This window comes from Leucopleurus acutus (genome assembly GCF_964270905.1).
Source record: "Leucopleurus acutus genome assembly, chromosome: 16".
Classification (NCBI taxonomy): Eukaryota; Metazoa; Chordata; class Mammalia; order Artiodactyla; family Delphinidae; genus Leucopleurus; species Leucopleurus acutus.
The window spans coordinates 59,864,371-60,008,549 of NC_139158.1; the positions used below are offsets into that span (position 1 = coordinate 59,864,371).

The following is a 144,179-nucleotide window of genomic DNA, read 5'->3' on the forward strand; positions in this document are numbered from 1 at the left end:
AAAGTTGGGGGGAGTGGGGAGAATAACATTAACAGCTCAGGAATTTTGCACATGCTTTGAAAATTATGATGGAACTCAGCATAGTGGCTATCAGCACTTAGTTGGGGTCTGGATTTGAATCCCAGAAATGTCGTAAACCAGCTATGTGACCTTGGGCAAGTTATTAACCACTCTTGCCTCCACTTCCTCATCTTAAAATGGAGATAATCATAGCACCTGCATGACAGGTGGTTACGATAATTAAGTGAGTTAATGTTTGTACAGCACTTAGAATATTGCCTGGCATTTGGAGAGGGCTACATAAGTGTTTGTCAATTAAAATAAACACACAAGTAATTCATTACTATTACTTCATCCTTGAGCCTGTTAAGAGTTATTCCCTCCTCCAGTAATACTTTTCCTTTCTCCCCCTTTCTTCCCCTAGTGAAACTTTAAGTTTGCCTGGGTTATTCTTTCATATGACCCTTTCGGACACACTGAAGGCTGTATTCAGAGTTTTCTCACCTGGAACACAGGAGGTCAGATTGGATCTGTATTTTTCAAACTTCAGCTACTCACATACCTCCTTCTCGGTTTTGCCTACCACCTCTGCTTTGACTTACTTGTATTTGTCTTTAAACCGATCATATTAGATAGGAAAACTCTTCTGAGTGACAGAAAATTCCAGGTAATAGTAGCTTATACAAGAGTTTATTTCTCTAACAAATAAAAGTGTGGGAAGGGCTTCCCTGGTGGCGCGGTGGTTGGGGGTCCACCTGCCGATGCAGGGGACATGGGTTCGTGCCCCGGTCCGGGAGGATCCCACATGCCGCGGAGGGGCTGGGGCCGTGAGCCATGGCCGCTGAGCCTGCGCGTCCAGAGCCTGTGCTCCGCAACGGGAGAGGCCGCAGCAGTGAGAGGCCCGCGTACCGCCAAAAAAAAAAAAAAGTGTGGGAAACTATCCCAGGCTGGTGTTTCCATGGTCATCTGGGATCTAGATTCCTTCAATTTTTTTGCTCCCCCATCCTAACATGCTTCCAGCTCGTGGTCCAAGACTACTGCTCCAGCTCCAGCCATCAGGTCTGCATCCTGGCAGCAGGAATGACAAAAGGGGAGAAGGAGGGCATATCCCCTTCCTTTAAGAACACTTAATACATTTTGCCCACACCTTCTCCTCTGATGATGAATAATGGCTCATTGCCTACTTGTTCATACATAACTGCAAGGGAGGCTGGGAAATGGAATCCTTATTCTGATTGCACTGTGCTAGCTATCGGTCAACAAGTCTATCCCAGTGGAAGAAAAGGAGAGTGTATAGTGGGGGAAACCAGCAGAATATGTTGCTCCAACTTCATATAGACTCATATATTTTTCTGTCCTCATTCTAAGCAATATTATCCATGATATCTCTAGTTTCCTGAGCTAGTTATCTATTTTTCTAAAACACATTAGAATAAAATAAATACCTAGCCATTAAAATGAATACATATACATATGGGGGTGTGTGTATACAGATACAGGATAGATGGTGGGAGACTGTTACTGCCTCCAGTGATCCATGCCTCTCAGTATTCATACACTTATGTAGACCCCTCCCCTTGACTCTGGGCTGGCCTGTGACATTCACTAAAGCAATAGAATGCAGCAGAAGTGACATTGTGACTGTTCCCTCAGCTTTAGGAACTTCCAACAGCTTCTGCTTTTGTACTCTGGGAAAGTTGAGTGCCATAAAAACTCTGACTACCTTGAGACCACCATTGTATAAGGAAGCCCATGCTAGCCACCTGGAGAGTGTGGTAGATAATAGGAGAACCCACAGCCAGTTCCCAGCTGTTTGTATCACCCTAGCTGACACCATGTAGAGAAGAATTGAGCTGTCCCCACCAAATCCAGCCCAAACTGCAAAACTGAGCAAATAAATAATTTTCTTTTAAGCTGATAAATTTTGGGGTGCAGCCATAGATAACCAAACACATTTATCTATATAACACCAAGAAATCATGTCATGTACAATACCCTTTGGAAAATTCTGGATTAAGTGATATTCTAATATTCTACAAGAACATTCTCTCACAGACCCACACGTCTCATAGACACATAACTGCAGTGAATTGATTGAGGACTTATCACATGCCAACATGACCACAATAACCTCCTGATGGTCTCTGCTTTCTCTCTTGTCCCCTCGCACCTGGGAGCAGCCAGAGGGAGAAGGTTTGCAAAATGCAAATCTGATCACGTCATTCTCCTGCTTATCACCCACTGCAATGTCCACAAGGAGTCTTCTTAGGTTCAACTACACACTCAGACTCAACATGTGACCACAAGCCATACTTGGCATTGACATACTCTGATGGATGTAAGACAGGAACCTCAGCTTGCTAGAATGGCACTCAATGTCAGCACCAGCACTCAACTCTCCCTCTCAGCGGGGGAGTCCTTGCTGCATGTGTACCAGAGCAGTACAGCACAGGTTCAAGGAGATGAATCCCCATCTGGTGGGTGCAGGAGTCATCGTGGCTTAAAAGCTTCATGTCCCCTGGGAGCCAATACCTTTGCACCTGCCCAATTACAGGAGTCACCATGCTCATGAAGCCCAAAATATGATTTCCCACCAGGTATTTATAGTTCCTCTCATCCCAGATGCAATTTACCAATCAGGGGTCTTTAAGAAAAAAAAAAAACCCTTTAGTTTTTAGAACAGTTTTTAGATTTACAGAAAAATTGGGAAGATAGCACAAAGAGTTCCCATACCCAATTTCTTCTATTATTAACACCTTATATTAGTATGATAAATTTGTTATAATTAATGAACCAATATTGATCCATTATTATTAGCTAAAGTCCACACTTTGTTCAGATTTCCTTAGTATTTACCTAATGTCCTTTTTTCCTATTCCAGGATCTCATCCGGGACACCACAGTACATTTAGCCGTCATGCATCTTTAAGGCTCCTCTTGGCTGTGACACTTTCTCAGACTTTCCTTGTTTCGACAGTTCTGAGGTCAGGTATTTTGTAAAATGTCCCTCAGCTGGGATTTGTGTGATGTTTATCTCCTGGTTAGACTGGGGTTATGGGTTTTGTGAGAGAGATCACAGAGGTAAAGTGCCAGTCCCATCACACCATATCAAGGATACATACTATTAACATAATTGGACTGCTGATGTTGACTTTGATCCCCTGGCTGAGGTAATCAGGTTTGTCAGTTTCTCCACTATAAAATTATCTCCACCCCCACTTCCATACTGTACTCTCTGAAAGGCACTATGCTCCGCCCATACTTAAGAATTGGGGAGTTATGCACAAATAATAGAGAATAAACTAGTGGTTACCAGTGGGGAGAGGGGAGGGACGATACAGAGGTGGAGGGGTGGGAGGTACAAACTATTGTGTGTAAGATAGGCTACAAGAATGTATTGTACAACCCGGGGGAATATAGCCAATATTTTGTAATAACTGTAAATGGAATGTAACATTTAAAAATTGTATAAAAAATCTCTACACAGGAGTCTAAAAAAAAAAAGAATTGGGGCGTTATGTTGCTTCCTTGAGGATGGAATATTTGGAATTCAGCATCAGAGATTTCTCTTTTTCCCCCATTTTTTCATTTATCATATTTTAGGTTACAATCCAATATTTATTTTTTTGATCAAATTTTTCTAACTTTGGCTCTTAGGAGCTCTTTTAGTCAGCCCCTATGTCCTTTGACATACCCCCATCATTGTGTGTGTGTGCGTGCGTGTGTGTGTGTGTGCGTGTGGTTTGTTCCTTCCTTACTTTCTGGCACTATCAGATGCTCCAGGCTTGTCTTGTACATTTCCTGCTCCAGTCCTAGCATCAGCCATTTCTCCCTGGTTCCTTTTATTGGAGAGTGGTATTAGAAACCAAGATATGGGAACCAGGTGCGCTTGTTGCTATGCAGTGTCATGCAGCTAGGTTCTCTCAGCTGACGGAGAAAGGAAATATAGTGTATACTGACTTGTGTATATATACATTTATAGTTATCTATCACATGTATCATAAATACGTACTCATCTGCATCAATATTATGTTAAACATGAGTTCATACTGATATCTCCAATTCTAATCCATTACCACATGGATCATTCCAGGCTCCTCCTTGGGGTCATTTTTATCATAGCAATGTTGCCTAGTAACAGAGTGATATATGTTTATCTGTTTCCAAGGAAACAGAGCTAGACAGTTAACCAAAGGTCAAATTCTCATGCAGAAGAGGAAAAGTTTGTTAACTCTTTACTCACACTGGTCAATGACTCCCCACTGCTCTGGGGATAAAGAACCAACTGCTCGGCTTACAAGGATTCTCAGTGACCTGGCTCACTGACAGTCCAGCCTCATCTCCAACGTTCCTTATTGAGCCCTTCAGGGCAACCACCCTGGTCTCCGTCAAGCCTCACACTCACCATACTCTCTTCTACCCCAGGGCCCTTGCCCATGCCAGTCCCTCTGCTGGGCCTCTCTTCCTGCTGTCTTTACCTAGTTGCCTCCTATTCATCCTTTCAATCTCGGCTCAGTCCTCACTTCTGCAGTGGAGCCAGGAGCCATCCCCATCCCCCAGACTAGGTCAGCACCTTGCTGAAAGCTTGAACAGCACTATGTACCTTTGCTCTGTGGCAGTGTTACATTTACTTATCCTTTTCTCCCACTGGAATACAAACTTCTAGAGGGTAGGGATGAAGTCTACCTAATTAATCAGTATATAATAGGAGCTCAATAAATATTTGCTCATTTTCTCCATTCTTTATTCAATAAATATTTATCAAGGGCCTCCTATGTGTTGGCTCCTTTTCTAGTGTCTGGGGATACAGGAGGGAGGGAAACAGGCAAAGCTTCTGCCTCTTGACACATATTTTAGTGGTCGTGATAATAAAGAAAGAAATAAGCAACTGTCAGGAGTTGATAAATGCTATGGAGAAAAATTCAGAGTTAAGGAGTAAAGGGTGCTGGTGCACTGCTAGTTTTAAAAGGATGATGTAGGAAGGTGTCTCTGAGAAGGTGACATTTGAGCAAAGACGTGAAGGAAGTGAGGGCGAGCTCTGGGGGTCTCAGGAAGAAGAGTGTCCCAGGCAGAAGGAACAGCAAAGGCAAAGGCTCTGAGGCAGGGCTGAGGGAGGGAACTGTGCACGCTTTACAGGGAGTATCTCATCTAATCCCGATAACCCTTACTAAATCCATTAAACAGATGAGGAAACTGAGCTCTGAGAGGGGACAAGGCCACACAGCCATGAATGGTGGAGCTGGGATTCTCTCGGGAGTCTGGTGCCACAGCCAGCTCCTTTTGAGGTCCCTAACAATAGGCTTCTGGAAGGCAGGAAGAGACTGAAGCCCTCCCATCCCCGGAGGTCCTGCCCAGGTCTCTGTCACACTGGTCTCAAAGGCCTGGGCACCTGGCCTCCAGGGTGGCCTCCACTGTCCTGCTTGTCAAGGATAGCACAGGCCTTTGGAGCAGGACATGTCAGGTTTTCACATGAGGTGGCTGAGGAGCCAGGACAGGGCATCCCCATCTGCCTGTCCTTCCAGATGGCTGACCTCTGCTGACCCTTCCAAAGCTCCTGGAGTCTGCATTTTCATGATTCCATTGGCAGAGGCGAACACTGAGGCTCAGAGAGGCGGGAGGACTTACCAGAGGCCACGAGAGTGAGCTGGCCACGGAGACTTCCGGAAACCCCATGATCTTCACACGGACCTCCTCTCTGGGCTTCACCTGGGCCCCCAAAGAGGGAGAGTCTCCTTAACTTTTGTGCTCTAGGCATCTCACTGATTCACCTTAATCTGAGCCCTTTAACGGAGAGAAATAGTGGAATCTGCCCTACTCACCACCTGCTCACCCAAACCCACCGCTGGGCTCTGGGGGGATCAGACAGGGGCCCTGTTCTCCAGGAGGTGCCAGTCTGATGAGGGATGCTGGCACTCACTGAAAATCACAACTCTCAGAAATAAGGACAATAACGCAGGCAAAGAGCACAGCTGTAGGGGCCCCTGGGGCGAGGGAGGGTGTGGGGCAGCGAGCTTTGCTTCCCAGGGGAGGGGGCACTACAGCTGGGCCTTGGAGGAAGAAGGTGTGTGTGGCCATTGGTAATCCTCCAAGATAACACCCGTCTTGGGCTGTGTACCTCAGTGTCCCACAAAAAAAGAAGAGCAGGGGAAAAGGAGGAGTGCGCGCGCGCGCGTGTGTGTGTGTGTGTGTGTGTGTGTGTGTGTGTGTGTGTGTGTGTTTGGGGGTGAGGGGTGGTCTTCAGAGGCTTCTTTTCAGCCTTCAGGTGGCGCCCTTGAGCCACGGAGCCACAAACGCCAGAGAAGACTATCCCGACCTAAGGACCTCGGAGAGGACCCTGGGTCTTACCTGAGGGCTGTGTGTGTGTGAGGGGGTGAGGAGAGGAGGAAGAGTGGGGGCTTGGCGCAGTAGGGGCTCCCCAGCCGAGGGGCGAGGCCGGCGGCCGAGGGAGGGGTCTCTTTCAGCACTCACCCCCGCGCCTCGCCGCTGCGCCCAGGCACCACGAGATGAAGGCTCCAGTTCCCTAAGCCCAGGTGCTGGCGAAACAGATCTGCCCCAAGGGGTGGGGAGGGCAGGAGGATGGATCCGTGTCCCCCCACTCTCACCCTAGTCCGTTACCCTCCTCCCAGTGCCTCCCCGCGCTAACTCTCCCGGCGCCCTCGCCGGCCGCGGGCGGAGCCCGATCCGCTGCGCTCGGCGATCCCCGGCTCCCGCCCCTTCCCCGTCCTCCCTACCCGGAGCCCTCAGAGGCCGTGGCCGCCTCGGTACAGCCCCGCGCGGAGCGAGCAGGTAAGTGCGCCGCGGCAGCGTCTCCGGGCCGGGCCCGGCCGGGAAGGGGGCGGGAGCCGGGGAGGGCGAGGAGGAGGCGGCGGCCGGGCCCGCTTTCTCCCGGGCTGCGCCGCAGCACAGACACCGGCGGGCGGGCACCGGCTTCGGGGAGGCGCACTGGGAGGACGCGCCCTCGCCGTTGCCCGGCGCCCTCGCCTCCCGCGTGGGGAGGCAGTGAGGGAGGCCCGGCACAGGTACGCACGCGAAAAGGGGACTGCGAGGGGCGGCGGGAGACCGAGGGCCCGAGGCGGGGAGGGGCGGCCAAGGAGAGCTAGCCTGACCTCGCGGCCCGGCCGAAGGACAAGAGGCGAGGGGACCCGGGCGCACGCCTGTCCTCGCAGATCCTGGCCTTCGTGGGTCGCCTGGCCGCCTGGCAACCGGCGCCGCTCTTCCCAGTCCGGCCTGGCCCGGCCCAGTGGCGTTTGTGGTCAAGGGCAGGAGCAGGGGGTGTGAGCTGCGGGCTGGCGGGCGCGCGGGTGCGGCGGGCAGTCGGGGTGCTGGGGCTTTCTGCGCAGAACTTTGGGTACAACAGCGTGGACATATCTGAGCGCCCGAGGCTTTGTGTACAACTCGTGCGTGTGTCTATCGATTGGGTTTTGTGAAGCTTACCCACTCCCGCTGTGCGTCTGTCTCCCCGCGTGTTAGTGCACACCAGTGGGTGGGGTGCTGGGCCTGGGGGGATCTTGGTGGGTCTTAGCAGTCCTGAGGGTAGTAAACTCTGTGTGTGTGTGTGTGTGTGTGTGTGTGTGTGTGTGTGTAACCAGCTCTGTCCCTTGCTGGGGTGTGGGTACCAATGTGGTCTATGGATCTGTGGCTCACACTGCGTGGCTTCCCATGTCTGTGAATGTTGCATGTGGAAAAGGCCCCTGGGGGTATGAGTGTGGAACTGGGGTGTGCTTTTCAGGTCCTGTTGGACTGCATATGAAACTGGAGTGTTACTGGTACAGTTGTGGGGTGTGAGCAGTGGACACCAGCATCATTGTCAGCTTGTCTGTTTCTGCTTATGTTTTGGATAATTTACTGGGCATGTCCTTGTAAGTGGTGGGCATCTCTGAACCTGTGTGTCAGATACATAGCAACTCTAGGTAAGAGGGAACCTCCTTTTCCTCCACCCTCTTCCTAACTCTGCTGGCATCCTAAGGAAAAAGTTTTGGGTTCCTGCCAAGTGAAAGAGCCCTGCTCCAAGAATTTGGGTGTCCTGGGTTTTTTCTGGGATATGGAAGCATCAATGTGTTGGTCTGGGAAGGGGGTTCCTGGGCCACTCCAGGGGCTGAGTTCTGTGGAGGATGCTTAAGACATGGGTGGGGGACCACATCTGGACACCAACTGGGCAGGAGTGGTCACTGCCAGTCCCTGTCACTGGCTGGGCACTCAGGAAAATGCTTTTGGTGCCAAAAGTAAAAAAAGCCAATGAACACACCTCTCCTCTTGGTTTACTGGAAAGTGGGAGCAGTCTGGGCAGAGCCTGGCCCTGAGTAGGCACTCGCCACCCTGTGTGTGGGAAGGATTGTCTGCCTGGGCAGGTTGCCAAACCATTCCTGAGGGCTGGCTGTGTTCCAAGCCCTGTGCAGGGGGCTGCGGACCCAGACATATCCCTGCCCTCAAACTGCTCGTGGTTGATGTTAAACAGTCGGATAAAGTAGAGAATCTACAAATGAGGCCTGGAAGACCAGGGAAGGAGGGCGGAATGATGCCACTGGTACAAGAGTGTGTGGGTCTGCAGGCTTTAAAGTGATAACAATTCTTGGGGAACCTGCTTTCAACTCCTGGCCCCCACATGCATGCCATGGGATCTTGGCCACATTTTGTAAAATGCAGATAGTAATAACTGCTCGTGGGGCTCGTGGGGGTTCTACACAATACTCCTGAGCGAAGTGCCCGCAGTAGGGCCCAGCAGGGAGTGTAGGTGCTCAGTAAACATTTATTAAATTGGAACTCAGGAAAAAGGGACATGGTCATAGAGATGGGTTGTAAGTGGAAACAGGCTTTGTACTCACATGAAAGGCCCTGTGTGTGCTAAGAGGAGGCGTCTGATGCAGGCCCATGTTGGAAGGAAGATCAGAAAGATCGAGCCTTCCTGCCCTGAGGCTCTTTAAATTTCATTCATTCCATTCATTTTCACTTCATTCATTTGCTTATATCCTCTCTCTCTCTCTCTCTCTCTCTCTCTCTCTCTTTCTCTCTCTCTCACACACACACACACACACACACACACACACACTGAAGCACAGAGAACTGGAGAATAAATTCAGGCACACGAATACAGAGAAAGGTCTAGAATCCTGTGTACGTGTGTGTAGACACACTAGGGCATACGAGCCGCTCTGCACCTGGGTGTCTCTGTGCAGTGTGGGGACTTGGGTCTGTGGTGTATGTACCCACAGTACATCAGTGTGCAGGGGAAATGGGGTAGTTCTGCTGTGGGATCAGGAGTTCTACATGCCAGTTGGGGCCTGTCAGGGGAGCACCAGATCTGCCTGAGGGAGGACTCCATCATCAGCTCCAGCTGAGTGTGGCTGTGAGGGAATGGGGGCTAGGGTGGTGAGATTCTTTCCTTTTGCAAGAGAAGCCAGGCATCCAAGGTTTGAAGTGTAAAATGTTCACTGCAGCACTATTTACAATAGCCAGGACATGGGACCAACCTAAATGTCCATTGACAGATGAATAGATAAAGATGTGGCACATATATACAATGGAATATTACTCAGCCATAAAAAGAAATGAAATTGAGTTATTTGTAGTGAGGTGCATGGACCTAAAGTCTGTCATACAGAGGGAAGTAAATCAGAAAGAGAAAAACAAATACTGTATGCTAACGCATATGTATGGAATCTAAAAAAAGAAAAAGGGTGGTGGGCTGTCCTGGTGGCGCAGTGGTTAAGAATCCGCCTGCCAATGCAGGGGACACGGGTTCGAGCCCTGGTCCAGGAAGATCCCACATGCCGCGGAGCAACTAAGCCCGTGCGCCACAACTACTGAGCCTGTACTCTAGAGCCCGTGCTCTGCAACAAGAGACGCCACCGCAATGAGCAGCCCGCGCGCCACAACAAAGAGTAGCCCCTGCTCACTGCAACTAGAGAAAGCCCACACACAGCAGTGAAGTCTCAATGCAGCCAAAAATAAATAAATTTATAAAAAAAAAAAAGGGGGGGTACTGATGAACCTGGTTGCAGGGCAGGAATAAAGAGGTAGACATAGAGAATGGACTTGAGGACATGGGGTGGGAGGGCGAAGCTGGGGCGAAGTGAGAGTAGCATCGACATACATACACTAAATGTAAAATAGTTGGCTGGTGGGAAGCAGCAGCATAGCACAGGGAGATGAGTTCGGTGCTTTGCGATGACCTAGAGGGGTAGCATAGGGAGGATGGGAGGGAGGCTCAAGACGGAGGGGATGTGGGGCATGGGTAGGCATATGGCTGATTCGCTTTGTTGTGCAACAGAAACTAACACAGTATAGTAAAGCAATTATACTCCAATAAAGATCTATTTAAAAAAATAAATTAAAAAATAAAGTGTAAAATCTTTTGCTTTTTATATATTGGCAACTGCTTCACCAAAAACCAGATGAACAGACCAGAAACAAAAAAAAGCAAAACTTCTATGAGCCAAATATGGCCCATGGGCTGTAAGCTGGTATCCTTTGGCACATGTGCTGTCTGTCTGTGTGGGTGTGTATTCAGGTACTTGGGTAGGGTGTCTCCTCTTTGAGCAAAGTGTACCCCCTTACCCGCTCCTCTCCCAGCTCCCCTTCTGTGGTCTGCATCCAGGTCCTCCCATCTTCTATTTACATAAAGGCATTTGGCCTTGACCTCAGTCATGGCTCTCACATATGCTCCTTTCTCTTTGCCCTCTCAGCTTCCATGTCTCCCCTGACCACAGTGGGTTCCTCCCTGGACCCCTGGCCTCCACTCTCCTCCTTCCCCATCCTGTCTGTCCTCCATGCAGCAGCCAGAGAGAGCTTTCCAAAACCTAGGCGATGTTAGCCCTCCCATCCCCAACGCCTCGCCTCCCTGGCTCCTTGGCCTGGTTTTCAGAGTCCCTAGCGAGCTGGTCCCAGCTGACCTCAAGGCACCCCTTCTCCCTCTCCAGAATGCCCTTGTCCCCTCTCAGTGCTGGGGGATTTCCCACTCATCCTCCGAGGCTTGGCTCAAATGCCACCAACTCCTAGAAGCTTCCCTAACTTTCTCCTTTTGTTCTTACGACCACCTTCATCTCTACCCCTTCCCCTGCCCCCAGTCATTCTCACTTCATCACAACAGCGTCCATTAATTGAACTGGCAGGGGCCTTAAATGCCTTATTTTATGAAATCCTCACATCATCCCTATGAGGGAGACATTTGGCTTATTCACATTTAACAGATGAGAAAATTGAGTCTGGAAAGGTCACCTCACTTGCCAAAGCTCAAGTGGTGACGCTGGGATTAGAACCTATCTACTGTATTTAAATTCCCTCCACCATAATAGCTCATTGCTGATACTTACTGAGTCCTTACTATTCTGAGCACTTTATATGGATTAATTCAATCCCTATATCAGCCCTGTTAAATACGGAGTGGTAGTATTACTGTCGTTTAATATAGAGGGAAACAGGCCCAGAGACAATACGGGGATTGCCCAAAGCCACATGCCCGCCAGTCGTGAAGCAGGATCCTAGCGCGGATTGGGTCTCACTGCTCTGTCATTATCTTATCCCCTGCCTCCCCCTCTGGCTGGCGGGCTCCCCCTCCTCCCCGGTGGAAACTCGGCCTGACTCACCTTCACATCTCTCGGGGCCTTCTGTGATGTCTGGCACCAGCAGGCTCTCAGTAGAGGTTCGCTAAATTCCACTGACTTTCTGTTTTCTCTTCTAGCTGCCCAGCGGCCAAGGGATGAGCTGGGGCCCGCCTTCCCAATGGCATCTCCCCCTGGTCTGGAACTGAAGACACTGAGCAATGGTCCCCAGGCCCCAAGGAGACCAGCTCCTCTGGGTCCAGCGGCCCCACGCAGGGAGGGTGTGGAGAATGCCTGCTTCTTTGCGGAGGAGCACGAGACTCATTTCCAGAACCCTAGGGATGCCAGACTGGGCAGCTCCCCCAGCCCCCCTGAGGGCGTCCTCTCATGGCCCCGATCCCAGAGGGACGACCTGTCCCTGCGTTCAGAAGAGGGGCCAGGCCTGGAGCCTGTGAGCCGCCCGGTGGATTACGGCTTCGTTTCCGCTCTGGTTTTCCTGGTGAGCGGGATCCTCCTGGTGGTGACTGCGTACACCATCCCCCGAGAGGCCCGTGTCAACCCGGACACAGTGTCAGCACGGGAGATGGAACGACTAGAAATGTACTATGCGCGCCTGGGCTCACACCTGGACAAGTGCATCATTGCAGGCCTGGGGCTGCTCACAGTGGGCGGCATGCTCTTGTCCGTGCTGCTGATGGTCTCCCTGTGCAAGGGAGAGCTGTACCGCCGGCCGAACTTCGTCCCTGGCAGGGGCTCCAGGAAGACCTACGGCTCCATTAACCTGCGCATGAGACAGCTCAGTGGGGATGGGAGCCAGGCCCTGGTGGAGAACGAAGTCGTCCAGGTCTCGGAGACCAGCCGCACCCTCCAGGGGTCTTAAGTAAGAGCCCACCCTATCTGGCTGCTTCAGCTTCAGGGCTACAAGGCCTCCGAGTCTGGGGTTTTGGACTGAGCTCCACATAGGGCCCCGTGGAAGGAGTCCCGGGTGCTGGAGGGGGAGCTTGGGGCCTGGCCCAGGCTTCGCTTGGGAGAGCTGCCCCCGATCTGTTTTGTAGCTTGAGGTTTTGCATAAGGTTTTGTTTGAAGGATGGCTTCTGCTGCTAAAAATACAGAAGTTTGGAAACTGCTGCCCTTGGAGGATGAGTTTCTTGGCCTGCCCGCGGGTCGAGAGCTGTCTGAAAGGCTGCCCATCCTGTTCCCCATGTCTTGGGGAATTCCGGGTTCTCTGCTGTCCTCATCAGCCATGGATGGGTGTTGGGCAAACTTGGCTTTGAGCCCTGACTGTCTAAGGTGGGAGGTGGCTTCATGATGAGGGGAGAAGTCAGCCCTGGGACGACCTCCCCACTCCAGGCCTCAGTCCCCCTGACTGTGAGGTGAGAGGGATGGCCCCTCCAGTTCTGCCCTAGGAATTCCTATATGGAATGGGAGCCCAGTTTCTGCATCTGGCTGTTCCTTCAGGGGACGAGAGTGTCTGGCAGGTGCTGACCATTCCTGTGCCATTTTCTGACCCAGTGTTGGTGGCCACCACTGTCACACAGCCAGCATCTCACTCGGTCCTGTTAAAGGACCCCCTAAATCCTCAGGTTAGACTGGGCTAAATCCAGAGTTTGCTACAGCCTGGTCTTGGCCTTGGGATTGAATTACCTGCTGTGACTAGATCTTAGCACACATTTTACAAAGTCACGTGCACAGTTTTCACTAACTCCCTGGACAAGGGCGGGGGGATCTTTTAAACAGGAAAGGGTAGGGGCTTTGTCGTATTTCTGTGGACACAGTGTGGGCCTTCATTACCTCCCCTTCCTCAATAATATGTCTCTTAGGCCTGACCTTATTCTGGTAACAGAAAAAAAATTTTTTTTTAATGCTGAATTTGTAACTTCCTTCCCCAACTCCCGTAGCTGTAAAGTGCAGCCCCAATTTATTGGGGGAGAAATCAGGCACATTCTGGTGGCCTGAAAATCCTAGCCACATTGATCACATTTGTTCTGTTTCTCTTGTCGAGTGTTTCCAGGCTCTGTCCAGATTCTCTTTAAACTACTGACAAAGAGGGCTTCCCTGGTGGCGCAGTGGTTGAGAGTCCGCCTGCCGATGCAGGGGACACGGGTTCGTGCCCCGGTCCGGGAAGATCCCACATGCCGCGGAGCGGCTGGGCCCGTGAGCCATGGTCGCTGAGCCTGCGCGTCCGGAGCCTGTGCTCCGCAATGGGAGAGGCCACAGCAGTGAGAGGCCCGCGTACCGTAAAAAACAAACAAACAAACAAAAAACTACTGACAAAGAAAGGAAGTGGGCCCTAGCAGGCAAGGAGATAAAGGTGTTTGAGGACTGGGGGAGGGCATCGTCCATTCTGAAAGGCCCTAGAGGACTTTGAGAGTACGTGCCTTCTAGGCCACTGGTGTGAAGACTCTAAAGGGGTCAATTCTGTGAGCCTCCGACCCATGCAGGTCCTACATACTCCATCTCAGTTGGCCATGTGGGACATTGATCCTAACTGACTCTTCAGGGTGGGAGGATAGGGTGGGCATGGGGTCTGTAGGCTAGAGCAGCCCTGATTATCCGTAACCTGAGCCTTCAGTCCGGTGAGTTGAACATCTGGGCAGTGTAACATCATAGCTTCTATGACGGATCAAATATCTGCTCCTGCTGGCAGGTTTTGCCAGGAGTAGGGGGCTGGGGGAGGGCTGGAGGGGACAAAGCCTATTCAGCTTGGCCTGTCAGGTTCTGTTCCTGGTGTTTAAGAGGTGTGGTTTGAAAAGGACAAAGCCTCAAGATGGTGAAAGACTCACAAGTCAAGGCTCCAAGCGAGGAGTGGAGGCAGAAAGTGGCATGAGCCATTCTAGGTAGTAGAATTGAACATCCCAAATGATGGGCCTTTCATATCCATAATGATAATAATAAAAATATCAATCCAAGCCATTGGATTATTGTGAGATATTGTCAGTTTAAATGCCATGGATTGTTTTTAGGGGCTAGATCTGTTAGAAGATTAAATCTAGATTAAACCAGGAATCCCAGGTTTTCTCTAAGTCAGAGAAGCCAGCTTTGCATCCTAATACAGAAACTCCTTTAGGAAATGTGTAAAATGGAGGGAGGCAGTCATTACTTGGTCAATGTGTTAAGAAAACTTGAGCGATGCCGAAAACATTTCCCCAAGATTGCAGCTGAGACCTCCCAGCCGGTGGATCAGAAACAGGGTCAGGAGGGAGCATGGCGTAGGGTGCCGAGAGCTTTCTTTGCAGGTTTTTTGGGGGTAGGTGTGAAGTGGTCCGAGGGACCCTGTGGTAGCTGAATTGTGCCTCATCTGCAGGAACTCCCTCTCCCACCTGACAGTCTACTAGGGTCGCCGAACCTTGCTTTTCCTGGTGTATGAGAACACATAACTGATTTTGGAGCTGTTAAACCTGGGTTTGAGTCCAGGGTCTGCCATTTATTGGCTGTGTGGCCTTGGGCAAGGTGCTGTATCTCTCTGAGTATCCTGAGTATTGTTTTCTTTGTGAAGTGGGAGGAATGAAACTTCGGCCTCAGCCTCCTTGCGGGGAGAGGGGGGGTTGGTGAAAATCATAGAGAAGTTAGAGGCCTGAGTGTATGAGGTCCAGTTACCATGATGACGCTTCTTCCCCGCCCCAGTTGGAGATAACTGGATTAGGCCTAAAACCTCAGGGTCAACCCTTCTGACTTCTCTCGAGCCTCCCATTCTACCCATCAGAAGATCTTGTTGGTTCCACCTTTGGAATCTGACCCCTGCCCACCCCTCAGCCATAACCACCTGGTTCAGGTTGCTCATTAGTGTCCTAATTCCTCTACTCTGCCCCAGTTCATGTTCCACTTGGCAGCCAGGCAGATCCTATTCAAAGGTTAATTCGGTCAGGCAGCTCCTCTGCTCGAAACTGTTGTATGGCTCCCTCTCATTCCAGGCAAAAGCCACCTTTCTCACCAGTCAAGGGTAGATTTACCATCCAGGCCCCTCACTTGCCCAGGCTCCTTCCAAGGCCCTGAGTCAAACTTTTATTTGTAATTTTGATATTTTAAAAAAGGACAGCACCTTAAATTGCATAAGCTTCAGGTCCGTCCCTCACAGTGGCCTATAAAAGGCCTACACAATCTGGGCCCTGTGCCTCTCTGAACTTATCCCCCACCCTAGCCTCTGCTCACTCCATGGCAGCCATGCTTGCCTCCTTGCAGGCACACTCAACGTGCCAGGCACACTCCCACCTCAGGGCCTTTGCACTTGCTGCTCCTGGAAGGCACCCCTTCCCTGTGGGCCTTTGGGCAAACTATTCTACCTCTCTGGTCTTCCAGAGTGAGACTAGAAACCTTCCCACTCTGCCTTCTCTAGGGACTGAGGGGATCAGGAAACACAAGAAGAGGGCTTTCCGAAGTTAAGACCATGGTACCATGTCTGGAGAGCTTTGGAAGGGCAAGAGGAGGGGGAGGAAATGAGGCATTATGAAGAAGCCACAGGAGGCAGAGTTCTAAGGGTTCTGTCTGGGAGGAGAGGGGAGGGTCAGTGGCACTGACAAGAGTCAGGGAGATGCCCTCCAGTTGGGTCCGTTGGTTTCTCCCGAGAGAGTGGGCTCCTCTTGATGTCCCCAGGGAGGTGAGTTTCAGCTAAGGGAAGGAGAAGCTTGCTGAGGTCTTGCCTGGGTTGGAGTGATAGGGAGGTCCTTGTCAGTGGAGGTACGTTAGCATTTACTGGTCAGATGGTGGGTGTCTTCAGGGAGAAGGCATAGTGGAGTTGGGTAGGATTTAGTCACGAGGTTCCCCAGGGTCCCAACCTCCCCCCTTAGAGGAGAGCCTGTGCCCCAATGGCCAGAGTCTGGCTAAAGACAGTAGCAACCCTGGCCCTCGGTATCTTCTTTTCTTTGGCCCCAACACCCTCTTCCCAAGATCAAGCCTCTTCCTGGGTCGGGTTGTCCTTGAGCAAATGGGCAGGCCCAGGGGATCTGAATAGTGCAGAGGGCGGCAGGATTACTGCCTTCCTCCTCCAAGGGGACCAAGCGCTTCTGAGCTTTCTCCCTCCTCCAATCTCAGAGGGGTTGGGGGCAGAGCCCCTTACGGAGAGAGTCCAGTGAGGAGCGCCCACACGTAATAGTATAAGGGTACTGGCTCTGGGGTCGGATTGCCTGGATGCTTGGTGGATGTCCAATTCCTCTGAGCTGCTGTTTCTTCATCTGGTGAATGATAGCACCTTCCCCATAAGGCATAGTGAGCAGTAAATGAAATACCTGTAAAGCACTTAGCATAGTGCCTGGCACTTCATAATTCACTCAATAATGTTAACTATTCATTTGTTCGTTCATTCACACCTATCTGTATTCTTCCCTGGGTGGGGCACTACAGGGACACATGGGCCCTGCCCCTGGGGAAACAGGACAATGCCCAGAGGACTGTGTATGTGTGGCCAGGTGGGGGGGGGTGTTGGCACAGAGGGGTATCTGATTAAGTTGGGGTCCGAAAAGGCTTTCCTGGAAGGGGTGATGTCTAATAGGATTCTTAAACAATGAGGCAGTATCCAGTGTGGGGTGAGAATGGGGAGCAGGAAAGGTATTCCGGGCAGAGAGGAAGAGCATGAGCAGAGGCTCAGAGGCATAAAACAGCCTGGTGTGTACTGGGGAGGGGCAGGGGTGGGCGGGAGGTCTGCAGGTTCTGGGCTGGAGTGTTGGGATGAGGCCTGCTAAAGAGCAGGGGCGTCATAGTGGGGGCTTGCATTTCATCATCTACAGACTGGGGGCAACCACAGCCCCTAACTCACAGGGTTGTTATGAGGACTCGGAGTTCACACTGGTATAGCGCATACCTAGGGGCCTGGTACATGGGGAGAACTCACTGTCAGCCATATGATTGCTTACAGATGTGTGTGGCAGGAAGACTCTTCTTTTTTTTTAATTTATTTATTTTATTTATTTTTGGCTGCGTTGGGTCTTCGTTGCTGCGTGCGGGCTTCCTCTAGTTGCGGTGAGCAGGGGCTACTCTTTGTTGCGGTGAGAGGGCTTCTCATTGCGGTGGCTTCTCTTGTTGCGGAGCACGGGCTCTAGGCGCCTGGGTTTCAGTAGTTGTGGCACATGGGCTCAGTAGTTGTGGCTCGCGGGCTCTAGAGTGCAGGCTCAGTAGTTGCAGCGCATGGGCTTAGTTACTCCATGGCATGTGGGATCTTCCGGGACCAGGGCTCGAATCTGTGTCCCCTGCATTGGCAGGCGGATTCTTAACTACTGCACCACCAGGGAAGCCCCAGGAAGACTCTTCTGAGGGCAGGTGCATTGTAGGGGTGATGCTGGCATTGGGGAGGCCAGTCCATGGGACTGTCCAACTGCAGCCAGAGGACATAACCTTGAACTCCAGGCCTCCATCTCTGCAGCCTGTCCCTTCTCAGCCTCTGAGCTGCCAAGGTCGAGGTGGAGGCTGCTGTTCTCCTGGGCCTGGGGGAAGGTTAGTGAGTGGAAGGATCTTCTGGCAGGAAAGCTGGCCCCAGGGGAGCAGGGAGGACAGCAGAACAAGGCGGCTGCCATGCCAACCTTTTCCCGGGTGGCAGGGCATCAGAGCCAACAATGACTTAGGGTAGGCATTCAGAAAAGGCCATCTCTCTCCCTCTCCTAATTCTTCCCTTCAACCAGTCTCTCCCTAACCTCCTCTTTTTTATTTCTCTGTGTCTGCATCTCCTTTCACTAAAGCCACTCCTGGGGGTTAGGCACCCACAGGTGAGTTGCTACTATTGCTAACTCACCTGCCAGCCATCTGGTTCTCCTCCTGGGAGTCTCCACCCTCCCCCGCCAAAGGTGAAAGAAGGGGCCCAAATGCAAATGCCTGTACAGCTTGGCAGGTGACATTCCCGAGTGAAGCAGGTGGCGGTGAACAGCAGTGGCAGGATTAAAGGGGTGCTGCTTCAGCTGGCTGGCGGTTGCCCTGGTGGACGGGCTCAGGGTTGCCAGAGCTCCTGATTTTTCAAGAGCAGCTGGACATCTGGACCTTTGTGTGGGTAAAAGGATGCTGAAAGGGATTGTCCCACTGCCTGAGAGTTGCGACAGGCCAGAACTGAGGACAAGGGAGTGTCCAATGAGATGCCACCTGCTGGGGCCAGACATCCACCCCCTCCCTGGCCCAGGGCTTACTGAGTCACTCATAGAGATGGGGGCATCCTCAAGAAGTGGACTAGACTGCCTCCCAGCTGGAGGCTCACTGAGCTACAAGTGTCACTTGAGTGTTTCCCATCCAAGATCCTTCATTCTTTCAACGAAGACTTCAGCACCATTCTGTGCTAGGTTTTGAGGTATAGCACCAAACAGATGAAAAAGGTTAGGGAAGTATTCTTTTTTGTTTGTTTGGTTTGTTTCTTCTTTTTTTTTTTGATCGGAAGCTAAGTTTGCCATCAGCTTTATTTTCTTTTCCCCATCTTTGGCTTGATTGTGTCTTTTGGCTGGATACCCACCAAGAGGCAAACCCAGTTTACAGGTGACAAAATTAATTTCATATATATTTTTTTACTGTTATAATGTGGCTACTAGAAAAAATTTAATTATATATGTGGTTGTCATTGTATGCCTATTGGACAGCACTGCTGTATATGCTTCAGTCAAGTATTATATGTATATACATGTATGTGCACATAATATATCTATAATATGGCTTATAATATATCATCGTTCCATAGCATCTATCACCCTCTTATTACCAAACACTTAGAGAGAACTGTTCAATGTCAAAATGAGTGCCAGCCTTTCAGCGTCAGCTGAAAGGGCTGCCTCCATCATCTGAAGTATCCACTTCCAAAGCAGAGAGTACCTGTTGACTCAGTCTGACTCATCTGCCTGACTGACCTTAGTCTGATGTTGCAGAGCCTTGGCAGAGATGACAAACCTCTTGGGAATGTTTTTATTTTTTTCTCTTAACCTTATTAGTTCAGAAAGGATTACAACCATCCTGCCAACGGGTATGCACTCCCAATGGATTAGGCAGGAAATGACTAGGAGAGTATTCTTGAGAGGGCTTGACAGGTATCTTCTGGAGCTCGTGAATTAGCGTGAACATGGAGATGAGGTCTATTTCTGACCTGGAGAATTTCTGATGTGGGAGGCCCGTGCAAACAGCCCACGCTGGCTTGAAGGGATGACGGTGCTGGGAATCAGGGAGGAATAAGGGCAGTCCTGCATCCCCTCCCAGTGTTCTGAGGCCCTTGAAGGTAGGTGGAGGACCCCGGTGTTCCAGGGCTCCGAGTGTTGATGTAGGCAGGTGAGGGGAGGCTGGAGCTGTGGGGTGGCACAGGTGGCTATGCAGCCCAGCATACTACTTCAAGAAGCAGAGGGGCTAAGAACCTCTTATGGACTGACAGAGACCCTCACTACTCTCTGAGAGTCCAGGATAAAGCTCTCAACACCCCCCCCCCCAAATGTGGCATGTTGTCTACTGAAGACTCCAGCATCAAAAGCAAACAAAACCCCAGCATGAGTTAGAGTAAGAGCACCTCCCCCAGCCCATCATCACGGCTAGTGAAGAGACACTTCATTTTTCTCCCTTCTTCCTCCCCATCCCACCACAGTGGAGGAGCAAGGGTTCAAAAGGGGTCAGAGGAGACCTCTTGGAACTGGATATAAGTTGGAAAGTTTTAAACTGGACTGGACTGAATTTGAAAATCAAAGTGACCAGTTAGTTATTGGTTGGGCCCTAGATGCTGAGATGAGAAAGGGGGATTTGATAGAGGTTAGTTGGATAAAAGAAAACACTTCATGTTTCTACATTTCAGTGAACCCGTTATGCATTATACACATTAGACCAAATACAGTGCTCTTTCTGTGCCAGGCACTCTTCTAAGTCTTTACATCTACTAGCTCACTTAAACCTCACAACCATCTCGGAGAGTGGGTGCTCTCATTACTTCCATTTTACAGATGAGGAAGCTGAGGCACAGTCAGGCTACGTGACTTTCCCAAGGTCACACAGCTGGTAAATAGCAGAGTCAAGACTCAAATTTCATAGCATGCAGGCCAGTCAGAGCATGTTTGTGGATCTGGGCTGTGGGCTGCCACTTTGAGGCGCGTGGTTTAGACATGAATTGGGAAGCTCTGTAGGGGGGAGGAGAGGACAGTTGGGGGAGCACTAAACTCGAGCAGGCCCATGGCCTACTTAAATCATGGAAGCAGGAGCAGGATCTTGGAGGCAGTCAAGCCCACCTTTATCCCCATTTTACTACTGGGGAAAACCAAAAAGGGGGGTGGAACTTGCCCAGGGGCCCCATGGCTCAGGCCGCCTCTCTTCTTCCTAGGCTTCTCATGTGAATGTATATCCTAGGAATCAAGAAGCCTACAGGATGAAACTGTGCTCCCGTGGCTCTAATTTGAAGGAGAGAGGGAAGGCGGGGCTCTGTCTTGCAGGCAGGATACCTAGGTTCAGGTCTCCTTCTCTTAGGGATGCCTGCCTGTCCCCAGGGGAGGGCCATCCTGGATTGGGGAGCAGCAGACACAAGCTTATCCTGGCCCAAAGGCCACCTCTTGCAGCTGTGCATAGTTGGGTGCTGACCAGGGTGCTGAACCTGTATGGCCCCTTCCTCTTACAGCCTCGCTGAGGGGAGAAAAGGGAGAGAGAGGGAAGGGGATTCTCACATTTTTGTCCCTCAGAGACCAACATGACTGTTTTGGGTAGTGTTTAGTAGGAAAGCCTTGGGCTAGGATTTCTGTGGGCTTTGTGGCATAGGGAAGGTCACTCAACTGCTCTGGACCTGCTTTTTAATATGTTCAATGGGGAGAGTAGCTCCCATCCTACCAAACTCAGAAGGCTGGGGCGAGCATCACTTGTGGTCAGAGCACAGAGTCCGAGGCCATTTCTGGGGCCCAGTGAAGCCTCTCAGGAGGTCACCCTTCCAGAGAGGCTTTGTAGGCCTGTTTCTTCCTCTGTGGGATAGGGGTTGGGCTGGGTGTTTTCAGATGCTCCTAACCTGGGTGCTTGGGTGCTGTGGCTATAGGTGGAAGTGCTCAGAAACATGAGATACACTTTGCAAACAGGACTGACTTAGGACTCTTAGACCATCTTGGGAATTATGCAGCATCGTTCCTTTTTCATGTAAGACCTGACTTGTTTTCCAGCTTCACGAGTGGGTTTTGCCCATACTCCTCGTCTGGACAAGATGTGAGGTCTAGGTACAGCAGTTTTACTAAAAAGAGCACTGGTTTTAGAACCAGCTGACTCAGGTCCCCATCATGGTTCTGCCACCCCTAAAAGAGCAAACCCAGCACCACTTCAACTAATGCTGCTAACAGTGTTTACTTTGGGAGTAGCCAGGTGTACTACATGAGACAAGGAAAAGCCTAGCACACTGGGGGCACCAGATACAAGCTTGTTTTCTTTGTTGGATAGCAGCCTAAGACAGTCTTATCTACCCATGTGGCTTCAGTAATGATAGCTGCTGGCCACTGAGCTCCTGCTATCTATTTATAAGACACATTATTTGGTTGGACCCTGCAACAATCCTGAAGGTAGACGTGACGCTCATTTTGCAGATAAAGCCACATATCAGCAAAGGGAGGGCTGGAAGTCGCACCCACTCCTGCTTGATTCTGAGAGCCCTGCTTGGCTTTGAGCAAATTACTAGACCTTTCCAAACCCTCTTTTTCTGGCCTAGAAAATGGGGATAGTATTTCATTACAGTTGTTATGATTTGAAGATATAATGTATGCTATTTTACAAGGGTACATGCATATTTTAAAACATATATGAAACACATTTGAGTGATATGGGAGAAAAGAATAGAGAGGTTACGGGGGTAAAACGGAAAAGACTTAAAATGAGGAGGTTCTTGCAAGCGTCAGTCATAGTATGCCATGAATCGAGAAGACTGACTTGATTCTTTTCACCTGATATCCAGGTAAAGGAAAAAGATATAAGGTTTGTACACTAGAAAGTTTCAAACTTTAAAGTGCACACGAATCATCTGGGCAACTTGTTAAAATGCAGATTCTCATTTAATAAGCCTGGGTGGGGCCTGAGATTCCACATTTCTAACAAGTTTGTAGGTGATACTGTTGGTGCTGCTGGTTTGAGTAGCAAGGATGTAGCCTTCCCTTCTCAGGAATTCTCAAACTGGTCTCGTCACATGAATCACCTGAGGAACTTGTAAAAAATGGACTTAAAGGCCCTTGCCTAGTGATTTGGATCCAGGTCTGGGTTGGGGTCCAGGATGTACTGTGTCCTTCAAGCAAGCATCTTAGGAGACTGGTAGGCCTGGGCAAGCTGGAAAAGCATGGCTGTGGTGCTCATCTCTATCAAGGCCCATGTTGTAGACAGAAATGAGAGACTGGCTCATCAGACCTCTGTTCCAAATGTGCCTTCCTGAAGGGACAGGGAGGAAAAGGAAACAAGAACATTTTCCCAGGCTCTCTTGCAGCTATGGTTTGAGAGGTGATGTCGGTTCCAACTATCAGATGCATGCAGTTGAGCCTTGCACTTGGAACTGAGCTGAGAGTGAGGGCGGTCAAGGTGGCAGTATGAGGGGATTTACTTTCGGGCACAGATCTAGGCAGTTGCTGTGAGGCTCTGGAGTTTCCTGATCCCCAGATCAAGGCAATGATGATGTGATCTTGCTGATGTCTGCATCCGAATCTTCTTGTTTAAAAAAGCTAAAGTAGTTTGTCTCCTGCAGCCCTCCCACTGTCTCCTCTCTCAGAACCCGTCATACTCACAACACTCACCTTATGTGGCTAATAGGGAACACAGCCTATCCAATCTCCTCTATTAGACTGCACTATCAGCCTAAGCAGAGACAGGCCCTGCTACGAGTGAGGTGTTCCAACCTCGTGTCATTGCTGCTGTCTGCACTCTAGGCTCTATCTTTAGTCACCTGGGTCTTGCCACTCCTCTCTGGCCACCACACTCACCGCCTGCCACTTCTACTTGTGACACACCCTCTGGGTCAGGTTCAGGGTCCAGCATAGCTGGAGTGACTTAGTGTGTGCCTTGTGGTATCCCAAGGACAAACAAGAGCTGGGGGCTTGGATGCCTGCCTTTGCATCTCTCTTTTGGTGCAAAACGTCAATAGTGGTCCATAAGCATGTTAAGTTTTATAAAAGACAAAGCTGAGGATATGCGTGTGAGGGATCTTTCCTCTCCTTGGTGGTGGGACCTGTCTCATTGGAACTGCCCAAAGTAGACAAGATTAGAAGGTGACAGATATTCACTGCTCCACAGATTCTAATTTTTCTTCTGTGAAGAGGCATGGATCCGTAACAGAATGTCATTAATGAGAGTAGAGGGAGGCCATGAAGGAAGCTGGATTCCAAAGAATGAGGTTGTTACGGGGCTTGCTACCCACTTTCTAACTACATGTCAACAGGTACTGACCATCCAGCACAGGAATATAAAATCTGTTTTGAACATAACGCATTCTTAGTCAGGGTCTTGAGACCAATGATTTCACCATGGAGGCTGACAGAAGCTCAGGACTAAGTAGATAAATGCAATGCAATGAAAAACACAGCCAGCTCTAACAATCAGGAAAGAGACAAGGCAAGGAAGAGAAGGTGGGAGGGTAGGGGCTGCCAGAGATGGTACACGTGGTCTATGGCACTTCACTGAAAGACAAAGATTTAGAACCAGACCTTTATTTTACTTGTAAGCCACTGGATCAACAAAGAAATTTCAAACCAAGCAAAAGTGATGCCATGAATCACGCTAGACCCAGAAAGGTCATGGCAACTTCCCTACAGACAGGACCTTTTCTATATCACATCCAGCCCTGAAACTTCCCCAAAAGTCAAACCCAAACTCCTCTGTGGCTCACCAGCCGTGGTCATCCCAAGGTGGCTATTACCAAAGCCACAGTCTGCTACCCAGGGGTAACTGTCTCTGGTCTCTGTTTTGCGTGATCTAGGTCAAAATTCTTTGTTTAAAAAAGCTGAAGTAGTTTCTGTGGAGAAACCAGAACCCTCACACTCTGCTGGTGGGAATGTAAAATGGTGCAGTCACTTTGGGAAACAGTCTGGCAGTTCCTCAAAACAATTAGTTATCATATGATCCGGCAACTCCACTCCTAGGTGATATACCCAAGAGAACCAAAAACATATGACCACACAAAAACTTGTACATAAATGTTCATAGAAGCCTTATTCATAATAGCCAAAAAGCGGGAACCACCTTAACTGTCCATCAGCTGATAAATGGATAAAGAAAATGTGGAATATTATTTAGCCATTAAAAGGAATGAATTACTGATACATGCTACAACATGGATGAACCCTGAAAACATTAAGTGAAAGAAGCCAGACATGAAAGACCACATATTGTGTCATTTCCACGTGTAAGAACTGTCCAAAATAGGCACATGTTTAGAGACAGAATATAGACAAGTGTTTACCGGGGGCTGGGAGGAGGGAATGGGGAGTGACTGTTAATGGGTGGGTTTTCTCTTTGGGGCGATGAAAATGTTCAGGAATCAGATATGGTGATGGACGCACAACACTGTGAATATACTAAAAACACTGAATCGCACACTTTAAAAAACGTGAACTTTATGGGTATGTGAATTATATCTCAATAAAGCTGTATTTTTAAAAAAGAGGAACAGGTTATTAAGTGCTGATATTTATTGCTAAGGCTCCAACCTTTTGGGTTCCACAAAACATATACCTGAACCATTCCCTTTGGCTGCTTGGCTGGAAGGAGGGAAGTGGCCCAGACATACAACACATACCGACAGCCTGACTTGGAAGTTCCTGAAGGCCCCATTCACCTTCCCCCACATAACTACGACATAGTCTGTGTTCCTCACTGTCCCTGATGCAAGGAGACCCACTCAAAAAACCTGCTGATTCTGCAGGTGGATCACTAAAGTTTCTATATTCAGAAAACAGAATTATATTTATGGCTATCCTTTCCACTTTTGCTATTAGAAAATCTAAGTGGCAAATTTATTGTTTCAATCTTGTCCTTTCCTTGAATCAGGGTCCTAAAAGTTATCTACCTCTCCCACTTGTCTGATGTTCCTTTAAATGCTTCGTTTTATAATAAAAGATGCTTTTATGAGCAAATTGCCCCAAGTCCTTCTGGTTGAAGGTATGATCCAGTTTCAAAACAAAAACGTTCCACCCATTAGCTGGCTCTTGAGGAAGACGACTATTAATGACTGCATTTGTAGCTCTGCCTGACCTCTGGGTCTTTCTCCAGAGCAGAGCTGTTCTAAAAGCTTCAAGGTGGTCTTTTACTAAATCAGTGCTTGAAATGGGGGCCAGAAATGCCCAGGAAGCCAGCTCATGCGAGCCTCCCCTAGTCCCAGCCTCCATCTTGGATTGCCCCTGGGCACATATGCCTGTTTAGTTTACTCCTAACCCACTCTCAGACACAACAGACAGGCAATTCAGGCTACAGCATATTAGCAGATGCCTCAGGAAGGCTCTGGTGGCCCTCTGCCCACAGATAAATAATACATCCTAATTTAAGGGAAGGAATCCAAGGAGCTGAAAAGTTTAAGGACCCACCCGTGGCTGAAATGCTAGTTAGGGAGTGAAAGTGACTAGTGCCTTGATCTCTTGCCTCTGAGTCTGGTGCTCTAGAGTGCTCTTTCCACTCCAGCACAGGGGTTCATCCCTGACCACATCTGTCAGGCCTCAGGCTGAAAAGACTTCCTGAGTTGTTTCTTGCATCACTAGCTCCTTCATTCACCCCTATCACACACTCCTCCCAACCCACCCCCTGCCACTGGCTTTCAGAGACCAGGCTCCCTGCTTGTCCTGAAGTTCAGCACCACGCTGCTATGCTTGTGTCTGAGCCACAAGAGGGGTGAGAGGCACACAGTTGTGGACTCTGTAGGTAAGTACCACACAAAGCCTTGAACCTTTATTCTTTCCCTTTTGCCCCAGTTCCCAGGGATCATCAGACATAGAAGCAGACACCAGAATGTTTTAGAGCAAGAAAGGCACACCTCAGATTTCGTAGGTAGACACGATGGCCCTGGGAGGAAGGGATCTGCTTAGGGTCACTCAGTAAGTTAGTGGCAAAAAGAGATTAGCCTTCAGGACTGTTCTGTTTATTCCTCTGTTCATAGGCTGCCATTGCCCAGGCACAGAGGGACCCAGAGGACTGGCTCAGACAAGCAGAACTGGAAGATTTTGCCCATTTCAGAATGATGCAATCTTTCCACAATCTGCCTGTCCTTGAGAAAGTCATCCTTGTGGCCTATGAGGTTTCCAGTCACTCATTTTCATCCATGAAGCCAGACTGGGACCCATTCTTAGTGGTGTCAGGAGCAAGAGCAATTTATGAAAGGAAGGTGCCTGAGAGGCAAGAACAGGCCCTGGGTAGGAAAAAAGAGTCATTTAGCCCCTCAAACATTCAAACTCTCAAGTCTCATAAATGGAAGGAACTGAGCAGCAAAGAAGAGTGGGATACTGGCAACATGATTTTTGTATTGACATTTGGTTCTTAATAATAACATCCAAAATGTGTTCTGTTCTTACAGTGCTGCAACTGGGACTGCATCGGGTCGAGGGTATATGTTGCCGGAGTCTTCCCTGGGAAGTGGGGAGGAGCTGGTGGTGAGAGACACTGATTTCTCTTTGGGACCTATATGCAGCCAGGTGGACAGCTACAGCAGGTACCTTGGCCCTGGCAGGGGGTGGGGAGGCAATCCCAGCTGGCCTGCAAACACATGGGCAGAGTCCCTTGCCCCCAGCCCACAAGAAAACGGTTGCTGATGGGGCTAGCAGTGGCAGCTCCAGGAGAGTAGAGGGAAGGATGGTATGTTACATTCTTGAGGCCTTCACAGGTACATGTCATCGTAGCCCGGCGGGCGGAGATGGTCTGGGTTAGGTCTGGAATGGAAAGAGGGGCTGGTGAGTTGGGGCGATGGAGAGCCAGCGGCGCACGGGCACACAGGGTCCTGAATGGAGAGAGCCTGCCTCAGAATGATGTGGTGGTTTGTGCAGTTCAAGAGCATGCACTCTAGAGTTGGGTCTGAATTCTTATTCTCCCACCTTGGATAAGTTACTCCACCTTTCAGGGCCTTGATTTCTGCATCTGTGAAATATGGACAGTAATATCTACCCACAAGTGTTGACATAAGGATCCAGTGAGTTCCTGACACATACAAAAAGTCCATTAAGTGTGAGTAGCAACCCCTCCTCTGAGTCCTCCGTGACGGGAGCTGGGGAAGGGAGGCACTGAGGAATGGGAAGCTCCTGGAAGGCTCCAGGGAGGCATCAGGCAGGTGCCTGGAGAGGCTCCACTCTCTTGGCAGCAGGGGACAGAGGTAGTGGTGACTCTGCGCCTGGCGTCAGACGCTTTCATCCCTGCAATGCTGAGCTGAGCTGCCATCACGTCCTACTTCTCAGCATATCTGAGGGAATACCTACCCAGGTGGGCTGGTCCCAATGGGTCCAAAGGGGTCAAAGCGTGCTCCTGGGGGCACAGCGCCTGGAGGAAGCCGGTTTGGGAGGCCCGATGATGGGTCAATAAGTGCTCTTGGGAAGCCGGATCTCAGGGGATCCACGATCATGCCACCTCTCCGACACCTGAGGCAAGAAGGAACGATGGGTAAGCAAATGTGGCAAGCAGCGGTTGGAGAAGGAGTGAAGGTGGTGAGAATGGACTAAAAATGACTGGGACATCAATGCTGGATGGTTCAAGCAGACACACACGGATGGCTGCCTGAGTGCCAGCAGGAAGTGGGCAAGCGCAACAACACAAAGAGCACACCTTCTCTGGCCATCATGGCCTGTACTTTCAGCTCTACAGGCTCCCTGAATTGAGGTCCCTGCCATCTCCTGCACCCAAGAGGGACAATTCGATAAAGAACGTGTGCCAGAACTTGTCAAGGTCAATGCAGAACCATCACAAGGCTCTGCAGGCTACTACTTTAGGTCTAAGGACTAATGAATTGAGATAATTCATGATGCTAGCTTTTTTGCTGTTTCCTTAAAGGTCTCAGGGCAATCCATAATTTGGTTGTCCAAGTCTGGCTCTTGACAGCATCTGTCCCTCATTGAATTCCATGGATCCGACCTCATGGCTCAAACTAGGATGAATAAGCTGATGTTCCCCAAACTTTGAAGTCACTGTTCAAGCTTAACTGCAGACTTATATGATTTCCCCATGGTCTAAAGGTGAGACACTCAAGCTGGGGACACTCTGCAGCAGAGGTTAAAATCTAAAAGCATTCAGAGAAGACAGTGCCTAGCTGAGGCTGAAATAACTTTGTTGGGGACTTGACAAGAACCACACCAGAGTCTAATGGGGATCAGAGACTCCCCTTACCAAGTGAGGTGACCTCTGAATAGCCCTGAACTGCCCTCAGGTCTGTAGCCCACTGTGTGCTCTTCAGTCTGCACCTGATAGATCCCCATGGTATCCTTCCATCCAAGGGACAGCTGCCGTCTTCCACCAAAACAAGCAGGGCCAGAAAACAACAGAGGAGCTGCCCACTGGGCTTGCTCAGCCACTCCCCAACACTCAGAGCCCTCCTGCACTGCTCCAGGTACGGCAGAGCAGAGCAGCGGCAATGCTTTCTCAGCCACTCAGCAACAACTGCTTCCTTCACCCCAAAGGAAGACTGATGAAAAGCTCTAAAATTAGAAGATGAGCTTCGGCTGAAAGGCCATAAGAGCAAGTCGTGTTGCTGTCACCTCCCCAGCAGTACTCACCCAAAGGGGTCTAGGTCCTCTCCCCCGACAGCAAATGGGCCCAGGGGATCACACCTGAAACAAACAAGGGACAATTACTGAAAGTCCCGGAGCAGCCTGGGCTCCCAGAGGTCCAAACCTGATGCCTTTGGGGACACAAATGTACTCCCAGGCATGGGGGACAGGGGAAGCCCCTGAGTGAGACCAGAACACAAGGGATATTTCAAAGTGATCCTCGGCACAGACTAACACTGAAATTATTACAATGGCAATTACGCGAAAAGAGCTGGACATAAAACTAGAAACATGGAGGATCCCAATAATGTAGAAAGATAAAAATATGAACAGTGGCAACCAGATAAATTTTATTTTATTCATACCTTTCCCAGGCTCCTAAAGTTTGTACAAAGAACCAAGAACATTTAGATCAGAAAAATACTATTCTAAAACCCCAAACCAAAAGCTCAGATTTAAAAGCTTCGAAGGGTGGAGTGAGATGGGTGCTCATATACAACTAGAACTGTGCTTCTCAACCTTTTTCTCATTATGGCCCCTGCATGAAATGCCAATATCACAGATACTGCACTGGATAGCCACAAACCACTGTAATTTCTAAGATTTTTTTCACCCCCCCAACCAAGAACCAATTTTTGCCCACACTGAGACTGCAGGAGCCAGGAGAATAAATCAGTGTGTGCTTTGTGGAGACCAAGTCTATACTAATATATATATACATGCAAAATATATCTGTCTCTCAAAAGCCTTCTGTATCTTTACATTCTGTGATCTGATACTTTTATGCCTAGGTATCCATCTTAAAAAAATAATACATAATTCAAATGAAAATATCATCATAAAGACTTTAACCAAGGGAACAGGATTGGCTGTAAATGGGGACCAGTTAGGCAGATCATGGTAATGCAGCCATGGAAACAATGTTCTTAGAATGTTTTAAAATGATGTGGAAAAATGTTTATGCTCCAGTGTTAACTGTGGGAGAAAAGGGGATTATCAATAGCCTAGGAAATCAACTATGAAAAATGTGTGTGTGTGTGTGTATAAATAAAACTAGAAAGAAGCATAACTGAAAATATAAACAGTGACAGTTAAACCTGGGAGAAGTTTCTTCTTTATACTTTCCTATTTTTTCTATATAGGATATGGCTATGGATATAATAAAACAAAGAAGATTTGGTATTTGAAAAAGTGTGCTTTGGAATCTGCTTAGAGCCCCAGTGAGCAATACAAACCTGACAGTTCTGGGGCATGGGAGACCTCAGAAAAGCCTGGTAAATAGCAGCTAATCAAAGCTTACAGGTAAGAAGCCATTAATTAAGCAACTAGGAAAATAATCCAAAAGTAGGTGCTTCTCCAGGTAGTTCTACCTTATGAGCTGGAAAGGACACCATGATTTAGATGGACATGGCTTCCAAGGGAAGCAATTTTTCCCGACCTAGGTTATTGTTTCCAAGCCATGGTTCACGGAGCTGGCAGTTCAAACTTTCTGGTGGCCTCCCAACAACTGCCTCACTGGACAGACCAAGTGGTGCAGAGGGCAGCAAGCATTTTACACTTGTCTCCACAAACTGCCCCCTACAGAGCAGCAAGCAGGAGGAGCTTCTAGTGGCTATAAAAATGACTTGGAAAACAGAGCCCTGATGGCTCCTGAAACATGGAGCCATCTCTGTTTTTCTCTCCTAGGCCACAGAGCGTGGGGAGGAAAGAAGAGATAAAGAACAATGGAGGCTAGAAAGGCAGCTGCCAGGCCCACCCCAACAATCTGCTTTCTTGCAATTGTCACGGCATATCCTTTACGCTCACACTCAACAGTCTAACTGCAACACATGCACGCTTCTGTGAGCTCATTATATACACGCCCAGATCCTATTATAAAACAGTCTCAGTACTGGATATGCTGAATGAGGCTCTCGGGATTAAAAAAAAAAAAGAAGCTAATTTTTGTAAATGGTCTCTAGAATCAAGCCCCTAAAACTTCATCTAGTAATCAGCTGAAAGAGAGTGCTGTACACTAAATGCTCTAGGCGCAACTGCCTAGCTGGGCCCACTGGACAGTAAGGCCTAGCTTCAAAACGGGCCCTTTGGGATTGGGGCCCTTTGAAGGCCCTTTGGGATTTGGGGGTGATCCTGACTGCACACAATTCCTCCTTATGTGCTCTCCTCTCCTCTTAGATAAAAACAACACGCCTCTCTTGGGCACACAAATCCTGTTGACGCCATTCTTATGGCTGAGGTGGTCTGGTGAACAGGAAAAACCTCAGGACTCTGGGTGGGGGACTGTCTGGCTGGTTGGCAGGGGTCTGGCTGGTTTGCACCTCAGTCTTCTACGATGGAAAATCTAAGTAGTAACACTCAGAGTCTGCTGTCATGGTGAAACATAGTATTGGACATGAACAGATTTGTTGACAGGAAAGGCCTGGAAGAATGGAATAATAGCTGCTGCCGATACTTACTGACAGCTTGCTTTGTGTCAGGCACCATGCTAAATTTAGTTTTTAAAATTTAATTTTCTGAATAGGTAATGCCTTCACCAGTTTCAAAATTCAAAACAATACACAGATTGAATTCAAAATTCAAAGGATACACAGATCCATAATCTTAGGCTGGATGTGTTTTGGAATTCACAATTTTTCATGTTTCAGAAAGGTCAGATGAATATACCTAACATATTATTGTGTAGTACCCTATAACCAATACCTTAATATTTCTGCAAAATGAATGAGAATTGACACAAAATGAACATATAAGGAGCTTCATGCCACTTCAGTTCAGGTTCTGCTACCAAACAAGGTGTGGCATCAATCTTATGAACAAAACAAAACAAAACAAAAAAATCAACAACACCGGGTTTTCAGAGCTCTTGATTTCAGAGTTGTAAGATAAGAGATTGTGGACCCCTACAAGTAAAAAAAATCTCCCTCTTAGCCCTGTCCTCCAGGCTACCCACAGACAACTAATGACATCAGTTTCATGTATGTTCTTCCAAAGATACTCTGCATATATGAGCAAATATGCATTTCCCCTACTTTTTAAACAGATGGATATGCTGAGCTCCTTATAAATATTACCTTATTTTATATTTGCAATAGCCCTCTAAGGAAGTACAATTTTTTTCCTATTTTACAAGTGAGGAAACTGAGGCTCAGAGAAGCAAGTGTTCTTACACAAGGCCAGATGAGTAGTAAGTGGCCAAGAATGAATTCACACTAGGTTTACCCAACTTCAAAAGCCATGACCTTTTAATTGGTGTGTTGAGACCATTTACATTTAATGTGATATGTTTAGATTTAGATCTGCCATTTTACTATTGCTTTTCCAATTGTTCTTTTTCTTTCCTCTATTTTCTCTCTTTTTAATTCAACTTCAGAGTTTTTGACTAGATCTCTTTGTAGTTTTTTCAGTGGTTGCTTGAGGGATTACAATAAACAGATGTAACTTTTCACAGTCTACTGAGAAATAGTATATTACCCTTTCAAGTAGAAGGTAAAAACCTTATCAGCATAAGTAAGTCCTTTCATTCACCTTCCTTGTCTTATATAACATACAATATTGTCATATTATATGACATATATATTATAACTACAATGAATTTGTTCTAATTTTTGCTTTCAATTATAAAACATGTTTTAGAGAATTCAAGAGAACAGTCTATTATGTTTATCTAGATATTTACCATTCTTATTGCTCTTCCTTTATTCCTGATGTTCCAAGTGTCTAGCTGGTATCCCTTCCCTTCTGTCTGAAGAACTTTCATTAGCAATTCCTTCTGAGAAGATCTGTTGACTATGAATTCTCTTCGTATCCTTTTACTAAGAATATCTTAAAATCCTTCAGAAATAAAGATGATGTATTTGCTGGACATAGAATTCTGGGTCTGACAATCCTTTTTTCTCCATACTTTAAGAATGGTGGTCTACTTATTTCTGGTTTCTATGTATTCTGATGAGAAATCCATAATCATTCAAATTCTTATTCCTCTATAAGCAATGTGTTTTTTTCTCTAGTTGCTTTCATGACTTTCATTTTTAGCAATTTGATTATGTTTGAGCATGGACTTCTTTGGGTTTATCCTACTTAGGATTTGCTGAGCTTTTTAAATCTGTAGGTTTATGTCTTTTGCCAAATCTGAGAAGTTTTCAGCCATTATCTTCTTCAAATAATTTTTCTGTACTTCACTCTTTCTCCTCTCCTCCTAAGACTTTCATGACCGCAGTGTCAGCTCTTTTATAATTGTCCCACAGGTTCCTGAAACTTTATTTTAAAATATTTTTTCTCTCTATCGTTCAGATGATTTCTACTGATTTATTTCAAGTATTTAATCTCTCCTCTGTTATCTCTATTCTGCTACTGATTCATCCAGTGAAATTATTTTGATTACTGCATTATTACTTTTCAGTTCTAAAATTTCCATTGGTTTCTTTTTTGTACCTTGTTTCTTTGCTGAGATTTTCTATCATTCCATTTGTTTCTAGACTGCCCTCACTTCTCTAAGCATTTTTATAATAGCTGCTTTATATCTCTGTCACATAATTATTCCAGCATTTGCATCACATTGGAATATTGGCATCTGTTGATTGTCTTTTTGTGAGCTGAAATTTTCTTGATTCTTTGTATGCCCAATAATTTTGAACATTTTGTCATGAGGTTTGGGGAGAATCCTGGTATTTTTGTCTTAGCAGGCAAACGACCCAGCTGGGTTTGGGATCCAAGTTCAGGTTTCAATGTCAGTTCTGTTTGGAAAGCCTTTGCAGTGCTATCCAGTTGTGTACCACGTTATGTGCTAACCAGTGGTCAGTCTGAGACCTGGCAGTGGGCTATCCTGTAGTTCTATTCTCAAAGTCTTTGGTGTGCTATTTACAATCAGATCCACTTATGTACAGTTTGCAGGTAAGGCCTGGAGTCCATAAGTTTATGGAGTTGCTTTCTGAACTCTTCCGTTTCTGTGATCTATCTCCTTGATACCTTCGAGTTCCCTGGGGCTCCTCTTTTGGTCCTCTGGCCAGAAAGCTGGGACATTGCTTACCTTGCTCTGCCATGTACTTCCCCTGACAGTGCCTGTGTCCACATGCCTGTATCAAATGGAGGGAGAACAAAGAAAGAAAAAAAAAGCAACAGTGGTTCACTCCATACTCTTGACACAAGTCTTATTGGAAAGGAAGGGTCTTCTCCCTCAGTTTTAAGTTTGTGGACTGTCACATGCTGGGGTATAAAACAATGGAGAAAAGGAAGAAGAAACACGGGAGATTTTCCTCATTCTCTCTTGAGCACTAGACCCCATTCCCACTCCTTTAGCCAGAATGGAGGGCTGTCCTGGAGTGCTCTCTTTCCATGCCAATATCTAATTCCTTGTTTTGGGCTTCCTTGAGTTCATACTGGAGGCCAGTATGGTGGTATTTCAACCTCTGGTCTTCTTTCCCAATCTATCTGCTACTACTTTTCAGCATCCTCAAATAATTGCTCCGTGCATTCTATATAGCTGCAGTCAATGGGAAAGTCAGGAAGGAGTGTGCTTATTCCAGAACCAGTCTTCCAAACCTAGGCTCTTAACCGGTACAGAACATCAATATGGCTGCTTTCAACACAGCTGCTGGTCTGCACCCACTGGTGATCACCAGGCATGAACGCAAAGCTCTCCATATGCACATCAGAATTCTTTAGGAGTGCCGACTGTGCTTTCACAGTGCATCCAGCAGCAATTACCTGAAGATTTCTAGACCCTGATCCCTGAGTCAGTTTTCATGGCATTGTTTGAACCACCTAGGCCAGTTCTGTTCAAATTGTAATGTGCACATGAATCAGTGGGAGAATCTTGCTAAAATGTAGGTTTTAATTCAGAAGATCAGGGATGGGACCTGAGATCTTTCATTTTCTGAAAGCTCCCACATGATCTGGCATTGCTGGTATGGAGACCACCAATGGCTAGGCTGCATCCCAGCGAGGGTACAAGCTGGGGAATTTTTGTGGTCTGGGTTTATTTGCTTTGTCCTGCCAAGTGTGGAAACTTAGGACTGGGAAAATGGAAATGCTGATAGCTATAGACAACAGTGTGTGCACATAAACAAGGAGAGCACCAGTTATGTGCTCTGAGCAAGCAGGGCACTACACCTTTCCTTTTCCCCACCCCTCGATGAACTCATAGGATAGGATATCCTATGAGTTCAAAGGTGAACTGGGGACTGAGAATGGTTGGAAAATACTACATTTAGGCTAACTGAACAAAGATTTTCAAAAGAGAAAGAAAATATATGTATATACTAAAAAATTATAAGAAAAATGTCACCCATCATCTGACTCTAACACCATGACTATTTTTGCTATTCTTTCCTAGTCTTTTTAGAAGCATATTTTTAGACAATTATAATAAATATAATTTTAGATCTCACTGTTTTCCTCCACTTGTGTCCTATATTTCTCATGTTGTTTGTCTTTGCTATTAACATTTTTAATGGCCAAATAACAGTCACTCAAGTGAAGCAAATTTTTTAAATTTACTTAATTTTCTACTGTAGGTATTGGGGTATTGCTTCTGGTGTGTGTTAACTATAAATAATGCTGTAATGAATAACTTTCAGCTCATATTTTTTTCCAGGTTAGAAATCGATAACTGTTATTCTTTGCCCATCCGACCACTGTATGATGGGAACAGACAACCTATTTCTCTGGTCAAGAAGACAGAAAGCAGTTGTACTCAGGAGCTTCAACTGTACCTGATTTAGATGATTTACAAGGTTAGATTTAGGTCCTTTAAGCTGATGAGATTTAGATGAGATTTTAGGCTGAGCTGATACAGTAACAGCAAAAGCCTCCTCAGAACGCTGGGGGAGGGGAAATGTATTTTGCCTTTGGTAGAAATGTCCCCCTCTCAAGATTCCACACCCTTTAATCCCCAGAATCTGTGAGTGTGATGAGAAATCACTCCTGCATTTATGTTTTATGGCACAGTTGACCTCAAAAAGGGGGGATTGGGCTTCCCTGGTGGCGCAGTGGTTGAGAGTCCGCCTGCCGATGCAGGGGACATGGGTTCGTGCCCCGGTCCGGGAAGATCCCACATGCCGCGGAGCGGCTAGGCCCGTGAGCCATGGCCGCTGAGCCTGCGCGTCTGGAGCCTGTGCTCCACAACGGGAGAGGCCACAACAGTGACAGGCCCGCGTACCGGGGGTGGGGGTGGGGGAAAGGGGGGGGTTATCTGGGTGAGCTAATCTAATCATATGGACCTTTAAAAGCAGAGAACTTTCTCTAGCTGGTGGCAGAAGTAAAGGTGGAAGGGAAGATTTGAAGCATGAGAAGAACCTGACACACTGCTGTTGGCTTTAAATATGGAGGCAGCCACGTGAGAAGAAATGCAAGAGGTTTAAGGAGGTGAGAGAGAGGCCTCCAGCCAATAGCCAGTGAGGAATGGGGTAACAAGAAACTGAATTTGGGTTCAGTTAGCTTACAAATGTTATGTGGATGATGCCTTTCTAAATAATTTGAAAGAAAAAGACTAACTCCAGCAGTGAAAAGGATGTGGAAATGACACCAAAATATAGGGGGAATGCGAATTAATACTACTGTTTAGGGAGGCAACTGGGCAATACGTATCAAAATCTTTAAAAAGAGGCTTAGTCCTTAATATATTAATTCTACTGTCAGGAATGCATGCTAAGGAAATATTCAGATGTGTTCTAAGTTGCACGAAAAGTATGTTCCCTGAAGCATTACCTATGGTAGCCCCAAATTAGAAATGACTTGGGCTAAAAAAAAAAAAAAAACTCCTTGCATCATCCTTGCTTTTTCTTCCCATCATCAGGCCAACCCATAAGCAAGTCCTGTATAGTATACTTCCAAATATATCCCAGATCATCTACATATCTGCCACCACCTACCACCTACCATCATTATTTCTTGCCTGGATGCCTGTGTCAGCCCCTTATCTGGTCTTTCTGTTTCTACTCTTGTCCCTCTCTAATCCATTCTCTACAAAGGAGCCAGAAGAATTTAAAAAAAAAAAAAAAAGGTAAATAATATCAAGTCCCTCTCTTGCTAAATACACCTAGTGGCTTCCCTGCTCCTGACAATGACCCAGGCTCTACACAAACTGTCCTTTGCTTACCCCCACAGTGTCATCTCCCATCACTCTTCTGCACCATGCTCCAACCATACTAGCTTTCTCTTTGTTCTTGGAATAATCCAAGCCAAGACAGTTTCTTTTGAAGCAACTGCTGATATAGGTGCCAAAAGGAGAAAATATCCCTTTGAATCCCACACCAATGTTTGAGCTGTGTTTCTCTGGGCAAGTTGATTAACCTCTCTGTATCTCAGTTTTCTTTTCTATAAAATGGGGATAACACTAGCACCTATCTCTCATTCTCTTGTTAATGAAGGTTAAAAGAGATTATACTTTATACTTAACGTAATAGCTCAGCACACAGTAAAGGCTCAATAAATATTACCTATGTTAGTTGCCAGAATCTAAGTGGGATCCCTTAAAAAAAAAAAAAGTCAATGGTTAAAGGGGTCCCAAATGGATCACTTGCTAACCAAAACATTTTGATGGCTTCCATTACCCCAGGATCAAACCCAGCTCCTTAGCACATAAGGCCCCTTGTGATGTGGCCCCCATGTTTACCTATTCTCCCTTCACATGCCAGCACAAGTAATATATAACCCCCTGATCCCTCCCCTGCCTACAAACACACACACACACACACATACACACACACACACACACACACACACACACACGATGATAAGATGATTTCATAGCCCCATTTGTACCCACTGTTCCCTTGGCCACAAATGCCAATTACTCCCAATACTACAGATTTTTTATTAGTCCTTTAAAATTTAGTTCATCATGCATTATCTCAGTGAAGCCCTTCCTTCTATATCCTATCTCAACTCAGTCCTTCATAATAATCAACCTCTTCTGAGCAGAAGACCTCACACATACTTCTTTCACGATTTTAAAAAGAGTTAACGGTCTGGAATAAAAGGGGCAATCAGCCCTAATCGACTGTGAACTCCTTGAAAGTTAGGTCCATACCTCATCATGTATTCCCAGTGCCTAGCACAGTATCTGACACATAACTGACACTTAGACCCACTTGGGGCTAAGAAATTGTGTAAAGGATAAAAGCAAAGGTTTCAGAGTTTGACCCAAGTTCAAATTCTGGCTTCACCATTTAACAGCTGTCTGACCTAGGGCAAATCATGAAATCTCTTAGTTTTCTCCCCTGTAAAATACAGACAATAGTATCTATTTCTCAGGGTTGTTATAAGGATTAAATGAGAATGTTTATAAAAGCTTAGCACCTGGTATACAATAAAGAGTTTAATAAGCAGTATCCAATATTCTATTATTATAACACAACTTCTGCTCCTTAATGGTTGTGGTCAAGTTACTTACACATGAACCTCAGTTTCATGTAAACTGTAAAAGGGGGATAGCCCTTACTGATCTCATGGGGTTGAGAGGATTAAATAAAAGCATGAGGATGAAATGACTAGTATGTTGTCTGCAATAGTTGGCATTCAATAAAAAGTAGCCATATTAAATATTACTGAACTAGCTTTGCCATCCATGGGAAAAAGATCAAAGGGATAAAGATTTCGTCCATTCTAAGGAAAAGAATGAGGGCAACTATTATTGTTTCACAAGTAATGAAAAATGAAAATTATTAAGGTGGCATAGGTAGAGGATAATTCTTTTCAAAATTTGGTGCTAGATCAAAGCTAAAATATGAATCTATCTCACAACACATAAAAATTAATTTCAAACGGATTATCTTAATATAAAAGGTGAAACAACAAAGCTTCTAGAAAATATGAGAAATTCTACATGACCTTGGGGTAGGGCAAAAATTTCTCAAACAGATCAAAAAAGCATCACATATAAAGGGAAAGTATTGATAAGCCAAACTACATAAAATATTAAGAATGTTTTAATTTAAAAAACACCATTAACTGAGTGAAAAGACAAACTACAAGAGGGAAAAAAAAAAGATTCAAAATGTGGTCCATGGACCCCTGGGGGGTTCCTGAGACTCTCATTTCAGGGGGGGTCCATGAGGTCAAAACTATTTCATCTTAGAAGCTATCTGCTTTTTCACCGTGTTGATATTTGCACTGATGGTGCAAAAGCAATGGTGGGTAAAACTGTTGATGACTTAGCATGAATCAAAGCAGAAGCATTCAACTAGCAGTCACTGTAACCTCCCTCACCAGCCACTCCCACCCCCATCCAGTTTTCCTTCAGAATGTCCTTAAAGAATCGTTAAAAATTACCAAGTACTCTAAACTCTCAATCTTTGAGTACACCTCTTTTTAATAGTCTGTGTGATGAAATGGGAAATATGCATAAAGTACTTCTGTGCATGTAGAAATACAACGGTTGTCTCAAAGAGAAGTACTCGTGCAGTTGTTTAAGTTGCTAGCTGAAGTAGCCGTTTTTTCCATGGAAAACCATTTTTATACAAAACAATGACAGACAAACAAAACATGGTTATTCAGACTGGGCTACACAGTTGATACTCTCTTGAAAACCATGTGAACCTGTTACTGCAAGGAAAATAACTGACAGTATATGTTGCCAATGATAAAATTCAAGCTTTCAAGTGAAAATTAGCAATTTGGAAATTTGTATTCACCACTAGCTTGACGGCTCTCCCATACTGATGCTGATGAGATCAGTAATATTGATGAATCTGATTTTTAAAATATTGTGTAATAAATGTGTCAACGTTTAGCGAATCTGCACATCTCAGTGGACCAACAGTTTCCAAATAACCAATTCATGATCTCCCAATAGCATGCACTGGTGAAAGATCCATTAAAAGGGCATGATAGAGCAATGGATTTTAATGTAATAATGTACAAAAAGTTCACTGATATAGATTCAGATTCTACATTGCAACTAACCCTTTGTGAAAATTAATAAAGGGAAACTAACTAAAATGGAATCAAGAGGCCAGAAGGGAGAGCAGAGCCTTCATGCACGAATCACTTGACATCAACACAGACCCCAGAACGAAGAGAGTACCTTATATCTCCCACAGGAAGTGCTACTACTTTACTACTGCCAGGAAGAGGAAGAAAGATTTTCTCCTTGTCCAGCAACAGCTCAGCCAATGAAAGAATCTCACAACTCAGCCAATGAAAAGCCATTATACTGCAAACTCCCAGTTTTCTCCAATGGACTTTAGGTTTATAACAGCCCCTCCCAACTTCCCCTTATTCTCTATAAAAGAACTTCTCCTTTGCTTTACCAGACTTGCATGTGGTGAACCACAGCTGCATGCCCCGAACTGCAATTCTTTGCTGCTCCTGGATAAACCCGTTTTGTTGGTAATAACTGGCTATTTTATTGCTTTACCTTAACACCTTAAAGAAGCTATCACTTATAAAGTTTTGGTGTAATGCAAAGAATATCCACAATTACTACTACTCTCTTTTCCAACAACCTATGTTAAGGCTTAAACAAAAATATTATCACCTACAGACTAAATGCAGAAGCAGAAATGAGAATCTAGCTGTCTTCTATGCCAGTATTAAAGATATCTGCAACAATGTCACTCTTCTCATTAAGTTTTTGATTTGGAAAATAGTTATTTTCATAAAATTTGTTATTTAGGTTAACATACAACAGGTTTATTATGTTTGAATGAATAAATGTAAATTTAAATTTTTTAATTAAAAATTTCAGCTATAATTTATAATATGGTAAATATTGATAGATGCAACTCAAACAAACAAGAGCTCTTTTGGGGTCCTAAATAATTTGGGGGAATGCAAAAGAGTTCCTGAAACAAAAAAGCTTGAGATCTGCCAGCACAGAAAATATAACTCCAGGAAACAAAAGAAAAAATTTAAATACAGATGTTCACAGTGTACTGTTTAAAATGAAAAATTGGACATTCTTGAAATTCCCTGTGGAGGTTAGGCAAACTACAGCATATATTAGTAGAATAAAATATCAGATACTAAAAAATATATGTTAAAGAACATATGTATATGTACAACTGATTCACTTTGTTATAAAGCAGAAACTAACACACCATTGTAAAGCAATTATACTCCAATAAAGATGTAAAAAAAATTATCAGGGACAAAGAAGCAGACAATATGACATGATTATAATAATAATAAATATATATATATATGTTTACCACCTTAGTAAAGAAAATACAAAATTTTAAAAAGAAAATGTGGAGGACTTCTGGGAAGATGGCGGAAGAGTAAGACGCGGAGATCACCTTCCTCCCCACACATACACCAGAAATACATCTACACGTGGAACAACTCCTACAGAACACCTACTTAACTCTGGCAGAAGACCTCAGACCTCCCAAAAGGCAAGAAACCCCCCACGTACCTGGTTAGGGCAAAAGAAAAAAAAAACAGAGACAAAAGGATAGGGACGGGTCCTGCACCAGCGGGAGGGAGCTGTGAAGGAGGAAAAGTGTCCACACACTAGGAAGCCCCTTCGCGGGCGGAGACTGCGGGTGGCGTAGTGGGGGAGCTTCGGAGCCGCGGAGGAGAGCACAGCAACAGGGGTGCGGGGGGCAAAGCAGAGAGATTCCTGCACAGAGGATCAGGACCGAACGGCACTCCGCCGGGGCGGGCGGGGCTGGGAGCCGAGGCTCCGGCCTCAGTCGGAGCGCTGGGAGAGGACTGGGGTTGGCGGTGTGAACACAGCCTGCAGGGCGTTAGTGCACCGCGGCTAGCCGGGAGGGAGTCCGGGGAAAAGTCTGGACCTGCCGAAGAGGCAAGAGACTTTTTCTTCCCTCTTTATTTCCTGGTGCGCGAGGAGAGGGGATTAAGAACGCTGCTTAAAGGAGCTCCAGAGACGGGCGCGAGCCACGGCTAAAAGTGCGGACCCCAGAGACAGACATGAGACACTAAGGAGGCTGCTGCCGTCACCAAGAAGCCTGTGTGCGAGCACAGGTCACTATCCACACTCCCCTTCCGGGGAGCCTGTGCAGCCCGCCACTGCCAGGGTCCCGGGATCCAGGGACAACTCCCCCGGGAGAACGAACGGCGCACTTCAGGCTGGCAACGTCACGCCGGCCTCTGCCGCCGCAGGCCCGCCCCGCACTCCGTGACCCTCCCTACCGCCCCCCCCCCCCCCCCCCCCCCGGCCTGAGTGAGCCAGAGCCTCCGAATCAGCGGCTCCTTTAACCCTGAGCAAAGAACAGACGCCCTCCGGGGACCTACACGCACAGGCGGGGCCAAATCCAAAGCTGAGCCTCTGGGAGCTGTGAGAACAAAGAAGAGAAAGGGAAATCTCTCCCAGCAGCCTCGGAAGCAACGGATTAAAACTCCACAATCAACTTGATGTACCCTGCATCTGTGGAATACCTGAACAGACAACGAATCATCCCAAATTAAGGAGCCGTGTGGATGAAAGGCTCTTGGTGCTGCAGCCAGGAGTTAGTGCTGTGCCTCTGAGGTGGGAGAGCCAACTTCAGGACACTGGTCCACAAGAGGCCTCCCAGCTGCACATAATATCAAACGGCGAAAATCTCCCAGAGATCTCCATCTCAACGCCAGCACCTAGCTTCACTCAACAACCAGCAAGCTACAGTGCTGGACACCCTACGCCAAACAACTAGCAAGACAGGAAGACAACCCCACCCATTAGCAGAGAGGCTGCCCCAAATCATAATAAGTCTACAGACACCCCAAAACACACCACCAGACATGGACCTGCCCACCAGAAAGACAAGATCCAGCCTCATCCACCAGAACACAGGCACTAGTACCCTCCACCAGGAGGCCTACACAACCCACTGAACCAACCTTAGCCACTGGGGACAGACACTAAAAACAACAGGAACTACGAACCTTCAGCCTGCAAAAAGGAGACCCCAAACACGGTAAGATAAGCAAAATGAAAAGACAGAAAAACACACAGCAGATGAAGGAGCAAGATAAAAACCCACCAGACCTAACAAATGAAGAGGAAATAGGCAGTCTACCTGAAAAAGAATTCAGAATAATGATAGTAAAGATGATTCAAAATCTTGGAAATAGAATAGACAAAATGCAAGAAACATTTAACAAGGACCTAGAAGAACTAAAGATGAAACAAACAATGATGAACAACACAATAAATGAAATGAAAAATACTCTAGATGGGATCAATAGCAGAATAACTGAGGCAGAAGAACGGATAAGTGACCTGGAAGATAAAATAGTGGAAATAACTACTGCAGAGCAGAATAAAGAAAAAAGAATGAAAAGAACTGAGGACAGTCTCAGAGACCTCTGGGACAACATTAAACGCACCAACATTCGAATTACAGGGGTTCCAGAAGAAGAAGAGAAAAAGAAAGGGACTGAGAAAATATTTGACGAGATTATAGTTGAAAACTTCCCTAATATGGGAAAGGAAATAGTTAATCAAGTCCAGGAAGCACAGAGAGTCCCATACAGGATAAATACGCCAAGACACATATTAATCAAACTGTCAAAAATTAAACACAAATAAAGCATATTAAAAGCAGCAAGGGAAAAACAACAAATAACACACAAGGGAATCCCCATAAGGTTAACAGCCGATCGATCTTTCAGCAGAAACTCTGCAAGCCAGAAGGGAGTGGCAGGACATATTGAAAGTGATGAAGGAGAAAAACCTGCAACCAAGATTACTCTACCCAGCAAGGATCTCATTCAGATTTGATGGAGAAATTAAAACCTTCACAGACAAGCAAAAGCTGAGAAAGTTCAGCACCACCAAACCAGCTCTACAACAACTGCTAAAGGAACTTCTCTAGGGAAGAAACACAAAAGAAGGAAAAGACCTACAATAACGAACCCAAAACAATTAAGAAAATGGGAATGGGAACATACATATCGATAATTACCTTAAATGTAAATGGACTAAATACTCCCACCAAAAGACACAGATTGGCTGAATGGATACAAAAACAAGACGCATATAATTTGCTGTCTACAAGAGACCCACTTCAGACCTAGAGACACATACAGACTGAAAGTAAGGGGATGGAAAAAGGTATTTCATGCAAATGGAAACCAAAAGAAAGCTGGAGTAGCAATTCTCATATCAGACAAAATAGACTTTAAAATAAAGACTATTAGAAGAGACAAAGAAGGCCACTACATAATGATCAAGGGATCGATCCAAGAAGAAGATATAACAATTGTAAATATTTATGCACCCAACATAGGAGCACCTCAATACATAAGGCAAATACTAACAGCCATAAAAGGGGAAATCGACAGTAACACATTCATAGTAGGAGACTTTAACATCCCACTTTCACCAATGGACAGATCATCCAAAATGAAAATAAATAAGGAAACACAAGCTTTAAATGATACATTAAACAAGATGGACTTAATTGATATTTATAGGACATTCCATCCAAAAACAACAGAATACACATTTTTCTCAAGTGCTCATGGAACATTCTCCAGGATAGATCATATCTTGGGTCACATATCAAGCCTTGGTAAATTTAAGAAAATTGAAATTGTATCAAGTATCTTTTCCAACCACAACGCTATGAGACTAGATATCAATTACAGGAAAAGATCTGTAAAAAATACAAACACATGGAGGCTAAACAATACACTACTTAATAACGAAGTGATCACTGAAGAAATCAAAGAGGAAATCAAAAACTACCTAGAAACAAATGACAGTGAAGACACGACGACTCAAAATCTATGGGATGCAGCAAAAGCAGTTCTAAGAGGGAAGTTTATAGCAATACAATCCTACCTTAAGAAACAGGAAACATCTCGAATAAACAACCTAACCTTGCACCTAAAGCAATTAGAGAAAGAAGAACAAAAAAACCCCAAAGTTAGCAGAAGGAAAGAAATCATAAAAATCAGATCAGAAATAAATGAAAAAGAAATGAAGGAAACAATAGCAAAGATCAATAAAACTAAAAGCTGGTTCTTTGAAAGGATAAACAAAATTTATAAACCATTAGCCAGACTCATCAAGAAAAAAAGGGAGAAGACTGAAATCAATAGAATTAGAAATGAAAAAGGAGAAGTAACAACTGACACTGCAGAAATACAAAAGATCATGAGAGATTACTACAAGCAACTCTATGCCAATAAAATGGAAAATCTGGAAGAAATGGACAAATTCTTAGAAAGGTATAACCTCCCAAGACTGAGCCAGGAAGAAATAGAAAATATGAACAGACCAATCACAAGCACTGAAATTGAAAGTGTGATTAAAAATCTTCCAACAAGCAAAAGCCCAGGACCAGATGGCTTCACAGGCGAATTCTATCAAACATTTAGAGAAGAGGTAACACCTATCCTTCTCACTCTTCCAAAATATAGCAGAGGGAGGAACACTCCCCAACTCATTCTACGAAGCCACCATCACCCTGATACCAAAACCAGACAAGGATGTCACAAAGAAAGAAAACTACAGGCCAATATCACTGATGAACATAGATGCAAAAATCCTCAACAAAATACTAGCAAACAGAATCCAACAGCACATTAAAAGGATCATACACCATGATCAAGTGGGGTTTATTCCAGGAATGCAAGGATTCTTCAATATACGCAAATCAATCAACGTGATACACCATATTAACAAATTGAAGGAGAAAAACCATATGATCATCTCAATAGATGCAGAGAAAGCTTTTGACAAAATTCAACACCCATTTATGATAAAAAAACCCTGCAGAAAGTAGGCATAGAGGGAACTTTCCTCAACATAATAAAGGCCATATATGACAAACCCACAGCCAACATCGTCCTCAATGGTGAAAAACTGAAAGCATTTCCACTAAGATCAGGAACAAGACAAGGTTGCCCACTCTCACCACTCTTATTCAACATAGTTTTGGAAGTTTTAGCCACAGCAATCAGAGAAGAAAAGGAAATAAAAGGAATCCAAATCGGAAAAGAAGAAGTAAAGCTGTCACTCTTTGCAGATGACATGATACTATACATAGAGAATCCTAAAGATGCTACCAGAAAACTACTAGAGCTAATCAATGAATTTGGTAAAGTAGCAGGATACAAAATTAATGCACAGAAATCTCTGGCATTCCTATACACTAAGGATGAAAAATCTGAAAGTGAAATCAAGAAAACACTCCCATTTACCACTGCAACAAAAAGAATAAAATATCTAGGAAGAAACCTACCTAAGGAGACAAAAGACCTGTATGCAGAAAATTATAAGACACTGATGAAAGAAATTAAAGATGATACAAATAGATGGAGAGATATACCATGTTCTTGGATTGGAAGAATGAACATTGTGAAAATGACTCTACTACCCAAAGCAATCTACACATTCAATGCAATCCCTATCAAACTACCACTGGCATTTTTCACAGAACTAGAACAAAAAATTTCACAATTTGTATGGAAACACAAAAGACCCCGAATAGCCAAAGCAATCTTGAGAATAAAAAACGGAGCTGGAGGAATCAGGCTTCCTGACTTCAGACTATACTACAAAGCTACAGTAATCAAGACAGTATGGTACTGGCACAAAAACAGAAAGATAGATCAATGGAACAGGATAGAAAGCCCAGAGATAAACCCACGCACGTATGGTCACCTTATCTTTGATAAAGGAGGCAAGAATGTACAGTGGAGAAAGAACAGCCTCTTCAATAAGTGGTGCTGGGAAAACTGGACAGCTATATGTAAAAGTATGAGATTAGATCACTCCCTAATACCATATACAAAAATAAGCTCAAAATGGATTAAAGACCTAAATGTAAGGCCAGACACTATAATACTCTTAGAGGAAATATAGGCAGAACACTCTATGACATAAATCACAGCAAGGTCCTTTTTGACCCACCTCCTAGAGAAATGGAAATAAAAACAAAAATAAACAAATGGGACCTAATGAAACTTAAAGGCTTTTGCGCAGCAAGGGAAACCATAAACAAGACCAAAAGACAACCCTCAGAATGGGAGAAAATATTTGCAAATGAAGCAACTGACAAAGGATTAATCTCCAAAATTTATAAGCAGCTCATGCAGCTTAATAACAAAAAAACAAACAATCCAATCCAAAAATGGGCAGAAGACCTAAACAGACATTTCTCCAAAGAAGATATACAGACTGCCAACAAACACATGAAAGAATGCTCAACATCACTAATCATTAGAGAAATGCAAATCAAAACTACAATGAGATATCATCTCACACCAGTCAGAATGGCCATCATCAAAAAATCTAGAAACAATAAATGCTGGAGAGGGTGTGGAGAAAAGGGAACCCTCTTACACTGTTGGTGGCAATGTAAATTGATACAGCCACTGTGGAGAATAGTATGGAGGTTCCTTAAAAAACTACAAATAGAACTACCATATGACCCAGCAATCCCACTACTGGGCATATACCCTGAGAAAACCATAATTCAAAAAGAGTCATGTACCAAAATGTTCATTGCAGCTCTATTTACAATAGCCCAGAGATGGAAACAACCTAAGTGTCCATCATCGGATGAATGGATAAAGAAGATGTGGCACATATATACAATGGAATATTACTCAGCCATAAAAAGAAACGAAATTGAGCTATTTGTAATGAGGTGGATAGACCTAGAGTCTGTCATACAGAGTGAAGTAAGTCAGAAAGAGAGAGACAAATACCGTATGCTAACACATATATATGGAATTTAAGAAAAAAAAATGTCATGAAAAACCTAGGGGTGAAACAGGAATAAAGACACAGACTTACTACAGAATGGACTTGAGGCTATGGGGAGGGGGAAGGGTAAACTGTGACAAAGCGAGAGAGAGGCATGGACATATATACACTACCAAACGTAAGGTAGATAGCTGGTGGGAAGCAGCCGCATAGCACGGGGAGATCAGCTCGGTGCTTTGTGACCGCCTGGAGGGGTGGGATAGGGAGGGTGGGAGGGAGGGAGACGCAAGCGGGAAGAGATATGGGAACATATGTATATACATAACTGATTCATTTTGTTGTGAAGCTGAAACTAACATACCATTGTAAAGCAATTATACTCCAATAAAGATGTTAAAATGAAAAAAAACAAAACAAAAAAAAGAAAATGTGGAACACAAATATTGGGAACATTTAGAAAATATGTAAAGATAAAGAGTGAATGGGATTAAAAATGAATTCTGAATGACATAAATAAGAGCTTTATATTTAAGGATTAGTTTTAGCAAAGCTGGTTAAGCATAGGAAATTTTGATTTTTCAAAACAAAGAACAAGATTTGGGGCATACAGTCTCCTGACTGAGGACAGATGGAGCAAAGGGAAATGGGTTAGAATTGTAATGACAACAACAACAAAAAGTTAGGCTTAGATGAAAAAAACTTCCCTTAGAGATGGCTTGTTTTCAGTATTTCTTCCCTAGAGATCTCAGGAGTAGAACAGACCTAATTTTCACCCTCAATTCTCTATCACAATGGAATATCCTCTCCATCTATACCAGCATCACACCAGTAGCCTCTGACAAGGTCTGGACACACATCACCACACACTTAGTGAAGCAAGACATCCCAACTTCAGTTAGCATCTGGAGGTTTCCAGGTGTGGGATAGGCAATATGGTGTGGAAAGTGAGGGGTGAGACACAGAACTGTATCCTATGGGAAGGGGCAGAGGCTGTTGTTTCCTACTCAGAATATAAACTAAGGCTGTTCAGTGATAGGGTAATTAACAACCTGCAGCAGCCAGATGGGCCCTCTGCTCTCCTTTCCCTTCTTCCTGCCCTAAGGCCCCACCCTTAAATCTGGCATTTGTGGGAAAAACAAAAAGGTGAAAGTATGAGTGGCTGGTTGCCCAGCAACATGGTAGTGATGGGGCTCTCACAAAGAAGTCGTCATTATAGGCATCTGTGCTGACAGAGGAAGGAGGCTGGCAATGGGTGGGGGTGGAGAGTGAAGGGGACTACAGAGGCAAGACCTGTCAATTCGCTAGTGGCTGACAAAAAGCCTCCTAAACATTCCGCCTCATCTTCTAGTTCAGTGTTCCAGTCCCGGGAGATAAGCTTGCCTAAGAAAGATCAAACTGAGGGGGGTTAGGGGATGGATTTTTCTCCATCATCAGTGTGCACTCACTACACTGAACTTGTACACAAATTGATTACATGAACTAACACTGAAGGGTGCAATGGGGAAAGCGTAAGCTTCTGAGTCCCATGCAGGGGCAAACCCCAGTCTTCACCCCCTCAGTTAGATAATTCTGGGAAGTTATGCTACCTCCCTTATCCACTGTATACCCCTCTGTAAAAGTAGGGATGCTGCTGATTTCCGTGTAGGACCGCCTGGAAGATGAGCAACCATAAATGGAAACACTTGGTATGGTGGTCAACACATAGTGGACAGCCAAGAAATGGCAGTTTCTCCTATCCTCGATAAGTGGTGGCCAACGTGATGACAGAGGAAACAATGTCCATAAAGGTCCTGGGCCTAAATGTAGTTGCCCAGCACACCCTCTGGGTCGATACTCTCACATCTAAGTGGTTCCACAGCATCAAATCCTTTTCTAGGAGGAAGAGACTATGTATTTTAAAAAAATAAAAGAGGTTCTCTCTTTCGGGAAACCCTCTACTCATTATACCTTCAGTCTTGTTCTCATCTCTGCTTGCTACCTGAATAGGATCCATGGAGTATTTCTTAAGCATCTACTATATTTTGAGCCATGAGCTCAATACGTGACATCATCATATTCCATGCGAAGAAACCTGAGACAGGTATAATAATTCCCAAGGTGCAGATGAGAAAACCAAGGCTAACTGTGCTCACTGAGAGATAGGCAAAGCTACAAGGCCAGGGTTTGAACCCAGCTGATCAACCTCCAAAGCCTGTGCTGCTAACTGCCATATAATACTCTCTTCTTGACATGGGAGGTGGGTGAGGTAGCAGAAAGAAGGGAACAAGTCCCATCTGCTAAGAGTGGTATACAGGAGTGATGAGGCTTGGCCCTCTGCCTCACTCCCTCCAATCCACCAGGATCCTGAGCCAAAGACACTAACACCCTCTCTCATCAGCATCCTTCAATGGTTTCCAACTGCCCATGGGGGAAGATTCATGTACCTTCACAGCTGTTATATCCTAGGATTCTGACATGAATTCTTTCTCTAGACAAAATTCAGGGACAGTCCCACGCTTTCAGACCTTGATGCCTCTGGCCTGCTGGTCTCAACCTGGAACAACCTCCCCACGAAAGGAATCTTAGGAAATAATTCAGACACATGAAAAGGAAAAAAGAAAAGGAGCTTAAGGAATAGTTCTCCTCTTCCCCGTGAAGACACAGCTCAGGCAGCACCTCCCCCAAGAAGCCTTTCCTAGGTTACCTATGAAGGATCTCTGTGCTAACCTCTGCAATGGCACTCTTATTTACTCACCTGTCTCCCACGTCAGAGGGAGAGCACATGCCTCAAGAGTAGGAGCCCAGGCCCAGGGATCGCTGAACCCAGAGGGGAACAGTTGCTGAACACAGAATTCACCAAAAATGTGCAAGGCATAGGTCCGGGTGATGCAGATACAAAGAGGTGAAAAAGTAGAGCAAAGGGGATATGCACTTGGAAAAAGCCAATAATCTTGCAATTAGACAAAAAATAACTGAGTGGTAGTATTGTCAAAGATGGGATGAATGCCAGGGCTAGGGGGCCAGGAGTTTTAGCCAACCAAAGGAACACCACCACTGTACCCCTGCCCGGCTCTAACCACACCACCTGTCCTTCCAGGGCTCTGCACAGGACAGGCTTTCAGGCTGGAGCACCCATTCTACCCTACTCTTTGCCTGGCTAACATCTCCTCCTGCTTGGAGGTGAGTCCCTTCTTAGGGAAGCCTTCCCTGAACACCAAGTGTGGTTCAGGTTCCTCTTCCTGCGCGCTCCCAAGTATCCTGTTCATCCCCATGAGATGAGGTAAGAGCAGGAGCATGAATGGCATCATTGGCCTTTGTGAAGCACCCAGCGGGAGATCTAGTGCCCCGCATATAGTGAGCTCAGTAAATACGGTGGACTTAAGAACCTACGTGACTCCTCAGCATCTAAACTTTAAAATAAACTTTTTTACCTTGAAATAGAAGTTGGAAAAGTAGTACAGAGAAATCCTGTGTACCCTCACCCAGTTTTCCCCCATAGTTACAACACCACAAAGATCTCCCTCATGCTATCCCCTCTTATTAACACACCCACAGCCCTGTCCCATCCATAACCTCTGGTAACACTAGTCTGTTTAGTACCTCTATAATTTTGTTATTGCAAAAAATATTATATAAATGGAATCATACAGTGCGTGACCTTTTGGAATTGGCTTTTTTCACTCAGCCTGATGACCTTGAGATCCATGTAACTGTTTTGTGTATCAACAATTCATCCCTTTATATTGCTGAGTAGTATTCCATGGAATGGATGTGTGTTTAATCATTCACCAATTGAAGGACATCCAGGTTGTTTCCAGTTTTTGGCTATTACAAATAAAGCTATTTATGAACATTTGTGGATAGGTTTTTGTGTGGCATAATTTTCATATCTGATAAATGCCCAGGAGTGTGATTCCTGGGTCTTACCATTAAGTGTATGTTTAGTTTAAAAAACTGCCAAACAATTTTCCAGGGTAGCTGTACCATTTTATGTTCCACCAGCAATGTATGGGAGATCCCAGTTCTCTGCACCCTCTCCAGCATTTGGTATCATTACTTTCATTTCAGCTTTTCTAATAGGTGTGAAGTATCTCACTGTGGTTTAATTTGCATTTCCCCAATGGCCAGTAATGCTGAACACATTTTCCTGTGCTTATTTGCCATCTGTATATCCTTTTCAGTGTAACATCTCTTCATATCCTTTGCTCATTTTCTAATTGGATTGTTCATTTTTTTAACCTGTTGAGTTTTAAGATTATCTTTCTAGATACAATTCCTTTGCCAGATATGTGGTTTGCAAACATTCTTTCCTAATCTGTAGGTTATGTTTTTATTCTAACAGGGTCTTTCACAGAACAAAAGTTTTTAATTTTGATGAAGTCCAATTTATCGATTTTTTTTTCTGTTATAGTTTGTGCTTTTATAGTCATATCTAAGAACTCTTCACCAAGCCTTGGATCCTTAAGATTTTCTCCTTTGAGTTCTTCTAAAAGTGTTGTAATATTAAGTTTTACATTTAAATCTATGATCCAATTTGAGTTAAACTGGATTTAAGGTGTGAGGTTTAGGTCAAGGCTCTTATTTTTGCTTGTGACTATCCAATTGCTCCATTGATTTGCTTGTGCACCCCAGTCAAAAGTCAACTGGCTATATGTCTGTGGGCCTATTTCTGGGTTCTCTATTCTGTTCTATTGATCTATGAGTCCATCCATCTAATGTAGCTATATAATAAGCCTGAACATTGGGTAGAGTGATTTCTCCCTCTTTATTCATTTTCAAAATTGTTTTAGCTACTCCAAATCCCTTTGCCTTTCCAGATAACTTCTGGAATAATCTTGCTCTATCTACAGAAATTTTTGTTGGGTTTTTTATAGGAATTCAATTAAACTAGTAAGCTAATTTGTGGAGTATTTGACATCTTTACTATGTTGAGTCTTCCGTCCTTGAACATGTTATGTCTCTCCACTTATTTAGGTCTTCTTTGATTACAGTTTTCAGCATAAAAGTCTTAAACATGTTAGATTTATACCCAAGTATTTTTTTCAGTGATTGTAAACGGTATTGTATCTTAAATGTCTGTTTCCACGTGTTTACTGAAATATAGTGAAATATAATTGACTTCTGAATGTTGAACTGGCATCCTGCAACTTTGCTATTATTTTTTGGGGTAGATTCCTTGATATTTTCCATATAGAGCATTATGTCATCTGTGAATATAAACTTTTACTTTTTCCTTTCTTACCTATATGCCTTTTCATTTTCTTGCCTTAAGAAAGACATGCAAAACTTTCAGTACTATGCTTAATAAGACTGGTGAGAGTGGATATCCTTGCCTTGTTTCTTAGGGGGCAAGAATCCTTTTGCTAGTATAATGTTGGTCCCATAAAATATTTTTTAGGTATTACCAAACCACCCTCTAGTTGAAGGAAAAATACAAAAGTCTCAATCATGGGCGATTATTATCAGTTCTCTTATAGTTTGATCCTGAGAGCCTCATTTCTATTGTTATATATTCACATTTCCAATTAAGCCAAGGTTAGGACCTTTCAATTTTTTTTTTACATCTTTATTGGGATATTTCATGTATCATAAAATTCAGCCACTTAACAATGGTTTTTAGATGTTCACAGTGTTCTAATGTTCTAACTTTAGAACATTTTCTGCACCCTAAAAAGACACCTTGTACCCATTAGTCATTCCCCATTCATGCTCGCTAATCCTTCCACCTCAGCTCCTGGCAACCACTAATCTACTTTCTGTTTCTATGGATCTGCCTATTCTGGACATTTCACATAAATGGCTTTTTTCACTTAGCATAATGTTTCCAAGGTTCACACATGTTGTGACGTGTATCAGTATCAGTACTTCATCCTTTTTTATTGCTGAAATATTCCATCCTATGCATAGATCACACTTCTTTATCCATTCATCAGTTGATGGACATTTAGGTTGTTTCCACTTTTCGGCTATTATGAATAATGCTGCTATGAACATTCATGTACAAAAGTTGTACATGAATATGTGCACAAACAAGTAGTATATCATTGTAATTTGGATTTCCACTTCCTTAATGATTAATGATGAACATCTTTTCACATGTTTATGGGCCACCTGTACATATTAGTTGGAGAAATGTCTATTCAAATCCTTTAACCTTTTTAAAATTGGGTTGTCTTTTCATTACTGAGATGCAAGAGTTCTCTATGTATTCTGGATACAAAGTCTCTTGTCAGATATATGATTTGTAAATGCTTTCTCCTATTCTGTGGGCCGTCTTTTCACTTTCTTGATACTGTTCTTTGATGCAACAAAAGGTTTTATTTTTGTTGAAGTCCAATTCATCTATATTTTCTTTTGTAGCTTGTGCTTTTGGTGTTGTATCTAAGAAACTACCTCTAATACAAGGTCATGAAGATTTATTCTTAAGTTTTCTTCTAGGAGTTTTATAGTTCTATCTAGCTCTTACACTTAGGTCTATGATCCATTTTGAGTCAATTTTTGTGTATAGTTTGAAGAATGGGTCCAACTTCATTCTTTTTCATGTGGATATCCAGTGTCCCAGCACCACTTGAAAAGACTACTGTTTCCCCTATGAACTGTCTTGGCACCCTTGTTGAAATCAATTGCCCATGAATGTACGGGTTATTTCTGGACTCTCAATTCTACTCCCTTGCTTTACATATCCTTAGGCCAATAGCACACTGTCTTAATTACTGTAGCTTTGTAATAAGTTTTGAAGTTGGGAACTGTGAGTCCTCCAACTTTGTTTTTTTAAGATTGTTTTAGTTATTTTGGTTCCCTTGTATTTCCGTATGAATTTTGGGATCAGCCTGCCAATTTCTACCAGAAAAACCCACACGCACAAGCCTCCCCCAACCCCCCTACCCCATACCAAACAAAAAAACTCTGGGATTTTGATTGGGATTGCACTGAGTATGCAGATCAATTTGGGGAGTATTGCCAAATACTGTTTCCCTATCTATGAAACACTGGATATCTTTTTCTTTAAATCTTCCTACTTCTTTCAGCAACATTTTGTAGTTTTCAGTATATAAGTCTTGTACTTCTTTTGTTAAGTTTATTCTTAAGTGTTTTATACCTTTGGGGGTTATTACAAATGAGATTATTTCCTTAATTTCATTTTCAGATTGTTCACTACTGGTGTATAGAAAATGCAATTGATTTTTGTTTACTGATCTTACATCATGTCACGCTGCTGAACTCATTCATTAGCTCTAGAAGGTTTTTAAAAAGGATTCCTTAGGATTTTCTATATACAGGATCCCATGTCATTGGCAAATAAAGATTGCTTTCCTTCTAACTTTCTAATCAGGATACCTTTAATTTCTTTTTCTTGAGTGATTATGCTGGCTAGAATTTCAAGTACCATGTTGTAGAAAAGTAGCAATAGCAGATATCCTTATCTTGTTCCTGACCTTACGGGGAAAGAATTCCATCTTTCTCCATTAAGTAGGATGTTAGCTGTGTGCTTTGGGAGTTGAGAAAGTCTCCTTCTATTGTTGAATGCTTTTATTATGAAAGGGTGTTGGATTTTGTCAAATGCTTTTTCTCTATTGAGATGAACATGTGTTTTTTGTCTACTGTTATATTAATACGGTATATTACACTGATGTATTTTAAGATGTTAAACCAAACATTCCTGGAATAAGTTTCATTTGGTCATGGTGTATAACCCTTTTTATATGTTGCTGGATTTCTTTTGCTAGTATTTTGTTGAGGATTTTTACATTTATATTCATAAGGGCTACTTGTTTGTACTTTTCTTGTGATGTCTTTGGTTTTGGTATCAGGGTAATACTGGCCTCACAGAATGAGTTGGGAAGTGTTCCTCCCTCTTCTTTTTTTTTTTTCGGTACGCGGGCCTCTCACTGTTGGGGCCTCTCCCGTTGTGGAGCATAGGCTCCGGACATGCAGGCTCAGCGGCCATGGCTCACGGGCCTAGCCACTCCACGGCATGTGGGATCTTCCCGGACCGGGGCATGAATCCGTGTCCCCTGCATCGGCAGGCGGACTCTCAACCACCACACCACCAGAGGAGCCCCCTCTTCTATTTTTTGGAAGAATTTTTGAAGGATTGGTATCAATAAAAGACTCATTATTAAGGAAATTTTCAAAGGGACCAAAAAATAGTACAAAGTCTAATTTATGAACACCAATGTACCTTTCCAATCAGTTTCAATAATTATCAGTATTCTACCATTCTGGGCTTCCCTGGTGGCACAGTGGTTAAGAATCCACCTGCCAATGCAGGGGACACAGGTTCGAGCCCTGGCCCAGGAAGATCCCACGTGCTGTGAAGCAACTAAGCCCATGCGCCACAACTACTGAGCCTGTGCTCCAGAGCCCGCGAGCCACAACTACTGAGCCCACGAGCCACAATTACTGAGCCTGTGTGCCAGAACTACTGAAGCCCACGTGCCTAGAGACTGTACTCCGCAACAACAGAAGCCACCATGATGAGAAGCCCATGCACCGCACCAAAGAGTAGCCCCCGCTCGCTGCAACTAGAGAAAGCTATGCACAGCAAAGAAGAACCAAAGCAGCCAAAAATAAATAAATAAAATAAATAAATTAAAAAACAAAATATTCTACCATTCTTATTTCCCCTACACTCATTTCCCAATGTCTCACTCTTTTAGGGGGTGAAATTATTTTAAAGCAAATCCCAGACACATCCTTTCACCGTTAAATATTTCAGTTAATAAAATTATATATATACAATAGACAAAGACTTCTTTTTTTTTTAACATAACCAGAATTTAATTATGTCACCTAAGAAAATTAGCAGTAACATTATCAAATACCTGGTCCCTGTTCAAATTTCCCCAAATATCTCAAAAATAATTTTAGAATTAGTTTATTTGAATCAAGATCAATACAAAGTCCAACACTGGATTTAGTTGATAAGACTCTAATTAACAAGCCCCCTCTCCCTTTTCTCCCCATGCCATTATTTGATGAAAAAAAACAAGATCAATTAATCCGGTAAAAATTTTTCATGTTCCATACATTGGCTGGAACCCATGTATCCTCATGTGTCTTTTTAACTCATTCTTCTACCTCTCATGCTTCTTTTAAACTGGGAGTTCAATCTAGATTCATGTTGTTGTGAACCTACTATTGCATTATATTAGAATTCACAAAGTCTGGCGGTCCCACTTTTAGTGTTAAGATTGACCTATGGGTTCAGGTGCTATCAGTCTGATTCATCCATTATAAAGTTGCTCATCAACCTTTTACCTAATGGTTTTAGCAACCACTGACAATTTGTGCCTAGTCACTACATTATTTCAGTAGAAGCTGCAATATGGTGATTTTCTCATTCTTTCTGTTCTTCCAAGGCTAGGATTTCTTACCTTCATAATTCCAGATTCAGGTCTATGATTCCCAATTAGGATGGCAGAGTCTCCAGGTGCCCTGGAGGTGTTTTTGTGTAAGCCCCGGGGGTGTTTTTGTTTGTCACAGTGATTGGAGAGTGCTTATAGCATTTATAGGCAAAGACCAAAGATGCTTCATGCTCTATAATCCACAGTAGAGCTCCACATAATGAATAATCTACATCCTACACAACTTGCCAAAGTCTTGTTAGACATTCATAGAGATGTAAAGCCTACATAAAATTACCTACCATAAGTTAGTCTAAGGCCATTTTATATGTGAACACAAAGTATTTTTATACTGTTTCAATAAAAATTTTTCCAGAAATGTAACTATAACATAGCACGTGCCTGCTTTTGTTACTGTCGAATTCAAAATAATTCCATATACAAGTGCAAATGCCTATCTTTTCCAGTGTAATCATGCTCAGGCATCTACACAATGAAACACACATTATCTTATTAATTACTCACTTTTTATTTCTCATTTATATTATAGTCAGGACTTTCTACTGATCCTTTTTGAAACTGTCCATTTGGTACAGTTTCATAGATCATCTATGAATTCCATTTTGAGACAGTGAAGGAGACTTCAGAGAATATTTGTTTTGAAATAGGAAGTGAATCTGAGAGACCTGAGAATTACTATCTACTTAAGGTCTAAAAGTCTCCCCCAGTTTGATTGCTGTCCAGGGCTTACCCTTAACTCTTCCCACCATATTCTGGTTGCATCACAACAGAGCACTGTGCTGGAGCAGACAAGCTGTTCCCAACCTTTCAACCACTTTTTATTATCCTCCACTCTCCCCACAGAACCCAATATTTCCAAAGGTTGCCAGAGACTTGCCAATTATTACTTATTATAGTAATTAAACAAATTTCCTATTTATTTAATTAACCAAAGGTATATAATTGCAAAACAGAGTCATTTTTAACAATGGCAGCTAACCCTTATTGAGTGCTTACTATGGCCACACAGTGAGCCCTCCCCCACAACCCCACCATTACTACCACACTGTGGACTCCAAACTGGAACATGCCATCTCAACCAGAGACTAAGGTGTCCCTGGTCCTTGTCTTCTCCCTCAGAGCAGAAGTCTCCAGTCCTAAGTGCTGCCATCCTAATCTGCAAAGACCTTGTATATGACCTGCTCATACCTCATGCTGTTTTGGCAAAGGTTTCAAGTTGTAAAAGAGATCAGGGGACTATAATGAAGTGAAAGGCAAAGAAAGGGAACATTGGGAACATATTCCCTCCAGGAACTTCCAGTATTTCTACATTTTCCCCAAAAGCCTGGTCCAGGGTCCTGCACATACAAAGAGCTCTGGAATAAAAAACTGAACTACCTGGGCAGCAACTCTGGAGGACTGCACACACGCCTCAGAGGCACTGACCCTTGGGCAGACTCAGAGGCTGTGTGTGGCCTCTAGAAAGGAGGCAGGCAGCCTTAGGATGCTGGGTTATTGGGGTGACTAGTAGCAGTACAAGAACTCACTGCTCCACTTACATCTCCACTTTCTATCTCCATATACCAAGACTCTGACAATTCTGTTGAAGACACATGGGGGCCAGACGGGGGTCAAGTGGCAAGATGGTCATGGCTGGACTCCTTCTTCAGAGGCATGGGCTGCCACTGTGGGCTCTGTACTCACCAGGGAGGCTGCCGGCTGGTATGTGGGTGGTGTGGGTGAATCCGGAGTGGGTCAATCTCTCTGGCAGTGGCAGGGGGAAACTCCTGTTGGGGACTTTCGCTAGCCTTGACCCAATGTTCATGGATAGGTGTGATGATCCCAGACACAAGACGAGACCGAAGTTCCTCACTCTTCTTGTAGACCCTGCAGGAAGGACACGAGGTGTCAACTGCTTGCAGCTGGTTGGCAACCCTGTGTATAGTATTGCGGCGGCGGCGGCGGCGGCGGCGCTGATAGCTCTTGGCGACACGCTTGGACTGTTTGCAAGGGTGGGAACGGGCTGCCCGGCGGACCTGGGTGAGGGGAGTAACAGCCTGGCGTTGTCTCCGAGATTTGGGCCTAAGCTTCTTAGGCATCTGAGTTGCCCCTTCTCGTTTACCACCCCATTAGAAAGCGGTGAGGGTGTAGGGGCACAGGGCCTAGACTGGCAACTCCTCTGTACCCTGCCCACCCCACCCCACCCCACCCTCAGCCTCATTGTGTGTTCATCACATGTCATGGGAGGGGTCATGGAAGGCAAGTCTCCATGGGGATGATGAACCAGGTTCCTAGTCCAAGTAGGCAGGGCTCTCAGGGCTTAATGTCCAATTCTGTCACTAACTCAGGGGCCCTTGGAAGGCTGCTCTAGGCCTTTTTTCTCTGCTGGTGAGAGACAAGCAATGTGAGCTATAGCTGAAGTGTTGAGGCAGACTGAGGTAACAGGGAGTGGGCAGGACTCCACAGAGTTCCTAAAAATCTGGTGTTTTAAAATGAGCCATATCCGGGGTCAAAAAGCAAACCGTATAAATCAGGGACATAGATTGGTGGTTGCCAAGGGGGAGGGGGGGTGGGAGAGGGTTGGATTGGGAGTTTGGATTAACAGATGCAAGCTAGTATATATAAAATGAATAAACAAGGTCCTACTGTATAGCACAGGGAACTACGTTCAATATCCTGTGATAAACCATAATGGAAAAGAATATGACAAAGAATGTATATACATGTATAACTGAATCACTTTACTGTACAGCAGTAATTAACACAACATTGTAATTCAACTATATTTCAATAAAAAATAAGTTAAAAAAAGCAAACCTCATAAATGTCAAAAAAAAACTGAAATCATACAGAGTATGTTCCTCGACCACATGGAATCATACTAAGCATCAAAACTGGAAGGAAGTCTCTAAATACATGGTGTTAAGCAATACAATTCTAGATAATCCATGGATCAAAGAGGAAGTCTTGAAAAAAATACAAAGTACTGAATAATAATAAAAGTACAACAGATTAAATTATGTGAGATTATAGCTAAATGAGATTATAGCTAAACAGTGTTGAGAGGAAACTTTATAGCACTAAATGTTTACATTGGAAAAGAGGAAAGAAATCAACAATTTAAATTCTAACCTCAAGAACCTAGAAAAAGAAGAGCAAATTAAACCAAAAGCAAGCAGAAATAAGGAAATAATAAAGAATAAAAATAAATAAATGAGAAAACAGAAAAACAAGAGAAAATTAAAAAGACAAAAAACTGGTTCTTCCAAAAAATGAACAAAACTGATAAACTTCCAGCAAGAGCAGCAAACATAAAAAGAGAGAAGACACAAATCACCAATATCAAGAATGCAATGGGATATTATAACAAATTTGTTGCCACTGATAGGATAAGAGAATACTAATAACAACATAATTGAACAACTTAGAATAGACTAATTCTTCAAAAACCACGAACTGTAACAACTTAGGCAAAATGAAATAGATAATCTGAATAGTTCTATTAAAGTAACACAATTCCTACTTAAGCACCCCCCAAAAGAAATATCCAGGTCCACATGATTTCAGTGGAGAACCCTACCAAACATTTAAAGAATTAACACCAATTTACAGTCACTTCCAGAAAATACAAGAGAAGGGAACATTTCCCAATTCATTTTTATGAGGCCAGTATTATGCTGATATCAAATCCAGACAAAGACAGTACAAAAAAAAGAAAACTACAGGGCTTCCCTGGTAGCGCAGTGGTTGAGAATCTGCCTGCCAATGCAGGGGACACGGGTTCGAGCCCTGGTCTGGGAAGATTCCACATGCCGCGGAGCAACTAGGCCCGTGAGCCACAACTACTGAGCCTGCGCGCCTGGAGCTTGTGCTCCGCAACAAGAGGGGCCACGACAGTGAGAGAGGCCCGTGCACCGCAAAGAAGAGTGGCCCCCGCTTGCCCCAACTAGAGAAAGCCCACGCACAGAAATGAAGACCCAACACAGCCAAAAATAAATAAATAAATAAAATTAAAAAAAAAAAAAAACAAAAAACTACAGACCACTATTTCTCATGAACTTGGATGCAAAAATGCTCAACAAAATATTAACAAATTAAATTCAAAAATATATAAAAGACTTAATACCATAGGAGTTATTGTATGTACGCAAGGCTGGTTCAATAGTTACAAATCCCTACATATCAATAAGCTAAGAAAATGATATGGTTATATCAATTGATACAGAAAAGGTATTTTACAAAATCCAACACGATAAATCCATTCATGATAAAAACTCTCAAAAACCAGGAATAGAAGAGAACTTCCTCAACATGATACAGAGCATCTACAAAAACACTACAGCTAACAATATACTTAGTAATGAAAGACTGAGTACTTTGTCTTTAAGACTGGGAACAAGGTAAGGATGTTCTCTCTAACCACTCTTATTTAACATAATACTGGAAGTTCCAGCCACTTCAGTAAGGCAAGACAAAGAAAATGCACACAGATTAGAAAACAAGGGATGAAACTGCTCCTATTTGCAGATGACATGCCAGTCTACCTTGAAATTCCCAAGGAATTTACCAAAAAAACCCCTCCAAGAACACTACGAATTCAGCAAGGTGACAGGATAAAAGATCAACACACAAAAATAAACTGCATTTCTATATACTAACAGTGGACATTTGAAAATCAAAACCAAGGACAGAACACCATTTATAATCACCTCTCACACCCGAAAAGAACAAAACACATGTCCAGGACCTATATGCTAAAAATTATAAAATGATGATGAAAGAAACAGAGCAAGACCTAAATAAATGGAGAGACATACCACATTCATAGTAAAAATGTCAACTTTTTCCATTTTAGGTTTAATGATCTGTAAGTTTAATGCAAATCCTATCAAAATCCCAGCAAGGTTTTTTATGGACAAAGAGAAGTTTACTCTAAAGTTTATACAGAAAGGCACAGACTCAAGAATAGTGAAAACTATCTTGACAAAGAAGAATTGGGCGATCTTGAATGGCTCTACTCAATATTCAGGTATACTATTGATACACAGTTACAATAATAGATACTGTGTGACACTGGCAGAAGAACAGACACAAAGATCAATGGAAAAAAAAAGAGAACCCAGAAATAAACCAACACAAGTACAGACAACTGATTTTTGACACAGCTGCAAAAGCAATTCAATGACAAATGGTGTTGGAGCAACTGGATATCCACAGGCAAGAAAATGAACCTCTCCCTAAAGCACACAACTTATACAAAAATTACTTTAAAATAGACCACAGGCTTAAATGTAAAACATAAAACTATAAAATGTTTAGAAAAAGAAAACAGGAGAATAGCTTTGAGATCTAGAACAAGGCAAAGAGTTCTTACACTTGACGCCAAAAGCTTGATCCATAAAAGCAAAAATTTATCAAATAGCTATTATCAATTAAAAACTTATGCTTTGCAAAAGACCTTGTCAAGTGAATGAAAAAACAAACTACAGGCTGGGAGAAAACATTTATAAACCAACATCCAACAAAGGAATTGCATCTGAAATATACAAGGAACTGTCATTAGCTATCAGGGAAATGCAAATTTGAAACCACAATGCAATACTACTATACATCAGAATAACTAAAATGAAAAATAGCGATAACACCAGAAACTGGTGAAGATACAGAGAAACTAGCACTCATACACTGGTGGTGGATACGTAAAATGGTACAGACACTATGGAAAACTGTTTGGCAGTTTCTTAAAAAACTAAACATGCAATTACCTTTGAACTCTTGGCATTTATTGTAGAGAAATAAATATGTCCACACAAAAGCCTGTACATGTATGTTCATAGCACTTTTATTCGTAATAGCAACAAATGAAACAACTCAGATGTCCTTCAACTAGTGAATGGTTAAACAAACTGTGAAATGCCATGCCTACCATACCATGAAATACTACTCAGCAAGACAAAGGGACAAACTATTGATGCATGCAACAACTCAGATGGATCACAAGGGTATTATGCTGAGTGAGAAAGGCCAATCCCGAAAGTTACATACTGTATGATTCCATTTATATAACATTTTTGAACACTCCCTAACACCATACACGAAAACAAACTCAAAATGGAATAAAGACCTAAATGTAAGGCCGGATACTACAAAACGCTTAGAGGAAAACAGAGAACACATTCTGACATAAATTGCAGCAAGATCTTTTTTGATCCGTCTCCTAGTGTAATAAAAATAAAAACAAAAATAAACAAGTAGGACCTAATTAAACTTAAAAGCTTTTCCACAGCAAAGGAATCATAAACAAAACAAAAAGACAACCCTCAGAATGGGAGAAAATATTTGCAAATGACTAGACGACCAAGGGTTTAATCTCCAAAGTATACAAACAGCTCATGCAGTTCAATATCAAAAAAAAACCTCAATCAAAAAACGGGTGGAAGATCTAAACAGACATTTCTCCAAAGAAGACATACAGATGGCTAAAAAGCACATGAAGAGATGCTCAACATCACTAATCATTACAGAAACAAAAATCAAAAGTACAATGAGGTTATCACCTCACACGGGTCAGAATAGCCATTATCAAAAAATCTACAAACAATAAATGCTGGAAAGGGTGTGGAGAAAAGGGAACCCTCCTACGCTGTTGGTGGGAATGTAAATTGGTTTAGCCACTATGGAGAACAGTATGGAACTTCCTTAAAAAACTAAAAATAGAGCTACCATATGATCCAGCAATCCCTCTGTGGGTATCTATCCAGAGAAAACCATAACTCAAAAAGATACATGCTCCCCTATGTTCACTGCAGCCCTATTTACAATAGCCAGGACATGGCAGCAACCTAAATGTCCATCGACAGAGGAATGGATAAAGATGTGGCACACATATACAATAGAATATTACTCAGCTGTAAAAAAGAACGAAATAATGCCATTTGCAGCAACATGGATGGACCTAGAGATTGTCATACTGAGTGAAGTAAGTCAGACAAAGACAAATATCATATGATATCACTTAGATGTGGAATCTAAAAAAATGGTACAAATGAACTTATCTACAAAACAGAAGTAGAGTCACACATGTAGAAAACAAACATGGTTATCGGCGGGGTGAGGGATAAATTGGGAGACTGGGATTGACATACACACACTACGACATATAAAATAGATAACTAATAAGGACCTAATATATATAGCACAGGGAACTCTACTCAATACTCTGTAATGACCTATATGGAAAAGAATCTAAAAAAGAGTGGTATATATATATATGTATAACTGATTCACTTTGCTGTACACTTAAAACTAAAACAACATTGTAAATCAACTATACTCCAATAAAAATTTAAAAAAAAAAAGACAAAATTTTAGAAATGGAGAATAAATGATGGTTGCCAGGGGGTGAAGGGTGGGGAGGGGGAGTGGGTGTGGCTATAAAAAAGCATCAGGAAGGATACTTGTGGTGATGGAAATACTTACTGTCAGTGTATCAATGTCAATATCCTTACTATTAATATTTAAGGTAGTTTTATACAATGTTATAATTGAGGTGAAATGTATAAAGGTAAAATGTATAAAGGATACAAGTCTCTCTGTATTATACCTTACAACTTACAACTGCATGTAAGTCTACAGTTATCTCAAAATAAAAAGTTTAATTAAAAAATCACTTATTACATAACCATAAAATCACTGAGATTAGACTAGATCAGTGGTTTCAGGGCTTCTCTGGCATGGAAGGGGGCCCAGGAAGGGCAATGGAGAAAGCCAAGTGGATAGGGCACAAGGACCACCATTTGCTGTCCCTACTCTTTCCTCCAGAATCCTAAAGAACATGAAGAGATAATTGTACACCCATGTTCAAAGAAGCATTATTCAAAGTAGCCAAAAGGTGGAAGCAATGTAAGTGGCCATGAATACCTAGGACAGATGAACGGATAAACAAAATATGGTCAATACAGACAATGGAATATTATGCGTGCTTGAATAAAGAGTTCCATGACTAAAAAGTGTAATACCTGCAATGGTTTAGAAGTTCTAAGGGCCTGTGGTCCATACATCCCTACAAAGATCAGGTTCCTACTTAGAACACAGAACTTTGTACACCATGCTGCTTCCCTGACCAAGTTGGGTAGCGGGGATATATCTAAGTCCTCTTTCCTTTCAGTCAGATGAACTGTGTGTGATACAGGTGGAAGCCCTCTGATCTCCCTATGCAAAAGGTTTACCTGTAGAACTCAGGTCTGATTAAAAAACTACTAAGTCCTGAAGGAGAAGTTCTCGCATGATTTCTAAGCCTTAGGAGAACTGCCATTTTGGTAGTAGCAAAAGACAGCCTGTCATCCTAACATAGTAGAGGCATGACAGAAAGGAACAGGTTTATACTCCTTAGCAAATCAGTTTGCTCAACTAGGGGCACAGATTTCTACCTAGAACAGACATGACATGCCATGACGACCTAACAAGGAGGGCCAGATGGTGGAAGGGGGCCAGAAGCAGGCAGCTCAGTGCTGCTGCCAGAAAGGCAGAGGAGAGGGAGGGCCTTATGATCAGGAGAGAGACCCATACCCCAGCTCTCTGAGCCTCAGTTTCCACGGAGATGATTCCTTGTGATCAGATTTCTTTCCGTTTGCATATTCATGAAGGGCGGGGCCCAGCACTAAGCACTCTGTGCTGACATCTCATCTCATTTTCAGAACACTCTGAGGTAGTCCTACTATGTCATTTTACAGCAATCAAAACACACCCCCCAAGCACACACAAAACAACAAATGTTAATTAAAAAAGAAACGGAGATATTATCACCGTTTCTCTCTCAGTATTGCTGAGGGGACTAAATGCTCTCAGGAGCATGGCCAGCCTGGTGTACAGGCCTGGGTTTTTCCAGAGGCTTTGTCCTCTCCCAATGGAATTCCAGAATGAAAAAGTCAAGAGAGAGACCACACTCTCAGTGTCCTTCCCTTACCCTCTGAAGGGGTGAGGTAGGGTCATGGTGTGGACAGCACCCAGAAAAGCAGCTCTGCCAAGGCCAGGCCTGGCCTCACTTCACTCCTTCATTCCTTTGTCTACTGTGTGAAAAAGACCCAGATCCTGCCCTCAAGGAGATCACAGGCTAGTAGGCAGTTAATCATAAAATACCCACTTATTAAATGCTTAAAAGGTTCAAACATGGGGGGAGCAGGGGAGGCTTCTCTGAGGAGCTGATGTTTAAATGGAAACTGAAGGAAGAAGAGTAGTTGGCTGTGGGAAGAGGCTGGGGAGAGCACTCTCGGCCAAGGGGAGAGCGCTGAAGAGGGAGGAGGCACACGCACCACAGCTGAGACACCGGAACTAAGTGGGAAGTGGCAAACGATGAGGTTAGAGGGGCTGGGCCCTAGGCTTTAGGCCTCATCAAGGATTTTGTTCTTCATCCCTGGAGAAATGAACACTCACTGAAGGGTTTGGGGTTTTTTTTTTAGATTTAATTTGTAAGAAATTTACCAACTCTGTAACCAGTTTAAGTGTACGGTTCAGTAGTATTAAGTATATTCACGTTGTTGTGCTATCACCACCACCACCTATCTTCAAAACGCTTCCTCTTACAAAACTGAAACTCTGTACCCATTCAACAATAATTCCCTATTCTCCCCTCTTCCAGTCCCTGGCAACCACTATTTTACTTTCTGTCTCTATGAGCCTGACTATTCTAGGTACTTCATATACGTATTACCATATAGAATTTGTCTTGTGATTGGCTTATTTTGTTTAGCACAATGTCCTCAAGGTTTATCCATGCTGAAGCATTTGTTAGCATTTCCTTCCTTTTTAAAGCTGAGTAATATTCCATTGTCTGTATATACCACATTTTGTTTATCCGTTCATCTGTCCTAGGTATTCATGGGCACTTACACTGCTTCCACCTTTTGGCTACTATGAAAAACGCTTCTATGAACGTGGGTGCACAATTATCTCTTTGAGACCCTGCTTTCAGTTCTACTGGGTTTATGTCTAGAAGTGGAATTGCTGGATCATATGGTAATTAATTTTCTGAGAAACCACCACACCATTTTTCATAGTTGCTGTACCATTTTACATTTTCACCAACAGTGTACAAGGGTTCCAATTTCTCCACATCCTTACTAACTGTTATTTTGTTTTTTTGATAGTAGCCTTCCTAACATGTGTGAGGTGGTATCACTGAGGGATTTCAAGCAAGACTTTTGTTTTGTTTTTTTGCGGTACGCAGGCCTCTCACTGTTGTGGCCTCTCCCGTTGCAGAGCACAGGCTCCGGACGCGCAGGCTCAGTGGCCATGGCTCACAGGCCCAGCTGCTCCGCAGCATGTGGGATCCTCCCAGACCGGGGCACAAACCCACGTCCCCTGCATCGGCAGGCGGACTATCAACCACTGCGCCACCAGGGAAGCCCCCAAGCAAGACTTTTAATCATAACCTGATCTGTGTTTTAAAAACGCTGGTCCAACTGCTGTGTGGGAAACTGACTGGAGGGTGATGACCAGGAGTGGAAGTTGGGATCTCCTCACACAGAGGATGCATGAAAGAAGGATGGAGACAAAGAGGGGTGGCCAGAATGATGCGGGCAGGTTGTCCGAAGTCTGAGAGAAGTGGAGCGGGTTAAAGATGGTTATCGCTGATTAGATGCAATTAAATCCAACAGGGTTTCCAGGCAGTTCTCATGACTGAATTTATAGTGATGCCAGGCTTCCTCCAAAACCCTGAGGAGGTCAATGAGGATGGGGATAAAGTCCCCAAAATGGAATAAAGTGGAAACAAATGGGCCCAACTATCTATCAAACAGATAATTTCATTACACTGATGAACCAACAAGCATTAAATCTAAGTACATTTTGAACACAATACTCTGACAATATATATGCTCAGTGGGACACAGTCAAAGGACAAAAAGAACTGGAAAGAAATTGTATTTGTGACTTTACTTAGTAGATCTGTTCTTGGTCGGCACTGATGTAGCAGTTCAAAAACTATCTGTGTGTATTTTAGAATCAAACAAATGAGTAAGTATTTTGAGGCTGTTGGGCATCAGGGTTCTCAACAGAGAAGGGAGTTACAAGTACAGAATAAGAGAATACAAATTCTGCAGTGTTAGATTAAAAATAAAAGTATCAGTTTGAAATGTTAAGAAAAAAAAAAAACTCCAGGAAAGTTTCCTAGCTCTGTTCTCTGAAAAAGCCTGAAAGCAATGACATCCTTCATATTAATGAGCACACTCAGGGCCCAGATTTTGGAAACTATTATCCACCAACAGAAATCATGTGTCCTTAGAAAAATCCCTGGTTTCAAGGCAGGGGCAAGTAAAGTACAAGGTGAGGGCAGAACACCTTATTGTGCCAGGAAGTGTGAAAACGCTCTGACATGGTGACATGTCAAAAAGACAGGTGAGGTAGCCTGAGAGAATTCCTACTGGTCAACTCTGGAACAAGCTGAGCATTCAAAGAATGACAGAAATGGAATGTAACTTTGAATAAAAAATAACCCAGGAGTCTATTTTGATATTTTAAAAATTAAAAATAGGGACTTCCCCGGTGGCGCAGTGGTTAAGAATCCACCTGCCAATGCAAGTGACGTGGGTTCGAGCTTGGTCCGGGAAGATCCCACATGCCGCAGAGCAGCTAAGCCCGTGCGCCACAACTACAGAAGCCCGCGTGCCTAGAGCCTGTGCTCTGCAACAAGAGAAGCCACCACAATGAGAAGCCCGCACACCGCAACGAAGAGTAGCCCCTGCTCGCCTCAACTAGAGAAAGCTCACGTGCAGCAATGAAGACCCAACGCAGCCAAAAATCAATTTAAAAATTTAAAAAATTAAAAATAAGGGGGACAGAGAATAGAAAGCTTTTAATTAAAAAAATCTAACTAATAAATGTAGAAAGAATTATAAACATAGAAAATTACTGTTTTATAATCATCACAGTAATAGCTGATTCATGCAAGAATCATCAACAGATGCTAAAACCACTGGGTAAAAGACTGTTGGGAGGCAGAAAATTCAGTCTGCTAATACAATACCACAGATCACTTATTAAACACAAAGGAAAACAGATGCCTTTACTGGAGAGAAAGGTGGCAGATACTGTCATAACCAAATGATCAAACTGAACAAAATCAACAATAAGACAGATGTCACGTGCCTGATGTAAAACACTTAGGAGAACACAGCTTCCCTTACATAGTGTTCTTGTTGAAAATGTTCAACCTGAATCAAATGATGAGGAAACAATCTGAATGTTCTACACAACAACTGACCTCAAGTCTTCAAAAATACCAATGCTAAGAACAACAAAAGTCTAGGAAACTGTTCTAGATGAAAGGTAATTGAAAAAACGTGAAAATAAATGCAATGTGTGGTATTTGGTTGGATAAGAAAAAAAATACCTCAAACCTAAAACCAAAAGACTAGCTAAAAAGGACACTGCTGGGATGACTACAGAAATCTGAACATGGACTGTGTATTAAATGACATTAATGCATCAATCCTACATTTCCTAATTGTGGTAACAGGAGGATGTCTGTTTAAGAACAAGGAGATACATGATGAAATATTTAGGGGTTAAGGTTTTTAAAGTCTGGAAATAATTCTCAGATGGTTCAAGAACAAAAAAGCATACAGAAAAACTAAGCAAAAGTGGCAAAATGTTAAAAATTGGTGAACCTAGGTGACGGGTATATGGGTGTTCATTGTAATATTTTTGCCAACCCTCTTTTCTGTGGGGTTGCAAATTTCAAAATAAAAAGTCAAGACAAGTCAGACTCGAAGAAAATACTTGCAAAACACATATATGATTAATGACTGTTACCCAAAATATACAAAGAACTCCTAAAACTCAACCATAAGAAAACTCGATTAAAAAATGGGCCAAACACCTGGGCACCTCACCAAAGAAGATACATAGATGGCAAATAAGCATATGAAAAGATGCTCAACATCATATGTCATCAGGGAACTGCAAATTAAAACAAAAATGAGATACCACTACACACCTATTAGAATGGCCAAAATCTGAAACACTGACAAGGATGTGGAGCAACAGGGAATTCTCATTCACTGCCAGTGGGAAGGCAAAATGGTACAGCCACTTTGGAAGACAGTTTGGCAGTTTCTTACAAAAGTAAACACATTCCAACACCACCAAGAATGGAATCTGGGTGATAATGTGTGCCAGCGTAGGTTCATCAACTATAACAAATGCACTATTCTGGGCAGGACTGTGAGAGTGCGGGGCAGGGGGGAGGTTCAAGGAAACTCTCTGCACTTACCACTCAATTCTGCTGTGAACCTAAAACTGCTGTAAAAAATGAAGTCTATTTTAAAAATTGGGGGATGGAGTGTACCAGATTAGGTACACTTTTTCCTCCTAGGAACTCACTCCGACTGACTCCACTGGCTAGGCCCCATCTCTACCCTGTAGACTTGTGGACTCTTGACTGCATCATTTTATTTCAAGTGGCATTTCCCACGTGAATCTTCTCTTCAAATAAACAGAAAAGAGAAATGAGAAGTGACTGTGCCCAAGAGAGAAAGATCCTTCTGTTAACCCTCCTCCATTCTCTGACACCTCAAGTCCATTCCTTATATCTGACCACTGGTTCTCTCTTCTTTTTCCCAGGGGAAGGCCAACCCTTAGAAATACCTGTGGAAGTCAACCAGGTGATCTGAATCGATATAATCATTCAAGTTCAGGGTCAAGTCTGACACTTGCTGTGAGCCATGTTCCTAGAAAAATGAAAATAGAAAATGAGAGACTGGGGTATTTCTGGTCTAATGAGTAAGTGGCGGGGCGGTGGGGGGAGAGGAACAATTTAATACTCAACCTAAAGAAATACAAAGAGACATATATAAGGACTGTTCGTAATAGATGAAGTGCATGTCTCATGCTTGGGGACTTCTCTGATCTAGGAATAATGCCTTTCTGAGGCAGAGCCCAGAAAAACCTACTTCCCAGGCTCTTTTGCAGCTTGGACACAGGCATGTAACTGAGGTGCCAAATGGATGCACAACTTCAACTTGGAGGTGAGCACCATGGATAAACAGGCTGAGTAAGGGGCAGACGTCTTGCTATCAAGAGTAGCAGCAGAGGCAGCAGGGGTCACAACATCAGTGGCTCCTAAGAAGGGGCACCTGGGTTGGCAGTCAGCCAGTACCTAATGCCCTGGGGTGGTGGCAGCAGCAGTGGTTTCCATGGCATGGTTTGGAGCAATGCCCTGGAAGCCCAGCCTTGAAACTGTTTCTCCAGCCCTCCCAACAATTCAGTGAGTTATCCCAGTTCTTTTAATAAACCTGACTGTTTAAACAAACCTGAGGGGATTCTGTCGTTTATAACTAAGAACGCTGTGTGATACAAAATCTAAACGTTCATCAAAAGGGAGACAGATAAACAAATTATGGTATTATGGAATACTACATAGTGGCTAAAATGAATAAGCTATAGCTATATACATTCCCATGTAAAGACCTCCAAAACATACTGAGGGAAAAAAAGCAAAGTGCAGCACAATACAGACTGCATGATACTTTTGTACAAATACAGACAACCAGGCCAAACTTAAAAAAAGAGTCACTGCCCTCAGGGTGCTTATAGTCTACATTACATAGACTACAGAATATTCTGCTATAGTGGTAGAATACAAATATTACACCAAAGCATAAATAAGCACACTAATTACAAACTGTGTTAAGTACCAGGCAGGAAAATAAAATGATGAAGCAGAGGCATAATTTAGATTTTTCTGGCAGATGAGAGTAAGTAGTCAGCACTGAACTTTTTGAGTAAGTGAAAAACAAGAGGGAGTCAGTCAGGCTAAAGGAAGGGTGGAGGGTGTGTATCTGTGTGAGGCGGCAATAGTACAGAGGAAGAGCTTTCCAGCATAGGAAACATGAAGTATACAGGCTCCAAGGTGGCAGAAAGCTAAGCTTATCTACAGAACTAAAAGTAGCCCCCGAGGCTACAATAAGCTTTTTTCTCCCAAGCTGTCCCTGAATGGATTTACCTTAATTTACTTAACTATTCCTCTGTGAAGGAAAGTCCCTCCTCTTACAGTAATAGGCAGGGAACATCTCTGAACACAAAGCATTTCTACATTTAGGGTCCTGGCCTCAGAATAAAGTTCTGGAAGTAGGATCACTGAGTAAAGTCTTCACAAACATTGAGGGTTCTTAAATGGGTTTCAAAAAGGCGATCCCAAGATCTACTCCCATCAGCAGAGCCCTCTGTGTCCTAGGGACTCACCAGCACATTGATGATCATGCTGTTCTCCACAGTGACAGCCTTCACAAGGAGCTTTCTGGACCCATCCTTTGACTCATACCGGAGGACATACAGGTCTTTATTGTTGTTCCATTCCGCTGGCAGCAGTTCTGATTTCTTATCATTGGGACCCGGCTGAGAAGACACCAGAGATGAGAGGTGAAAGATCATGACCTCAGATCTAAAAAGGACCTTACAGATAATCTAATCCCACTCCCTCACTTCACTGATGAAGACACGGAGGTCAGGAGAAGTAAAATGTCCAAGGTCCTACAGCAAGTCAGAGGTCTGGGGTCTCTGGACTCCTGCTCTAGTGATCCTCCCTCATATCTGACTGCCTTTGTGACAGAGCACTGGAACCTGTCAAGAATCTGTAGCCTTGGTTTAAAAATCTCTTCTCTATCCCCCTGTCAAGAATAAGGCCAGTCACCTAAAGGGATACTGTGAAATTCTAAGACAGTGTTTCTCGAAGTTTGGAATTCAGGCCATCTGCAAAGGGATCACAAAAGTGTTGAGTAAAACTACAGATTCTAATGTACACCTCTTCAGACTACTGTAGTGCCTTAATAAAAATTATGAACAACTTTCATACAAACAAAATATAGCACACGTACAAGATAAAAAAAGAATTATAAAATGGACACCTATGTACGTACCTACAGCCAGCTTAAGAAACAGAACGTGGCCAATCCTGTTCAAGCCTTGAGTAGCCTATCCCCAATGAATCTCCCTCCTCCTTCCTCATGGGTAATCACAAAGCTGTTTTAAAAATTTCTTTACTTTTCCTTATAGTTGTGTTACTATACACAAACCCTAAAAATATACTGTTTCAAATGTTTCTGAATTTTATATAAACCGCATCACTTTTATCTGCCGTTTTCAATCAATATTGTTTTGAGATTCATCCATGTCAATGCACTTAACTATAGCTGACTCACTGTACAGTTTTTGCTATATAGTTCACAGCCATATAGCCCATCATTGCATGAATATGCTGCAAGTTACAAACTCACTTGTTGATGGATATTTGGAGTGCTTCCAGTTTATTTGTTTTGCTATTATAAACAATCCTGCTATGAACATTCTTGTACACATCTCCTAGTACACATATGGATGAACTCCTACAGAGTATCTCTAGGGGAAGAACTTTTAATTTATAAGATAAAGTCAAATTATTTTCAAAAGAAGTATGGATCTACACTCCCATGAGCAATGTATGTATGAGAGTTCTTGTTCCACGAGGTCAGCTACATTGCTATTGTCCAATTTAAAAATTTTTGCCAACCTAATGGGAGTAAAAATGCATCACTGTGAGTTGTGATGGCCTCATCTCTTTAAAAAAAAAATCCTAGGACTTTCTTTTTACATACTAACGTTTGAGAAATAGTTCTGAAACTACCTCGACAGTAAAAACTAATACAGTGTTTCCAGGTGGGGAAAGATTTCTTAAATGAGTCCACAAAAAAAAAGTGCTGTCTTTGACACTGCTCATAATTTAAAGCTCCAGATCAACAACAGATACTACAGACAAAGTTAACAGGCAGTCACGGGCTAGGATGAGCTATGTCCTAGCCTAGCTGGCACAACACAAATTAATAACTAGTACAAAAAGGGAATGCCTGGAAAACGAACAATAAAAATTGGGAACCCACTTGAAAAGGTATGAACAAGCAAAAGATAAGAGCAGCTAACAGTGTATAAAGGATCATTCAACTTTACTAGCACTCAGACACACATAGGCTAAAATATGAGATACCAGGATCCACCCATCAGACTGCTGTTATCTATTTTTCTATTTTTTTGCCAGTGTTTGTGTGGGTGTGAGGAGAATGGTAACCTCCAGGCGCTGCTGGTGGCCGTTCACACTCTTACAACCCTTTTGGAGAGCAATCTGGTAATATTCAGTGCAATCAGGTAAGCTGACACCCCGTGACCCAAAACCTTCACTCCTGGAAGAAATTCTGTGCACAGAGGCACAGGGAATATGACAAGGGATCTTCATCACAACCCTGTTGGAGAAACCAAATGGGAGTTAAAATGCAAAATATGTTCACAGTGGAATACTGTATAGCAGTTAGAAGGAACAAACTAGATCTAACTGCAGTATTATAGATAAAAGTAAACAATGTGACGAAGAAAAATTTTTTAAAAATGAGATTTATAGCCAGGTACCATTTATGTAAAAAATTTTAAAACACACAAAAAATCTATATATTGTTTTCATAGAAGCATAGTTCTACAGCTAAACACGCAGCAAGTGGACTGGGAAGATCTGTATTCATGAGACTACGGCGGGAGGGAGTGCGACCAAAGATGAAAAACAACAACGAAAGACAAAGATCCAGCAACACAGACCTCACACCTCACCAAGGACAACGGAAGGCCAAGAACTGAGATCGTGGGCCGCTTTGGTCACCTCTGGGGCTCAGGAATCAAACTGGGAAAGTGGTCCCAAATAAAATTCAAGACATTGCAACTGGCATGGTTTCAAACCTGGCTAAACAACAAGGAAACTCAGGCCTGAAGCAGAGAAATGAGAGTGACAGAAAACAAAAGTGAAACTAATCAGCCCACTCTGCTAAAAGAAAGAGAAACTATCCCCTCACCCTCAACTGGGTAAATTTCCTATAACCATGTTTAGTGTCCTGGATTTAAGGTTTACTTTGGAAGCCAAGAATTTGATGACATGCCTTGTCTTTGTTCTATCAAGGGCCTTTGAATTTATATTTATACCCTCCATTACAGCATTCAACCCACCAGAATTTCTTCTTGGAGTATAAATAATTCAGCCTGCTCACTCTCCCATAACCTCAGGCTTCCAGAGCAAGAGAGAATCCTAGGGCCTAGTGAGACTGATACCTCTCACTGCAGTGGAACCAATGTTCCCCAGCTCAAGGGCTGCCCTGATATGGGAAAACAGGTGGGACTGAAAGAGACTGGCCTTGGTGATATCAAGCCAAACATGGCATTCAACTGCCCTCTAGAGGGGGACATCAAATATCAGACCTCCCAAAGAGCTACGATTGGAAAGCAGCCAAAGTACATGGTTGTGCTGTTTAACTCGTTCGGATGAAAAAAAATCTAAGGGGGGCTGAAAACTGCCTAAGGTCATGGTAAGTCAAGTGCAGAGCTCAGTTTGGCATTCAGAGCTCCTGATTGCCCACGCTATGGCTGGAGATTTTCCCAGCCAAGTCCCCCAGATGGGCCCCCCAAAAGTAAAGATAGTTGTCCCCTTAGGCAAAATCCTGGGGCTGGAAGCATTCTTTAATGGCCATGAGTTCATTCCAGTGTCCCTGGGCTAAAATGCACCCAAAGAAGATCATGTGGGGCATCTTCTCTCTTTTGTCATAATCTTTAGATTCCTACAACAGAAAACAATATTCTCAAAATTAAGTCTACGGCCATCTCTATTCCCTTGCTACTTAAACCACCTGACACAGCTGTAAAGCTCTTATGAGGAGTGGTGCTGACTTCAAAAAAGAAATCGAAATTCAAATATTGAATTTTTTACTGAAGCTGTATTGCTCTTCTAATCAAGTTTTATGTACACAATTCCCCTGTACCAGAGGACACAAAACCAAAGAGAAAAGCAGACAATTTAGCTTTCTATTTAACTGTCAACATATTAAATGATCAAGTACACAATTTCAGGACCTTCCTCTCTCTCTTATCACCCCCAGAAGGGTGGGAAGCAGGAGGTGGCTGGAGAGGCAACATAAACATCCTCTGAACTTGGCAAATACTACTGGTCTCAGCTGAGACTGCTGGCCCCACACTGGAAAACTAAAACCTCTCTTAAATAAACTAATAGGAAAGATGCGCCTCCAAAAGGTTTCTACTCTGAATGAAAGTAAACTCAGCAGAAGTGAGAGGAGGACAAGTGCAACCTGAAGTCCAGTGGCACTTAAGGGGCAGAGAGAAGCAAAAACACACCATGCTCTAGTGCGCAGAACAAATGCCCATCCCCCACCATGGGGGAACATGCTTGACTCAGCACTGGGGTGGACAGATGGACAGTGGGCAATGCCTTCTAAACCACCATCCGCACTCCCCCGGGCCTCCCCTAGGATGTCTGGAGCCAGAATCTTTTTCTGGCTTGCATGAACTCGACATGTGGCATCATAAACAGAGTGGAATTAGATGGACCTTTGGGATTCAGTTAAGGATCTCTTATTCATTTTTTTAGACCAGTATTGAAACGAGATTGTGTTCTTTCTGAAAATTTGGAAGCCTGGAGTACATGGCAAGGGGATGGTGCCAGTTAGGAGGAGGCAATGACCTACATGAACTGATGTCCCTAAGCTGTCAAAGTGACTCAGAGTTGCTGACAGGATTTGTGAGGGGACGAGTGGTGGGAGCAGATCTGCAGTGCTGAAGGGGAAGAAGAGAAGGGAGTCACACAGGCTCTCTGTAACAAGTTCCTGTTGCTGGGGGGAGAGATTCTAACAGTGTGTCAGGGCAGCAGTAGCTAGCTGAGAGTAAAATACAGAGAGTGAGGTATATGAGGAGGGGAGAAAGCAGGGCAAACCTGTTAGATCTGAAGGACAGGGCAAGGGGCAGGGAGGGGTGGGGGGGCAGCGCTGAGAGTCGAAAGGGGAGCCCGAAGGTCAGGAACAAGTCTTACCCCCTCTCCAATTCCACTGTCCCCTGCACCATCCTACACATCAGCTTTCTAGGAGAATGTCCCAGGAAAAGGTGAAATGAAATGCCTGGGGCAAGTGAAAGAGCTGATAAAGATTAGAAAGCTGGAATGAGGCAAGCGAGGAGACGTAAGGTTTCTTTTGGGGTGATTACATACTGAAAGTGGAAACCTGACACTCAGGATTCTGGGCCCTGCCTCTACCTGATCCCAAGGTCTGAAATGTTGAAAGGCAAGGTAAGTGGAAGGAAGCAAAAGGTGAACAGAAAGGCCAGGAACAAAGGCATCTGGGAGGGAGAATGGTTCCTGCTTCCAGGGTGTGTGGGTGGGTGAGTGTGCGTGTCTGTGTGTCTGTGTGTCAGGCTGGTCCTTCTTTTCCCGTAAGCCTGGAGGTGGTGGTGGAGTAGTTTACTGTGTGTATCTGGGGTCCCACTGAGACACTTGAGGTCTGAGGGGGGGAAAAAGAGCCAGAAATCCATGACAGTTCTTGTGTTTCTTATTCCTGTTGGTGAGGGTAAAGCATGAGGGGGTGTGATAGTCTTGGTCACGAGTTTTAAGGGACAGAGAAATGGAGCAGTGGGGGTGGGGGGGCGAACCTGGCTCTAGGAGCCCAGGATGTGTAAACTCTGTCTGAGGAGGGATCCCTAAAGCCCTGTGTCAGAAGAGGAAAGATTAAGACGCTGGATGTATATCTGAGAAACTAAAAAAGGATTAGGGTATCTGAGAACTAAAGCCGTTAGAAATGAGAGTGAGGTTAAAATCTCACTGTACGATGAAAGGAGTGAAGCGCCCTGCTCCCCAGAGCTGGTCTCGGTTCTGAGAGTGAGAAGAGAGTGACAGTGAGGGGCAGGCAGAGTCCTGAGCGTGTGTATGGGAGGATATTTCCTCGGATGGAGCAGAAGGGAAATGAAGGGGCAGTAAGGGGCCCAGGCCCCGTTCTCACAGGAAGCTGGTGTGTACAGCGACGTATAGGGGGAGAGTCACAGGGAAGCGGCAGGGAAGATGGGAGAATGCTACCGCAAAGAATTAGTGAGGTCGGCCGGGCCCGCCAGTCCTGGGGCTCTGCGGGGATGACCACAGGGCCCCCTGCTCTAAGAGGCAGAGCCTGAGGATGGGACAGCTGTTGGGGAGGAAACTTACTTGGCCCTACACCCAGGGTGCATGTGTGTACGTGTGTGGGAGGTGGCTGTTCCCCCGGAGCCTGAGTGAAGACCATAACGGTGAGTGGGCTGCACCAGGCCCTTCAGTAAAGCGTGAAGGGCTGTCTGAGCTCTAAGGGCCCTTGACTGGAGCTGAGTCGGCCCAACCTCCCCCCATACCTGTGCCTGGATCCAGATGTCTGGTGGGCGCTCGACTACAGTATGAGGAGCGTAGTACTGGGCACAGCCCCACCCCACCCAGCAGCGTGGGAAGGAGCTTGGAGTTCGGGTAGGTGAGGAGTACTCAGGAGAGGAACCCCCGTCTCGCTGCCAGACCCGCACAATCCCGGCCTCGGAGGCTGCCAGCCTGCGCTGCAGCGAGTTTCGTCCTTGGCTTTTCAAATCGTGTTGTGCCAGCTAGGCTAGGACAACAGAGCACCTCCCCGACCCGTAGACTACAGGTACCCACGGTGTCATGACTCCTAGGACCCAGACCTGGGAGGAGGGAAGGTCAGGCACTTTGGACCGAGCCTCCGGTCCTCTGGGTTTGGGCAGAAGACACCTTACCCCCTCCACACTGGCCCCGGGGCGGCTCCGTGGCGTACCTGGTCGCCGGCACCCAAGCCGTAGTAGCCATGCGTGACCACCTCCCAGTGCAGGAAGCAGACGAGCGCGTCCTGCGCGCAGGTGATGGCCGGCGCCGCCGACGCGAACAGTACCTCCAAGCCCGCCATGAGAGCCCCCGGCTTCTGCGGGCGGAGGAAGAAAGGGAGAAAGTGCGGTGAGCCGATTCGGCCCTCACAGTTCTGCTGACTCCACTCCGCTACTCCGCAGGTTCTCGTCGAGTCTCCACCTGCGCGGCCAAAATGGAGACGCTCTGCGTTGGGGTGTGGCCGCCGGAAGTAGCTTCCCGCTCCGGCGCTGCTGCGCCAGCGCGCCCGGCTGGAAACAGAAGGGAGACGCTAAAGGGTTCCAACAGGCAGCGCGCGGGCGGGACAGGACAGGACCCCTGGGGACAAGGTCCCTCAAAGCTGGAATCTCCGTCTTCCCCGCAGCGGGCAGATCCGCTACACGTAGGTTGTGGCATCGTTTGAAGAGAGGTTACCTTGTTCTGAGCCACAGACCTCCCATCTGCAGAATGGGGTGGACGTATGCTGGTGGGAGAAGAGGTAATGAAATAGGGCTATAATATATTCAGAATAATAATTGACACATGCGGTGCTTGCTCCATGGAACATTATTCTAAATGCTTTACTTGTATTCATTTATTTAATCCTCACCACCCAACCCCATAAAGTTGGTATTTGATAGCTCCATTTTACTGATGGGTAAACAGACACACAGAGGGGTAAATGTCACAAAGATGGGTGAGTGGCAGAGATGGTACTGCAATCTAGCAGTCTGGCTCCTTGGACAACATTTATTAAATGTTTCCTGTGTGCTAGATCCTGTGTCAAAACATTCACATCACCCTATCAAAAACTCTATGAGGTATGTTCCATTATCATTCCCATTTTGCAGATTTGTCACCAGCTTGGAGAATGGAAGCCGCTTCCCCCAAGAAGACGCAGCTGCTGACTGGAGAGCTGGCGCTCCTGATCCACTACCAAACGTCAGTCATTTATTTGTCTGTCTCCTTCATAATTTTTACCACTTACTGTTTTTACTCAAATAAATTTAGTTTTCCCATCCCAGTCAGCACCCTGCAAGCCATCATCATCTCTCGCTTGGATATCTGCACCAGCCTCTAAACTGCCATACTCCATCTCTGTCTCCCTAAAGTCTGTTCTACACTCTGCAACTAGAGATACTGTTAGAACACATGCCAGATCACATCGCTTCTCTACTCAAAACCCTCCCAGGGCTTCCATCACACTCAAAAGAAAAGTAAGTCCTTCCCATGGTCTGCAGGAACCTTCCTGTGGTCTGTGCTCCCCACCCCAATGTCTCTCTCTAACATTACTCCCTCCAATTTCCCTGCACTCTTGACTGCAATAACCTTGACTCCCCTCTTCTTTCACACCCACATCTGATCCAACAGCAAAGCTAGTCAACTTAACCCTCAAAATATATTCTGAATCGGACCACTTCCACCCACCTCCACTGCCTCCACCCTGGTCTGAGCCTCTGGCATCTCATACTTGGACTATTGCAGAAGCTTCCTAACCAGTCTCCCTCTTCCACATGTTCTATTCTCTAGGCCTTTGCATATACTCCCTCTGCCTGGATTGCTCTTTCCCCAAACATCTGCGTGGTTTGCTCTTTCATTTTAAATGACTCCTTCCCTCACCTCCTTTCAGTCTCAGCAGAGGGCTTCCCTGACATCCCATCTAAAATAACCTTCTATTCTTAACCCCTTACCTTGCTTTCTTTCTTGCAAAGCATTACTCATAAGCTGACACTATATTAGATATTTATTTGCTTAATTATTTAATGACTGTCTTCCCACGAAACTGTGACAAGGGAGAAGGGACCATGTCTGTCTTGTGCACAGGTATATACCTGAATGCCTTCCTGGCTCAATATATACTTATTGAATGAATGAATGCTGAATGAATGAATTATTGGCCTGGGCTCAGGCCAACTGGGCCAGTCTCACCGCTTTGCAGTCCACCACTCACTTTGTTAGCTGGCCCTGTACTTTTCCAAATTTTGTGTTCTTGGGGTTCCCCTGGGATACCCAAATTCTTGAACCCCATCTGCAGAGATTTTGGCTGAGCATTTCTGAGATGGAGTGCAGGTATGTTGACGACACTCTGGGTGATGCTAAAGCTGGTGGCTATGGAACTCCTGAGATGTACTGCCTGTGACATAAAGCTATTTGCCCTTTCCACTAAGAAGCTTTGCACTTACAAGCTTCCTACTTTTGCTTGCTCTGTCTCTTCCACTTGCAATGTCTTTCCCCACTTATTGGAAGTTCTCACCAATTCATTCATTCATTCATTCACTAATTCACTAAACCTCCATAGGCCGGGTTGCCATGGATAGTGATGCAGGCTGTGCACTGCACAAAAGTACCCACCCAGTAGCAGCCCCATTCCTAAGTGTCTACTATGAGCCAGTCCCAGATGACCAAGCCGTAGTTCCTGCCTCTATGGAGCTCACTGTCTAGTGGTTAAAAAAAATTACAGATAGAGGTAACCTAGTGAAAACTGCCATGGCAGAGGGGCACTTGGAGGACTGTACCAAGCAGCTGGTACTGGGTGATTAGAAGGTCACTGCTACAAACTGAGGCCTTCCCCCATCTCCTCTGCCCCCAGTGACTCTCTCCTCAGTGCAGCTGGCCTCAGTGGAGTGCCAAGGAGCAGGCATGGGACGGTGAGATCTATCAGCTTCAGTGGGGAGGGGAATTTTATCACTGAAGTTGGTTAGAATGACTGGTTCATGGTGATAATAAAAAGTAGACTGGCTGTTGGTCCATGTTATTACTGCTTTTAAGTTTTTAAAGACAATGTCCCCCCTACCACTATTGCCTGCCCTGGGCAGACAGCTCCCTTTGGTTCAGCCACTGCTTTGCGTGCAATCGGTTAGAGCTCGCATCTCACAGAACTTTGGTTCCTTGTTATACATCATCCCTGTTAGCTTGGGTTCCCTCAGAAGCTAATTTGAGATGAGGATTTGAGTGGTTTATTGGGGAGCTGATTCCAGGAGATAGCAATAAGGGAGTAGAGAAGTGACACGGGATGAAAGGCAGCCAATGCATGTTATGTGCTCAAGCCAGGAGCTCTGGGCACCTGGAGTTCAGTCCTGCCAGGCAACTCTGGCAAACAGTGTAGGACATGTCTCAGAGTTGTTTCAATTGAAGGCAAGGGAACTGGTGTGTTTTGTTCACTGACTCCCATCTGCCACAGGTCACGGGCTGCTTCTGGGGGCATGAAAAGCCCTCAGGCAGAGAATTGCGAAGTTTAAAGAAAGAAGCCTGTGGTTCTTAGAGGTGCCTGCTGAGGAGTGAGTGGAGCACCATGGAGTCTGCTTTGTGCCTCATCCCCCGCCCCCTAGTCTGTGGGTCAGCAGCCAGCATGGAGTAGGCACTAGCATCTGGGTACTGAAAGAATGAAGTGAGCTCTGTCTCTTGCACTAGGCTGTGAGTCCCTTGAGATCAGGACTGTGTTCCATCCACACTGGACCCCAGGGTCCTCCATGGATGGAAGCAAATGCGAGAATCCTGTGGGGCTGGAGGTTGTCTGTGTCCTGACCCCAGTCCATCTAGCATTTAAGTGGACTTACCTCCATCAACAAGAGTCTCAGTTGTCCCTGTGAGGCCTGTGAGTGGCTGAGAGGAAAGCAGGTGGAAGGTGCCTCCCTAGCTGGGCCCCCAGTGCCTGGGCTGTACAGAGCCCATGCCGGAGATGAGGGCCCAGGATGATGGAAAGAACGTGGCAGGTTGCTGCAGCTACCAGTTCTTGGTTGCCAAGTGACAGCAACATGGGTATTCCAAGTTCTCTGGAAACTGTCTCCATGGAAACTGTGAAGCAGTGAGCTGAGAAGCAGGATCCAGATGAACACTGAGGTGGAATCATTCACCACTGGAATCCTGCCCCTTTGGCCTAGCATCAGCCCAACCACTACACCTCCTCCGAGAAGCCCTCCGTGATTAATACTGTTCAATAGTATCTGAACTTCCCATTCCCCTTGTCGATGGGGTGCCCAGCATATTTGACACCTGGAGGAGATAACTCTTTAAAAAAATTATATATATGTATGTATATAATTTTAATATAACTTAGTTTTTTGAAAGTCTTTTATTGTGGTAAAATACACATGACAAAATTCAACTATCTTAATTATTTAGAAGGGTACAGTTCAGTGATATTAAGTACATACATATTGTTGTGCAGTCTCCAACATTCATCTTCAGAACTCATTTTATCTTGCAAAACTGAAACTTTGTATCATTAAACCTTAACTCCCCATTCCCGACTCTTCCCAATCCCTGACGATCATCATTCTGCTTTCTGTAGAATCATGTCTCTAAAGATCTGACTACTCTAGGTCCCTCATTTAAGTGGAATCATACAGTATTGTCTTTTTGTAACTGGCTTATTTCACAGCTTAATGTCTTCAAGTTTCATGCATGTTGTAGCGTGTCTCAGAATTTCTTTCCTTTTTAAGACTGAATAATATTCCATGTATATATCTGTATCATAGATATATATCTCTATATATATTTATATATCTAGCTATCTAATGGAATATCTATACCTATCACATTTTGCTTATCCACTCATCGGTTGGTGGACACTTAGGTTGCTTCCATCTTTCGGCTATTATGAATAATGCTTCTGTGAACATGTGTGTACAAATATTTCTTTAAGACTTTGATTTCAGTCGTTTTGAATATATACCTAGGAGTAGAATTGCTGAACCAATGGTAATTCTATTTTTAATTTTATGAGGAATTGCCATACTGTTTTCCACTGAGGCTATAACATTTTACATTCCCAACAGTGCACAACGGTTCACATTTCTCTACATCATTGCCAGCGCTTGTTGTTTTTGGTTTTATTTTTTGATAGTGGCCATCCTAATGGGTATGAGGCGGTATCTCATTGTGATTTTGATTTGCATTTCCCTAATGATTAGTGACGTTGAGCATCTATCCATCCACGTGCTTATGGGCCATTTGTATATCTTCTTTGAAGAACTGTCTGTGCAAGTCCTTAGCCCATTTTTGTATTAGGTTGTTTTCAAATAGGCATTATTTTTAGAGCAGTTTCATATTCACAGCAAAAACTGGGAGGAAGGACAGAGATTTCCCACATACCCTCTCCCCCAACACATGCGCAGCCTCTCCCTTTATCAATATCCCCCACAGAGTACTACATTTTTTATAATTGGTGAACTTACATTGACACATCATTATTACCACAGTTCATAGTTTACATTAGGGTTCACTCTAGGTGTTGTACATTCTATGGGTTTGGACGAATGTATAATGACATGTTTCCACCATTATAGTTTCATACAGAGAAATTTAATTTCACTGCCCTAAAAATCCTCTGCTCTCCACCTATTCATCTCTTCCTTCCTCTTAATCCTTGGTAAGCACCGTTCTTTTTAATCTTCATAGTTTTGCCTTTTCCAAATTATCATAGAGCTGGAATCATACAGTATGTAGTCTTTTCAGACTGGCTTCTTTCACTTAGTAATACGCATTTACGATTCTTCCATATGTTTCATGGCTTGATAGCTTTTTTTTTTTTTTGGTCTGTTTTTTTGTTTTTAAGCATTGCATAACATTCCACTATCTGGATGTACCACAGTTTACCCATTCACCTACTGAAGGACATCTTGGTTGTTTCCAAGTTTTAGCAATTATAAGTAAAGCTGTTATAAACATACATGGGCAGGCGTTCGTGTGAATATAAGTTTTCAGTTCCTTTGGGTAAATACCAAGGAACATAATTCCTGAATAGTATGGTAAGAGTATGTTTAGCTTTGTAAGAAACTGCTTCCAAAGTTGCTGTACCATTTTGCATTCCCACAAGCAATGAGGTCCTGTTGCTTCATATTCTCACCAGCATTTCATGTTGTCAGTGTTCAGAATTTTGGCCATTCTAATAGGTGTATAGTGGTATCTCATTGCTTTCATTTGCATTTCCCTGATGATATATGATGTGGGGCATCTTTTCGTATGCTTATTTGCCATCTGTGTGTCTTCTTTGATGAGGTGTCTGTTCAGGTCTTTGGCCCAATTTTTAATCAGGTTATTTTCTTATTGTTGAACAACTCTTATTGTTGTTAAGAATTCTTTGTACATTTTGGATTAAAGTCCTTTATCAGATATGACTTTTGCAAATATTTTCTCCGAGTCTGTGGCTTGTCTTTTATACTCTTGACAGTGTCTTTAGCAGAGGAGACTTTTTAAATTTTAATGGAATCCAGCTTACTGATTCTTTCTTTCATGAATTGTGCCTTTGGTATTGTATCTAAAAAGTTATTGCCAGACTGTAGGTCATCTAGATCAGGGGTTCCCAACCCCCAGGCCACAAACCGGTACCGGTCCGTGGCCTGCTAGGAACAGGCCCACACAGAAGGAGGTGAGTGGCGGGTGAGCCAGCAAAGCTTCATCTGTATTTACAGCCGCTCCCCATCGCTCGCATTACTTCCCGAGCTCTGCCTCCTGTCAGATCAGCAGCAGCATTAGATTCTCATAGGAGCGCGAACTCTACTGTGAACTGCGCATGCGAGGGATCTAGGTTGCGTGTTCCTTGTGAGAATCTAATGCCTGGTGATCTGAGGTGGGGCTGAGGCGGTGATGCTAGTGCTGGGGAGCGGCTGCAAATACAGATTATCATTAGCAGAGAGGTGTGACTGCACAGAAACCATAATAAATCAGTTGCTTGCAGACTCATATCAAAACCCTATCAGTAAGTGACAAGCTGCATCTGGTGGCAGGCTTTAAAGTGGCAAGTGAGTTGATGTACTTCAATCATACAGCTGCATCTGGTGGCAGGTTTTAAGACAGAATCCGACACTTATTTTAGTCTGCATGTGACCCCCCGCCCATTATTTTATTTACCACTTCTGTCCGTGCCTCTTTCCCGCACTGCGTACTTGTCTCAGTCACAGTTTTGGTAAGCCCACAAGCTAACTCTAGCCAAAATGAGTAAAACACAAGCATCGCGGGAGAGCTTCTTTGAAAAGGAGGAAAGACCCAATGATGAGACAGCAGAAGACTCTTAAGACTGCCAACAAAAAAGAAAGCTGCATTTAAAAGAAAATACCAAGAGTCCTACTTAAATTACGGGTTCATTGCAACAGGTGATTCACATTCTCCAAGCCCGCTTTGTATAACATGTGGAGACCAGCTATCCAACGAAGCCATGAAACCTTCAGAACTGCTTCACTACATGGAGACCAAGCACCCTGCGTTAAAAGACAAGCCTTTGGAGTTTTTCAAAAGAAAAAATGTGGACACGAGGAACAGAAGCAATTATTGAAGGCCACTCCTTCATCAGATGCGTCTGCACTGAGAGCATCATTCTTAGTGGCTAACCGCATTGCTAAAGCTAAGAAGCCCTTTACTATTGGTGAAGAGTTGATCCTGCCTGCTGCTAAGGACACTTGTCGTGAACTATTAGGAGAGGCTGCAGTTCAATAGTGGCACGTGTTCCTCTTTCGGCTACCACCATAACTAGACGAATTGTTGTAATAGCAGAGGATATTGAGGCACAATTGTTAGAGAGGATTAATGAGTCACCGTGGTATGCAATCCAGGTTGATGAGTCTACCGATGTTGACAACAAGGCAACAATGCTTGTTTTTGTGAGATACGTTTTTCAGGAGGATATGCATGAGGCTATGTTATGTGCACTTTTGTTGCCAGGGAACACCACAGCTGCATAATTATTCAAGTATTTGAATGATTACATATCAGGAAAACGGAATTGGTCATTTTGTGCTGGTATATGTGTGACGGAGCAGCTGCCACGACTGCACGGTTTTCTGGTTTCACTACTCGGGTCAAAGAGGTCGCTTCTGAAGGTGAGTCTACGCACTGTGTCATCCAAAGAGAAATGCTGGCTAGCTGGAAAATGTCACCTGAACTTAACGTTTTGCAGGATGTGATTAAAATTATCACCCACGTTAAAGTACATGCCCTTAACTCACGTCTGTTCGCGCAGCTCTGTGAGGAGATGGACCCAGAGCACACACGTCTTCTCTTATACACAGAAGTGAAATGGCTTTCTAAAGGTAGATCACTGACCGGAGTTTTTGAGTTAACGAGAGCCGCTCCAGAAATTTCTTTTAGAAAAACAGTCACCACTGACAGCACATTTCAGTGATACAGAATAGGTCGCAAAACTTGCTTACTTGTGTGACATATTCAACCTGCTCAACGAACTCAGTCTGTCACTTCAGGGGGTAACGACAGCTGTGTTCAAGTCGGCAGATAAAGTGGCTGCATTCAAAGCCAAACTGGAATTATGGGAGCGATGAGTGAGCATTGGGACTTTGGACATGTTTCAAACATTAGCAGAGATTTTGAAAGAGACTGAGCCAGGGCCTTCTTTCTCCCAGCTGGTGCACGATCACCCATCTCAGCTTTCAAAAGAGTTTGAGCATCACTTCCCAACCACAAAGACCCCCGAAGTGGGAAGGAATGGATCCGCGACCCATTTGTGGATAAGCCAGGTGAATCGGTTGAAAGTTTTGTCTGTGCTAGAAGAGGATCAACTGCTTGAGATCTCAAATGACGGTGGCCTTAAAAGTATGCTTGAGACAACTTCAAATCTCCGTATGTTCTGGATTAAAGGCAAGGCAGAATGTCCTGAGATTGCCACAAAAGCGCTGAAAAGCCTGCTTCCATTTCCAGCATCCTATCTTTGTGAAGCAGGGTTTTCTGCAGCGACAGCAACCAAAATGAGAATACAGAGTAGACTGGACATAAGCAACACACTTCGGGTGTCACTGTCTCCCATCACCCCGAGATGGGACCGTCTAGTTGCAGGAAAACAAGCTCAGGGCTCCCACTGCTTCTGCATTATGGTGAGTTGTATAATTATTTCATTATATATTACAATGTAATAATAATAGAAATAAAGTGCACAATAAATTTAATGCATTTGAATCATCCCCAAACCATCCCCCCCACGCCCAGTCCGTGGAAAGATTTTCTTCCACGAAACCGGTCCCTGGTGCTAAAAATAGGTTGGGGACCGCTGATCTAGATAACATCTCCTATGTTATCTTCTAGGAGTTTTATAGTTTTGCATTTTAGATTTAGGTCTGTGATTCATTTTGAGTTAATTTTTGTGAAGGATGTAAGGTCAGTGTCCAGATTCTTTTGTTTGTTTGCATGTAGATGTCCAGCTGTTCCAGGACCATTTGTTGAAAAGGCTATCATTTTTCCATTATATCGCCTTTACTCCTTTGTGAAAGATCGGTTGACTATATCTATTTGGGTCTATTTCTAAGCTCTCTGTTATGTTCCACTGATCTATTTATTTGTCTGTTCTTTCACCAATACCACACTGTCTTGATTACTGTAGCTTTATAGTAAGTCTTGAAGTCGGGTAATTGTTCTCCTTCAATATAGTGTTTGCTATGCTGGGATTTTTGCCTCTCTACATAAACTTTAGAATAAGTTGATATCCACAAAGTAGCTTGTTGGGGTTTTGATTGGGACTGCATTGAATCTATAGATAAAGTTTGAAAGACCTGACGTCTTAAGAATATTGAGTCTTCCTATCTGTGAACATGGAATATCTCTCTATTTAGTTCTTCTTTGATTTGTTTCATCAGAGTTGTTTGTAGTTTCCCTGATATAGATCTTGAATTGGGATTTTGAGTGTGTGGGGGGGGTAGAATTTTAAAAACTCTTTATATATTCTGGATATTATCCCTTATCAGATATATAATTGGCAAATGTCTTTCATTCTGTGGGTTGCTTTTTACTCTGTTGAGAGTGTCTTTGAATATACAGAAGTTTTAAATTTTCATGAAGTCCAGTTTGCTTATTTTTGTTGCTGTTGCCTGTGTTTTTGGTATCAGATCCAGGAAATCATTGCCAAATCCAATGTCATGAAGCTTTTACCCTGTTCTCTTCTAAGAGTTTTATAGTCTTAGGTCTTACATTTAGGACTTTGATCCATTCTGAGTTAATTTTTGTGTATAGTGTGAGGTAGGGATTCATCTTCATTCTTTTGCATGTGGATATCCAGTTTTCCTAGCACCATTTGTTAGAAAGACTGTTCTTCCCCTGTGAATGGTCTTGGCACCCTTGTCAAAAATCATTTGACCATATATGCAAGGGTTTATTTCTGGGCTGTCTATTCTGTTCCATTGGGCTATATGTCTGTCTTTATGCCTGTACTAGACTCTTGATTACTGTAGATTTGTAGTAATTTTTGAAATCAGGAAGTGTGATTCCTCCAATGGAGCATCCCCCGCCCCATACATATCATCACTTGAGATAATCAGTAAAAATTATTTTCCTGATTCATTCTTTTTTTCATGAAAGTATAACTCATACATAATACAAATCCTCCTTTTTAGTGTACAAGTCTATGTTTTGACAAGTGTGCACAGTCCTATAACTACCACGCACACTCTAGATATTTCTCGAAAGCAGAGATTTTAAAAAAAAAATCCTCATTGAAGTATAATTTGTATACAGTAAAATCACTGATTTAATTGTACACTTCAATGAGTTTTGACAAATGTATACACCAGTGTATCCACCATGATAATCAAGATATACAACATTTACATTACTCCAAAAAGTTTCCTCATGCCCCTCTGCAGTCCGTCTCTCCAACCTCTGGCTCAGGCAGCTACCAATCTGCTTTCTGTCTCTACAGATTAATTTGGCCCCTCTTAAAATTTCTTAAAAAAGAATGTCAGTTTGGGGTCCTGGGAAGCAGATGTCAGAATGGAGTTAGCGGTTCTAGAGATTTACTGCAGATAGCGCTTGTGAAAGAAAAAGGAGAACAGGGGCTTCCCTGGTGGCGCAGTGGTTGGGAGTCCGCCTGCCGATGCAGGGGACACGGCTTCGTGCCCCGGTCCGGGAAGATCCCACATGCCGCGGAGCGGCTGGGCCCGTGAGCCATGGCCGCTGAGCCTGCGCGTCCGGAGCCTGTGCTCCGCAGCGGAAGAGGCCACAGCAGTTAGGCCCGCGTACCGCAAAAAAAAAAAGAAAAAGGAGAACAGGAAGGATTTTCATACTACGATGCAGGTCTAACACCTGTGAAAGAAGAGGGGGAAGAAATGAAAACTGGAGAGGAGGAGCCTCAGGCTTCGGTGCAGTTCTTAGAAAATCTCAACCAGCCCAGAACGAAGATTCCCATAGAGTCCTATGTTGGGCTGAAACAGCCGGGCATCCCTCTGTGCTCCCTCTGTGACCTCTCACTGGGTGAGCTGCCATGAAGGGCGTGGCCTCAGCATTATCAAAGTTGCTACAGCTGTGGGCTATTGGAGACCTTCACTCCTCACAGCTGATTGGCAGTTTCTTTCTTGAAGAGAGACTGGCACACGTCCATGGCTGACACATAAAATATACACTCTTTTGTGCCTGGCTTTTCTTCACTCGTCATGTCTGAGGTTCATCCATGTTGTTCTATGTATCAGTTCCTTCCTTTTTATTTCTGAATAATATTCTGCTCTATGGCTGTACCACAGTTTATCTTAGTGATGGATGTTTTGATTATTTCCATGTTGGAGTAATTATGAATAATGCTACTATTAACATTCACGCACAGGTCTTGGTGTGGACATATGTTTTCATTAGTCTTGGGTATATTCCTAGAGTGGGATTGCTGGGTCATGTGGTAGTAGTGTATGTTATAAGAAACCGTCAAATGGATTTCCACGGTGGGTGTGCCATGCTGTACTTCCAGAACAATGAGTGAGAGCCCTAGTTGCTCTGCATCCAGCAGGAATGGATTTAATATGAAAAACTGGGAGCTTACAAAACCATTAGATGGCTTAAAATATAAAGAATAGGCTGGAGACAGCTTTCAAAGAGTCTGGAAGTTGTAGGAACTGCAGGAAACCACTGGCAATGATCACAGCTGCCTCCTATCCTGAGGCTGTGTTCAGGGAAAAGCCTGCGGAGGTGTCTGTAAAACTGAATCCCGAAACTAGAGATTCTCCTGCTGCTGTTGGAGAAGCAATAATGTGCCTTTGCTGCCTCCCATTGGCTGAATCTAACCTGCAACTCTGATGGCAAGTCAGGCTTCAGGCCCCTGCAATATAGGGGAGAGGCACAGTATTTGTTTGTGTGTGTGTGTGTGTGTGTGTGTGTGTGTGTGTGTGTGTGTGTGTGTAGAACAGGAATGGTACTGTGGCTTTAACAGATCAATTGGCCAAAGAGTATTATCGCGTTTAATTCTCAGAGCTCTTTAAGGTAGAAACTATTATGATCTTCATTTTTAAAATGAGAAAGGTAAGGCCCAGCAAGGCTGTACAATTGCTCCTAAGCGACGGATACAGTCAGGATTTGAACCAAATGGTGTGCCTATGTGCTACACCACCACATGGCTGTGCCTGCTGATAGCATCAAAGGGCTTGCAGGTGCCCAATTTTGTGTTCCAAGGTCTACGCAGTAAAAGATGACAAAACTGAGTAAGTTTTTCGGGCCTCAGCTGGAGGCAGGAAAAGCTGGGAATAGGGGAAGGGGTCCAGGCTGGAAACAGAAATGGTCTAGGCACAGGCAGCCCCTCCAACCACAGGGACACAGGGAGGGCCCATGCATAGACAAGGAAGCCACAAGAGGGCGCCTGGGCCCGCCCAAATATCCACCGAAGGCAGCCGTGCCGAGTGAGGCGTCTGTATCACCTTCATCCTGATTCTTTCTACCTGGAGGCTCGGGGAGCCCTAGATTGGGGGCCCCAAAGCAGGCTCTGTCCACAGCGTAGTCAGAGTCTTCATGCATGGAAATACCTGCTTTTAGCTCTGGGCATTGTTGACCTCAGAGAAAAAACAGTCCTCAGGGAATCCAAGTCCCAGGGGCACTGAGGTTCTGCTCTGTTGTTTCTGAGGCCATTCCCCACTTCTCTCAGCAGACAGCTTTGTATTCATCTTTTCATAGTTCTGGTCCTGATCCTTTCCCCTGCCCACTACCCTAGCCATGTCCATCTCCAACTCCAATGTCCCATCAGGCACTTGCCCCGCCTTGGTCAAGCAGGTGGGACGGGTGACCAGCCTCACCTTGAAAGGCCAGAAGCTTTTCCTGATGCTCCTGTAACTAGAACGTCGGTTTCATGAGCACAGGGATTTGTGTCTGTTTGGTTCACTGCTGTATCTCTACCTCCTAGAACGCTGCCTTGCATACATAGTAGATGCCCAATAAATACTTGTTGAATCAAATGAATTAATGAATACATAGAGTGGAAAAGTGTCTAGGTCTTGGAGTCAGGCGACCTGGTTTATATCGCAACCTTATTGCTTACTCTCTGTGTAACTTTGGGCAAATGGCATCAAATTGTCAAATAGGGATCACCATAGTCTCTCCCCAAGGACTGTTGGGACGATTCCTGGAGATGATGTCACCAAAGCACCTCCCACAGTGCCTGGCAGATGGCAGGGGTCCTAAGTGGTGGCTCATTATTTGAGATAATGAGGCCTTGGGAAATAGCACTATTTATTGAGGATTTACCATGTTTCTGGCACTTGGCTTACATTACCTAATTCAATTATCTTAACTACTTCATGAGAGGTTAAGTAGCTCAGAGAGGTTAAATAACTTGCCCAGGGTCACACACTGTTGAGAAGAAAAACCTTGGACTTAAGTCCAGGTCTTAAAGACTGCAACATGCAAGGTTGGACTTCCTGGGTTCAAGTCTAGGCTCCAACATTTACAAACTGTTTGACCTTGGGCAACCTTCTCAGTGGGGAGATACAGGAAGGGACAGAGGGGGCCACCGCATAGGCCTGGACTATCCTTCAGGATTTGGAGGGGTCAAAGGCACGGCCAACTGTAACACTGCAGCCTCACTCCCTTGAGACTGAGCGACCTGCCAAGGCCTCTGGAAGCTGCTATTTAACGGTATCCCCTGACCCCCATCACACACCACACCATTTCCAAATGTATTCTTTGGACTCCACCTGGAGCTGGATTCACAATCTAGTCAAGGAGGCAGGACACACACGCACACACGCATACACACACACGCATACACACACACCCACACACACACACAGAGCTCCAGAAGGAGAAATTGCTGGCTTTAGCTGTGTAACCTTGGCTAAGTTGCTTTGCCTCTCTGAGCCCTAATTTCCTCATTTGTAAACTGAAGGGTGATAAGTAGCATCCTATATGAGGATTATCTAGAAAATACACATGAAAGGGCTGAGTCTGGAGCACTGGAGGTGAGCAAGGGAGGACAGGAGAGTTGATTTCCAGGACTGTTGCCATAAGGATCAGGCCCTGATTTCTTAGGCCTTGTTAAAAGATAACCTTCAGAAAAAGGTAAAATCATGACTCTCATACAAATCTAAAAATGATGTGTTGAAGGTTCTATTTTACTTGTTAAACAGTAAGAGAACCAGATAAATGTTATAACTGGCCCAAAGGAAAAGTCAAAAAAGCACAAACTTATATGGAGTAAAGGAATTGAGTTATAAATAGAGGCAATGCTAGTTTTTCCACAAAGGAGAGGGAAGTCAATTCTACCAGACAAGACAGAGTTTGCACATTCATCAGTTACCTACGGTTTACAAAGGTGCAAAATAGCTCAAAGACAATGAACGCAGCTATAATCAGACAGCAAGGGTGTGCTGTGGTTTCCAAGATGGGGTACATCTTGGCAGGAACAATCCAGGCTTCTCATCCTGGGAAAGTGTAGCACATCTCAACTTTTTGGGTTTCAGTTTCCTCACCTGTAAAATGGGGTTACTAATTGTATTACATCCCAGGACTGTTGTGAAGGTGAAATGAGCTGGTGGAGTAGTGCATTTAGGATGGGGCCTCCTCTTTTTGGGGCTCCAGAGCTATTCTTAGGGGGGAGTCACCACCTGCTGATGGACTGTGGAGGTCAGGTCCCTGCTGTTTGTGTAGATGCCTCATTTCATCCTGCTCACAACCCAATACAAGAGAGACTGTTCTGACCTTTGATTAGGGAACCGAGGCTCACAAAGGTGGTGGAACTTGCCCAAAGCCACTCTGAAATTAAGCGAAGACTGGGTTAAAACCCAGGTTGGTCTGGTCTCACAAGCCCTGGGCTTTTGTTGAACGTCTGTGTGACCCTGGGCGGGTCTCCTCCCCTCACTGGCCTCAGTCTGCCCATCTCTCCAGGAGGGTTGCATCAGCTGACTTCTGAATGACATCTCACATTCCCTCCACTCTCTGGGGCACTCCACAGCTGCTGAGCTGGCCAGGCCAGAGCAACTCTGGGAATGGCCTGGTGGGTAGGTGGCGTGGGTGTGCAGGGTCAGGGAGACTGGTTGTCAGGGACATGGCAGGGATCAGGTCCAGCCTCTAGCCACAAACCTCAGCCTGCCCAGAAGCACCATAGTTTCAACCTTGCTCACAAGGCCCGGTGGAAAGGGCTGGCCCTGGCTGGCCCTTAACAAGGAAAAAAGAAAAGGTATTTCCCAATCACTGGGTTAAACCCTAGGTTGGCAAGGATGGGAAAGATGGGGCACAGGCCAGCTCCATCTGAAGGAATGTGTTTCCTCTGCCTTATCCATGGCCCAGCTGTCATCCTACACACATCTGTTATCTTAGAGCATCTTTGTGCCAACTGCAGCCACAAGGCAGGTTGTCCTGCTTTGGGTCATGGCCTCTGATATACTCGACTCTATGCCAAGTGCTTTGGTGAGGCTAAGGGAGGGGCCCTTTTCTTTGGAGGGGTCAGCTGTCAAGTCTTCATCAAGGGCTGTAATGTTTAGGAATGCCTAGTTTGCACAGGAAGGAAAATTCAAATTAGTTGGGACAAAACCCACAATTTTTTGGCTTATGTAACAAAACTGTCTGTCCCAAGGAAAAAAATGAAATGAGGACGGGAAAGGTTGGATAAGAGTAAGGCGGGCATATTTTAACTAGGGAGGACAGGGAAGGGTCTCACTGACAAGGGACATTTGAGCACAGACCTGAAGGAGGTGGAAATCCCAGACAGATAGAACAGCAAGTACAAAGACCCTGAGATCTTTGTGTCTGAGGCATGTGTGTACAGAGCCCAGGGAGGGAGGGAGAGGTGGCAGATGAGGTCAGAGGCATCACCTAAAGCCAAATATTAGGAAAAGACTTGGAAAATTATTTTTTGAAAAGCAAGTTCTTTATTCCATGGCCTAACAGAAGAGTCAGGTTCCTGTAGGCTTTGGTGGAGAGGGCAGTTGACATAGGGAGAAGTGGGGGGAAGATAAGATGAAGCAAGGACCACTCCTTCCAAGCTTGGCCCTCCTTGGTCTTCAGAGGACCAGACCAGGTACCAGAAGGGGAATCAGTGGCCTGGGCCCCATGGCACAGCTGATAAGGGACCCTGTCATTGGTGACAGCCCCATCAGGCAAAAACTTTCCCTAGAGTCACCTAAAGCCTCTGGACAACTAGGCTGGACCAGAGAAGTCTGTGACAGCTGCCACCAACTCTCTATAGCAGGAGCATCCAGGCCTGCCCCCCATCTGTGGGTCATAACTTCATCTGAGTGTCTGGTGGGCACTCCAGGCTTGGGGAAAACCCAAAATCTTGGGAGAATAGGAGATAATCAGCCAACCACTTCATTTTATACATGGAGAAACTAAGACACACAGAGAGAAACTGGTGCATCCAGGGTCACACAATAGAATAGAAGCAAACTTAGGACTTGAATTCAGACTTCCTGACTCCAGAGCCAGTGCTCCTTTCTCAATCCTGGGGAGACAAAAGAGCCTAGTGAGGGCATATACTCTGAGAAAACCATAATTTTTTTTCCCTCTCTCCCTCTCTCTCTCTCTTTCTCTTTCTTCCTTCCTTCCTTTCCTTCTTTCTTTCTTTCTTTCTTTTTCTTTCTTTCTTTCTTTTTCACACACACACACACACACACACACACTGTATTTTATTTTTACAAGAGATAAATAAACTGACACCAAGCATTGTAAATGGATGACCACAACCAAAGCAACAATGATTGCAATTACCAAACACAAAACACACTCATACTATGTCATAATATTGACATTCAGTCCAGGAATCCTCCACTGTAACAGCTCCTTTACTTTGCAGTGAAAATTGATTTGTATATTTTTTACCTCTGAGTCCTTGTGGGATTTTTTTTTTTATTCAAACAAAGTCACAAAAAGTATAATCATCCTCATCAGTTCAAAAAGAGACATGTACCGCAATGTTCGTTGCAGCACTATTTCCAATAGGCAGGACATGGAAGCAATCTAAGTGTCCATTGACAGATAAATGGATAAAGAATATGTGGTACATATATACAATGGAATATTACTCAGCCATGAAAAGAAACGAAATTGAGTTATTTGTAGTGAGGTGGATGGACCTAGAGTCTGTCATACAGAGTGAAGTAAGTGAGAAAGAGAGAAACAAGTACCGTATGCTAACACATATATATGGAATCTAAAAAAAAAAAGGTTTTGGCAAACCTAGGGGCAGGACAGGAATAAAGGTGCAGAAGTAGAGAATGGACTTGAGGACACGGGGAGGGAGAAGGGTAAGCTGAGACGAAGTGAGAGAGTGGCCTTGACATATATACACTACCAAATGTAAAATAGATAGCTAGTGGGAAGCAGCTGCATAGTACAGGGAGATCACCTCGGTGCTTTGTGACCACCTAGAGGTGTGGGAGGGAGACGCGAGAGGGAGGGGATATGGGGATATATGTATATGTATAGCTGATTCACTTTGTTATACAGAAACTAACACACCATTGTAAAGCAATTATACTCCAATAAAGATGTTAAAAAAAATAAAAAGAGCCTAGTGAGGTTGCCAGCCCTAGAGTTAACCTCTGCATTTGAATCCTGGCTCCAGCAGTTGTTGTCTGTGTGGCCTGGGGCTGTTCACTTTACCTCTCTGCCTCAGATTCCTCATTTGTTAAATAGAGGTAATGACAATAACAATACCTACCTCATAGAGTTGTGACAAAAAATAAGGTGATATCTGTAAAACGTTTAGAAAAGTGAAAATGATGGAGTGGGGCTTCCAAAAATTCTTTCTTCTATAAAAGCAATGACAAAATGGGCAAAAATTGTCAGAATCAATGGTTTTCAGAACTCTTGAAACTAAAGGCTTGCAGTAATCAAAGAAGTATTTATTTTACAAAGGGTTAAATCTTGGTAAGAACACTGACATTTGCGGCATTTTAACTTGCCCCTATTCCCATCTTCCCACCCCCAATTCCGTGGTAGACTTGAAATCCAGCAGCCTAGCAGCCACCGAAGGTGACAGAATAGGGGTGAACCTCTTTCAAAGCCTCATTCCCAGACTATTGTCATTAGTTGGCCTGTCTGGTGGTTCCCTGGAAGACCCCACTTGTAAGACTGTTTTTATTTGAACTGACTAGGAGCTTATCCAGCACAAAAAGCCTTTTCCCTGAGGGCATTTTTCAAAAATACTTAGAGGCAATTGTTTAACTTTGGGGATGCCTAGGCAGTGGATAATATTTGGGGAAAACAATCAGCTAACCAAAAGGCTTTAAAGGAAAAGCTGGAGAATGAGATGTCCATAGAGGCTGTGGAAAGCTCTGACATATTCCTGGGAATCTAGAAGGCCATGTGCAAGTGTAGGACTGTGTGTATGCCCAGAGCTGTGCAGATGCACAGGAAAGATCTGAGAAGATCCTGAGCTTTTACCTCTGGCTAACCTTAAGGATCTGCACAAGTAGGAAGTGAAGGCTAAGACAGAGTTATCAGCTGCCTGGCTGAGTGTTGAGAGTGCGACCCATCTTGCACAGAGAGCACCTCAGCAAAGACTGGGAGACCTACTAGTTCTAGGAATGTAAGGAAATCTCTGCCCAACCATTTGCTGACCAGTAAGGTAACTGAACAGAGATTTCAGTGCCACACACACAAAAAAGAATACAAACTTTACAGAATTAGTTCAGAATCATTACTAAAACAAATAACAACAACAAACAGCAATAACAACAAACCCTGGAGATAAGGGAGAATCTGATTTACAGTCACTACATTATATTATGTAAAATGTCCACTTTTCAACAACAAAAATAAATTATGAGACATGAAAAGAAGTAAGAAACTATAGTCCCTGCACAAGAGAAAAGCAATCAATAGAAACTGTTCCTGAGGAAGTCCAGACTTTAGACCCAGTAGAAAAAGACTTTAAATATTTTATTTTAAATACATTCAAAGAACTAAAGGAAACCATGTCTAAAGAAGTAAAGGAAAGTGAGAATGATGTCTCACCAAATAGAGAATTATAGTAGAGACAGAAATTACATAAAAAGAACCAAATGGAAATTTCAAAGTTGAAGAGTACAACTAAAATGAAAAATTCACTAGAGGGACTCAGCAAATTGCAGCAAGCTGATAAAGAATCAGTGAACTTGAACTTAGGTCAAAGGCTTGTGGGACGTCATCAAGCATAACACTGTTTACATAATGAGAGCCCAAGAAAGAAAAGAGAAAATCAGAACATTTGAAGAAATGATTTGATGAAAAACTTTAATCTACACATCCAAGCAGACAAATGAACTCTAGACAAAGAGTTCATTTGTCTGCTTGGATCCATACCTAGACACACCATAATCAAACTGTTGAAAGTCAAAGACAAAGAAAGAATCCTGGAAACAGCAAGAGAGAAGTGACTCCTTGAATGCAAGTGATCCTCAGATTAATAGCTGATTTCTCACTGGAAACCATGAGGCCGGAAGGCAGTGAGATGACATAGTCAAAGCTCATAAAGAAAAAGACGGTCATTGAAAGAGTCTACATTCCACAAAACTATCTTTAAGAATGAAAGAGAGGGCTTCCCTGGTGGCGCAGTGGTCGAGAGTCCGCCTGCCAATGCGGGGGACGCAGGTTCGTGCCCCGGTCCGGGAAGATCCCACATGCCGCGGAGCGGCTGGGCCCATGAGCCATGGCCGCTGAGCCTGCACGTCCAGAGCTCCGCAACGGGAGAGGCCACAGCAGAGAGAGGCCCGTGTACTGCAAAAAAAAAAAAAGAGAGAGAGAAACTAAGACATTCTCAGATAAATAAAAACTGACATAATTTGTTGTTAGCAAACCTGCCCTTCAAGAAATATTTGTACACTGAAAACTATAAGACTTCATTGAAAGAAATTTAAAAAGATCTAAGTAAATGGAAGGACATCTTGTGTTCATATATAAGACATAATATTAGCAATACTGATCAAATTGATCTACAGATTAATTGTAATCCCTATCAAAATTCCAGCTGATGATTTTGAAGATATTGATAAGCTGATCCTAAATTTCATATGGAAATGCCAGGGACCCAAAATAATCCTAAAAAGAAGGACAATATTGGATGACCCACACTTTCCTATTTCAAAATCTACTACAATGCTACAACAATCAAGACTGTGGTACTAGCATAGGATAGATGTATAGATCATTGGAATAGAAAGTCCAGAAATAAATCCATGCATTTATGGACAATTGATTTTTTTTTTTTTTTTTGGCCACACTGTGTGGCCTAAGCATGGAGTCCTAACCACTGAACTGCCGGGGAATTACCATGGACAATTGATTTTTGACAAAGGTGCCAAGATAACTCAATGAGGGAAGGAATAGTCTTTTCAACAAATGGTTCTGGGACAATTGAATATCCACATGCAAAAGAATGAAGGTAGACCTCTATCTCAATATATATACATAAATTAACTAAAAATGAAAGACATATCTGAGAGCTAGCTTAGAATAAAACTTAGAAATAGTTGGATTAGGCAATGATTTCTTAGATATGACACCTAAAGCACAAGCAACCAAAGAAAAAAAATTAAAACTTCTGTAATTCGAAGAACAGTCAAGAAAGTGAAGAAAACTCACAAAATAGGCGAAATATTTGCAAATCATTTATCTAGTAAGGGTATAGTATCCAGAACATATACAAGACTCTGACAATTCAACAATAAACAATAAAAAAATAGCCCAATTTTAAAATGGGCGAAGGATTTAAACATTTTTCAGAAGAAGATATACAAATGGCCAATAAAAACATGAAAATATTCCTAATATCATTAATCATCAAGGCATTGCAAATCAACACCACAATTAAGTGCTAACTTAACATCCACTAGAATGGGTAAAATAAAAAAAGATGTACGATAACAACTATTGGCAAGAATGTGGAGAAACTGGAACTCTCCTATGTTGCTGGTGGAAATGTAAAGTGATGCCGCTCCTTTGGAAAATGATTTGGCAGTTTTTCAAAAAGTTAAATTTAGAGTTACCATATAACACATGAATTCCTATCCTGGGTATGTTCTCAAAAGAACCAAACATATATTCGATTGAAAACTTGTACATGAATGTCCATAGCAACTGATAAATGGCTAAATAAATGTGTGATGTCTATACAATAGAATATTATTCAATCATCGCAGAATGAAGTGCTGATACATGCTGCAACATGGATGAACCTTGAAAACATTGAGCTAAGTGAAAGAAGCCAGTTTGAAAAAGCCACATACTGTGTGATTCTACTTATAAGAAATACCCAAAATAGTCAAAGCCTTAGAAACAGAAAGCAGGTTAGTGATTGCCAGGGGCTGAGAAGAGAGGGACTGGGGAATGACTGCTAATGAGTATGGAGTGTCTTTCTTTTTCCTTTTTTGAAATAGACTGTATTTTTAGAGCAGTTTTAGGTTCACAGCAAAATTGAACAGAAGGTACAGAGATTTCCCATATACCACATGCCCCCACATACACACAGCCTCGCTCACCATCAAAATCCCACACTAGACTGGTACACGTGTTACAATTAAAGAACCTACACTGACACATCATCATCACCCAAAGGCCATAGCTTACGTCAGGGTTCACCCTTGGTGGAGGGTTTCTTTTTAGGGTGATTTTCTGTAATTAGATAGTGGCAATAGTTGTATAAACCACAGAACTGTACACTTTAAAAAGGGTGAATTTTATGATATGTGAATTATCTGTTAATTAAAAAGTTTTAGAACAGTGCCAGACACAAGGTAAGCTCATTAAATATTAGCTGTAATTATTTTTAAAAAATGTACTAGGCTTAGTTGGATGGGGGAATAAATTAACTATAATTTGTCCTATATTGACTTCTACTTATTAGAGAAGAAAAAGCAGGGGGAAAGAAGCAGAATAAAAATGACTCTCAAGTGTGTGCAGCCCTTTTACAAAGTATTCCCAAATCTTTTTCCAAAGAGGCTGTCCCACCCACCACAAGGCAGTCATGACCCTTGGCCATTACTGTGATTATTTATTCATCATCTCTTTATTTTTGTCTCTTTCCTTCTCTAGGTGAGCAGATACTTTGTCTAGTTCATCTGGTACTTACTGTCACACTCAGTACCTGTTTGTTTTGTGAATGGATGAATGAATGAATGAATGAATGAATGAAAGAATACCCCCAGGATCTCACTTGAAATGGAAACCAACACTGTAAAGTTAGTCTAGGTTTATTAGCTCCACAGAGTTAGGAAACTGAGGCTCCGTGAGGGCAGGTGATGAGTCTAAAGCACTTCTGCTCTGCCGAGGTATAGGGACATGAAAAGTTCCTCTCCCTCCGCCCTCAGTGGTACTTCCTCTGGCCAAGGACATTTCTCTTCCCAAACTGACAGAGTGTAAGACTCCTTTTGCCTAGTTCTCAGCCTCTCCAGTGATCCCCAAGGAGTTAGTCCTGACAGTGTGTCCCCTCAGGTGTTTGTGATCCTCCTGTTTCAGAGATGACTGGGTCACACCTCTCCATTCCGGACCTGAAATTGCATTTTCTCACCTCTAAAATAGGTATAATACATGTTCATTGCAATGATATCAATTCTCCCTGATTTGATCTACAAATTCGATGTAATCTCAATAAAAATTCCAGGAAAATTTTCTTTCTTTCTTCCTTCCATTCTCTCTCTCTCTCCCCTCCCCTTTCATTTGTGAAAAAAGTCAAGCTGATTCTAAAATTTACATGAAAATCCAAAACAGCTGAGTTACCACTAAAATCTTGAAGAAAGTTAGGAAAATTTACCCTAGCAAATATCAGGATGTATTATTAAACCAGTAATTAAGATGATGTAGTATTAGCAAAAGACACAAATGGAATGGACAGAGAGGCTGGAATCAGACCCAAATGTTTGTGATACTTGATTTAGGACAGAATTGACAATGTAGTACAGTGAGGACAGGATACAGTTTTCCATAAATGGTGGTAGGACAATTGGATATCCAGTTGGGGGAAAAAAAATGAATCTTAATTCCCTACCTCACACACACAAAGAAAAAAATCCAAGTGGTTTGTGAAATTAAATTTGAAATTTAAATGTGAGAATTAAATGTGAAAATTAAAACTAAATACTAAAACAATAGGTAAATATCTTCATGGCCTTGGGTTAAGCAAAGATTCCTTAAACAGTTCAGCAAAACATTAACCATAAAGGAAAAGATTGATAAATTGAATTTACTAAAATTAGTAATGTCTGTTCATCCAAAGACACTACTCAGATAGTTAAAAGGTAAGCCACAGAGGAAGAGAAAATATCTGCTGTATGAAAAACCAATAAAGGACTTATTAACCAGAACATATAAAGAGCACCTCCACTCATTAAGAAAAATACAAATCAACTTAAAAAAAAGGAAAACACACACAGACAAGCATTTCACAAGAGAATATTCAAATGGTGAATAAGGCACATGCTCAAGCTCACTGGTTACCAGGGAAATGAAATTTTCAGCCTAAATGAGATACCTCTACACACTCATCAGAATGGCTAAAAAGAAGAAGTTTGACACTACCAAATGTAGACAAGGATGTGGAGCAAACTCAAACTTTTTCATATCTTGGTTTAAAATCGGTACAGCCACTTTCGAAAACTGATGGTGTCTAGTAAGCCAAATATATGCACACCCTATGGCCAGCAGTTTCACTCTCAGGTTTATACCCAATAGAAATTAGTCCAAATGAGCACCGGAAGATATACAAAAAGGGTTTGTAGAATTATCTGTAATAGCCCCAAACTGGGAACAATTCGAATGTCCATTGCCAGGGGAATGAATAAATAAATTATGGTATATTTATACAGTAGAAAACTAAAGAGCTATAGAAATGAATAGTTTTTACTTCATGTGACAAGATGGATGAATCTCACGATCATAATTTTGAGTGAAAGAAGACAGACACAATAGACACATACTTCACTATTCCATGTACAAGTTCAAAACCAGGCAAAACCAGTCCATGTTGTCAGAAGTTATGAAGGGGGATACTCTTTGGAGCAGAGCAGGGGGAATGACTGAGACGGAGCATGAGGATGACAGTTAAACAGTATGTTCACTTTGTATGTGTCATACAAAGTATGTAAGTATGTAAGTATATAAGTTATACTTGAGTAAAATTGCTTATGTTCAGAAATGATTATAATGATAGTACCTGATATTATGGGGAATAAATGGTAATAATAAATTGGCTAAGGCTATTGAGCTCTATTTAAGTCAGGTGCTGAGTAAATGCCTCACGGAAGTATAATGAGGCTTAAAATATTTCCTGTACTTTTCTCCTTTCCCTTTCCTTGCACCTCACCTTCCCAGAGGCAGCCAGAGGCATCCATTTGCCTTCAGGGGGTCAGGATTGTTACAGCAGAAGCTCAAGGGAAAAAGTTGATATTCAGCTTTGGACTCTCAAAATAGGATTTCTGAGTCCCTCTCAAGGAAATAGTCTGGAAAGCCTGAATTATTCAGAGAGAAACAAGTTTTCTCAATTCCTAGGGTTTCATCAATACGTGAAAAGCCTGACCTTGACCTGATGGGCAGGAAGATGGACCTTGACCATAAACCACAGGTAGGAAAATATCTAAGTTGTTTAGGGATGTCCCTTCTGCCTAGGAAGGAAGACCAGGGACTAGAGAGAGAAGTCAGGGAAAAAGAAGTAGAGAGAGGAGGAAGCAAGATTCCTGGGAGCTCCTTTGATTCACACACACACACACAGTGCAACGCAAGGTGGGCTGCTATCAAACATCCAGAGTGGCAAAGAGATCAGAGAAAGCAAAGACTCCATCATTTGTGCGCATCTGCTTGCCATGGTAATGTCTAACCACACACAGACATGCTCTTGTGTCAGCCTCATATCTAGCTGATGAGGTATACACTATTATCGCCATTGATCACATGTGGACACTGAGATAGAGAGAGTGATGTGCTTGCTTGAGGCCATAGCTGGACTGCAGAATTTTGTTCTTTTCTCTGATGCTACACTATTCCTGAAGCACGGAATGTAGCACCTAGTATGTCAAAAGGTATTACTGTTACTATCTTCCCAGTCCTTCTTCCCAAATAAATTGTAGAGGATGCTACAATTAGAAATCAGAGGATCTGAGTTCTAGAAAAACCTAATTTAGCCACCAGTTAATTATAAGCCCTTGAGTAAAGGGACAACTGTTTTGCTGATCATCCAGCACTTCCTCCCCAGTCTCCTGTCTGCTGCTTGCAGGGGACCTTCGGATATGAAGGGTTGGGAGGTGTCAACACCATCCTGCCTTGTAGAAAAGGAAACTGAGGCACTCAAGTTGCTTGCCACAGGCTACTTAGCCGGTCAGTAAGAAGGTTTGTGATATAGTCGCCACTCCTCCCTGAGGCTCAATGTCTCCATCTGTAAAGAAACGACAGAAAGTCACTTAGATTGGACAATTTTGAAATTCTTACACCTGGCTTGAAGTTTCTGGAATGCAAGAGAAAAAGAGAAAGAGAAAGGGGAAAAGAAAGGGAGAGGAATAAAGGAAGAGGAGATACAGAGTGTTAAAGGCATGGCTTAGATTTCAGCTTGTATTTTTTTAGGTCATAAGGAGAAAAGATTCAAACTAGATGCTGTCCTGGTGACTTCCAGTAGCCGAGAGTGAAGCTGTGCTGTGATGACACCACATTAGCTTGAAGCAGTATGTCTATCAACAGCCCCAGTCTGAGTAAAGCAGTTGGCATTTGCAGGGACCATGTCCCCACACTGGAGTTCAGTGTGTGGAAGAGCCTCAGACCCCAACTGGGTGTCTAAACTCTTCCAGGAAGGGCCCGCTCTTCCTAGGTTGTCCAGCCCCCGTCTCCCACTCACACCTCTGGGGAGAGCCTCACTCATAGGGCAAGGCTGGGACCCCAGCCGCTCACTTGGCAGCACATTTGAGGCAGGCTGGGGACACAGGGGCAGCGCAGGAGAGCCAGGCTCTGCGGGGGCCGATGGAGCATGGCCCAACAGCTCACGGGATCACAGGCCCCATTGTTCTCACTTTTTAATTAAAATGGCGTCTTTCCCCCTTGTTACAAAAGCCATGTCTGTTTATTTTAGCAAAATTAGACAGGCCAGACCAGGAAAAAGAAAAACTTAAAAACGACCCATGACCCAGAGAGAGCCATTGTTAATGCCCTGGTGTATTCAGGGGTCACAAAATAAATGCACAGGGGGGCCAGGCAGTTAATGTAAATGTGAATTGGATGGTATTAAAATTAATAAATATGTGTGAATCAAGTGGTATTAAAATTAGTATAAATGTGTGAGGGTGAATTGATTTATATGAAAATTAATATAAATATGTGAATTGTGATATTAAAAATGTCAGGATGTTTGAATTTTGGAGTAATTGAGAGTCTGTGGCTAGTATGAGGACATTCAAAAGTCAAAGAGATTTTAAATACTGACTGAGGCACCAGAGGTCACCAGTTTGAAACTCCTGCTGTGTATCTTTCTAGATCTCTCTCGCTCTCTCTCAAATATATATATATGTATAAATATGTAGATAGGAGCGGAGAATCAAGATGGCAGAGTCTTCGGACGTGGAACTCATCTCCTCTCATGAATAAACATGTAGATATATGAAGATATACAATATATACACATACACACATATATACAGAAAAACACACATACGTCCACATACATCCAGTGGAATTTCATGTGGATGCTCAAGATAATATTCAGACAAAAGTGGAAATGATTGGGTTGAAGGATGATTGGGGACTAGTACTTCCACCCTTCTCCCCACCTTCTCACCCTAACAGAAGCCCCTAAATAACTCTGGGCAACATAGGAATCTGGTTTGAAAACCAGTCATCTATTCCAGTGGTTCCTAGTCTTCAGCATTTCATGAACTAGTAAATTTCACCTTCAAAAAATTAGGGGAGACTGATCTCACGTTGCCAACTTTCTTTCCATCAAGTGTGGCAGGCATGGCTAGCTGCGCTCTCGATAGCCATTTCCTACCACCCTACCCCTTTCTTTCTTGGTTTTGTTTAAGGGGGCTGTGTACCCTGTCCTGGCAATTAATCATCAGTAGTAAACCCAACATGGAAATTCCATTTTCTTTTGCCAGATTCTTGATTTCCTAGACTCCCTTGCAGCTGAGGGTAGCCTTGTGACCTAATTTAGCCAATGAAACATAAGAGGAAGTCTGCTGGAGACTTCTAGGAAAGCTTTTACTTTCCTGTAAAAGGGAAAACATCATGACACCATCTCATCCCCACTCTTCCTACCTTGAATATACCTTGCCAAGAGCAGTGGCAGCCTTCTTGGGACCATGAGGGAAAGGGTAAGAGAATCACAGAGACCCCTACTTGCCCAGCGTTGGTAAGCACTGAAACTTCCCCAGTGGTTGCTACTTCCAGACTGCTCTTAATGTGAAAAAAATATGCCCCTACATGTTTATGCCTCTGTTAATTGGATTTTTTATTATGTGCAGCCTAGAAAGAAGAAAAAAGTTAACAACTCTTCTCATCATTAAGCCAAAGAAGTAGAATGGAGATAATGTTACACACACAGAAAAAGTTTTATGAACATTTTGTTGTCTCTATTTTTCTGATTTTTGCCATAGACTAGTAACAACTTTTTCACAGAGCAGCCTTGGCCCACGGACAAATGTCTGGTAATCGTTGATCTTTACCACAGCAGCAAGTCGAATGACTAAAGAAGAGTCCACCATCAGATTTCTAGTCATTAGACCAGCCTCCTGTTTTTGGATATTCAGTTCGTCTCCAGTTATTTCCTATATAAAGAGTGTGGCAATGAACATCCTTGAAGCTCAATCTTTTCTCTAACCTTTGCTGATTTTCTTAGGATAAATTCCTAGACGTAGAACTTCTAGGTTGAAGAATATGCATGTTTTAGGCTTTAGCTCATTTTGCCCAGCTGTCTTCCAGAAAGAAAACACCAAGTTTCATGGTTATCTCCCCACAGATGTTTCACAAAACTTGAATTGCTAACACAAGTCACCCCAGGATCCTTCCTGAACTGCTCTTTTGGTCAAGGGGTTTGAGTTGGCAACCTTCTGCCCCCTACAACCTGTGCCACCTCCATCCCTCCCAAGATCAAAGTCACCTGCATATTTACAAGTGGTCACTGCCCATCTTACATCCTCCCATGCCCTCCCTCAGTCCCCCCGAGCTAGAGAAATAAAGTCAGGGCTCTGGTCAGCTTCAGACATGAGGCTGTACCATCAGGGCCTGCTGACACCCCCAGCCTCAGTGCTTACCTTTCTCTGGCACATCCAGCATACGACACTATTTACTGTTCTACAACCACATTGTGAGCTGTTGTACTTCTGTGCTTTTGTATATGATGTCCCATCATTGGGAAGGCCTTTTCTCTCCTTCTAGCTAACTTGTGCTCATCTTTAAAAATTCAGCTCAAACATCACTGCTCCCAGGAAGCCTCCTTGACCTCCTCCAGCTGGACAAAGGCCTGTGCCTGGGCCCCCACCCCCCTCTATAATGCTTTCTCCTATAAGGTCCTGGTCACACTCTGTAGCAACAGCTGGTCCCCCTGTCTTATTCTCCCACCAGATGGTTAGGTCCTCAGAGGAAGGGAGAGCCAGAGAGAGAGAACTCCCTTTGGGGGAAGCCCAGTCCTCCTCCCTGCCCTCCGTGCCTAGAAACTCTGCCCACCCTGCAAGCCCTTGCTCAAAGACCGTGACACCCCCTGCAACAATAAATCTTCCCGGCTGGCCTCAGATCCCACCGGCTCCCTTGGTTCCTGGCTCATTTGGCCTTGCCCCTGAGGAGAGAGTTGCCAGAGAGCAAGACCCAGAATCATGCCTGGGTTTTGTCACTGTCTCAGTCCACTTGGGCTCCTGTAACAAAACACCATAGACTGGGTGGCTTACAAACAAACATTTTATTTCTCACAGCTCTGGAAGCTGGGAAATCCAAAATCAAGGTACTGGCAGATTTGCTGTCTGCTGAGGGCCCTCATCTTGGTTTGCAGATGGCTACCTTCTTGCTGTACCCTCACATGGCAGGGAGGTTGGTGCCTCTGGTCTCTTCCTCTTCCTACATGAGCACTATTCCCATTATAGGGGTCCACCATCATGACCTCATCTAAACCTAACTACCACCCAAAGGCCCCACCTCCAAATACCATCACAATGGGAATTAGGGCTTCAACATATGAATTTTGGAGGGACACAAACCTTCAATGCAGAGCACCACTGACAAGCTGTGTGACCACAGGCACATCCTTCTCCTCTTGGAGTTTGATCTCCCCTTTTGTACAAGGAAGGGATTGGAAAGGAAATTTTCAATCAGCCAGTAAACTCTAAAGGAGGCATTTATGGTTTCCTGCCCTAACCCTAAACATTCCCCTTTCTTCTAGTAAACGCCCTGGTTTTCTCTTCTTCCAGTCCAGGAGGGATGGGTTGGAGCAGTGGACCCAAGCCAATCTGACTTAGGCATTCCCTGGACACAGTGATTGGTTATAGTATGCGGGCATGTGACCTGTGTACATCTGGGCATGTGACCTGAGAGTCAACTAGAGTGTATCCCCAAAACTGCTGCTGGGATTGCTACTGTCACTTCTTTGTGCAGCTCTAGAATCCAAAAGCTGGAGCTACCTAGGTTGCTGGAGAATGGGATTCACACAGATGGATCAAGAGAGAGGCAAGATTCTGGCGACATTGTTTGAACCCTGTATCCAGCCTCTTCTGGATGATTTGATTCTCTCTTCCTGGCCCTTTCCTCCTTTTTCTCCTCCCCTTTTTATTTCTCTGCACCCTGTCTCTCTTCCTCCACCTCCCCAGCTCCTGAGCACCTTGCTCCCGCTGCGACCTCACCCACCACATATGCGGACATTTGTGTTTCAGGCTCAGGTCTGTCCCAGGTTGTGCTCTGGCCCAGCCGTAGCCTTGACCCCAGCAGGAGTGGGAACTGGGTCCTCAGAGGGGCTGTGAGGAACAGGCTGCAGAGGGCACATGGAAGGAGCAGAGACTGGGCAAGAGGCAGTGTTCCTAGAACCCTCCACAGGGAGTTTCTTTGTTCTGGGCTCAAGGCTTAAGGCTCAGCCTTGTTACCAGCTTAGGAGCTTGCCCCTTGCTGGCTCTGCGTACTCTTCACAGCACTAGGGGAGGGAGAAGGCTTCCTCCTTATCTGTCCCATTTGCTCATTCTAGAGACAGTTCACGGTCAGCACCAGACTGTACAGGGAGAATTAGAAGAAATGGTCTCCATTATGGCAGTAAAATCATTCTTGTGATGTTGATTGGTAAGAAGAACAAAAGGCATCAATGTCATCACCTGGGTCCATACATCTCTTTGCCCAAGCCTGGGCTCATTGTCTCTTCCTGGGATCATCGTCCCTCGATGCTTGTAGTGCCAGCAGCATCTGGTACGGCCTCCAAATCACCAACAGTGTGCTTTGTCGGAAATGTGAGGTATTCAGGTCACTCCACAAATTCAGGGACTGGGTTAGTTATATAATGCTACATAACAAATCACAAAACAAAGTGGCTTAAAGTAGAGATTTGCAAACTGGTCCCCAGGCCAAATCTGGCCCACCACTTGTTGTCAGTAAATAAAGTTTTATTGGTACACAGCCATACCCATTCATTTATGTATGATCTATGGCTACGTTGATTTCAGAGTTGAATACTTTTAGCATAGACTATATGGTCCACACAGACTGAAATATTTACTACCGGGCCCTTTATAGAAAAAGTTTGTCACCCTTGGATTGACACAACAGTAATCGTCTATTATCCCTCATAGTTTCTATGGGTCAGGAATTTGGGAGCAGTTCAGCCAGGCAGTTCTGGCTTAGGGTCTTTCATGAGGTTCCAGTTAGGTATTGGCAGGGACTGCACTTACCTGAAGGCTTGACTGGGGCTGAAGGATTCTTATCCAAGAAGATTTACTCACATGGCTTTTCAGTTGATGGAGGCCTCAGTTCCTCTTCACATGGGTCTCAACACAGGATGGCTTGACTGTCCTCATGGCATGGCTGCTGTCCCCAGAGTGAGTGATTCAAGAGAACAAGGTAGAATCTCAATGCCTTTGTGAGCTAGATTCAGAAGCCATGCACTGTCACTTCTGCCATATTCTATTGATCACACAGGCTGGCCCTGACTCAGTGTAGGAAAGGATGCCACAAGAGAATAAATACCAGGAGGTGGAATCATTGGGACCATCTTAGAGGCTATCTATCATATGGAAGATGCAAACTCATGCTCCCATGAGTATTTTGATCTATAGATGTATTTTCTTAGACTTTCACCATGCTTTAAGTCATTATTTTTAAATTTGGAGATTTCACAAAATATCTAAATTATCTACAAATGTCCCACATTTCCACATGTAACAGTAGGGTGGCAGTGACCAACAGCTGCCCTTTTTGCATGGGACATAATTCTTTCTAGTTTGCCACATTTGCCGCCGTTCTTTATTGATCCCTGACAGGGAAACTGAATTTTAGTGATCATTAATAATTACTCTTGGGCTGTGTCCTTACTTGAAAGAAATACTTCTCTTCAACCTCATCTATGTTAAAAGATGGCAAAGGAAAGATGCATAAAGAAGGCCTCCCAGTTTAAGAAGAATTAGAGGGACCACATTTCTTTTAGGAGAGGAGAATATCCCTGTATATGTAATATGCACATAAAGTATATGTATTTTAAACAACTACAACCACTACAGCTTGTAAATGTTACTGTCTGGCCTGTGGAGGCCAATATCCTTAGTTTGGCAGTGAGGATCTTTTGTAATCTGGCCCTTCCCTATCTTAAAGACAATGTGGCATAGAGATTCAGAGTTCAGACATTGGGATCAGACCACATGGGTTCATATATCAGCCCCACCCCTCATCAGTTGTGCCCTCAATTTTCTCATCTCAAAAATGGAGATAATAATGGTACTCATCACATAGGGTTTTGTGACTACATTTCCAGCTCTATTTCCTGTCCTGCCAGCACTCTAACTACCTGAACATTCCAGACTGTTTTAGGCCTCCATGCCTTTGCACATTCTTCTCCCTCTGTCTGCAATTTACATGTCCTGCTTCTCTGTTGCAAGGCTCAGTTCACAGTCACCCGCTAAGGTTGTCCTTAACGCTGTTCACCAAACACATCTTGTTCTCCTGGGCGTGTTGTGGCGTAGTACTTCTTGGTCCCCTCGTGGTTGGGTTGGGACCTTGTGACAAGATCTGGCCAATGAGTTGTGGTTACAAATAACACATATCTCTTCCAGGCTGGAGCACTGAAGAGCAGGTTCAAGCCTCTCTAGAATTCTCTCTTCCTTCTGCCAGAGCAACTGGGTCCCGGACTGAGGATGATGGTGTGAGCAGGGCCACAGCCATGCCACGCTGATGTGTTGAGCAAAAAACCCACCTTTGTGGTTTAAGATTCCAGGGTTTTTTACAACAGCATTACCTAGCCTGTGTTGACTCTTTTTCTAAGAAAGCATCCTTAAGCTTTCCTCAAACAGAGCTGATCATGACCCATGGGTTTCCATGGCAACCAGTACAACCCTCTATCAACCCCTTATCCCCTACAGCCCTGTATTAAATAACTGGTTATATGTACCATGGTGCCTCCTGGTGCCTCCTGGTACCGTTCTCTCTTCAGAGTGGCCTTCCCTAACTCCCCATTGTAAAGACGCTCCTTCGTTCTTCGCTGAAGGAACATTATTTAGTTCTTGGTACTTTATTCTCAAAGCAATTATTTTTATTTATTTACCTGTTTATTGTGTGCCTGCTCCACTAAACAACAAGCTTAGGGCTGTGGGACCTAGCTTGGTGTCTGACACAGAGATATTAAAAATGAATGAGTGATCAATGAAAACTGCACATCAATGAAAACTGCTTAGCATGGTGCCTGGCACAGAGCATGAGCCTGAATGAATAAACAGCTCCTCAACAACTCATCCACCCTTGACCACGTTCGCAAGCGTCCTCTCTCAGGCCACAGCGCAACTTGACAGGCAGCAGAAGGCCCAGTAGAAGGAGCTCTTGCTGCTGCCTTTCTGTTTTCCCCCTTGCTGCAAAATCTCCTGTGACCATTTAAAAGACAGGAAGCAAAATCAAGGGGCCCTGGATTCAAAGGACACTAATTACCTTTCAAAGAGTTCCCGTTGGCTTTAGCCACACGATTCCCGTCAGAGGCCGTAGGAGTTCATGGTTCCTGTGCTGGGCTTTGAAACTTGGAGGGATTAATGGGGCTTGATTAAACCACAAATGGCAGGAAATGCGGAGGGTAGCTCAGAATGCCGGCCACCTCCGTCCTGGGAGGGGGACAGTCACTGACCTCCCCTCCCCCCACTAGGCTTGAGCTGCTGATAAAGGGGCTAAGGGGGTTGGCATCTTCTTCCCCCTCCATTCAAGGGTACCACTTTCATGCTTAGGATGACACTCATTTACACGGAAATGACTGATGTGCTAATAAGAATTTCGTTCTGTATTTCATTAAGGCAATCCTCAAAGGAGGTATAATAAGAATCCTGCCCACTAATTTTCCATGGCCTGATGTCTAAACAGCAACATCTTCAACTCCATCACAGCAGGATTGTGCTAAAATGATTGATAATAGTGACAATAGATACCAGTTCACTGAGCGCTTACCTTAGTACTAGGCACAGAGCTCGTTGCTTTATGTAGCTGATCTCATTTTATCCTCATACCTCCCTGAGGGGAGACAGGGGCTCTCATTAACTCCATTTCACAGATGAAGAAACTGACACTCAGAGAGGTGGAGCCACTTGCCCAAAGTCACACAGCATGGAAGTGACAGACCAGAAGTTAGCCCTGGGTCTCTCCCACCTCAGATCCGGAACTGCTCTACCCTATCCACATCTTTTGGTAAATTCTGAGGGCCCATTCCTCTGATATTCCAGGAGGAATGCTTATGTGGAAAACAGACAGTAAGATAGGAGAAGCAGAAAGGCATGTTGGAGAAATCTGTACCTACTGTGGTGGAGCATCATTAGTTTGCACACCGACCCTGGGCCTGACTTCTGCACCATTTTACTGATCCCTCCACCTACTGGTACCACTTCCTGTCAGGAACTTTTTCAGCTGTGAGTAGCTAGACCTTAACTCAGCGAGGAAGACACTGTGGATTTGCTCACCCCACATCATTCCCAACCCTTCTTTGCCTGCCTTCATTATAGAGGTTGGAAAACCCAAATACCCACTTAACCAGTCTCCCTTGCTGCCAGAGGTGCCCCCATGGCCAATTCTGGCCAGTGAGACATACATGGAAGTCTCCTGGGGGCTTCTGGGAAGCCTCTACTTTCCCCTATAAGAGGGACAGACGTGGCTTGCAGCAGCCTTCCTCACTCATTCCCTCTGCCTAGAATATGATGTTGCACTTGATCTGTGGCAGCCATTCTGTGTTCAGAGGGAAAAGCCAAGAGAATCACAGATATTGCTGAACCATCAAGCCAACACTAGCCACTGCTTAGCTCTAGATTTTTTGAAAGTGAGAAGAACAAAACCCCTATTCATTTAAGCTCCTGTTAGCTGGATTTTCTACGGTTTGAAACAAAAGGATCTTAATGAGTAGAGTCTTTCATTCTATTTCTCTTATTAAGAATGAGGAAATTTCCCATAAGCCCCCTCCCTACAGACTCATCTCACATGTCCAGAATTTTGTCCAATGTCTCCTACACTAACTGCTGGTCAGGGGAAAGGAGCCAAAGTTGTCGGCTTAGACTGGTGGTTCTCAAACTTGAAGTGCATTGGTATCTTACCAGGAGGACTTGTTAAAACCCAGACGGCTGGGCTCTATCCCTGGAGTTTTTTGTTTTTTTGTTTTTTGCGGTACGCGGGCCTCTCACTGTTGTGGCCTCTCCCGTTGCGGAGCACAGGCTCCGGACGCGCAGACTCAGTGGCCATGGCTCACGGGCCCAGCCGCTCCGCAGCATGTGGGATCTTCCCGGACCGGGGCATGATCCCGTGTCCCCTGCATCGGCAGGCGGACTCTCAACCACTGCGTCACCAGGGAAGCCCTCCCTGGAGTTTTTGATTCAGTAGGTCTAAGGGGGTGTCTGAGAATTTACATCTCAGGGAAATGTTCTGCTCCACTATCTATTTGTATAAAGTCAGAGAGAGTTCACTGTGGAGAGAAGTAGTCACAGAAGGCTTCTTGGAGGAGGGGTCATGATCTAAGCCTCAAAGAGGGCTTAAGGATGGAGAAGAAGTGTAAGGATGGTAGCAGGAAGGAAGCCCTGAGTGAGAAGGGGATGGTCATGAAGGTGGTATGAGGAGCCTGAGGAGGTGTGGTCAGGCGTAAATTGGAGAGAACTGGATTCAGTGGATACTGCAGCATCAACCATTAGCTCCAGAGCCGGGAGGCGATTTTGGAGGCAAGAGGAAGTTAGGTGGGTTAAGAGCTCAGTCTTTGTTTCCAGACCTGGATTCAAGCCCTGCCTCTGCCATTTTTTTTTTTTTGCTGTGGTTTCTCTGAGCAAGCCATTTGTCTCTCTAAGCCTTCATTTCCTCAGCTGTAAAATAGGAATAATGTTGCCTCTCTCAAAGAGGCTGTTATAGGGACTTCTCTGGTGGTCCAGTGGTAAAGAATCCGCCTTACAATGCAGGGGACGCGGGTTCGATCCCTGGTCAGGAAACTAAGATCCAACATGCCTCGGAGCTACTAAGTCCGCGTGCCGCAACTACTGAGCTTGTGTGCCTCAACGAGAGAGCTCGCATGCCACAAACTACAGAGCCCACACGCCCTGGAGCCTGCGCACCACAACTAGAGAAGAGAAAACCCGCACGCCACAACTAGAGAGAAGGCTGCGTGCCACAACGAGAAGACCCGACGCAGCCAAAAATAGATAAAACTAAAATAAAAGAGGTTGTTATAATATTTAAATGATATAATACATGTAAAGCACCTAGTGCTTACCACCTAATAGCAAAGGAAAAAAATCATTTTGAGAAAAACCTGTGTCCCAAACTCTCATGATACATTAAATGGCAGATTCTGTCACCAAGTGATTTTGGGAAACACTGAGTTAATGAAGTTTTCCTTATTGCAAGACTTTGCAGTCTTTAATACCCTAAAATGAAGGATGGATTTCATTGTGGAAGACAGTGGCATTTCCTCAAACTTGTTTAAAAATACAAATCCTTGTAAATATTTGGGGGGGATGCTTCTGTTTATTAGAACGACCAGAAACCAATGTAAAGTATCCATGTACTACTTATAAAAGGTTGCCATTTATACTCTAACAAAGAACAAAAATTTTATCAATTCATTGGTTATATTTCTGTATCAGTCAGCTTCTCTAAGTTATGCAGAGGTAACAAATGTCAAATCTCACTGGTTTAAAACAACAAATGTTTATTTCTTGCTCACCCTACACCAGGATTGGCTGCAGCTCTCTCCAAAGAATCTTCCTTCTAGGACCCAGCTGGTTCCTTCCGGGACCCAGTGACCCTATTTGGGATATGCTGCTCTGGTGGAAGGGGGGAAAAACCATGGTAGAATGTGATGGTTCTTAAAACGTCTGCTCAGAAGTGGCATTACATCATTCAACCTCATAGATCTTTGGCCAAAGTAAGTCACGTGGCCAGACCTGATGTCAATGTCACAGAAAGTATAATCCTCTTACAGGAGAGAGAGCTCTGTGAATAAAAAATACTGTCCATTCTGTCATTTTGAAAGTAACCGCACTGTTTTAAAATACTTCCCAATTTGGATTGTTAACTAATCCAAAAAGGCATTCCTTAACAGTGGGACATAACAAATCTGTATTTTGTATTTCATGGTTTCATCACTACAACCTTAGAGTGAGTGGATTTTGATGTCTTATAGGATAAGTCCTCCTTTTTTAGGGTTTGTATTTCTGATCATTCATTCTCCAACATAAATTTTAGGATTCAAATGTTCAAGTTCAATGAAAAACCCTATTGGGACTTTGACAAAAATTGTATTATATCTATAAAGTAAATTGGGAGAACACCTGCCATATTTATAATATTGGGCCTTCCCATCTGTGAATTTGGCATATTCCACCATTTAATTAGGCCCTCTTTCATGTCCTTCAATATAGACTTACAGGTTTCTCCATAGAGGTTTTGCACACCTCCTATTAGATTTATTCCTGGGAATCTTATAGATTTTGTGGCTAGAGTGAACGAGTTGTTTTAAAAAATTATATTTTAAAATTTGTCATTGCTGGAATATAGACACACTATTAGATTCTGAATTTGGATTATCGAGTTCTATTATAATGTCTGCAGGTTAAAATTTCTTTGAGGATAATTATATTACTTGCAAATGGCAGTAACTTTTATTCATTCCTATTATACTTTTCCCTTATGCCTTTCTCTCCTTCTGTTTTCTTTTCTTTTCTTTTCTTTTTGTAACCTTATAGTTTATGAAGTATATTTAATTCTCCAGGAAGTCTGTTTGTTTGATTATTCCTATTTTACAGATGGAGAAAATGAGGTTCAGCAAGAACCCAAGTCTGTCTTACCCCTAAATCTGTGTGTCAGGGCTGCTTCAGGTACAAGTGAAAGAAAAGCAGTCAGAGTAGCTCCGACAGTTGAGAGGCCAGGCATGGCTGAACCTGGGGGCTCTCACTGGTGTCACTGGGGCCGTCTCCAGCCCTCTACCTCTCAGCCCAGCTGTCCTCTCTGCTGTCTTCCTTCTCAAGCAGTCGTTCCCCAGATGACAGTGAAGACAGTTGCCAGAGACTCCTGACTTTTGTGATCCTTACTGTTGCCAGCCCTAGAGAAAACACTGAGACTATCCCTCCCTTAGCATCTATGCTAATACTTGGGAAGGATTCTGATTGCTCAGCCTGGCCTTGTGCCCACCCACTATAGGACCACATGATTGACAGCCCCACTAGAATCACTTGGAGTGAGAGGTGGAAGGGAGAGATTCCAAAAGGGAAGGAGGGGCTAAGGGGAAGTGATGCTAGGTGGCCAGAATGGCAGATGTTCCACAGTACAACGCAGTTCCCACTGCCCCTCACCGACTAGGGTATGGAGACAGGAGACCTACATTCTGGTTTTGGCTTTGCCACTAGCACTTTTGGCATATTATAATTTCTAGGACTCTTACTTTGCTTATATGGCAAGTGGGGAGCCCAACCACATGGGTGGGAATCAAATGAGGAAATGCACAGAAAAAAGATCTGCAAAATAAAACACTTTGTAAGGAATTGCTTGCATCATCACTGGCCTTAATTAGTAGAGTCACCCCTCAGCTCAAGAACTTTGAATGGTTCCCTGCTGCCTGATTCATCAAGTTGAGGAGTCTTTGTGGGGCTTACAAGGCTCTTCATAGTCTGGTCCCACCTGGCCTACCTGATTCCTCCCTAACCCACCTCCTCCATTCTAAATAGGCTGGTCTTCTCTTGTCCTGCATTCCTGTGCTTCAGAGTCAATCCCATGGTTCCAACTGGTATGAAGCCACCCACTTGCCTAGGTGACCCTGGACAAGTTATGTACTTTCTGTGAAACTTGGTTTGCTCATCTCTTAAATGGGAACAATTGCTTCACAAGGTCATTGTGAGTATTACAAGAAAGAACGGGTGTAAAGAGGCCAGCACAGTGCTTGGCAGAAAGTCCATGCTCACTCCTCCCTTGCACACCCACTTCCGTGCACTCCTCTGGGGATCGCCTTTGAGAGGATGGTAATGAAGGCAATTCCCCTTGGGAGAACTTGGGCCCACAGCAAGCACTTAAGTCAGATTGCTCAGGAAAAGGGTAGGATCAGTTTTTAATGTCCAAGGGCTTAAAGAAAGATTCTCCTAGAGAGGAAGAGGAAGGGGAAGGGTTTGGGGTTCTGGGTCCATGAGGAAGTGGATGCCTTGGCCATGCCGAGGGTGCATTCTGGGGTCAGGCAGTAGCTTGAGATCAGCCCAAGTCTGTGGACAGGGGAAAGGGTGGCCGTAAGCAGACACTGTGATGGTGCATGGATTGGGGTCTGGACCAGAGGTCTCAGGTGGCTGTGCTTTGCAGGGGAAGCCCACCCAGGCAGGCACCCGTCTGCTCTTGACTCCACGCTCATATCTGTGCTCTGGGATGTCACTGCTGGTCTTCACCTCACTGTATGAGCTGGATCTTTTATTCACTTCTGCCCTTTGGCTGCCCAAACCCAGCCTGCAGACCCATTTGGCAAGACCACAGGTATATGGTGTTTTTATAAATGGCTGCAAATTCTTTGATACTCCTTCCCTCAAGAGGTAGGGTCTGTATACCCCTTCCCTTGAATCCAGGTGGGTCTGTGGCTGCTTTGACCAGTAGAGTATCTTGGAATAACACTATGGGACCAGAGGCTAAATCATACAAGGTCATGCAGCTTCCACCTGGCTCTCTTGCAGTGCTCACTCTCTGGATACTCTGTCTTGGAACCCAACCACATGCTGTGAGAAGGCCAGGCCACATGGAGAAGCCACATGTAGGCACTCGCTCCAATGAACAGTCCCAGCCTTTGAGTCATCCCAGCCCAGGCACCAGCAGAGAAGCCTCCAGATGATTCTAGCCCCAGCCATTTGAATCTTCCTAGCTGAAACCCCAGACACCATGGAGCAAAGTCAAGTTGTCCCCACAGTGCCCTGTCCAGACTTTTGACGCAAAGGATACATGGACGTAATGAAATGGTTGCTTTACGTCACTGAATTTGGAGTTACTTGTTAGGTGGAAATATTAACTAGAAAATCGTGCTTTTAAAATTTTTGATTCTGTTACCAACATTTAAAATTGGGAGATTCCATGTACAAAATTAGGTTTTTGGCTTTTAAAGAGAAATCAGAAAATCTGGCCACCCTGGCATGCCTGATTAGTAAAAATTAGTCAGAGTTGCCCTCTTGAGAAGTGATACAGATGTCCTGTCTACCTTGGCCTCCATCTGGCTGTCTTTGCTTGTTTAGGTCACCTGCCTTGTCTCAGTGGGCATGTGGGAGTGCTGGCCCTGGGACTGAGCCATCCTATTGCCTTGTGGCGTGCCCATTGTCTCAGGACCTTTTCCTTTCCCATGATGGCTGGGACATCCCTGATGTCTGTGGGCACCCTCTTTTTGTCCCATAAACCCACCAAATCATGCAGGGTTTTACCCTTTTGTCTGCTCAGAAAACCATTTATGTGAAATTAAAACCAGGCGGGGGCTGGAGGTGGTGATGGCTGTGTCTGGAGTTTGCTTGTCCTGTAAACAATTTCCTGGTGATAATCTTTCCAATTATCCCTCCAAGCTGGAAATGCTATGTGAAATCAAGCTGGGTGCCCTTGGCTTATCCTGTACATCTTGGAGTCATTAAGATACGGCTCTATATTTCAGGGTGAGCTGTCTGGAGCCACTGAGGCCAGGATTTCCAAGATCCTTGACAGAGACACAGAGAATCACAGTATTATAGAAACTCAGAAACAAAAACAGGGCAGATTATAGAATCTTATACCCAACAAGACTCTTAAAAGTCAATCTGTCTTAGCACCAAGCATAGACGGGCCATGTACAAGACGGGCCATGTATAGTACAGGAACTATAACTTTATTTTTCCTTGCACAAACTGAATTTATTAGCTTCCATTCACACAGGTAGGAGACAATTAATTTATTCAACAAGTGTTCATCAAAGGCCTCTATGTACTAGGTATTTTCCTTTTATTAGGGAGTAGGAATATTACCATGATATGTCGGATAAAAACTTCTGCCACCATTAAGTTTAATTTGCATTCCAGTGGAAGAGATGGATTAAAAACAAAACAAAAAAAAACAAATATATGATAGAATGTCGTAAGTGGTGATAAGTGCTCTGATGAAAAATGCAGCAGAGGGAAGGGATAGGTAGTGATGGAGAAGGAGTGTTATTTTATAGAGGGTGATCACAGAAAGTGTCCTGATGAGGTAACCTTCATTCAGAGACCTAGAAGATGTGAGGGAGTGAGGCCCATGAAGACTCAGATGGAAGGGTCCATCTGAGTGAGGGAATGGGAAGTCCAAAGGCCCTGAGGCTGGGTTGGAGTGTGCTTGGCCTGTCCTGGGAGAAACAGTAGGGAGACCTGGATGGCTGGACAGAGATGGGAGAAGGGAGGAGGAGCAGAGACTGAGGTTGAAATCTCAGTTTAATATTCTTCTTCCCTGATGGGTTATGTTTAAATCTAGAGGGCATCACACAATCCCAAGATGTAGGGAGCATCTAGTCGTACATCTCACATATCTAGTCCTGCAGCCACACTTGCTGCTCCTGCTATGCCCTCCTCATTTTGATTTTCAGCTGAGACTGTTGGCTTTTGATGCCTCACCTGTGCCAGCGTCAGGTGTCTGTCTCACCTTGATTCTCTGACCTGCAGAAATCTGCAGGAGGCTACTCAGAGCTGTCTGCCTAGGCACCTCCTGAAGAATTTTTCAGTTCCCGAACTGGGCCAAGAAGGAGGAATCTAGCTGGGACTTAGCCAGTGCCTTTTGTTCACCTTGACATCTCCTTGAAGGGATCGAGGGCAAAGGTGGAGGGTGGAAGCAGGACAGTATCTAGTTTTTGTGAAGTCTAAAGTTTATACCATCTTGGATGACCCTCTTTAAGAAAAATAAAAGAAAATTATGAATATAAATTTAGGCATAAATGTGAATATTTATTTAGAATGAGAGAAGAAAATGAAAATAAACCAAAAATTTTTAAAAGCTGACAAATACCATAAGCAATACAAGATCCAGAAAAATAAAACACTATTTTTATTAACTGACACCCCCTATAATACTTTTCCCCTACATTTTGGCTGAAGATTTGACAGCAGAAGCCATGAAGATGAGAAGGAAGTGGGGTAACATATTTAAAATGCTGAAAGAAAAGAACTGTCAACTCAGAATTCTGTATGTAGCAAAAATACACTTCAGGAATGAAGGTGAAATAAAGTCAGTCTCAAGTGAAAGAAAACTAAGAGGACTCATAGCCAGCCAACCTGTTCTAAGAGAATTGCTAAAGGACATTCTCCAAATAGAAGGAAACAGAAGGGAACTTGGAAGATCAGAAATGAAGAAAGAGCAACATAAATCGTAATAATGGGTCATAAAATGATAAATATCTGAGTAAAAAATAATGGACTATTCTTTTTCTCTTGCATTCTTTAAAATATATTTGAAAGCTATAAGTGAAAATTTGTCTGAACATTATCTATATGATGGAAATTTTAATGTATGTAGATGTAATACATAAGACAACTGTAACATAAAGAGAGGAGGGTGAACAGACATATCTGATGTTAAGATGCCTACATTCCACTTGAGGTCATAAAATATTAACTCTAAATGACTGTGACAAGTATGTACATCTATTGCAATCAATGGAGCAGTCTCTAAGCATAACTATATAAAGAGATATAGTAAAAAACACAATAGATAAATTAAAGTGGAATACTAAAACATGTTCAAATAACCCCCAAAAATAGTCAGGAAAGGAAGAACAGTAGAATGAAAAATAGAGTGAACAAACAGAAAACAAATAATAAAATGGTAGACTTAAATCCAAACATATCAATAATAAGTACATTAAATGTAAATGGTCTAAACATACTAATCAAAAGTTATAGACAGCCTAAATGGATTTTTTAAAATGACCCAACTATATGTTGTCTATAAGAAATTCTGTTTAAATATGATTATATAGGCAGGTTAAAATTGAAAGGATGAAAATTATATACTGTGCCAGCACTAGTTGCAAGAAAGCCAGAGTGACTACCTTAATATCAAAGTGAATTTCAGAGCCAAGAGATTACTAGGGGTAAAATGAAACATTAAATAATGATAAGTGGATCTATTCACTAAGAAGACAAAACAATCCTAAAATGTGTATGCATGCATCCCCCAAAAAGCTTTAAAATACAGGAAGCAAATAGAACTAAAAGGTGAAATAGACAAATCCACAATTATTGTTGAAGACTTCAGTACAGCTCTCTCAGTAATCAATAGAATTACTAAACATAGAATCAGCAAGAATATAGGATGAACAACACCATTAAACAACTATATTTAACTGGCATTTATAGACTACCTAAAAACAGCAGAATTCTTTTCAAGTGCACATAGAACTTTCACTAAAACAGACTTTATCCTGCATGAGGAAACAGGACAAAAGACATTTAAAAATGCAAGGGAAAACACTTCAGTTAATATTTTAAGTTGTGCTAGCACATAAAGTCTTTGAATCTTAGAAGAAAATCAGAGAATCTTAAAAATACATACGCAGACTCTCTGGAAATGAAGTTTCATTGCCTAGTTTTTGAGTCCTAGAAGTATATAGCAAAAAAAATACTAGATTCTTAAATATTTTAAAAGCAAAGAATCATAGAATAATTGCTTAATAGTTTTGTAGAATCTTGGAATAAATGGAATGTTAGATATGTAAAGGGAACCTAATCTAGTAGTTTCAAAATTGAGGTCCCAGGGCTTCCCTGGTGGCACAGTGGTTGAGAGTCCGCCTGCCAATGCAGGGGACATGGGTTCGTGCCCCAGTCTGGGAAGATCCCACATGCCGCAGAGCGGCTGGGCTCGTGAGCCATGGCCGCTGAGCCTGTGCGTCCGGAGCCTGTGCTCCGCAACGGGAGAGGCCACAACAGTGAGAGGCCCGTGTACCACAAAAAAAAAAAAAAAAAAAAAAAAAATTGAGGTCCCAGAAGACAGTACTATTTCAAAAACCTAAAAGATATTGCACCTTAATAAATGCAGTTTACTTAAGACATAAAAACCTTTCAGAATTTGGACCTGTGGAGAAAAAATTTTAAAAGGCCCTCAGGGTGAAAAGGCTGAAATGCTGATAACTATAGTATGATGTCATTATCTTACAAGTGGCAAAATTGGTAAAAATAATGCAAACAATTGCATTATTGTGGGAAGTATCATTGGCCCCAGTTCTTTACCTCTCTCTGTATCTATGCCATTTGCAGTTCCTCCTACAAAAGCGGTGACTCTACACTAAGCCATGTAAATTGTTTTGGCCAATAAGATGAAGCAGAAATGAGAGTGTGCCTAGGTCTTACAAAGCCTCTCATGTTTTCACCTGCTGCCTTGTGTTTTTGCCATCACTACGAGAAGAATGTGTCTGGGCTCCCACAGGACAAAAGTGAGAAACACTGAGCAGAGCTGCCCCAGCCAAGCAGCTGGCCAAATCCAGCCTTGAGCAAACTCCCAACCAATCCACAGTCACATGATCAAGCCCAGTCAAAATGAACAGAGTCAGCTGACCCACAAATGCATGAGCTACAGTAATAAATGATTCAAGCAACTGAGCTTTGGGGTGGTTGTCATACACCAACTGCTGATTGATATAGGGAAGAGAGTTAATGGCACCAATGAATTCTTCCTCCAGTTCTTTCTCCACTGTGTCAGCTCCCATTCAAGTGTGGATGGAGCACCATGGGTGTACCCAAGGGGACCTAGGCAGGACTCTGAAAAGCACTGAATTACACTGAGGGAGTGTTATTCCATTTCTAATTCTTCATTAGTCCTTCTGATATCTTTAAAAAGAAAGTCTCAGGAGGTAGTATATCTTCAGCACCTCTCTGACACTAATCATTTTTTAAACAGAGAACATTCCTCAGGTTCAAATTTTTCAGGTAGGCAAGCGTATCTAGCGAGAATTTAATAACATTATTTACTTGTTAGATACCTTCTAGTCATAACAAGAGATAGATGTTGCTTTTCCATTTATAGTTGTGATGTGATTTTTCAAAATTTAAGTATATCTTCTTAAATGTATTTTAAAATATTTATTTACATACAGAAAAAAGGAATCTAAAAAATATGGAGTCAATGAAAATGCAGTTTTGGGTGGATCTGGCCAAAACCATACCATGGTGATACAGTACCTCAGAATTGTGTCCAACTGTGGCAGAGGGCACATCTGGGCAGTTCAGCTGGATGATGAACTTGGGGAAGTAGGGATTGTTTGAAACAAACATCATCAAGGTCACAGATCTGTCTAGGATGGCCCTGCCAAACCTCTCTTCTAGAATTCATACTTTGAGGCTGATTCGTATTATGTGATGACTCTGGAGTGTGTGGATCCAGGGGGGTCCATCTCCCCTCATTGCTCTCTGTGACCCTGGCTGGATCCCTTGCCCTTTCTGGGTTTGAATTCCATGGGCTATTCCCCGTATGTAAGAAAAGTAAATGACGTGAGACTAATTTCAGTGTGGGCTCAGACTTCACTGGAAAAGAAAGCTGCTCATATCAGCCTGCTCTCTCTCCCTTACCAGTTTCATTTGGAGATTTCTCCCCATTTGGTTTTGAAGCAGGCTGATTAGGGGCCCTCAAAACAGTCTTGGAGAAACACAGATAGTGTCTAACCACTCTCAATGGGAACCTGTTCCCCTGCAAATACTCAGAGAGACGTGGGCTTGGGTTTGAATTTTTCTGGGGCCTCTAGGGACCTTGGGGCCCATGGATTTTTCTCCCAAAGAGAAACTGTAGAAACCCAGTATTGTGGGTTGAACTGTGTCCCCCCTCTCTCCGCCACTCCAAACTCACATTTTGAAGTCTTAACCCTAAGTACTTCAGAATATGACCTTATTTGGGTGAGATTATACTAGAGTAGGGTGGGCCCCTATCCAATATGTAAGTGTTCTTACAAAAATGGCAATTTGGACAAAGGTAGAACATGCACACAGGTAGAACACCATGTAAAGACTGGAGTTTGCTACCACAAGCCAAGGAACTGCCAGAACCTAGGAGAGAAGACTAGAACAGGTTTTGCCCTAGCACCTTCAAAGGGAGCATGACTGCTGACACCTTGCTTTCAGACCTCTGGTCTCCAGAATGTGAGACAATAAACTTCTGTTGTTCTAAGCCACCCAGTTTGTAGTACTTTGTTACAAGCAGCTGTAAGAAATGAATACACCCAGAGTCCCCATAGTACAGAGGTTGTAAACTCAAAAGCCTATGGGGCCAAACACATAACATAAGTAAGTGAAGCAAGCTGGAATGGGGCTGCAGCAAGCTGGAGAGCACACGTACCCTCTGAATGGGGTCAGCATTGTGCCGTCCAGTCCAGTGTTGCCATATTGAAATGTAGGCCCACTGTATCCAGAACTTTGGTTTTTCTAGAGAAGTCAGAAATCTGAACGTGTAGTTGAAATCTTGCCATTGTTAAATGTTGACAACTTGAAAACATTTAAAATTCTATATTTAAAAACAATAGCAACAACAGCAGCAATAGGAAACACCACCACCACCACCTCTTCCGCCTCCTGTTTTTTGTGCTTACCTTACAGCCTAGTGAATTCGATCCAATCTAAATTGAAAGTTTTTGGGAAAATTCTGGGAAGATGGCAGTAATGATAGAAGCACAGTTCATCTTTGGATCTTCCTAAACTCCCACATGAAAGTAGAGCAGATAGATAGCAAGCCAAAACCCATGGACAACATTTATAGCAAAACTAAGTAACAAAGTGTTCCCTTTAACTCTAAGTACACTGTGGGGAAACCATCAACAGTCACAAAATTTATGGATATCAAGTCTGTGCCAGAGGAAGCCAAGTTAGGCAGCCTGTGTCTGACAGACCTGAAAAGGGGATAAGCCCAGAGCCAACAGGTATTCAAAATTGAGCAGGACAGAGATGATTGAGATGAAGGAAAAAGCAGGCCCTGACTAAAGCAGGAGAGAGCAATAGAGCCAGAATATCTCAGAAAGCAACCATGTTTCTGGACATTAAAAACAACAAAAAAGGGAGCTCTAAGAATTTAGAAAAGTGCCCCTGAAGTGTAAGTATATTCTAAGTGGCCTCCTTCCAAATGTTCAGGTAAACTAATTTAACATAAAAATGAGCCTTAGAAAACTATCAAGGTCAAGGTCAAATCCCACAGAAAATTATTGTTTAGAAAAAAAAATAATAAACGTTTTAAAATAAAAAGGAATATGGACAATAACATCCCTACAGATAATGAAAGCATTCCAGAGAAACATATTTATAAAGTAGACTAGAAATGCAATGTACTATTTCCAAATGACCTAAAAGAATTAGGAAAAACTCAGAAATTATATTTAGAAATAAAAGAAACACCATTAAAAAATAAAGTCTTAACCAGAAGGAATAGAGTGAATCAACACGATATATAATACCTTGAGAGAAGGGAGAAAGTTCCTAAACAATCAAAAAGATATGAAGAAAAGCATAAAACATTTCAAGAGAAAATGACATACATTGGTAGGCAAAGAAGATACATCATATGGATAACAGAAGTATCTAAAAGAGAAAATCAAGTGAAAAAAAAAAAACCTAAAGAGAATAAATACTAAAAACCACAATTCAAGAAAACTTTCTTGGAGCAAAAAAATTTTTTTTTGAAATTATATATTGAAAGAGAACATTACATACTTGACAATATTGACCTCAACTGACCAAGACATGTTGCAGTAAAATTCCTAGACTTTAAAGAAAAATAAAGAAAAATTGGGTATCAGGCAAAAAGAGTCCTTACATAAAGAAAAAATATAAGGTTGTCATCATATTTTTTTTTGAAAGCACTACTTTATGGTCAAATGAAATAGAGCAACATATTTAAAATACTGGAGGAAAGAAAGTGATAACCAAGGATTTTGTATCCATCAAAACTGACTTTCAAATGCAAAGGACACAAACTATTATCCACACACAGGAACTTAGAGAATATTGTTTCCATGAGTCTTTCCTGAAGAATCTATTAGAAAATGAGCTTCAGACAACAAAAATGAACATGGTATATCTTTGTATGCCTAAAGGCCCCTTCCCCTTTGATTCCAGAGGGAGAGTTGCTGAGTCAAGAGGTATGCAAGTTCAAATACACTAATAATGTATTGCCACATTTTTCTTCAGAGATGCTGTAATAATTTTCATTCCTATTAACAAGTTATGAAACTGCCCATTTTCTACACCATTGCCAGACTTAGATGGTTAACCATTTCTGAAATGATTATTTAAGTTTTCTTTTCAATTTTTATTGGTAGCCAATTTCCCTAAGGCCTTGTCTTTGCAATCCTGGTTTTCTTTTTTTAAATAAAGGAAACTTTAATATGGAAAAAAAAAAGAACATGGTGGAGAGATGTCAAAATAAAGACTGGTGGTGAACATTAATATATACTTACTTATAGAACCAAGATAGGTGATGGTTGAAAAGAAGAGAACATAGTATTAAAACATTTATTATCTAATAATGTAAAGTTAAAAATGGGGACGGGAATGGGATCACCTATGCAAAAATTTTAAATCTCTTCTCAGTAATTATAATTAATGGTAATAGTGTTAGTATTATTAATCTAAGATTGTTGTGTGTATAGCATGGGATCAAGAAAATGACTAATCACGGACTATTGCTATCATCCTCTGTGACATTAAGAACTAGAATTCTCAGTCCATAAGAAAAAAGATACAAATATAAAGAAGTTGAATAAACAACCTGAGTTCTAAGTTAGAATTGAAAGTACCAGTATGAACTCATGAGCTATTACAGCTCTGTCCACTGACAAGGTCTAGAAATAATGACCAGCCCAGTAGCAATGAGCATTCCCAGCATTCAGATTGTGGTCTTGAACTGCCATTTCCCATTGAAAGAAACCAGGACTCCTTGGAGAAATGGCTGTTCTGGGTCTGAGGTAAGAAGTGAGGACAACAAAAGCCTGGAATATTTTGTCATACTACATAGATGTTTTACTACATATAAAACCAATGGAGATATGTCAAAAGGACTCAGGAGCCAAGAGGTTCCTACTGGCCAAAGATGAGACAATTTGAGGGTCAATTAAGATTAAAATTCAATGGATTGAAAATCATAAACCATACTTAAATCCATGATTTAAGTATAAATCATAAATGCAAAGGCCCTGTGGCAGGAGCATATTTAGCATATTGTATCTTGAGCCCCAGTGACTCATTTGGTTCCAATTTTGATGATTTGTAGCACCCAGTGCTGGGACAGGGCTGCCTCTGGAGTTGTTAACACCTTGTAAATCTGTCCCTTTTAAGCAGCACCATGTGCATATGCTTTAGCACAGCTATAATTGTGGTTTTGGTTTTAATTAGAGGAAGCCTCCTGGTGGATTAACTATGTGCTAGCAAGGGCAGTTAGACATCTTCCTGCAGAGTACTCATAACTAAGGGTATGCTCCAGCTGCTGGGAGAGGCCAGTCCACTGGAGTCACCTAGAAAGGGCAGGGCTGCAGGTGTAGCCAGGGCAGCTGAGAATCCCCATCAACTGGAAGTAACTGCCAGTCCTTTCTTCCAGGATGAATTTCTAAGGTTGGCAGCAGTCCTGTGGAAGTGGATATCAGAACTGCTTGCCTCATTTAAAGGGGAAACCAAGACAAGACTATCTTAGAGTTCCTTCAGGTAAAAGCCATTCAAATCATTCATGGAACATGTATTGAACACCCACTCAAGGTCAGGGTCTGTGCACACACCAGCACACCAGTGAAAAGAGTAAACAAACTGTGGTCACTGCTTTCAAAGAACTTACAGGCATTTACACATTTCACTTCTGCTACCTGTATATTCTGTTTCTCTAGTAAAAGCAGTTCTGAGCTACCAAGTTGGAGGCTTGAGATCTAATCTCTGATCTGAACCATCTCTTGGGTGGAAGCAAGGGAGGGGTAGTGGGTAGTTCATGTGCTCTGAGAATTGCCAGACCTTCCTTTCTCCTTCCCCCCATTTCTCTCTCTCTCTCTCCCCTCCCTTTTTTCCCCTCCCTTCCTCCCTCCCCAAATTTTTTTGAGCACCCACTAAGTCTCATTCCCTCTTCTGGGTACTGAGGCTCTAGCCTTGAACAAGACAGACATGGTTCCTGCCCTCAAGGAGCTCATAGTCTAGTCGGAAAGACAATGAACCAGTAAATTTACAAAGCAAATAATTGCAGACTCTTAGGGGCTGAGAAGGATATAAAGTGTGATGATAAAGAATAACAGGTGGCCAAGATGGTAGAGTAGGAAGAAGCTGAGCTCACCTCCTCCAACAGGTGCACCAATATTACAACTGTTTACAGACCAACTATTGATGAGAATGACCCGAAGACTAGCAGAAAAGATATTCCACAACTAAAGACATAAAGAAGGAACCACAACAAGACAGGTAAGAGAGGCAGAGATGTGGTATATATAGTAAATACCCACAATACTGGGTAGGCAACTCAAAACTGGGAGGATAATCACAATTGTAGGGGTTTTCCCGAGGAGCAAGGGGTCCAAGCCCCTCATTGGGCTCCCCAGCCTGGGGATCCTATACTGGGAAGGTGAGCCCCCCATAATGTCTTGATTTGAATGCCAGCAGGGATTGTGTACAGGAAAGCCAGAGGGTTGTAGGAAACAGAGACTCCATCCTTAGGGTGTGCATGCAAAATCTCACTTGCTCTGAGACCCAGTACAGAGGCAAGTAATTTGAAAGGAGCCTAGGTCAGACCCACTAGCTGATCTTGGAGAGCCTCCTGGAGAGGCAGGAGGCATCTTAGACTCCCTTGGGGACATAGACACTGGTGGCAGTCATTTTGGGGAGCCCATTCTACCATGAGGACACTGGTGCTTAGAAGCACCATTTTGGAGTCCTCCCTCTAGCTGATTAGTACCAGGGGCTTACCTGCCCCCCAGGGTGACCATCCAGCCATTCAGGAGCACTGACCTGCTCATAAGCACCTGGCAACAGCCCCAAGGCCCCCATGGGTAACCCAGCCAGCTACCCCGGGACTTGGCCCTGCCCACCAGTAAGCCAGTAGCCTCCACATGAGGCAGGAACTGTCAGTCAACCAGGCCAATGGATAGCCCCACCTACCAGCATGACCACAGTAGTTGGCCCTGCCACAACAGAAGGGCCCACACAGCCCACATAGGGGGGCACCTCTAGAGCATATAGCTCTGGTGAGCAGGGGGAGAATGCTGCTGGGTCCCATAGGATATCTCCCAAACAAGGCCACTTCTCCAATATTGGGAAATGTAACCAACCTACCTAATGCATAGCAATAAAACCAGAGAATAAGGCAAAATGAGGCAACAGAAGAATATGTTCCAAATGAAGGAACAAGATAAAACATCAGAAGAAGAGCTAAGTGAAGAGTACCTAAGCAATCTACCTGATAAAGAGTTCAAGCTAATGATCATAAAGATGCTTAATGAACTCAGGAGAAGAATGGATGAACACAGTGAGAAGTTTAACAAAGAGCTAGAAAATATAAAGAATCAACAGAGCTGAAGAATACAATATCTGAAATTTAGAAATACACTAGAAGTAATCAACAGTAGATTAGATGATACAGAGGAACAGATCAGCAAACTGGAAGACAGAGTAGTGGAAACAGCCAAGCTGAAAAGAAAAAAGGGAAAAGAATTTTTAAAAATGAGATTAGTTTAAGAGAGCTCTGAGGTAATATCAAGCATACTAACATTTGCATTATAGGGGCCCTAGAAGGAGAAGAGAAAGAGGAAGGTGCAGAGAATTTATTTGAAGAAATAATAGCAGAAAACCTCCCTAACCTGGAAAGGAAACAGACATCCAAGTCCAGGAAGCTCAAGATGAACCCAAAAAGATCCACGCCAAGGCACATTGTAATTAAAACGGCAAAAGTTAAAGAGAGAATCTAAAAGCAACAAGGGGAAATAAATTATTTACATACATGGAAACTCCCATAAGACTATCAGGGAGTTTTTAGCAGAAATTTTGCATGCCAGAAAGGGGGGCATAATATATTTTAAGTGGTGAAAGGAAAAAACCTACAACCAAGAATACTCTACCTGGCAAGGCTATCATTCAGATTTGAAGGAGAGATAAAGAGTTTTACAGATAAACAAAAGCTACAAGAGTGCAGCACCAATAGCCAGCTTTACAAGTAATGTTAAAGGGACTCTCTAAGTGGAAAAGAAAAGACCAAAACTAGAAATATGAAAATTATGAAAAGAAAAATCTAATTGGCAAAGGCAAATATATAGTAAAGGTAGTAGATCAATGACTTATAAAGCTCGTAGGAAGGTTAAAAGACAAAAGTAGTAAAATCATCTTATCCACAATAAGCAGTTAAGGGATACACAAAACCAAAAGATGTAACATATGATCTCAAAAACATTAAATGTTGGGGGAAGGAGTAAAAATGAAGGGTTGTTAGAATGTGTTCATACTTAAGAGGTCATCAACTTAACAGAATCCCATATATACAGGTTGCTATATATGAACCTCATGGTAAGCACAAATCAAACATCTATAACACACACACACACACACACACACACACACATCCCAAAGAGAAAGAAATCCAAACATAACAGCAAGATAGTCACAAGGGAAAAGAGCAAAAGAAGAAAAAGGAACAAAGAAGAAATATAAAAACAACCAGAAAACTATGAACAAAATGGCAATAAGTACATGTCTATTGATAATTACTTTAAATGTAAATGGACTAAGAGCTCCAATCAAAAGACAGAGTGGCTGAATGGATAAAAACAAGATGCATATATATGCTGCATTCAGATTTAAAGACATACACAAACTGAAAGTGGGGGGATGGAAAAAGATATTCTACGCAAATGGAAGTGAAAAGAAAGCTAGGGTAGCATACTTACACAAGACAAAATAGACTTTCAAACAAAGACTGTAACAAGAGACAAAGAAAGACATTACATAATGATAAAGGGATTGATCCAAAAAGAAGATATAACAATTGTAAATATATATGCACCCAACACAGGAGCACCTAAATACATAAAGTAAATACTATCAAACATGAAGGGAGAAATTGACAGTAACACAATAAAAGTAGGGGACTTTAACACTTCACTGATATCAATGGACAGATCATACAGACAGAAAATCAATAAGGAAACACTGGCCTTAAATGACATATTAGGTCAAATGGACTTAATAGATATCTATAGAACATTCCATCCAAAGCCAGCAGAATACACATTCTTTTCAAGTGCACATGGAACATTCTCCAGGACAGATCACATGTTAGACCAAAAAACAAGTCTCAACAAATTTAAGAAGATTGAAATCATATCAAGATCTTTTCTGACCAGAATGGTATGAGACTATAAATCAACTGTGAGAAAAAAATTGCAGAACACACAAACATGTGATGGCTAAACAATATGCTACTAAACAACTGGTGAGTCACTGAATAAATCAAAGAGGAAATTGAAAAATACCTGGAGACAGATGAAAATTAAAACACAACAATCCAAAACCTATGGGATGCAGCAAAAGCAGTTGTAAGAGGAAAGTTTATAGCAATACAAGCCTGCCTCGAGAAAAAAGAAAACTCGAAACTAAGAGCTGATTCTTTGAAAAGATTAAAAAATTTGATAAATCTTTAGTCAGGCTCATCATGAAAAAAAGAGAGAGGACCCAAATTAATAAAATCAGAAATGAAGGAGGAGAAGTTACAACTGACACCATAGAAATATCATAGAAGAATCATAAGAGATTACTATGAACATTTAAATGCTAATAAAATGGATAGCCTAGAAGAAATGGACAAATTTCTAGAAATGTATAATCTCACAAGATTGAATCAGAAAGAAAGAGAAAATATGAATAGACCAATTAACAGTAATGAAATTGAATCAGTAATTTAAAAAAAAAACTCCCAACAAACAAAAGTCCAGGACTAGATGGCTTCACAGGTGAATACCACCAAACCTTTAAAGAAGAGTTAATACCTATCCTTCTCAAACTATTCCAAAAAACTGCAAAATGAGGAATGTTTCCAAACTCATTCTATGAGGCCAGCATTACTCTGATACCAAAACCTGACAAGGATACCACAAAAAAGAAAATGAACAACAAAAAATATCAACATCAGGGATGAGCATAGATGCAAAAATCCTCAACAAAATATTAGCAAACCAAATTCAAGAATACAATAAAAGGATCATACACCATGACCAAGTGGGATTTATCTCAGGGATGTAAGGAAGTTTCAATATCCACAAATCAATCAATGTGATACACCACATTAACAAACTGAAGAATAAAAATTATATGATCACCGCGATAGATGCAGAAAAAGCTTTTGACAATATTCAACATCGATTTATGCTTAAAAAAAAAACTCTCAATAAAGTGGTTATAGAGGGAACATGCCTTGATGTAATAAAGGCCATGTATGGCAAACCCATACATACTCAACAGTGAAAAACTGAAAGCATTTCCTCTAAGATCAGGAACAAGACAAGGATATCCACTGTTGCCAATTTTATTCAACATAGTATTGGAAGTCCCAGCCACAGCAATTAGACAAGAAAAAGAAATAAAAGGAATCCAAATTGCAAAGGAAGAAGTAAAACTGTCACTGTCAGCAGATGACATAATACTATATATAGAAAATCCTAAAGACACCACCAAAAACCTATTCGAATTAATAAATGAATTCAGTAAAGTTGCAGGATACAAAGTTAATATACAGAAACCTGTTTTGTTTCTATACACTAACAACATATTACCAGAAAGAGAAATTGAGAAACCAATTTCATTTATGATTGCATCAAAAAGAATAAAATACCTAGGAATAAATATAACTAAGGAGGTAAAAGACCTGTACTTGGAAAACTGTAAGACATTGATGAAAGAAAAACAAAACACTAATTCAAAAAGATATATGCACCCCTATGTTCATTGCAGCATTATTTACAATAGCCAAAATATGGAAGCAACATAAGTGTCCATCAACAGATGAATGGATAAAGATGTGCTATATATACACAATGCAATACTACTCAGCCATAAAAAGTAATGAAATCTTGCCATATGCAACAAAATAGATGGACCTTGAGGGCATCATGCTAACTGAAATAAGTCAGACGGAGAAAGACAAATACTGTGTGATTTCACTTATATGTGGAATCTAAAAAACAGAACAAATGAACAAACACAAAAAAACAGAAATAGACTCATAGAGGACAAATGGGGTTGCCAGAGGGGAGTAGGGAGGGAGGATTAAAAGGCGGAAAAAGGTAATTACGTGAGGTAATGAATGCCAATTAGCTTGATTGCAGTGATCATGTCACAGTATATATTTATATGAAATCATCACATTGTGCACCTTAAATATATACAATTTTTGTCATTTATACCTCAATAAAGCTAAAAAAAGACTTTAAAAAGAAAAAGAATAACAGATGGATCAGGGTTATTCTTTCCACAGATGTGATGCTTAGACCTGAATGATGAGAAGAAGCTGGCCAAGCAGAGACCCAGGGAAATAGAAGTCCAGGTGAACGGAACAGCAAATACAAATGGAACAGCAAATGCAAGAAATGACTGCATGTGTTTAAGGAACAGAAGGGAGGCCAGTACGGTTGGAGCCTGTAAGCCAGGGAAAGAGTGGAATAAATCAGTTTAAGAGGGGGACAAGAGCTTATATTTTATGTCAAGGGGAAGAAGTTTTGTAGGACTTTAAATAGAGGGTATGTCATGGTCTGGTTTATGATTTTCAGAGATCATTCTGATTGCTATGTGGAGGATGCATTGGCGAGGGAGTGAAGAGAGGAAGTAGGGGTATGGTCAGGATGCTGCAAAGACAACTCAAGGAAGAGCTGATAGTATCCTGACCCAGGTGTTCGCAGTGCAGGTGAAGGAAGAGGAGAACTGGAGGATATGCTGTGGAGGTGAAACCAGCAGGGAATGCTGAAAGATTGCACTTTGGTACCTAAAGCGGTGAGATAAATCAAGGATAACTCCAAGATTTTTAGCCTGAGCAATAAGAGGGATGTAATTGCTGTCTGCAGAGGTGGAGAAGATAGAGAAGTAGCATGTTTGGAAGTAAAGATTCAGACTTCCACTTTGGATGTGTTAATGCTGAGACATTTGTGAGTCATCCCAGTGGATATTTTGCGTGAGTAATTGGGTATGCTGGGCTGAAACTCAAGGACAAGTCTGGCAAGCAGAAATAAAGCTGGGAGTCATCAGCATTCACGTAGTATCCAAACCAGTGGTTCTCAACTTTGGCTGCACAGGGGGTGCACAGTGGGATCACCAAAGGAGGTTTATAAACTCCAGGTGCTCAAGATACAACACAGTCTATTAAAATCAGAATCTCTGTGGGGTTGGGACCCAGGCACCAGTATGTTCAGGCTCCCCAGGTGATTCCAATATGTAGCCAAGGCTGAGAACCATGGCTCTGAATCCTGGCTGAGATAGTGAGTGGTTCTCCAGGTGGAGTCCCAGGACCAGCATCATCACCATCACCTGGAACTGGTTAGAAATACAAATGTTCGGGTTTCACCGCAGGCCTATGGAATCAGACACTGCGGGGGTGACACCCAGTGCCCTGTGTGTTAACAAGCCCTCCAGGTGAGGCTGATCCAAGCTAGACTCTGAGAAGCCCTGGGATAGATGGAGTGGAGGTGGGGGGTAAGAGGAGAAGAGCGCACAGGTGAGTCCTGAGTCAGTCTGAATTGAGAAACCTGGTGAAGGAGGAGCAGCCAGGCCTATGAGACTACAGAAGCCCAAATAGGATCATGTATCAAGGGGAGAGCAATTAACTGGTCGATGAAATAACATGAATGCTTAGAGGGATTCAAATAATGTAACAGCAGGAAGATGAGCACAGGACTTGGCAGCATGGAGACCCTGGGTGGTTCAGCAGAGGCTGTTTCAGCCTGATTGAAGAGGTCACCGGGGGAGGAGATGGGTTTGCAGGTCAGGCACTCAGCATGGTCTTGGGGACCTGGGCTGTGCCTAGTCAGTAATAGCTTTTCTCTCCACCTTTGAAAAGTCTGTTGTTGAACAAATGCAAAGTATTATGTTTCTCTTCCAATATTGATTTCTCTTAATAGGTCGTGAATAACAATAAAAGTAGACTGTGCCCTTCAGAGTGCTACCAGCAAATCCAAGTTTTCACAAAAACTCTGAGGTAGAAAGATAGACTCTGTGGATTGATTGCAGGAGCCAGTTCTTACCTTCTCTTCCTTTGCTGCCTCCCACTAGGGAGGCTGAAGATAAAAGCCTAATCCTGGCATTCCCACTTTCCTTACCTACTAGAGTGGCCATGTGGCCCATGTCTGCCCAGTGGGTTGTTAGGGTAAGCTGCTGGGTGGGTTCTGGGAAAGATATTTTCTTTCCTGATAAAAGAGACAGGCATGTGAGCAGAATTCATAGACGCCACCCCTCCTTTCCAAGCTTTCTTCTAGATGCTTGGCGCTGTGGCAGACATCCTGCAACCATGAGGCAACAGCTTGCAGACAAAAGGCAGTGGTTGATAGATGGCAGAGTGCAAATAGAATGGAAAGAGTGAGAAGGGGAGGGAAGAGGGGAGAGAGTATGAGTGAGCGCTTGGGTCCTTAACCACATCTCTGTGCGGGTAAACCAGCCCTGGAGCTTCCTGCTGCTGGGCTTCCTTTTTGTTTGTTTGTTTTTGTTTTTGTTTTTGTTTCTTGCGGTACGCGGGCCTCTCACCGTTGTGGCCTCTCCCGTTGCGGAGCACAGGCTCCGGACGCGCAGGCTCAGCGGCCATGGTTCACGGGCCCAGCCGCTCCGCGGCATGTGGGATCTTCCCGAACCAGGGCAAGAACCCGTGTCCCTTGCATCGGCAGGCGGACTCTCAACCACTGCGCCACCAGGGAAGCCCTACTGGGCTTCTTGTTTGTCAGATATTGTTTAAGCAACTATTACTTGGGGTTTCTGCTCTTTGCAACTGAGAGCCTTCTTACCTGATACAGGAAGGTATTCTTGTCTACTTTCAGCAGAAGGGAAAATGGAGGTACAGAAAGGAGACGAGGCTTTCCCAGGGTTTCACGGCCATGAGAGGTGGGGCTCGGGTTAGATTTGGACTTCTGGGCTCACCCATTCATGCCTGTTTCTGGGATTACCACCTCCCCGAGGCAAAGCCGGTGTCCATGCAAATCTCTTGGCACAGACCGCAGGACTCTTTAAGGAAGCAACGTTTCAGCTGAGATCTGGATGGGGAGGCGGGGAGGAAGGAGTATTTTAGGCCAAAGGTACAGTGTGTTCAAAAGACAGAAAGGGGCTTCCCTGGTGGTGCAGTGGTTGAGAGTCCGCCTGCCGATGCAGGAAACACAGGTTCGTGCCCCGGTCCGGGAAGATCCCACATGCCGCGGAGCGGCTAGGCCCGTGAGCCATGGCCATTGAGCCTGCGCGTCCGGAGCCTGTGCTCCGCAACGGGAGAGGCCACAACAGTGAGGGGCCCGCATACTGCAAAAAAAAAAAAAAAAAAAAAAAAAAGCTGCAAAGGACTGAAGGTTAGAGGAATTGACCTTGAGCATGGTGGGCCAGTGAGGTTAGTAAGGGTCATGAAGGGATGAAGTTGGAGGGGTTGTCATTCACCAGAAATGCCATGGTAGATTATATTATTCTTCCAAATTTCTCACCTTTTCCAGTATTCATGCCCTTTGCCATGAGACCAAAACATGTCGGAACCTTTCACATCAGCACACGTAGTTCCTCCTCATTCTTTTTGATTGCGGTGGGGCATCAGCAGTCATTACGTGCACCCCCTCTGCTTTCCTTGTCTATGAAGTTTTCTATCAAAGGTCTCTCGGGCAGCCTCAAACTTAAAGATTTAACTTCATGCTTCAAAAAGCTAACCGTGCAAAACAACTGGTTTTTTTTCAGGGGGTCCTTCCCTTTAGACCTTAACTTGGGCCACCCCGACTCCCCCCCCGCCCGCCGCCTCGTTAATGGTAGTCACTGAGGCTAATCCTGAAGGACTACTGAAGGCAGAGTGCCTCAGTGTCAGCCCCATCGGGGTGTCTGCTTGGATGGAGGTCGTGCCTTCCTGGGGCAGCCTGCATCTGATGAATGAGAGCGACAGGGGTAAAGGTCCAGGAACCTAATCCTCGTCTGAGACAGTTTGAAGGGCTATTCTTTCTCCCAACTTCCTCTCCAGGTTGCCCAAAGCTCTACTAGACCTGCTGCTCAGCCCTGCTTCCTCCCCTTTCCTTCCATAGATGTTGATTCCTTTAAAAATCACCTTCCATTCCAAACTCTTAGCCTCTGCCTGCATAGACCTCATCTCCTGCAGCCCTAGTTCTGATTCCCAGAGTTCAGGCGTTGTCTCCTCCACCTCTTCTTCGCATAAGAGCCAGGTCTCTTTACACAAGCAGGTCCCCCAGGCATGAGCTTGGCAAACCTGGGATTGAGGTGAAGGGTCCCCTCGGTCAGGCCACGAAGGCCTCCACTGCACCAACCCCTGGAAATGGTGCCAACTTGCCTGGCATCTTCACAGCCAGTGGCGTCTAAGGCATCTCATTGTTTCTTCCTAGTCAGAGTGACGGAGAGTGGCTTCTGTGACCTCATTATACATTTTACTTATTTGTTCTGAGTCTGCTTGTCCCACTAGCTAAGGAGTTCCTGCTTTCTCTGAGGATAAGGATATCTTACCTCTGTAAGCTGGGAACTGGCTTGGAGAAGGCTCTAAAAAATGTGTATTGAATGAATGCCTATGAGTCTTGTTTCTTCCCCTGGACTGTGAAATCCTTGAGGATGGAATCATGTCTTCTTCTTTCTTGGTACCCCAAGGCCTGGGGATGGCCACAGAAAAGTGCTAGTTAATGATGGGTGGGTAGGTGGTTCATGCCATGAAGACTGGCTACTCAAGAGCACGGGTAGACTATATATACTTCCTGGGCACCACCAAAGGAGAAGGATAAACTTCAGCTGGTCTCTGGGGAGAGCTTCCAGTGGAGGAAGATGTGAGCTGCACTAGGATGAGTATGTAGGGCTGGGGATGCGGGCCGAGATGCTTCATGCAGAAGAGACAGTGTGAGTGTGGAGTCCAGCTGTAATTTCTACCTTCCCAGCATTCAGGATCCCTCTGGGAAATACTTTCCTGGTCCTCTTCTGAGGAGAGGCCCCCACTCTCAGTCCAGGTGGAGTTGGCCCCTTTGTACCCCTAAGCCACAAGCCTCCCACATGATTGGTTTGGGGATGGGCTCTTGGCCTACAGGCCCATCAATGCCTGTGAGTCTTGCTTCTTCCCCTGGACTGTGAAATCCTTGAGGATGGAATCATGTCTTATTCTTTCTTGGTACCCCAAGGCCTGGGGATGGCCACAGAAAAGTGCTAGTTAATGTTGGGTGGATAGGTGCTTCACGCCATGAAGATTGGCCACTCAAGAGCGTGGGTAGACTATATATACTTCCTGGGCACATTGCTAGAACGGTACATTGGTACCGTTGCTAGAACGTTTAGGAAGAAGAATAAAATCTGTTAGGATGCCTTCAGCTGCAATTACAAATACCAATAAAACAGCTGAACAGGCTTAAAAAGAGAAAATGCATTATTTCACATAATGAGAAGTTTATGGTCAACGCACCTTCAGGAATGGTTACTTTAGCTATTCAACAATATGATCAGTGGCTTAGGTTCTATCTCCTATTTGGCCATCAACCTTATCCTTACAGTCACAGGATGGCTGCTGCAGATCCAGGTATCACATCCAGCCATGATAAAGACCAAAGGTGGAAAAGGGACTGTTTCCTCCTCTGTGGTTCTCACATCTATCATCTACGTTGGTCTCACCAGCCCATGTTCTAACGAATCACAGGCCAGAGAAATCGCCTCTGTTGATGCATTCTCAATGGGAGCAATATCTCCCCCGAGGAGATAAAAATTTGTTTAGTGGAGGGTGATGGGAAAAAATCTTAGCTATTACAACGATCTGCGGCTCTCCAAAGGGCCATAGCATATAAACAGGTATATATCTGTGGCATTAAAATTTCATGGGGGCACAATTAGGGGAAAGAATGTCTTAAAAGGCTCCTTAGGAAGATGATAATGGGAAAAAAAGGTTGAGAAACACTGCCTTAGACCAAGGTTCACCTCCTGAGCCTGGAGACTGCGTCCTCTGAAACATATGCATCTGGGGAGGGAGCTGAAGACAGGACAAAACCAGGCCCTATCATCAAGGAGGTGGGCAAAGACTGTGGTCCTGGCAGTCACCTGCTGCCACCCTGCAGGAGCTCTCCTTACCCTGCAGTTGCTAGAGGTGGGAGGCTGCGGGTGAGGAATTGCGAAGATGGAGAGAGTGGCATTTAATTAGCAGCGGCCGCTAATGAACATCCAAATCTACACTCTATCCTTTGTTTAAACCAGCTTGAGTTAGGCACGTGCCACTTATCATTAAACAATGAAGGGCTTATGCAGTAATCAGAAGCTGTTAAGTCCTCTTGCGTGACAAGTGGTCTGGAGGTTTCTTGTGGGGAGTCAGAGGCAACCTAGGCCTCCAGCACCAGGGAATAGGCAGGTAAAGCATGGAGGATGCCCGTTGTGATAGACTACTCAGGAGTTAGAAATGGTGGTTGCGCATTCACACAGAGCCTAGATCTTAAAACAGTGTTGAGTGAAAAGGTAAGAAACGATATTAATAGCATTTACGTAAATTAAAAGCATGCACACAGAAAACAACATTGTACGTTTTCCAAGGGCATGTTCATGTTTAAAGACATATACCAGACGTGTTTGAGGGGATGATGAGGTGGAGGAAGGATGGGAGCCGGGCAGGTGGGTGAAAGGGACAAATAATAAAACAAGGAAGGGTTTCCCTCGGCTAGTAACAAAGTGTGGCTGGAGCCACATGTGATTAACTTAACTCTCTGCACCTGACTTCCAATTAGGAGGAAAAAGGAAGTGGAAGTACCCAGAGACTCCTTAATAAAGAACAGGGGACACTCCCTTAGGGAGAAAGGGAAGAAACAGCTCCAGGCCGACAGAGCAGGGAGGAGGAGAAGGGCTGGGGCTGAGGGTGAGAAAGACCCTTGGGCTGAAGGAGGAGATTGCTTCTTATAGCACTTAAGCAGGACGGTCCTAGTGACCCGCCTCGGGGACCTCAGACTTCTCATCTGTAAGACGGAGACAAAGTGGAGGAGGAAGTTTGTTTCCAACACAGTTCCCAGCATCTTCCCGGTCAGCTTAAAACCCAGACCCCCAGGGCCCAGCCCAGAGATGCTGGGTTATTAGGATCTGGGCCACCCTGGGTACCGTATTTACTTTCAAGTGCCCCATGTCATTCAGGTGTGTGCAGCAGGGTTAAACTGATGTTCCAGGGTTCTAGAAAGCGATGAAACTTTCATTGTATGCTCTTCTTTTTTTAAAAAATAAATTTTATCTAATACAAATGAACTTATTTGCAAAGCAGAAACAGGCTCACAGACATAGAAAACAAACCTATGGTTACCAAAGGAAAAGGTGGGGGGAGGGATAAATTAGGAGTATGGGATTAACAGTTACACGGTACTGTATATAAAATAAACAACAAGGATTTACTGTACAGCACAGGGAACTATATTCCTTATCTTGTAATAACCTATAATGGAAAAGAATCTGAAAAAGAATATATATGTGTGTATATATATACTTATTTATTTATTCTGAATCACTTTGCTGCACACCTGAAACTAACACAATATTGTAGATCAACTATGCCTCAATAATAAATAAATAAAGTAAAAATGCAAAATCAAAAATGAATAAATAAATAAATCTCATTCTCCCCTGCAGACCACCACCTTGATTGCTTGATTACAAATATATTTCCTTGACTCTAAGACACCTTCCCCCATAGATTTTAACTTTTCTAAAATTGGGAGAGGTCTTACAATAACATATGGTCAGATTTCCTTTTTTCCTCTGAAAAAATGCTGTTAAGTTGGTGGTACATCTCACAGTTTACAATGTCATAGAATTAGGGAAACATGGTGTAGTAGTCTTCAAGCTGAGAGTTTGGGGGGAAAAATCACAAAGATGACAACAAAATCACCCATAATCTCATTCCCAGAGGGATCTATTGCCAGCATCTTGTAATATTTCTAGTCCCTTGTTTTTGTTGTCCTAAGTCTTCCTTTCACTATCAATGAGTAATTCTCAAGCACCTATTCTACACACCCCACTTACGGACTTAGAAGTAAAGTAAGAATTCTAGCTACTCTGGGCTAGCTCTTTAGGTACGTGATTGCATATTCCATACAATAGCCCTAAAAGGTGAGGGATAGTATTTCTACTGAACACAGGAGGAATATAGAAGCTGAGGAGGTAAAGGACTTGTCCCCTTGGTCATGGTCAGTAAGAGGCTGAGCTGGGATTTGAGCCCAGGCAGCTGGACTTGATGCTGCCTCTCAGGGCAGAGGCCAGTCTGGTCTAAGGAGGGAGGTTCGTGGACTATGGGTCAGGGCTGTGGGAAGGGGTTGTTTCTTGGTGGGGCCAGGGGCTTCCTGGAGAATCATGTGGAGGCCCTGTTAACACAAACGTGGCTCTGCAGCAGGAACTTGGGTTCAAATCCAGCTCACGGTTCTTACAGATCATTTAACCACTTTGAGCCTCAATTTCCTCATCCTTAAAATGGAGATAAATGATACCACCCTCAAAGGGCTGTAGGAAGGATGAGAAATTATTGTATAAGGAAAGTGCGTGGCTCACAAAGAATACTTAACATAGAGAACTAAAACCACTGGGGTTTGGATCAAGGGTGTAGAGGAAGTATCAGAAGTCTCATGACATGAGACTTCATATTGATATGTCATATCATATTGATATGACGTATCAATATCAATATAAATATTCTAAGAAGGGGTGGCTATTTTAGCCAAGCTCTATTCGGGAAATTCTAGGGGATATATTGGGGGCTTCTATTATGAACTGACTCACTTTTTTGGTAAAGAAAAAAATTCATTTGCAAAAAAAGTCAATTAAGCAAAAACAAAAATAGTCTTCAAGTTTGAGGTCTAGAAAAATCATGTATCTCCTTCTGGCTTGGGACTTCACATTCCGTTCAAATTCAGTCCAGAACCTCTGTTTCTTCAACCCCAGGGATGGAACACAGGTGCCCCAGGTGATTCTGATGAGCAACCAGAGTGGAGCTGGGACCGCCTGAGTCAGCCATGCATGGGCCACAGGCCCCTTCCTACCTCCTCATGCCCACAGCCTAGCAATGAGGGGGTGGGGGTAGTGGGGGCAGACACAGAAGAGCTGCCAATTCCTGGTGCCCAGGTTCAAGGCCAAGAGAGAAGGAAAGACCAAGGTGAAGCCTGAGTGGGAGGGAGGCCAGCACCAGGATGGGTCCTGAAGATGTGGAGGCTGGGGTCAGGAAACCTAGGTTAGAATCCAACTCCTCTACCTCCCTGCTGCTTGTCCTCAGGGGAGATTCCCAATCTCTTAGGCCCTCTGTTCTCTGTAAAGCTGGTTGTAGTGTAGATTAAATGAGAGGATGAAGGTAGGGGCCTGGCTCAGTGCCTGGCATGCAGCAGGGCTCACTGGATGTCATTTATGGTGTTCCTGACACCTCATCACAGCACTGAGAAGTTGGTGCTATTGTTTTTGCCATTTTACAGTTGAGGAAACTGAGGCTCAGAGAGGTTAAGTGACTGGCCCAAGATTGCACAGCGGTAAATGACAGAACTGGAGTTTGAATTCAGATTTGTTTGCTCTAGAATTCGTACCTTTTCCTTTTCTGGGCCTGGGCTAGATAAAACAGACAAAGGAAAAATGTGAGTGATGATGATGGGATGTGAACCATTATCAGCCCAGGTGTGAGCTCTGTGCTTGCTGGGGACGTAAGAGAACCTCCACCCTTTACTTCTGACTCAGGCCACACCAGCCAGACGGAACCCCGAGGAGACAGGGCTGTGGAGCCTCCAAGACTGAGGGTTTTTGACAACTGGGGGTTTTTTTTTGGTGTTAGTTATTTTGGAAAAGCAGACGGGAGCACAGGAGGAATGGTCTCACTCCCAGGCATATGGGAGCCGGCTGTCAGCTACTATGGAAAATGATAAGACAGCTTAATTTTTTAAATTTTTTATATATACTAATAATGAAGTGGGAGGAATTTGGAGGAGGAGGTCTACGAGGAGAAGGGAAAGTATTACAGATGTTGGAGTCATGCATGGGGGATGGCTATGGCCCGCCTGGGACTGCAGTTCCTGCAGCCAGGAGTGGGGGCAGAGGGGAGGGCCTGGTGGCATCTGACCGTGGGGCCCTCAGCAATGTGGAAAATCTCTGTGGTCTGTCCGGGGACAGGAGTGTGTCTGGGCTGGGATTAGAGGTGGACAGGGAAGTAGGGGTTTCTCTCTGGGCTGGTTCTGGTCCCCAAGTCCTGGCGTGACACACATGCCAGGCAGGAGGGCTGGGGAAACAAGATGAGTGTTTGCTCAACAGGAAGATGAAGCATATACGAGGTGGGCTCAGGTGGTCAGTGGGGAACTTGGCCTGGGGCGGCTAAGACCCTAGGGCCACAGGGTGATCGGTGGGTGCTGCAAAGCCCAGGAGGGTTTTCTGGAGCAGGTTGAAGTGGGGCTGGCAGGATGGAGAAGGTGGTAGGGGTGAGGAGGATCAGCATTTATTGAGTACTTGCTAAGCATGGAACTAAAAACCAGAATAGAAATGCATTCAT

At 43.7% G+C, this 144,179-nt stretch overlaps 2 protein-coding genes across 2 annotated transcripts; one reads left to right on the forward strand and one right to left on the reverse strand.

Moving 5' to 3' along the window:
- Positions 1-5,469: 5,469 nt before the first annotated feature.
- Positions 5,470-12,417, forward strand: TMEM74B (transmembrane protein 74B; the record flags this gene model as incomplete). Its single annotated transcript, XM_082856751.1, has 2 exons — positions 5,470-5,611; positions 11,678-12,417. 2 exons carry the CDS (start codon positions 5,470-5,472, stop codon positions 12,415-12,417), a joined length of 882 nt encoding a protein of 293 aa, XP_082712877.1.
- A 13,885-nt stretch (positions 12,418-26,302) lies between these two features.
- Positions 26,303-78,980, reverse strand: PSMF1 (proteasome inhibitor subunit 1). The gene is made up of 7 exons (XM_082856754.1): positions 78,712-78,980; positions 72,311-72,463; positions 70,715-70,797; positions 58,775-58,957; positions 29,147-29,200; positions 27,860-28,018; positions 26,303-27,319 (listed from the first exon to the last, which is right to left on the reverse strand). The coding sequence occupies exons 1-7, from the start codon at positions 78,838-78,840 to the stop codon at positions 27,268-27,270; spliced, it is 813 nt and encodes a 270-aa protein (XP_082712880.1). The 5' UTR covers positions 78,841-78,980; the 3' UTR covers positions 26,303-27,267.
- Between the last annotated feature and the right edge of the window lie 65,199 nt (positions 78,981-144,179).

Bases quoted from the DNA above. Each gene is read 5' to 3' on its own strand.
- PSMF1 (XM_082856754.1), bottom strand. From the start codon at position 78,840: ATGGCGGGCTTGGAGGTACTGTTCGCGTCGGCGGCGCCGGCCATCACC. The intron at 29,201-58,774 runs GTGAGTACAGAG...TGTTTGTTTCAG, and splicing joins ACCAGCCGGCAGCCTCCCTG to GTGTGATCCCCTGGGCCCAT. The intron at 28,019-29,146 runs GTGAGTACTGCT...TTCTTGCCTCAG, and splicing joins GAGGACCTAGACCCCTTTGG to GTGTCGGAGAGGTGGCATGA.